Source organism: Stomoxys calcitrans, chromosome 2 (assembly GCF_963082655.1).
Source record: "Stomoxys calcitrans chromosome 2, idStoCalc2.1, whole genome shotgun sequence".
NCBI lineage: Eukaryota > Metazoa > Arthropoda > Insecta > Diptera > Muscidae > Stomoxys > Stomoxys calcitrans.
In genome coordinates this window covers 205,578,756-205,718,400 of record NC_081553.1, presented here as the reverse complement: position 1 = coordinate 205,718,400, position 139,645 = coordinate 205,578,756, and the positions used below count along the sequence as shown (strand labels likewise).

General features: G+C 40.7%; 2 protein-coding genes and 2 long non-coding RNA genes across 5 annotated transcripts; 3 read left to right on the top strand and 1 right to left on the bottom strand.

Moving 5' to 3' along the window:
- The first annotated feature begins 39,339 nt into the window (after positions 1–39,339).
- Positions 39,340–41,607, top strand: LOC131994830 (uncharacterized). The gene has a single exon (XM_059361746.1). It carries the CDS (start codon positions 39,340–39,342, stop codon positions 41,605–41,607), a length of 2,268 nt encoding a protein of 755 aa, XP_059217729.1.
- A 100-nt stretch (positions 41,608–41,707) lies between these two features.
- On the top strand, positions 41,708–45,143 carry LOC131994829 (uncharacterized). Its single transcript, XM_059361745.1, has 5 exons — positions 41,708–42,331; positions 42,386–42,568; positions 42,653–42,827; positions 43,980–44,259; positions 44,651–45,143. Exons 1-5 carry the CDS (start codon positions 41,708–41,710, stop codon positions 45,141–45,143), a joined length of 1,755 nt encoding a protein of 584 aa, XP_059217728.1.
- A 2,461-nt stretch (positions 45,144–47,604) lies between these two features.
- LOC131995256 (uncharacterized) lies at positions 47,605–99,971 on the bottom strand. 2 transcript variants are annotated; one of them, XR_009397323.1, is made up of 3 exons: positions 99,592–99,971; positions 50,011–50,335; positions 47,605–47,902 (listed from the first exon to the last, which is right to left on the bottom strand). It is a non-coding gene; the product is annotated as an uncharacterized LOC131995256 (long non-coding RNA). The 2 variants fall into 2 exon arrangements; XR_009397324.1 differs by having other exon boundaries at positions 50,011–50,261.
- A 17,755-nt stretch (positions 99,972–117,726) lies between these two features.
- LOC131995237 (uncharacterized) lies at positions 117,727–118,476 on the top strand. Its single transcript, XR_009397304.1, has 2 exons — positions 117,727–117,866; positions 118,050–118,476. It is a non-coding gene; the product is annotated as an uncharacterized LOC131995237 (long non-coding RNA).
- The last annotated feature ends 21,169 nt before the right edge of the window (positions 118,477–139,645 follow it).

The following is a 139,645-nucleotide window of genomic DNA, read 5'->3' as shown; positions in this document are numbered from 1 at the left end:
TATAAAGGGTGATTTTTTTGAGGTTAGGATTTTCATGCATTAGTATTTGACAGATCACGTGGGATTTCAGACATGGTGTCAAAGAGAAAGATGCTCAGTATGCTTTGACATTTCATCATGAATAGACTTACTAACGAGCAACGCTTGCAAATCATTGAATTTTATTACCAAAATCAGTGTTCGGTTCGAAATGTGTTCATTCACCGTAACGTTGCGTCCAACAGCATCTTTGAAAAAATACGGTCCAATGATTCCACCAGCGTACAAACCACACCAAACAGTGCATTTTTCGGGATGCATGGGCAGTTCTTGAACGGCTTCTGGTTGCTCTTCACTCCAAATGCGGCAATTTTGCCTTTTACGTAGCCATTCAACCAGAAATGAGCCTCATCGCTGAACAAAATTTGTCAAAATTTGAACACATTTCGAACCGAACACTGATTTTGGTAATAAAATTCAATGATTTGCAAGCGTTGCTCGTTAGTAAGTCTATTCATGATGAAATGTCAAAGCATACTGAGCATCTTTCTCTTTGACACCATGTCTGAAATCCCACGTGATCTGTCAAATACTAATGCATGAAAATCCTAACCTCAAAAAAATCACCCTTTATTATTCGGAGTGAGTGTGTGTGAGCCTGGACATGACTCCTTTGGATATATACATATTTTTTTATACCCACCACCATAGGATGGGGGGGTATACTAATTTCGTCATTCTGTTTGTAACTACTCGAAATATTCGACTGAGACCCCATAAAGTATATATATTCTTGATCGTCGTGAAATTTTATGTCGATCTAGCCATGTCCGTCCGTCTGTCCGTCCGTCCGTCCGTCCGTCCGTCTGTCTGTCGAAAGCACGCTAACTTCCGAAGGAGTAAAGCTAGCCGCTTGAAATTTTGCACAAATACTTCTTATTAGTGTAGGTCGGTTGGTATTGTAAATAGGCCATATCGGTCCAGGTTTTGATATAGCTGCCATATAAACCGATCATGGGTCTTGACTTCTTGAGCCTCTAGAGGGCGCAATTCTCGGCCGATTTAACTGAAATTTTGCACGTAGTGTTTTGGTAGCTTTTCCAAAAACTACGCTTAGTATGGTTTAAATCGGTCCATGTTTTCATATAGCTGCCATATAAACCGATCTTGGGTCTTGACTTCTTGAGCCTCTAGAGGGCGAAATTATTATCCCATTGGAATGAAATTTTGCACGTAGTATTTTGTTATGATATCCAATAACTGTGCCAACTATGGTTCAAATCGGTTCATAATCTGATATAGCTCCCATATAAACCGATCTTGGGTCTTGACTTCTTGAGCCTCTAGAGTGCGTAATCCTTATCCGATTGGGATGAAATTTTGCACGTAGTATTTTGTTATGATATTCAACAACTGTGCCAGGTATGGTTCAAATCGGTTCATAACCTAATTTAGCTCCCAAATAAACGGATCTTGGGTCTTGACTTCTTGAGCCTCTAGAGGGCGCAATTATTATCCGATTTTGCTGAAACTTTGCACGTGGTGTTTTGGTAGCTTTTCCAACAACAGCGCTTAGTATGGTTTAAATCGGTACATGGTTTCATATAGCAGCCATATAAACCGATCATGGGTCTTGACTTCTTGAGCCTCTAGAGGGCGCAATTCTCGGCCAATTTAACTGAAATTTTGCACGTAGTGTTTTGGTATCACTTCCAACAACTTTGTTTAGTATGATTCAAATCGGTTCATAATCTGGTATAGCTGTCATGTAAACCGATCTGGGATTTTGACTTCTTGAGCCTCTAGAGGGCGGAATTCCCACCCGATTTGGCAGAAATTTTGTACAATGGCTTCTTTCATGACTTTCAACATCTTATATGGTCGGGATCGATCAATAGCATGATACAGCTCCCATATAAACTTATCTCTCGATTTTGCTTCTTGAGCCCCTACAAGGCGTTATTCTTATCCGAATGAACTGAAATATTACACAATGACTTCCACAATGTTCAGCATTCATTTATGGTCCGAATCGGACTACAACTTTATATATCTCCAATATCATATCAGTTTTTATTCAATATTCTATGTTTGTCTAAAAAGAGATACCGCGCATTGATCTCGACAAATGCAATCAATGGTGGAGGGTATATAAGATTCGGCCCGGCCGAACTTTGCACGCTCTTACTTGTTTTTATACCCACCACCGAAGGATGGGGGTATATTCATTTTGTCATTCCGTTTGCAACACATCGAAATATCCATTTCCGACCCTATAAAGTATATATATTCTTGATCAGCGTAAAAATCTAAGACGATCTAGACATGTCCGTCCGCTTGTCCGTCTGGCCGTCTGTCCGACTGTCTGTTGAAATCACGCTACAGTCTTTAAAAATAGAGATATTGAGCTGAAATTTTGCACAGATTCTTTTTTTGTCCATAAGCAGGTTAAGTTCGAAGATGGGCTATATCGGACTATATCTTGATATAGCTCCCATATAGACCGATCCGCCGATTTAGGGTCTTAGGCCCATAAAAGCCACATTTATTATCCGATTTTATTGAAATTTGGGACAGTGAGTTGCTTTAGACCCTTCGACATCCTTTGTCAATTTGGCTCAGATCGGTCCAGATTTGGATATAGCTGCCATATAGACCTATCCTCCGATTTAGGGTCTAAGGCCCATAAAAGCCACATTTATTATCCGATTTTGCTGAAATTTGGAACAGTGAGTTGTCTTAGGCCCTTTGACATGTTTCTTTAATTTGGTCCAGATCGGTTCAGATTTGGATATAGCTGCCATATAGACCGATCCTCCGGTTTAGGGTCTTAGGCCCACAAAAGCCACATTCATTATCCGATTTTGATGAAATTTGGGACAATGAGTTGTGTTAGGCCCTTCGATATGCTTCGTTAATTTGGCTCAGATCGGTCCAGATTTGGATATAGCTGCCATATAGATCGATCCTCCGATTTATGGTATAAGGCCCATAATAGCCACATTTATTTTCCGATTTTGCTGAAATTTGGGACAGGGAGATGTGTTAGGCCCTTTGACATATTTCTTCAATTTGGTCCAGATCGGTTCAAATTTGGATATAGCTGCCATATAGACCGATTTCTTGATTTATGGTTTTGGGCCCATAAAATGCTCATTTATTGCCCGATGTCCCCGAAATTTGGAACAGCGAGTTAAGTTAAGCCCCTTGACATACTTCTGCAATATCGCACAGATCGGTCCAGATTTGGATATATCTGCCATATAGACCGATATCTAGGTTTTAGGTTTTGGGGCCATAAAAGACGCATTTATTGTCCGATGTCGCTGAAATTTGAGACAGTGAGTTTGGTTAGGCTCTTCGACGTCCTTCTTCAATTTTGCCCAGATCGGTCCAGATTTGAATATAGCTGCCATATAGACCGATCTCTGGATTTAAGGTTTAGGGCCCATAAAAGAGGCATTTATTGTCCGATTTCGCCGAAATTTGGGACAGTGCTTAGTGTTAGGCTCTTCGACATGTTTATGCAACTTGGCCCAAATCGGTCCAGATTTGGATATAGCTGCCATGTAGACCGATATCTCTATTTAAAGTCTTGGCCCCATAAAAGGCGCATTTATAATACGATTTCACTGAAATTTGACACAGTGACTTATGTTCGGCTTTTCGACATCCGTGTCGTATATAGTTCAGATCGGTATGAGTTATATGAGTATAAGGTATGAAATTTTCACCGAATTTTGATGAAAGGTGGTTTACATATATACCCGAGGTGGTGGGTATCCAAAGTTCGGCCCGGCCGAACTTAACGCCTTTTTACTTGTTTTTTTTTTATTTTTTGCATATTTGCAAGCACAATATACGTTTTCAAAGGTCTAGCTGTTTGTTTATTAGAGTTATACGACCCATAGAAACTATGCCCATGAGAGTTAGAAAAAATGTTGGGTCCAATTTTAAACTTCTATTGTTTAAAATAGTTATACCGATAAATAAATTAGTAAGAAAATTTCAAGATAGTCTTAGAGTTTTACAACGAACAAAAACATATAAAATTTTTATTCGATCGGGAATGGATAATTCGATATATTGAATGGCAAAACTTATATACCCCATCCTACGGTTATGGGGCTAATAAAACATTTTCCTAAGAAATGATAGTTTCTTGCAATTTAAGACTATACTAACTTAGTTAGTTTCATATATCCCACCTTACAACAACTTTCTTTGGGTGTTACAAAAAGTTTACTATACCATAATTCCCCATGCCACAGTTGTGGCATAGGTTAAGGTTATAAAAATACACCATTTTTTTATGCGACCGCCATTTTTTTCTACAATTTAAAGATTACAATTACTTAGTTGGTTTAAAAAACCTCACTACCATTCTTTGTCGCTCGTTTGTTTGTAAAACATAAGAGGAGTGTTTTACTCATTTAGCCTTAAACTCATTTAAATTATTAATTATAAGCACACATCTGTCACAGGGTAAAGGCTGATGCACTCTAATATTCATACGCGTGTATGACATAAACATTCTCATATATATTTTGGCTAAGTGGAAATAATGTTTATTTGATATGGGCTGAACTTATACAGTGAACAGTACAGTGACATTGCTTAAAGGGTGGTACGAATTTTTTAGTGATAAAAGAAAAGGTATTTCAAAACAAGTTAATATGGACTAAACTATCTTCATAATAAATTAAACGAGTAAAAGCGTGCTAAGTTCGGCCGGGCCGAATCCTGGGAACCTACCACCATGGATTCTGAAAAAATTTATACAAACTAAATTTTTCGAAGAGCATAATTTTATTCTATTGTATGTTCCCATCAACCTATGAAGAGTCTTCAGCATAAAGTCAAAGAACCAGTCTAACCAGTCCCGTAGCCAAGGAACCAGTCTAACAGACGCAGCTTGTTATTCTACCGGTGATATATCAGCAGGGCCTGGCAACTTAAAGGAGTCGAAACATTATATCGCCCAAAGGATTTTCGTCATCTGTTGTGACAGTTGTTGATAGTCATACAGAACACTATGGGCAAAATTTAAGCCAAATGTGGTTTTCAGGGGCTCAGGAAGTCAAATCGGGTTAATTAGGAACTATACCAGGCTATAGACCGATATGAACGTTACTTGAAGCATTGCCTTTTATATTTAAGGATTGGACAACCCTTGTGTTGGCAGCTCTATCGCAAAGCTTGACATTTTTGATGTACTCAGAACGTTTTGACAAACGAGCGCTATTTGTGTTCTTTACAGTATTTTAAAAGATTCATCTTAGCCAAAAAATGGAATTAAATCGTGATAATTTTCGTGCGATTATTTTTCACAACTTCGGTGTGGATTGACTCAACAATAGTGCATCGATGATTAATTCAATTTTTAGCGATGAATCTCCACCAAGGACCAGTGTTAATCGATGGTATGGTGAATTCAATCGAGGTCGTAGTTCACACCAAGATGAATTGCGTGAAGGTCATCCAAAATCATTTGTTGTTCCAAAACCGTTGATGCTGTGCGCCACCTGATATTGCAAAATCGTCATGTGACATATCGTGAGATTGAGACAACCTTAGGCATAAGTGGGACCAGAATACATTCAATATTGCATAAACATTTGACCGTCAAAAAATATTTTTCGCGTTGGACCCCACACAATTCGTCAATCGCTCAAAAAAAAAAAAAAAAAAAGGCTCGTGCCAATTGGGCGAAAGAAATGCTCCAAAATTACGATCGCGGTGCTTCGAAACACGTCTATGACATCGTGAATTGTAATGAATCATGGATTTACGCGCATAAGCTCGAAAGTACACAGCAGTCGACTGTATTGATGTTTCAGGATCAGCCAAATCCAACAAAATCGCCTGTTTTATCGGAAAAACTGGACTGGACTGGTCGCAATCGTACCACCAGAACAACGCAGAACAGTTAATTCTGAGTTGAACACAACCATTTCTTGGCCAGAGTCATCCGCCGAAAATTCGAGCTCTCACACATCCGCTCAAATAACTGAATTTTTGAGCACTCAAAACATGGATTTAATAAGTCGTCCGCCTTATAGTCATGACTTGGCACCGAATGACTTCGCTTAATTCCCATACGTCAAAAATAAAATGAGAGGTTTATGTTTTTCGACACCCGAAGAGGCGGTTGATGCGTTCAGAGTGCATGTTTTGGAGATACCTCAACCAGAGTGGCAAAAGTGCGTTGATAATTGGTTCAAACGCATGCAAAAGTATATAGATCTTAATGGGGAACTACGGTGGAGGATATAAAAAAAGCAAAGGAAAAAGGAAGGATTGTTGAAAAATTGTGATAATGGATACACTGTCCCTGCTCCGTTCCAAAGGGGTGACATGGTGATGACGAGATATGAAATATACGAGAAATATAGGGAACAAGTGCCTCTCACACTCACTCAAGTATTCACTCGCAAAGCAAATCCGTCTTATCCACGTATCTGAAGAGACTTCCCAGAGACACATATATAAATTCGCCGAGATTGGAAGATAACCTCCTCCTTAGGATGGAAAGCCTATACCCCTGTAGACCAAGGCATGGACATATCAGGTGTTCGATCGTCTACTCTTTATCTTGATCCCCATGTGGGCGGCCATATGGCTTATCGTACAGTGTACGGCTATGACTCCTGTAATCATATTCAGTGACCCCTTATCAAGGGCAAATCCCTCGTCCTCTTCCAACCAACAGCTAGCCAGAGTGTCCTGGCAATCCCGCATCCATCCACCGACTCCCACCTGCCACCTCTTCCACACTGGTCATCTCCTCTGCTCAGTGACCACTTATCAAGGGCAACACCCTCGTCCTCTTCCAACCAACAGTTAGCTAGAGTGTCCTGGCAATTTGACATCCAACCACGGACTCCTGGTTATCTCCTCTACTATGTTCAGTAGTACGACAAAATGTATGTGTGTGCAAGACCGGCCATAAGTCTGACTGCCGTTCAGGATCCCCTCCTGGCATAATTGTACTCCTTTTCATTTGCTAAAAAACACCGATGTGTCCGGGAACACAGGCCAATACAACGTGATGAGCTAGAAAGGCTTTTCGAGGAATTCCTGGCATTTTGACCTTATTGTCCTTGAATTAAATGCCTTGAGGGCCGCCATAGTGTCCACTTACATCCTGAGTTTCGAAGGTGGTAGGCCCATTCTTCGGAACTCCTTTGCAGCCAACGTAATGACACAGAGCTCTGTCTGAAAGACCGTTCTCTGATCCGACAATCTTACTAGCATATATATGTCGAGTGTCTCCAAATAAACCCCTAGTCATTCAATTCAAACACAGCATCCGCCTCCAACCTCTTCCTTAGGGGAAGGAATCGGTGACAGCTAGTCTGACGCCCTTCTCAGCCTACCTCCAGTATCCACTGCTCCTTCAGTATGGAGCAGTGGGCGTGTCCACATGCCAAGTTTTCTCAGCATAAGCACCACCTTAAGTGCACATATATACCTCAACAGGTTTGAAAATAAGCATCGCTTCCCGAGCCGCTTGCGGTATGGACCTTAAAGCTTCCATTATCCCGACACAGGTCGGTCTTTGTACCCTTAGAAGTTCCTTGGTACGTATACTCTTCACCATACCATACCATATGGTGAAGAGTACACGTACCATACCTTTCACCATACCAGTGCTCCATATGTCAGCACTGCTCTCACAATGGCCGTGTACACACAGTAGAAGATGACTTCGGGCTGACTCCCAATATTCAATCGAATATCTTTCTGCAGTATCGGAAGGAGCAAATCGCCTTTCGGCACATTAACTCGGTATTCCTTTTCCTGGACAGTTTCGTATCGAGGACTATGCCTAGGTAGAGACCACTGCAAAGTGGTCTTGTCCCAAGACGGGAGTCTTAAATCCGGCAGGCTTAGGCTTGGGTATCTTTCCCCCCCCTCCGCAAATGCAGAGTGGTCTTTTCCAAAGACGGGAGTCTTAAATCCCGTATCCTATACCTCCGGGGAGTAGAGCACCAGCTCCGTCTTCATTGGATTGAACTTTAACCCATTTCTCGAAGCCCATCTCAATAACCACCACATAATCTCGTTGTTGATTGACATAATTCTGCTTCGAATCAATAAAACGACTTCGTACGAATATGCTTTTAGTTTCACCCCATCTCCGTTGAGATCCAGTAGGACATCGTTCCTTGTCAGGTTCTTTCTCCCGGATTCGCATTTATAAGCCTGCCGCGAAGCATATTATCTCTCCACCGGTAAACACTCGGGCCGATGCCAATACTGTTTAAGGCGGCGACTATAGACCCTTTTTCCACGTTATTTAGTCTCCCTTCAATATCGAGAAAGTCCGCCAGTGTGTACTCTTTCTGTAGGAGAGAAAACTTGACCTCTTTACCTTTTCATTAAGGACGTCTCCATTGACCTCCCCTTTGGGTATGCATGTTGTACCCCATTAAGATTCTCCAGTCAAATCTCTCGGGTGCCAGTCAAATCTCACCTTCCTTGCCAGGTTCTTTCTCCCGGATTCGCATTTATAAGCCTGCCCGGTAAACACTCGGGTCGATGCCAGTACTGTCCAAGGCGGCGACTATAGACCCTTTTTATTCCACGTTATTTAGATCCCCTCAATATCGAGGAAGTCCACCATTTTGTACTCCTTCTGTTGGTGAGACAACTTGACTTCTTGTACCTCTTTATGAAGAACGTCTCCATTGACCTCCCCTTTGGTTATGCATGTTTTACCCCACTAAAATTCTCCGGTGTCAGTCCAACCTCACCTTCAGGTCAACCAGACTTTCCAGTTTTTTTAAGTAAAAACAATGGTAGGCTGATTGGCCTATAATCATTAGCGCCAATGTGGTTTATTCTACCCGCCTTGGTGATAAATACCACCCACCCTGACCTCCCTCTATGCGCTCAGAATGTATTGTAGAACAATGACAGGCTCGTCATGAAAATCTGTTGCGGCCATGGCATAATGACCCCAATGTTATCTTGCAGCAGCGCCGGGATGATTCCGTCTTGTTCGGCATTATCTTCTGCTTGTCAACGATGTCGATGGTAAGATCTTCCATAAATTCAGCACATGTGGTATTACGTCGTTCTCTTCCTGGCTGCCAGGAAAATGAGTCTCCATTAGTAATCGTACCACCGTCACATGGTTGTTCTCAGCGTAGTGCCGTGTTCTCTCTTCAGAGAACTTGGCGAGCACTTTACTCAATCTATATGCCTTACTAGTCCCCTTACTTCAGCGTAGACTACCACATTTCCTGTCATGCCTTTTTTCGAAAAGCCTTCTTCCCAACTCCGTTATAAACTCACACAAACGCCACAATAAGTTGAGTAAAATAATTTTGGATATCCAGTACTTCTCGGTATTTTTCTTTCATAGAACAATACCCGCACACACGAAGCCATCTAGACATACATAACATATATACTCATTTCGTCAACAACTCACACTCTCTCACATACAGACTCTTTTGAACCACCGAAAATTATGACGACAACAATAACAACAAAAGGATAGACGATGCTGAAACAACTGAGAAGACCACAGCTACGAGAGTTGATGGAAAACTGAGGGAAGGGGTAAGCCAGTGTTGCGTTTTGCATGATAACAAAAAATTAATGTGAACTTGTTTGTGGCTTATTAAGATTTATGGTAAAGGCACAACACACACACACACACACACACACACATACAGTCACTCACAAACTCCCTTCCACACTTTCACACATTCCCATGGTTGAACATGAGGCCAAATTTTTTTTTTTGTCTCTGCTATAAGAGATCGTGAATTGTTACAGCAAAGTTTATGTACATCCAAAGTAGAATAACGCGTTTACTTCAGATTTCTAAATTGAAATCTTACATCTATGGGCCGAAGCTTCTAAATCCTTGGAACTTCTGACCCCTATCCCTGTTGTCACCCGTATCTCTTTTTTGTCTCGAGAATCGTCGGGAAGAGGACTGAGTGACTCTGTTTGTCTTCTTATTCCTGATGTTAGAATGTACGTCAAAAAAACGTGTCTTTCCAGGAACTTATACCAATTTGCAATTGATTGGCCAGCTGACTGGATCATGTACTACAGAACATCGTTGCAAAATATGGTCCATATCGCACCGGACTGGAGCACCGGTCCACGTTCAACTGAGTGTCTACTCTGTTAGTGTTGACTGGTTCTAGGCAAACATGACCTCGTCTGTAGGGCTTTATCCCATCCCTCGTCTAAACCATACCGTCTTATCCACGTACCTGAGAAGACTTTCCAGACACATATCTGCAAGATCGTTAAGATCAGAGAAAACCTCCTCCTTGAGTAGGAGTTATTATTCGATCTCCTCATTCTCATGAAAACAGCATCTGCAGCAATCATTATACCGGATTGACATGGTGGCCATATGAAGTAATTCCTAGTTCCACCTTCAGTAATAGCTCTTAGTGACCTTATATTAAAAGCCCATAGTTCCTTCGTCCTCTTCCGGTCGACGGTAGATCAGTGTATCCTGGCAATATGGCATCTATGAACAGACTTCCACCTCGTCTCGGCACTAGGTGCATGACCGGCGAATGGTTCACTCCCAGTGGAGGTGCATTCATGGCATATTTGTCGCTCTCTCGTTTCCTGGCATACCATCGTGTCCAGGAACCCAAGATAGCGCTATGTCGTGAGCCCAGAGTCCTTGAACATAAGGCCTTGATGGCCGCAATACTGTCTATATACATCCTAAGTTTCGAAGGCAGTCAATCTCTTCCCAATATTTCATTTGAGACTATCGCTAGGTAGAGACTCAACTAAAAGTCCATATACTCGTTTGGAAATCTCGCCGACATACCGATGTCGAGTGTACTCCTAATCTTTTCCCCTGCAGGTATCTGTGGTTTCATAAACACAGAACTCGCCTCCAATCCTCTCTCCCGGCAAAATGAATACCAAAGATCCTTTCTGGTACAGTTCTGCCAGGTACTCTGAGTATACTCCTAATCCTTTCGCCTGCAGGTATCTGTGTTCTCATTCCCTATAAACACAGAACTCGCCTCCAATCCTCTCTCCCGGCAAAATGAATACCAAAGATCCTTTCTGGTACAGTTATGCCAGGTTCTCTGAGTATACTCCTAATCCTTTCGCCTGCAGGTATCTGTGTTCTCATTCCCTGTAAACACAGAACTCGCCTCCAATCCTCTCTCCCGGCAAAGTGAATACCAAAGATCCTTTCTGGTATAGTTCTGTCAGGTACTCTGATACCTTCTTTAGTCTGCCCAACGTACCCATAGTATCCAGAATGTAATGGTGGCTGTATTTGCTCTTCTTCATCATGTTCAGTTACTTTATTCTAAGAGCATCTTTGGAGGCAGAGTTCCATTTCATTCAAACATACGCTTAATCTCTTACCAGTATTCCATTTGCATCTATCATTAGGTATTGAATTTTGCCTAAAAGACCGAACACTCGTTTGGCAGTCTCACAGACTTCCGATGCCAAGTATGAACCTAATCCTGTCTCTGACACCGTCTTGGTGGCATCTGTAATCTCATTCTTTGAAAACAAAGCGTTTGCCTATACTGCTCCCTCGCGGGAAGACGAATCCCGAAGATTCTTCCTGCTATCGGTCTTGGTGCCAGGTATTCTGATACACCTTTTAGTCTCCCCAGCAAATCCAGAATGGAACGGAGCCCGTATTTGCTCTTCTTCAGCATACCAAGTTACCTTAGTCTGATCGCAACCTTAGCGACGCACATCCATCGCTTTCAAAACTGCCTGCCATATGGAATTTAGGAGCCCCGGGGCCTTCTTCACAGCCTTTCACCATATTAGTGCCCCATATATGTGCACTGGTCTCGCAGTTTCCGATTGCATCCAATAAATCATCTTCGGCCTAACCGATGGGTCTTCTTGCAGGACCGATCATCCTTCTGCGGGGGTAAAAGGCCCACAGCGATTTTCGGTTCCTTTTCGGAGCTACACCCATATAATCTGTCTCCTTCAACAACTGCACTTCAATCCCATTCAAACACGGGAGCGTAAAATCCAATATCTTATATTTTCCGTCCCACCTGGATTCGTACTCAACCCATTTGTGATATCCTTTTCTACAGTCTCCCCAGTGACCTTTCAATTATCTCGCTAATCGTGTACAGAAATTTGCTTTGGGTCAGTAGCAGGACGCCGTTTTCAATTCCTGTTTCAGATTCAAAAGAATTTCGTTTATTGCTACATCCATAGAATCGGGGATAACAACCCTTCATGAGGCGTTCCCCTAATCCCCCGTCTTCTGACCAAAATATCTGCCAAGTCCGCGATGATAATCCTAGCATGTAGTTGGTCCACCTGGAGATAGTCTGCTGGACCTTCGTGCGGTCTGGGACGGCGACTATCGACTCTACCTTCTTGTTTTTAAATGCCACTCAATATCCAGAAAGGCCATGGTGAGATTCTGCAGTTGAGGATGCGTCTCAAGATAGTCTGCTGGACCTTCGTGCGGTCTGGAACGGCGACTATCGACTCTACCTTCTTGTTTTCAAATGCCACTCAATATCCAGAAAGGCCATGGTGAGCTTCTGCAGTTGAGGATGCGTCTCGACTTTTTATACAACTTCATGGAGATCAGACTTCTATGAACTTTGCACAACGTCCTTTTACGCTAACCCTGAAGAGATCCAATAGCATTTCGTTTATCGCTAGGTTTTACAGAATCGGTAATAACACCCCTCCATGGGACGTTCCACTAGTCGCGTTTTGACTACTATATCTCCCAGGTCTGGGTTGATAATCCTGCCTTGTACCATGCAATCAGTCAAGCGGAAGATAGTGTCTTAGACCACCGTGCGTTTCTGGGCGACGACTATCGGCCCATCAATATTCAGGAAGGCTGCCATGGCATACTCTTTTAGGTGTAGAGGCGTCACGACTTCTCATTAAACTTCGAGGAGGACTGTCTCCTACGATCTTTGCTTGAGGTTTACATATTGTGCCCCACTGTTTTCGAATGTTATACCCTGCCTCACCTTCAGGCCTATCAGTCTTTTTACTGAAAGCGATGACATATTGCCTTGACTACAACCCTTCGTCATGATGTAGTTTATGACGTCTCTTTATGCCATCGGTATGTAGGAAAACACCAAACTCAGTTTGAAAATACGTTTCAGACATGTCAGAAAAACTCCTGGAGACACCTGCTATATCGCCGAGATTATTCCGTTTGGTGCAGTCGATTTCACTGGCTGCAATATGCAAATCGTCCATACTATCTCCATCGGCATTGTAATTACGTCTCCAATAGTAGTTTCACTGTCTCCTGGTTGCTTTCGATGTAAGCTCCGTTCAGTTGAGGGTTTAGACAGCGTGTCATGTATTGGGTATATACTGCAGTTGTCAGACCTTTAATGCTATATGGTGTTGTGGTCTGGTGGACGGCGCTTCAAAAGTCCACCTACTGCTCAATACTTAGCCGGATCCAAAGGATGGTTTGGTTTTGCATCTCAGCCGCACTGATACACTGAATTTAATGCTACATCTTATGCCTCTGGACATTGTGGTCAGACAAATTGCAGCGTCCACTGCCGCGAGGTTAAGGAAGCTTTCTCATTGGTCATGTGGCGGCTACGGATACTGTTTTATCCTTGATACAATGTCCGATGTTCCAGGCAGTGTGGATTAAACCCTATCTGAGGCTCTTTTTGATGAATAGTACTGTACCACTATTCCTGATAGAACCGATTGGAACTACGATATCCCTGGAAAGTACATTGACCACTATACGGATGGTTCCAAACTTTACGACCATGTGGGCTTTGGGGTGTACTCTATAGATGTAGAACTGGTCATATCGAAGAGGTAACACGACCACTGCAGTGTGTATCAACCAGATATCCTTACAATTAAGGAAGTGGTTGAATGACTAAGATTTAATGTCTTTACGACGATTGGCATAAATATGTTCTCAGACAGCCAGGCAGCCATTAAATCCCTGGAGAACGTATTTCTGAACACAAAAATCGACCTCGACTATCGCAGATCTCTCAACGAGATGGCTGAACGGTTCAAAATTCAGCTGTTCTGTATACCGGGCCACAGAGATATCCCAGAGAATTGTAAAGCGGAAGAGCTTGCCAGGCAGCCATTAAATCCCTGGAGAACGTATTTCTGAACACAAAAATCGACCTCGACTATCGCAGATCTCTCAACGCGATGACTGAACAGTTCAAAATTCACCTGTTCTGTATACCGGGCCACAGAGATATCGCAGGGAATTGTAAAGCGGAAGAGCTTGCGAGACTAGGAACTACCATACACATTCCAGGAATACTAGAATCTATGGGTAAGACTCTAGCGGCATGTAAGCTAAGTTTTCAAGATCAGATCTGAAAGTATATATATTCTTGATCAGCGTAAAAATCTAAGACGATCTAGACATGTCCGTCCGTCTGTCCGTCTGTCTGTTGAAATCTCGCTACAGTCTTTAAAAATAGAGATATTGAGCTGAAATTTTGCACAGGTTCTTTTTTTTATCCATAAGCAGGTTAAGTTCGAAGATGGGCAATATCGGACTATATCTTCATATAGCCCCCATATAGACCGATCCGCCGATTTAGAGTCTTATGCCAATAAAAACCACATTTATTATCCGATTTTGATGAAATTTGGGACAGTGAGTTGTGTTAAGCCCCTGGACATCCTTCGTCAATTTGGACCAGATCGGTTTAGATTTGGATATAGCTGCCATATAGGCCGATCCTCCGATTTAGGGTCTTAGGCCCCTAAAAGCCACATTTATTATCCGATTTTGCTGAAATTCGGGAGAGTGAGTTGTGTTAGGACCAGATCGGTCCAGATTTGGATATAGCTGCCATATAGACCGATCTCTCGGTTTTAGGTTTTGGGCCCATAAAAGCCACATTTATTATCCGATTTTGTTGAAATTTGGGACAGTGAGTTGTGTTAGGCCCTTCGAGATCCTTCGTCAATTTGGCTCAGATCGGTCCAGATTTGGACATAGCTGCCATATAGACCGATCCTCCGATTTTGGGTCATAGGCCCATAAGAGCCACATTGATTATCCGATTTTGCTGAAATTTGGGACAGTGAGTTGTGTTAGGCCCTTCGACATCCTTCGTCAATTTGGCTCAGATCGGTCCAGATTTGGATATAGCTGCCATATAGACCGATCTGCCGATTTAGGGTCTTAGGCCCATAAAAGCCACATTTATTATTCGATTTTGCTGAAATTTGGGACAGTAAATTGTGTTGGGATCTTTGTTATGCCTCATTAATTTGGTGCAGATCGGTCCAGTTTTGGATATAGCTGCCATATAGACCGATCCCTCGATTTCAGGCTTTGGGCCCATTAAATGCTCATTTATTGTTCGATGTCGCCGAAATTTGGGACAGTGAGTTAAGTTAAGCCCCTCGACATAATCCTTCAATATGCCACAGATCGGTTAAGATTTGGATATAGCTGCCATATAGACCGATCTCTCTATTTCAGGTTTTGGGTCCATAAAAGGCGCATTTATTGTCCGATTTCGCCGAAATTTGGGACAGTGAGTTGAGTTAGGCCCTTCGAAAGCCGTGTCGTATGTAGCTCAGATCGGTTTATTTTTAGACAAAGCTACTTAAAAGACCAATATTTTGTTATACACAATTGAACAATGACTTGTAGTTATAAATATTTGGTCAAAATTGGAACATATTTTGATATAACTGCTATGGGACAAAAGGTATATAATTTTCACCGGATTTTGATGAAAGGTGGTTTACGTATATTTCCAAGGTGGTGGGTATCCAAAGTTCGGCCCGGCCGAACTTAACGCCTTTTTACTTGTTTCTTCTGTTCTTTTGGTATCACAATGGACTAAAAAGTCTATGAGAGTCTGACGGTAGACTGCCATCAGTCTACAACCTGGTATAGCTTCCATATAAACCAATCATTCGATTAATCTTCTATGGCCCCTAGAAGTTTACATTTTTGCATAATTTTGCAGAAATTTTTAGCAGAATCCATGTTGGTGGATTCTCAAGTTTTCGTTTTTTTAATATTTTGAGCATCTTCATGAACGGAAAATAATACACAGACCAAAGGCTGTACCAACATTGTGTCATGCGGAAAAGAGGTTGAAATGTTTGTTCTTATTTGGTTTCTGTTGCCAGTTTATTCGGTTACTTTGGTTAGTTGACTATAATGGTTTGAATGGCTGTTTGGTCTGGTCGCATGGCTTTGGTCGCTGACTTTCTTTTGGCTTGAACTTTTGTTTCTTCTTCATACAGATTTTCCGCTTCTAAATTTCATTTCTTTGGGGTACAATTTTGTGTGTTATGGTGTTGGAGGGGAGAAAAGCGGCCACATATGTATGTGCGGGTGGATGTGATAGGGTATGCATACTGGTGTGAGTGTGTTTGTGTGCTGTCTTAGTTGTGTGTATATGCTAGCTTTGCCCATAGTCTATGGGAATTTATCACGTCGACAGTTCAAGAAGTTAATTTAAAAATAAGAAAGTACATTCTTTAAAGGAATTTTCAGTGGTAATATTTCCCAGCTCCATATTTTTCTTTAGCTACTTCAACAATTCTGCTTCCTTTGCTCACTCACACCCCCTAGCAATCGTTGTCATTTCATTCCCTTGTGATGCAAACTAACATAAATTCCCTAATTTTCATGGGGCAATGTAAGGACAGAGAAAAAGTTCAAAAGGCATGAATGAGAAAAGCAACAAAGGATGCCTAAAGGAGAGGCTCTGAAATAAAAGAAGTAATAACGGGAGGAAAGAACAGATTAAAGTTCAATAGTGATAAATTTTTTTACACCTTGCATCCTGGGTTCGCATCCTGGCGAGAACATTAGAAAAATTTCAGAGAAAAATTCGACAATAACGATTTTTGTATACCTTACACCCTGGGTTCGAATCCTGGCTAGAACATCAGAAAAAGTTTTCAGCGGTGGTTATCCCCTTTTAATGCTGCGACATTTGTGAGGAACTAAGCTTTTTTGAAAAAATGATGGCAGCCATCACAAAAAGATGTATCGCACTGCCGCACGCTGTTCGAACTCGTCTATAAGAAGTTGGAATCACGCTGCAGTCTTTAAAACTAGAGATATTGAGTTGAAACTTTGCACAGATTCTTTAATTTTGTCCATAAGCAGGCTCATCTTCGAACGAGCTATATCGGACTATATCTTGATATAGCCCCCATATAAACCGATCGGCCGATTTAGGGTCTTAGGACCTTAAAAGCCATATTTATTATCCGATTTTGCTGAAATTTGAAACAGTGAGTTGTGTTAGGCCCTTCGACATCCTTTCTTATTTTGGCCTAGATCGGCCCAGATTTGGATATAGCTGCCATATAGACCGATCCTCCGATTTAGGGTCTTAGGCCCATAAAAGCTACATTTATTATCCGATTTTGCTGATATTTGGGACAGTGAGTTGTGTTAGGCCCTTCGACATCCTTTGTCAATTTAATCCAGATCAGTCTATTTTTGGATATAGCTGTCATATAGACCGATCCTCCGATTTAGGGTCTCAGGCCCATAAAAGCCACATTTATTATCCGATTTTGCTGAAATTTGGGACAGTGAGTTGTCTTGGGCCCTTCGACATCCTTCGTCAATTTGGACCAGATCGATCTATTTTTAGATATAGCTGCCATATACCGATCCTCTGATTTAGGGTCTTAGGCCCATAAAAGCCACATTTATTATCCGATTTTGCCGAAATTTGGCACAGTGAGTTGCGGCAGGCTCTTCGACATCTTCCAACAATTTGGCTCTTATCGGTCCAGATTTGGATATATAGCTGCCATATAGACCGATCCTCCGATTTAGGGTCTTAGGCCTATAAAAGCCACATTTATAGCCCGATTTTGCTGAAATTTGGGACAATAAGTTGTGTTAGACCCTTCGACATCCTTGGTTAATTTAGCTCAGATCGGTCCAGATTTGGATATAGCTGCCATATAGACCGATCGTCCAATTTACGGTCGTAGGCCCATAAAAGCCACATTTATTATCCGATTTTGCTAAAATTTGGGACAGTGAGTTGTCTTAGGCCCCTCCATATCTTTCTTTAATTTGGCCTAGATCGGTTCAGATTTGGATATAGGTGCCATATAGACCGATCTCCTGATTTAAGGTTTTGGGCCCATAAAAGGCGCATTTATTGTCCGATGTCGCCGAAATTTGGGACAGTGAGTTAGGTTAAATCACTTGATATACTTCTGCAATATGGCACGGATCGGTCAAGATTTGATTATAGCTGCCATGTAGACCGATCTCTCGGTTATAGGTTTTGAGGCCATAAAAGGCGCATTTCTTTGCCGATGTCGCCGAAGTTTGGGACAGTGAGTTAGGTAAAACTCCTTGATATACTTCTGCAATATGGTATAGATCGATAAAGATTTGATTATAGCTGCCATATAGACCGATCTCTCGATTTAAAGTTTTTGGCCCATAAAAGGCGCATTTATTGTCCGATTTCGCCCAAATTTGGAACAGAGAGTTGTGTTACGCTCTTCGAGATTTTTCTGCAACTTGGCACAAATCGGTTCAGATATGGATTTAGCTGCCATGTAGACCGATATCTCGATTTAAAGTCTTGGCCCCATTGAAGGCGCATTTATATACTGATTTCACTGAAGTTTGACACAGTGACTTATGTTAGGCTTTTCGACATCCGTGTCATATATGGTTTAGATCGGTTTATTTTTGGATATAGCTACCAAACAGACCAATATTTTGTTATACACAATTGAACAATGACTTTTACTTATAAGTATTCTGTCCAAATCGGAACATATTTCGATATAACTTCTATGGGACATAAGGTATGCAATTTCCACCTGATTTTGATGAATGGTGGTTGATACCCGAGGTGGTGGGTATCCAAAGTTCAGCCCGGCCGAACTTTACATCTTTTTACTTGTTTCGTAATACAACTTTCTTAAAGTATTGCACCATGCCTAGCAAAATGGTTTTAACACCCTATTATGTAGGGCATTGCAACTTAAACGGTCATGAGACGATAGCAAACTGCACCTCCCAAATGTCTCCCAAAAGCGTAAAGTGTGCTCCAAGTGTTGGCGAATGCATCAATGTCACTTCCTAGGATTTAAGTTTCTCACTTTTTGTCTCCTTTGTACTCTTCTACTAGTTTGCATAAACGGGTTTTTGCACTGGCAGTGAAAGAGCTCACACCCAGCTACCCAAGTGACATTGTAATGTATTTAATGTCTAATTTCATGCCAACTGATGTATATTAATTTCTAGCCAAGGAATTGAATATGTTGATTGATCACCTTGCAAGGCCAGTCGTAGTCGTGCCTTCGTAGCAAGTACCAAAACAATGGCAAAAAGGGAATGCAAAGGTTGAATATACGCAACCTGTCCTTGGAGGACTTTAGGAGAGCATTCCTGCAGCAGATGACAATGAATTGCGTTTGAATGGCAACAGATTCCGACAGCACACCATCTAAATGGCTTGACAAATGTATGCAAACAGCTTTGAGTTGAAGAATAAATACGAAATGACCTTCCTATACTTCTTCTCCAAGTTGATTCAACGTTTGACTGAGTGAGTGAGTGACTGACTGAATGATAACACTTGATTTTCTCAATGTCTTTCGATTGTTTCCACATTGTTTTAACTTACCTGCAGTCACTGAAGAGTTGTTGCGTGGGGTATGGCTTTCAAAATGAAAAGAAAAAAGAACTTTGCCGAGATAATTTCAACGAAGCTAATCTCAAACTGAATGATTTATTTCGAAACTCAAATGGATTCGCAAATCATTTGTTCTTAGCACAACGAAATCTTTGATGCTAACACGACAGAGAGTTAGTCGACAATTAATGATCAAAAATTAACTCTGTCAATTGATAGAACTCTTCTCCATCACCCATAACAAAAAAGAATTGTTCAACTTAAGCGCAGTGTATTTGCATCTTGATTAAGGATTAAAAATGGCTGCTCATTAAATGTCCTATTGGAAGAATTTTAGGCAGAGTTAAATGATTTTTTTCTATTTGAGTTGTTTTTAAAAGTTTTTAGGCACAAAAAAGGCACACAAAAGAACTGTAGAACATTTAATATGGTATTTATAAGAACAAGTGCAGAAATTAAATTTTTTACGAAATTTTCTTTAAGAGTGCAAATTAGTGAACTTGTTTGCAGTATCCAAAAGGAGAACAGATAAATATACCGATTGACTCTAAATCACTACCTGATTCTATTTCCTCCTGTCTGTCTGTCTGTCTTGGGGTTTTTTTTGTACCCTCCATCATAGGATGGGGTATACTAATTTCGGCATTCTGTTTGTAACTCCTCGAAATATTCGTCTACGACCCCATGAGGTATTGTTTGCCCAAAAAGTAATTGCGGATTTTTTAAAAGAAAGTAAATGCATTTTTAATAAAACTTAGAATGAACTTTAATCAAATATATAATTGCCATTTTGTTCGATAACCTTTTGCCATCTTCCTGGCAAATTTAGTATTCCACGCTCATAGAACTTCTGGCCTTTATCTGCAAAAAACTGAACCAAGTGCGATTTTATAGCCTCATCATTGCCGAAAGTTTTACCATTTAAGGAGTTCTGCCAAGATCGAAATAAATGGTAGTCTAATGGTGCAAGGTCACTCAGTTTTTGGCGAGTGACCAAAGATGTGTGCGGTCAAGCGTTGTCCTGATGGAATATGACACCTTTACGATTGACCAATTCTGGTCGCTTCTCCTTGATGGCTGTATTCAATTTGTCCAATTGTTGACAGTAAACATCCGAATTAATCGTTTGGTTCCTTGGAAGCAGACAGCATAACCTTCTTTTGGTGGATATCAGCCTTTGAAGTGGTTTGAGCTAGTTCACCATGTTTGGACCATGATCGTTTTCGACTAACGTTGTTGTAAACAATCCATTTTTCATCTCCAGTTATGATTCGTTTTAAAAACGGATCGAATTCATTGCGTTTAAGGTGCATATCACAAGCGTTATTCGGTTTGTTAAATGAATTTCTTTCAATACATGTGGTACCCTAATATCAAGCTTTTTCACCAGTCCAAGACTTTTTATGTGATAATGAACGGTTGATTTTGGTATATTTAACTTCTCTCCTATCTCACGCTCAGTTACATGACGATCCAATTCGATTAATGCTTAAAATTTGTTTAAAATTTGCTTAAAATTTGTCAACGCCGACTATATGAAAAATCCGCAATTACTTTTTGGGCAACCCAATATATATATTCTTGATCGTCATGACATTTTAAGTCGATCTAGCCATGCTCGTCCGTATGTCCGTCCATCCGTCCGTCCATCCGTCCGTCCATCCGTCCGTCCATCCGTCCGTCCATCCGTCCGTCCGTCCATCCGTCCATCCGTCCGTCCATCCGTCCGTCCATCCGTCCGTCCATCCGTCCGTCCATCCGTCCGTCCATCCGTCCGTCCATCCGTCCGTCCATCCGTCCGTCCATCCGTCCGTCCATCCGTCCGTCCATCCGTCCGTCTATCCGTCCGTCCATCCGTCCGTCCATCCGTCCGTCCATCCGTCCATCCATCCGTCCGTCCATCCGTCCGTCCATCCGTCCGTCCGTCCATCCGTCCGTCCATCCGTCTGTCCATCCGTCCGTCCATCCGTCCGTCCATCCGTCCGTCCATCCGTCCGTCCATCCGTCCGTCCATCCGTCCGTCCATCCGTCCGTCCATCCGTCCGTCCATCCGTCCGTCCATCCGTCCGTCCATCCGTCCGTCCGTCCATCCGTCCGTCCATCCGTCCGTCCATCCGTCCGTCCATCCGTCCGTCCATCCGTCCGTCCATCCGTCCGTCCATCCGTCCGTCCATCCGTCCGTCCGTCCGTCCATCCGTCCATCCGTCCGTCCATCCGTCCGTCCGTCCGTCCATCCGTCCGTCCATCCGTCCGGCCATCCGTCCGTCCATCCGTCCGTCCATCCGTCCGTCCGCCCGTCCGTCCATCCGTCCATCCGTCCGTCCATCCGTCCGTCCGTCCATCCGTCCGTCCATCCGTCTGTCCATCCGTCCGTCCATCCGTCCGTCCATCCGTCCGTCCATCCGTCCGTCCATCCGTCCGTCCATCCGTCCGTCCATCCGTCCGTCCATCCGTCCGTCCATCCGTCCGTCCATCCGTCCATCCGTCCGTCCATCCGTCCGTCCATTCGTCCGTCCATCCGTCCGTCCATCCGTCCGTCCATCCGTCCGTCCATCCGTCCGTCCATCTGTCCGTCCATCTGTCCGTCCATCCGTCCGTCCATCCGTCCGTCCATCCGTCCGTCCATCCGTCCGTCCATCCGTCCGTCCATCCGTCCGTCTATCCGTCCGTCCATCTGTCCGTCTATCGAAAGGTTGGGACTATAAATGGGCCATATCAGTTCATGTTCCCGCATACCCTAAACATGCTATCAGTTGCCTTATCGATTTTACATAAGTGAACTCGTAGTCCTGTGTGTCCCGTTGTGATTCCAATAGCTATACGGACCTCCTTCTTACTTCCTTTCGGTAATAGCCTCGTCTTCTAACAATCAAGATCCCTTCATAGGATTTTCGCCGTCCTACCGACCATTTCGCCGTTCCACAGGGTTGCATGCGCATTCATCGCCCCCTCCCTGAACTCGGATTACGTCGTCACTAATGGATTCGGGTTAACCAAGTTTATTGACGCCAGTCCTCTGGCCTTCACCGCCAAATCTTCTGCTATTTCATTGCGCCTTACTCCGTTATAGCCTGGAACCCAAACGATACGGATTGTATCATCCTCAGTGTAGGCCTTAATCACCTTTTTATACTGCAAGACTGTTCGAGAACTTACCGTCCTGGTTGTTATTGCCCTTATGGCAGTTTTACTCTCCGTAAAAATGTTCACACTTGGCGTCCTCGCGTTAGCACCACACTAACTAACGCATTCCAAAATCGCCCAAATCTCTGCCTGTATGACCGTATTATGGTCAGGCAATCTAAAACAGATCTCACTCTCTGGGTTTTCAGTGTAGAACCCCAGGCCCACTCTGTCCTCTAGCTTTGATCCATCCGTGTACAATGATTTACCAAATGGCAATACTGGGCTTCCGTCAGTCCTAGAGTGTGCCGATGGCAGCAGTGCCTCGCCCTCGTCCTCAAGGATCATCTTTGGTATCCGATCGGAGACCTCTTCCCTTCCTTCCAGGTTTCTTAACCTCGTCTCGATACCGCGATGGTTTGATCTACATCAATCCTCACTTCTTTTTCGCATCGCCATAAGTCTCATAGCCGCAGTGGCTGCCTCACACTTAATCTGTATGTCAATGGGTAGGATATCTAGAATAGTCTTCAGTGCCCTAGTGGGCGTGATCCTCATTGCTTCGCCTATGCCAAGACAACGTGTTCTCTGAACCTGTTGTATTATCCCTACGTTGCACTGTTTTTCCATCGCAGCCCACCAAACTTCAGAGGCGTATATGAGTATCGGTCTACCAAGGCTTCTGGCGGGAATCGAACCCACGACGCCTGCACTGTTAATCCAAGCACGCTACCAACTAGGCTACCGGGGCGCCCATCGTTTAACTAACAGCATGCTATTTTTAAGTACCTTTATTTGAATCCCATATAGTCTTTATTGGTCTAAGAGATCACTCAAAAGTTTTAGGGGCATTTAAATTTGGTTAGCTGGTGATATTTGCATTCTCCACGCCCACATTCCTAAGAGCCGTCCCTATGGCAGACGGATGAACGTTATTATAACCGCTTCAATATTCGGAAAAGCTGCCAACGCGAAATCCTTACCCTGAAGAGTTCTCTTCAGAAGCGCAGTATCAATGCAAATATTGCCCATGAACATTCCACTAAGAAACAGGGGCAAACTTCTCACATATCGATGAGTGCGGTCCGATTCAAGTTTTAAGCTTAATGATAAGGGGCCTACCGAGTCCGAAAGGCGTGCCGCAGTGCGACACCTCTTTGGAGAGAAGTTTTATATGGCATGGTACCTCACAAATGTTGCCAGCATTAGGAAGGAAAAATCCCCAAAAAGTTTCTGGTGGTCTCGCCAGGATTCGAACCCACGCGTTCAGCGTCATAGGCGGACATGTTAACCCACCGTAGCGCAGAGGCCTCCTGAAGTGCAGTATCAACGAACCTTAATATAAGCATTCTGACACCTCGATAAGTAATCACCTCCTAGCTTATTCCTTATGTGAAAGTCCAGAATCCAACGTCTTCACGAAGGAGGAGGAGATACCAATTCCACTGCAGTTTCCCCATTTTCGGTATAAATACAGCCTTTATCCTCCTCCATGCTAAGGGCAAATTCGGGTACTTGATATACGCCCGATAAAAGTCGATGTACCTATCAGCCAGATAGTCATAGCCCACTGGTAACATCATAGGGTAGATACCGTTCCATTAGCATCATAGGTAGATGCCATACTTCAATGATAAGGCAATGATTAGGGGCCTCCTTTCCATGCCGAGTCCGAACGGCATGCCGCAGGGCGACTACTCTTTGGGGAGAAATTTTTACATGACATAGCGCCTCTCAAATGTCGCCAGCATTAGGAGGGGATAACCACCGTTGAAAAATTTTTGGGAAGTTCTCGCCAGAATTCGAACCCAGGCGATTGGTGTCATAAACTGAAATGCTTAACTCCGCAAAGCGGTGGCCTCCAAATTTTTCCTCTTTTACTTCACTCAATGTTCGTTTTCAGAGATCCAATGAATTCTGAACTACAGTGTTCACTGTATAAAATCCATAAAGGTAGCATTCTTATGTATACAAAATTTTTGCCACATTTGCATAGCCTCATTAATTTTGAAGAGAATTATGCGCATAATTCACATAATTTGTTTTTCTCAACATTTAATTGAAATTTCAAATCATTCGACGCTGTTTCGGCCAAAGCATTTATATGCACATTAAAATGACTTGATGGCAGTAATTGCGTTTTTGCTATAACACAGATTTATGCTAAAACATGATGAAAATGAAAGAGTCATGCACAGCGCTTTGCAGATGACATTTTCCAATGTTGGACGCTTTCGACGCACTAACCTCATTATTGTTTGAAAAATGAGCAAAATTCGTGATAATTTGTTTTTTTTTTTTTATTTTTTTTTTTTTTTTTGAGGCCATTAATAAATATTTGAAAGAAATATTTGATATAATTTATGACGCTTATAACATCAAATATGGGAGTACAAAAAAAAAATGCAGCGTCGCAGCAAGTTGCTATGAAAGCCAGCCAACATCATGATACGAGGCCAAAATTGAAGGAGAATAAAATTAAACGTATTGGAGTATTGGTTCGGTCATACGCAGTGCAGATTCAAAAGAATAATGAATAGAATTGAGTTGAATTTATTTGTGCTTGTGACATGCAAACATTTTGAGGTCATAGAACCAACCAATAACAAGGACAGCAGAAAATCCTTGAAAGTTAGTTTTGTTGTGATTTAATTTTTTTTTTAATGAAAACGAAATTAAAATCGACGTCAACAAATTTGATTGATTTTATATTTAAAGTAGGAAATTTAAGGGAGAATATGATGATATATCACCGGTTGATTTACAAACTGTATTTGATAGACTGGCTTCTTGGTTTAGGGAGATATGATTTGCTCGTAATCACATATCGTATATACCTGGGGGATGGAGGGACCCCAGTGTCATTTTCATTCCAACAGTAGGAAAACCTTACCACACGAAAGCGAACGGGTTTTCGTCCTATTTATTTTATGCCGAAACATATCAGTAGAAACATATCTAAGGGCAAAGATCCCTGGAGATCGCCTGCCTCGGCAACAGCATGCACATGGTAAGGGCAAGTCCACCGAAATAGCCCTTCACTACCTAGTCGGCTACTTAGAGGTTTCTCTCGCTGTCAAGGAACATATAATGGTAGCATTTTTAAACAACTAGCTGACCTGGGCCCGCTCCGCTGCGCCTTCTTTTCTTTATATGGAACAACGGTTTCCTTGGAATATTTATTTTCGACAATTAAAGAGCTTTCAGTGAAATACCATGTTACGAAAATAGTACATCGCATGACTATCAGTTGAACAATATAATAGCCTTTTTTGAGTCATATATGATCTTTATTAGTCTACGAATTTATGTTTGGATGTAAGGTGTACTCCATTCTCAAAATATTGGGTTGCCCAAAAAGTAATTGCGGATTTTTTAAAAGAAAGTAAATGCATTTTTAATAAAGCTTAGAATGAACTTTAATCAAATATAATTTTTTTACACTTTTTTTCTAAAGCACGATAAAAGTAACAGCTGATAACTGACAGAAGAAAGAATGCAATTACAGAGTCACAAGCTGTGAAAAAATTTTTCAACGCGGACTATATGAAAAATCCGCAATTACTTTTTGGGCAACCCAATACTTTATTTCAGCCCGATATTCTCATGATATCTGATTTAGGCGTATTTTTGGGGGTGAGGTGGTCCCCCAGACACTTGGCCTTGAAAAAATATCAGCATCGTGCTCTTCTCTCAAATACCATTTATTTAAACCCCATATTGCCATTGGTTCTGAAGGGAGTATACAGGATGAGGCGTCCCCCAAACACATGGCCCCAAAATATTGGGTTGCCCAAAAAGTAATTGCGGATTTTTTAAAAGAAAGTAAATGCATTTTTAATAAAACTTAGAATGAACTTTAATCAAATATAATTTTTTTACACTTTTTTCTAGAGCAAGCTAAAAGTAACAGCTGATAACTGACAGACGAAAGAATGCAATTACAGAGTCACAAGCTGTGAAAAAATTTGTCAACGCCAACTATATGAAAAATCCGCAATTACTTTTTGGGCAACCCAATAGGTTATCAAATTCGTTTTCTAATCTCAAATACCCTTCATTTGAGCCACATATTGGCATGATCAAAAAATGTTTAACCTATGGGTGGTGTTTTGGGGTGATGCCTTAAATATATGGTCCAACATTTGGATATCAAATTCGTATTCTACTCCCAAATACCTTTATTTGAGCCCCATATTGCGATGGTCAGTAAAAGACAGCAGTCTGTGAGGTATTTTGGGAAAGGGGTTGACCCCCAGAAAATTGGTCCCAAAAGTGGGTATCAATTCTTGCTCTACCCCCAAATACCTTTCATTTAAGCTCCACATTGACATGGTAGGTAAATATCACCGATTTAGGGATGTTTTGGGGATTTAGGGATGTTTTCATCTATCTATACATCATTTATTTGAACCCATATTTTGGGAAAGGGGTTGACCCCCAGAAAATTGGTCCCGAAAGTGGGTATCAATTCTTGCTCTACCCCCAATACTTTTCATTTAAGCTCCACATTGACATGGTCGGTATATATGGCCGATTTAGGGGTGTTTTGGGGAGTGAGGTGGTGCCCCAGACACTAAGCCCGGAAAATGCTCCTTTCTCATATATCTATATATCATTTATTTGAACCCCGTATTGCCATTGGCCTCAAAAATGGATATCAAAATCGTCATCTAATCTCATTTAATTTCCTTATTCCGAAAGTCAGCAAATGTGTCCCGTTTGGGGTATTGGCTCTAAAAACTAAAAATATTTAGTTCCACTCTCTTTAAGACCCAAATTGTCTTGGTGAGCAAATACGTCCTATTTGGGGGTTGTTATGATGGTGGAACGTCCCCCAGGACAGTTGGTCCCTAATTTTGATAACAGATACGTGGTCTACTCCCAAATATCTTTAATTTGAGTCCCATATTTTCATAGTTGGCAAACATGGGGGATGTTTTGGGGGATGGGCGGCCACTCTGTGACTTGGCTTTGAAAATATATATCGGATTCGTGTTCTACTCTTAAAACCCTCTTATTTGAGCCTCAATAGTCAGCAAATACTTCGGGTGGTGTTGTGAGGGTGGAGTGGCCCCATAGACACTTTTCCCGAATATTGATATCAGATTCGTGCTTTACTCCCAAAGACCTTTCATTTGAGCCCCATATTGCTATGGTCCTAAATTTCTCCCCTGGGGGGATGTTTTTGGGAAGAGGCGACCCCCCACCACTTGGTCCCATATTTGGATATTAGAGTCGAATTCTACATTTAAATACCTTTTATTAAAGCCCCATATTCCTATGGTCAGTAAATAAGTCCTGTTTAGGAGGTGTTTTGGGGAAGGGGTAGACCCCCAGAAACGTGGCGCCACAGTTGGATATCAGATTTGTATTCTACTTGCAAAGATCTTTCATTAGAGTACCATAATGCCCTGGTCGGTAAATATGTCCGATTTAGGGGTGTTTTGGGGCTTGGGGTGGTCCACCTTCACTTGGTCCGACATTTGGATATCAGATACGTTTTCTTATCCTAAATACCTTTCATTTGAGTCCCATATTGTCGTGATTGGTCTAAATACATGTTTGGTAGGTTTTAGGGTGGGGCAGCCCCCCTAGGTACCCTATCCGAAATATGGATACCAAATTTTTATACCCTCCACCGTAGGATGGGGGAGTATACTAATTTCGTCATTTTGTTTGTAACTACTCGAAATACTCGCCTGAGACCCTATAAAGTATATATATTCTTGATGGTCGCGACATTTTATGTCGATCTAGCCAAGCCCGTCCGTCTGTCCGTCTATCTGTCGAAAGCACGCTAACTTCCGAAAGAGTAAAGCTAGCCGCTTGAAATTTTGCACAAATGCTTTTTATTGGTGTAGGTCGGTTGGGATTGTAAATGGGCCATATCGGTTCATCTTTTGATATAGCTGCCATATAAACCGATCTTGGGTCTTGACTTCTTGAGCCTCTAGAGGGCGCAATTCTCATCCGATTGGAATGAAATTTTGCACATAGTGTTTTAGTATTACTTCTAACAACTGTGCTAAGTACGGTTCAAATCGGTTCATAATCTGGTATAGCTGTCATATAAACCGATCTTGGGTCTTGACTTCTTGAGCCTCTAGAGGTCGCAATTATTATCCGATTTGCCTGAAATTTTGTACAACGGATTCTCTCATGACCAATAACATACGTGTTTATTATGGTCTGAATCGGTCTATAGCCCGATACAGCTCCCATATAAATCGGTCTCTCTATTTTACTTCTTGAGCCCCAAAGGGCCCACTTCTTATTCGAATTGGCTGACATTTTAAACGGTCTCCAACATATAATTTAATTGTGGTCTAAACCGGATCATATCTTGATATCGCTCTAATAGCAGAGCAAATCTTTTCTTATATCCTTTTTTTGCCTAAGAAGAGATGCCGGGAAAATAACTCGACAAATGCGCTCCATGATGGAGGGTATATAAGATTCGTCCCGGCCGAACTTACCACGCTTTTACTTGTTACTTTTAGGTTACTTAATGAGAGCGCACAAAATTTCGCTTAAATCGCACTACCCACGGTTCTTATCGTGTAAAACTCTTGCTATGGCGGCTAACATTAATTGAATCACACAGTGTCCCGTTAGGTCATTATACTTGATCGACTGTTTTGGGGTGATGTGGTCCGCTAGATATATGAGCAGAATAATGATATCAGATTCGCAGTACATAACCTTATACCTTCAATTTAACCTTATATTGTCATGATTGGTGTATACAGACGTTTGATGGAGGGCACCTATATGAGGATTGTGCGCCACTCTGCCACTTGAGCACAAATTTGAATGACGCACTCAACTCAAAAAAAATCTATCATTTGATTCCCCATTGTTTTAATAGGTCAAATAACCTATTGGAGGCGATTTTAGGAGGTAAAACACCACCTAGGTTCGTGGACACAAAGTTTAATGTCATATTCGTAATTTGCTCTCAAATGCCTATCAATTGAGTTTCATCAAATGACGGGGGTGGGTCCGCCCCCTTCCAACATCAACAAATTACATAGTCTATACCTCCTTCCTGGCCATATTCATAATCTTCTCGCAAATACCTTTCATTCGAGCCCCATATTGTCATTATCGTCCAATAAACCAATTTGGGGGGTTTTGGGGTCGGGGCGGGCCCCCTATTGCTTGGACCCATTTTTTAATATAGAATTTGTACTCTACTCTTGAATATCTTTCATTTGAGTCTCATATTGTCCCGATTGGTTCACTTTTATTTTGGGGTCGTACTTTTAGGGTAAGGGGGAGCGTCCGCCCCCCCTACCGATATCAATAAAATATATAGCCTATTGCTTCTTCCGGACCACTCCCCACAATCTGTGAAAATTTGGAAGAAATCGGTTTAGCCGTTTTTGAGTCTATACGGAACAAACAAATTTACAAACCCACAAATTTACAAACCCACAAACAAACAAACAAACAAACAAACATACAAACAAACACAAATAGATTTTTATGTATAAGATATCAGGTTATAGAATGATTTAGGCCGTACTTAGAACAATTGTTGGAAGTTATAACAGAACACTATGTGCAAAATTTCTGCCAAATTGGATGAAGATTGAGTCTTCCAGGGGCTGAAGAAGTCAAATCGGGAAATCGGTTTATATGTGAGCTATATCTAAATCTGAATCTAAAGTGTCTCTGCAAAATTTCAAGCGGTTAGCTCTAGTTCGACTAGGCTAGTTCCACCCAGAATGTCGAGACGATCAAGAAGATATACTTAATGGGGTACTACATCAATATTTCGAGGTGTTACAAACGGAATGACTAGATTAGTATAACCCCATCCAATGATGGTGCGTATAAAAAGTGAACGGGAAAGGACAGCGGTCCATGTTTACTTATCGGATGAGAACCCATCTACAACAACTCGTATAGTGCGATCACTGAGAAAGCTCGATATAAATCAATCGAAGTTATTACCGACTCCAAAAGCAACAACCTTTGGTAAAAGTGCATCGTGCCATACTTTATCAAAATCCAGAGTCACGACCTTACTTTTTCCAAACTGGTGGATAGAGCGACTCCAGCGTTCCGACAGAAATGTCTTTAAGTCTCCCGTAGAGCGATTTCTGCGGAACCCATACTGTCTATTATCTATCTCGCCAGATGATGATTAACCATACTTTCCATAACCTTAGAGAGCGCGGAGCATATCACCATTGGCCGGTAATTCGCAGAGTTGTTCGCCCCACCTATTTTCGGTTCAACGTTCGTAACCTTCCAATGTTCAGAGAAAACTCCACTATTCATGTTTCAATCTTCATTACTTCTCTTGGCTTTCCCATTCGGGACGTACTACTCTGGAGGGTCAATACGCCGAGCTTTTCATCGCGCAGAATGGTGGGATGCAACTAATGAATGAACGGACACATATTTCATGTGTTTGAGTGCACCAACATAACACTCTTGTAGTAAAGGAGTCAAAGCCGCTTAAGGAAGCCTCCCTCTCCGAGTTTGAACTTCTATATAAAAATCTGAAGTCATGCACATGTGTTCAAATCCTAAATTTAATCCAAATGGAATCAAATTTCGGATCTTGTGAGCCTAAGTGCGTCAATCTTAAGATTGTTGATTAGAAACGAAGCCTATTGAAATTGGAAAAAAAAAGTTCAGAATTAGACATAGCTCTCGTACATATGTTTCGCTTTGCAAGCGTATTTATCACCCCATCTTATCAAAACTTTGCTCCATGTCCTTTTCTGGCGCGTTTAGCAAGGAGAGGTATCGGGAGAAAAGGAGAGAGGAGAAACGTCTATTCCGCAGAAAAAAAATGGAAATGGAAAGACATGAGTGTGAGCGAATTGAGATGTACAGTAGTCAAAATGAAGTCCGGGAATTCTACCAAAGAATTAAACATCACATCGATGGCTTTGGTGCAGGCACATCCTCCTGCAGAGACAAAGAAGGAAATCTTGTAACTGACACAGATAACATACTGAGGATATGAAAAAAACATTTTACCCAACTGCTAGTGTCCGATGTTGGCGGCGAAGAGGTTACCGCAAAACCAATCCCTGATAATGCTATAGAATGTTTACCTCCTAGTCATAATGAGATCCAAGTAGCAGTGACCCGACTAAAGAACAACAAGGCAGCAGGAGCCGACGGGTTACCCGCTGAACTACTTAAAACCGCAGGCGACACGCTGATAAGGCGTATGGATCATCTTATCTCCGCAGTATGGCTAGAAGAACGCATACCCGATGATTGGAACCTCAGCATACTATGTCCCGTACACAAGAAAGGAGACAAGACGGAATGTGCCAACTACAGAGTAAAAAGTCTCCTCCCCATCGCATACAAGATACTCTCGAGCGATTAAAACCTAAAGTCAATGAAATAATTGGGCCCTATCAATGTGGCTTTAGACCTGGTAAATCCACCCTGGACCAGATATTCACACTGCGTCAAATCTTGGAAAAGACCCGAGAAGGACAAATCAACAAAGCCTCCTTCGATACTTGACTACAAAGCCTCCTTCGATACTCCTTTATGTTCAAAGGTATTTCAAGCCATGTCTGAGTTTGGTATCCCTGCAAAATTAATAAGACTCTGCAGGATGACTCTTGCTGATACGCATTCCTCAGTAAGAATAGGAAAGGATCTTTCGGAACCATTTAATACCAAACGAGGTTTCAGACAAGGAGACAGCCTATTGTGTGATCTCTTTAATATCCTGCTGGAGAAGATTATACGAGATGCAGATGTGAATAGATATGTCACACTAATCACAAGAGAACACATGCTACTCGCCTATGCCGAAGACATCGCCATCAAAGGTCGGTCACCGGAAGTAGTAACTGCAACCTTTGAAAGAATCGAAAGATAGTCAGTGAAAATGGGTCTTGCAGTAAATGGAGATAAGACGAAATGGATGGTTTCAACTTCCAAAAAGCCTTGCACGACCGAGCAGATAAAGAAAATGGAGAATGTTAGGAACCACAACTATGCGACAGTAACATTATCTACCTCGGCACCACCGTTACCGAAACGAATGACACCAGTTTTGAGATTAAACGAAGAATAATACTGGTAAACAAATGCTACTTTGGACTAAGAAGATTACACTATACAAGACTCTGATACTACCCGTGCAGTTATATGGTTCTGAAGCATGGGTACTTGTGAAAGCAGATGAGGCAGTGCTTGGAGTATTTGAGAGAAAGATTCTTCGTAAAATATATGGACCAGTTTGCGTTATGGGAGAATATAGGCGACGTATGAACCACGAGCTGTATGACGACGATAGCAGAGGTACACTCATCAAAATACAACGGCTGCGTTGGCTAGGTCACTAGGTCATGTTGTCAGAATGGATGAAGAAACTCCAGCAAAGAAGTCTTTTGAAGGCAAACACGGAGGTACATGCAAACCGGGAAGACCAAAAGCCCGATGGAAAGATCAAGTTGTGGGAGACACCTCGAAACTTGGTGTCAGGGATGTTAGAATGAGTGCAAAAGATCGAGGCGCTTATAACGCTATTCCACGTTCGGCTAGTGGAACAAATATTCTGTCATAGTTAATTAAGTCTTCTTCTATGACTACCACTATGTGTATGGGACTATGCGAAATCGGATGCCGAAGTCCAGCAGAATTAGTTCCGATTTAAACACCAACTCCTTATATTTATATATCCAAAATTAAACTTACAGGGCAGTTGTACGGTATTGTACAGTCAACACTGCTCTTCTCTTACCTTACCTAACTTGTTTTCTCTTCATTTCAAATGCAATTTTATATTTGTTTTTTTGTGCAACAACCCTTATTTATCTTGTTAAGCAAAAGTGTGCCAGTTATTTATATAAACAAATTTCCAAGACATTTTTCAATTTTTAGAAACGGCAATTTGTTATGCATTTTAATTGGCTATGTTCAACCTCCTCTAATGCCATAATAGCTTAAATGGCCTTCAAGAATGAAACAGAAACTACAAGAAAGAAGCCTACAATTTGCTCTTCCATATTCAATGGAGAACTAGGTCACTATTGCTCACCCTTTCACATTTCACATTTAAGTGTCAAATTAGAATTCCAACTAAATTGCCATCCATTATTCTTAGTGAAGATATTCAAAATACCCAATGGGTCGTATGAGTGGTTTCATTCACATACGCTGGCATTAATCATTCGCCTAGTGGTACACAATCATATATGCGATTCTCTTCATCATCATTTGGCGGCATGATGAAACTCATTCGAGTTGGGTGGGGGGGGGGAGTCCATAGATGAGAAGGAATAATAACAAAATTCCGACATAACAAAATTCGATTTACTCAATAACATACGAGCAAAACTGAACAACACCCCCATTAATAAACTCGGATGGCCCAATTTAGTTGAATATATTGTGACAAGCATGATAAAAGTGCCCAATTAAATTAAATGATCACAAATTTCGCTTTGACAGCTACGAGGACATTGAAAAACACTCTTCATACTTCATTCAAACTCGAAGGGGCTAAGACATGGATACACTATACACTGCCATTGAATTGGCCAAATGTGAATAGAGTTGTATGTAGATACATGGGGTCATTTCACGATAAATTGATTAAAAGTTAATAATTTGCCAATTTTGACTTGGATATTTCCATACTTTAAAGTGCTGATAACTCGTTCAAAATCCATGTAATACAGAAACATACGGAAACCCGAAACGCCAGAGTAAAATTTAATAAGTAAAAAAGTTCCAACTTCGGCCGTCCCCACTATTGCGAACGCATCACCATGGATTCTACAAATGAAGGGTACAAATATACTTTAGGTACAATTCAAATGCAAATTTGTCCATGAACATTTCATTAAGGAACAGGGGCAAGCTTCTCACATATCAATGAACATCAGAAAAATGTTCAGCGGTGGTCATTCCCTTACTAGTACTGGCCACATTTGTGAGGTATCCTGCCATGTTACAACTTCCCCAATAGCTATACGTCACGCCGTTTGGAATCGGCATAAAAAGAAGGCCCCTTATCATTAAGCTTAAACTTTAATCGGACTGCACTCATTGATGTGAGAGAAGTATTCCCTGTTCTTTAAGGGAATGTTGATGGAAAATATGGTACCCGTACATGCGAGCTTAGGGCAAGGTAGATGAAAAAGCCAGTGCGGAGTAGGCGGCAAGATGGGACAACGTAGATGGTGCCGGACCGCTAGGGCGCTTTGTCCTGCCATCAACCGGAGGAGCACGCAGGAGTTACTGGCCTTCGATTAGAGGTCACTGAGGACCATGATAGCGGTCACAACCAGGCACTGTGCTATAGGCCGTCCTCGAACCCAAGGACTTGAGCGCAGCCAAACTGTCCACACAAAGAAGCATACCTACGCAAACACGGATCTTCCTACGCCAGAGCTTGTGGCACCCCATCGTCAGAACCATCCTCAGGAGAGATACCAGAGGTACGTTTGCAAGTTCATCCAGATCGCAGAAGAAACGGCTCCCCAGAAAGGAGCTCTCTACGTCTCTGCAAACCCGGACTGGAACACAGCAAGTGCTCAATAGTCTCCTCCTCATCCTCATCGAGGCAACTCCTACGTAAGTCATTGTGCGGTATCCAATGCGCGACGCCATGCGGCCTATAGCACAGTCTCCGGTAATGATCCCTGTCAAAGTACTCATCGGTCTCTTATCGAAGTCCAGCAATTCCCAAGTCTTCCTCCGATCGATGACCGGCTATAGCGCCTTTGCAATCCGGCAACCATCTACAGAGTCCCACCTTACCACTGACGCCGCCCTGGCCATCCCATCATTCAGTAGCTCGACAAATGTCAAGACCGATAACTGGTCCTTCCCGCACAGACGAACCCCTCCTGGCGCACTCGTCCTCCCTATCATTTCCTGGAATCCTCTCATGCCCTGGAACCCATGTCAGCGTCACATGGTGGGCTTCCAAAGATTCCAAACAGTCCGCCACGCATCTCGACCTCACCATCCTCGACCCCAAGGCCTTTAGCGCCGCCATACTGTTCACATGAATTCTGAGTTTCGATTGCGTTAACCAACCAGAAATTCTCTTGCGGCCACTGCAATGGCACAGACCTCTGCCTGAAAGACCGTACACTCTTCCGACAGTCTCAGAGACATACTGATATTGAGTGCATCAAAGTAGACCCCCAATCCAGTCCCTGACTACATCTTGGAGCCATCTGTGTAGATCGATGTCACATCCTCCTCAAGTATACCATCCACCCTCCATTCGTCCCTCTCAGGAAAACGAATCGCGAATACTCTCACTCCAGTCGGCACTGGTGCCAGGTACTCGGAGATCCTTCTCAGTCTACCCTCCGTATCCGTAACACCTTGAATCGAAGTGTGGCCGCAATCATCTTCCTTCAGCATGCCGAGATGTCTCAGCCTAAGCGCGACCCTGGAGGCGCAGTTCCAAATATAGGCCCCAATGGGCTACATATCCAGTATCGCCTCCAGGCCTGCCTGCGGTGCGGATCTCAGTGCGCCTGTGATCCCGATGCAGGCCAGTCTCTGGACCTTCTCGAACTCCTTCGCTCGCGTCCTCTTCCCTACGACGTCCCACCATACCAGTACTCCACAGGCCAGTACTAGTCTCTAGATGGCCGTATACATCCAATAAGTCATCTTGGATGAAGTAAAAACCGCTGTGCCTTATGGTTTCTTTCCTCGGTGTTCCTCTTCTAGGACAGTTTCGAATAGAGGACTATGGCTAGGTACTTCGCCTCCTTTGACAGCCGAAGGGTGAACCCGTCCAAGGACGGGGGTCTGAACTCCGGTATCTTATATCTGCGCGTAAAGAGCACCAGCTCCGTCTTCCCTGGGTTGGTCCTCAAACCATTTCTGGTGGCCCATCGCGACAACCTCCTCAGTGACACTGTTTACTGTACTTTACCCTTATTTTTAAGAAATGAAATAAGTTTGAACTTTGATAATAACTCAAAAATATTTTAATATGAATCAGTATGTATTAACTTTACAGTACATAAATTTTTCCCCCTATTTTTAATATGTATTGATCTGGCAATTAGGGCTCTTTCTTTTATCTCGTTGGCAGTTCGCATATTCTACGAACTGGCCTGTCAAGTAAAGACTAAGCATAGGGTCTCTTCTTGTCTCAGCAGCGAACCAGATCACATCTCACCTAAGTATAAATAAAAGTACAAATGTAAGTTGTTTGAAAAAAGGAGCATTTTTATTTCCCTTATAACTTGACTGCAATATTTGGTATTGTGTCTGACCACAATCCCGTGGTTTCCTACTCGTTTCCCACAACTCCTTGGATCTTTCCAATTTTGAAAAGAATTGTTTTAGATCCATAGTATCAACTCCCGATACTCTTACCTTTTCCCATCCTCTGGGTAAAGCGATTTTCTCCCACCATTGGTGTAATGGTAATTCATAAATTTATTTATTTATGAACCCATTTTTAAATCTAAATGTTTTATCCCCATAAACTTTAACATGGTCCTTCGAGCCTTGCTTGTTATCTGGCAACCTCACCTTTACTAAAAAGTGCAACGAAGTAAAAAGTGACAGCTAGTGCTGAACACGTTTTATCACTATTTCCCGTATTCTCGCATTCTTTAAATTGCTACTCAATATCAATTTTTTGCGTGAAGAAAAAGTGTTTTGACAAAATATTCGCTGAATATCAATTTTTTTCGGGAATAAGAAAGTGTTTTGTTTTTGATAGTTTTTGCTGGACAGAACAGTGAAAATTAAAGGATAGAAGTGAGTAAAGAATCATTTGCGTTTGGAGGACTTCACGTCCCAAAAAGAATATTAAAAAGCAAAAAAATTCTTTTTTATGTGCCTTGTCCAGAATATTAAAGGAAACGCAAGAAAGCCGGAAAGTATATCAGCATTCCATTTGCCAATCCAGATTCCCATCTGTTGTGTTCCCCCTACTGGATAGGGATTGGTCGTCAAACGTTTTTTTTTTTTTTTTTTTTTTTTTTCACAAAAACGTGCAATTCTATTATTTGAAGCAGGGGTGTATCAAAGGTTCACCCCCTCACCGACATTGGACGAAAACCGCATGCTGCAATGCTCCTCTTGCCCACGGTCGTCGCAGCTGGATCTTTCATCCCACAAGTGGTACTTCACATGGAATTAATTCTCTTCACTTCAAAGTAAGTTTCCAAATTATTCCTATTTTATTATCACAAATACAGTCCATTTACTTATCCGTACACCACCCCCCTACTCTGGGGCTCCCGAAAAGTGTAACTCAATTCACTTAACCATTTACATATCCATTCCCCCCATCCCCTGGGGCTACCAGGAAGTGTAACTCAATTCAATTAACCTTGAAACAACGGTCTAATATACGAAAGAAAAAGAAAAAATAAACAACAACAACTTACGACTCAAATGTTGACATCCACTTGGAGCCCACATTAACATTTGCAAATAAATCCCCCAAATCAATTCTTGCTTGCGATCAGTGACTACTAAACTATATAACATTCGGTTTAACATTCAATGTTAGCACTCATTGCTTAATGTGGTTCTGAACGTGGGTGTTAAATTCCCACTTAATATGTACTACACACAGTAACATACATATTGTTATCCGAGGACAGTGCTATTCAAATTGTAAAAACTCTCTCGAAACAATCATTAACAAATGTTAAATTATTTTACCTCAAAATATTATATCAACAATTTGTTTTGCATGAACTCCAACTTAGCTTATTTGGGTTCGGATCTTCGGTGCTAGAAACGATAGCTTAATCGACCAAACCCAAAACATACATATTTTATCAATTTTATACGAAGTGTTGGTTAACATTGTTAAAATGAATGTACATATAGACGAAGGCTCAAAGTGAGAACAGTTTTACAGACCCTTGTGAATTTTGGAAACATTTGAAAAGCTGTTATGAAATTTTGCTTGTGTAACTGGGAACAGTTCGTTTTAATTTTTAAGCAGTAATTCAAACTATTATTGCCTTTACATTGAATGTCAGTGGCATATTCAAATTGGAAACAGTTTTTACATTTTTATGAACCAACAACAGTGTAAAAATCGGGCTTATAAATCTTTATTGATACCTTGTGGCGAAATTGGGAATAGTTTTCCTAAATACAAGAATTTTTTAAGAAACCATCGTTCAATTTTATATGTGAATAAGGAAATAGGTCTTTGAAAGATTTTATGTATCAAACCCCTTGATATTGAGATATTTATATTAGAACGAAGAAATTTTGTCCACACTGGGAACAGTTTTGAACCTATTACCTTTTTGAATTATATGGTACAAAGAACGAGAACAACCCCAACGTTAATTATTTATTTTTTATATTTGTGTCACTTCCATAATAGATATTATTATTTTCTGTATTTGTGTCACAAATATATACCGTCTTTTACATATATATATAAATAAATATAACAAAAATACCCATATTCTCTTATAGGTTTGTCCTCTCTGAAAACCCTTTTTATTATTTTTATTACTTTCTTTTACTCAAGCCTAAAGTTTTTCAAAACTTTGAGGGCACTTCCATTCCTTGGAAATTGCAAATTAATATTTTCATCCAGTTTTGATATATTTCCTTTCGGAATATCCCTTTATCCACAATGGAAGAATTCATTTTCGATTCTGATAATTTAATAACATTTTCTGCTAGCTTTGGCGACACGCCCGTGGAGGACCTTTCCGATTCTCGCCTTGAAGTTGCTCTTCAGGAGCTAAATGATAGATGGACAATTCTTCAAAAGACTTATAGGACACTTTGTATTTCGAAGGACTCAAATTCTGATGAGGGGCTGCTACAGTCAGCTAGAAAGAAGTTTGTTAAATGTACAAGTGACTTTCAGTCTTGTAAAGCCAGGATTTTGGACTTGCAAAAGACCCTCATAAACCCCTATAATTCATCCTCTTCTCCTGTTTTAGAAAGTCCAATTATGGACAACTCTGTTCCCTGCATAAAGGTCCCTCCTTGCGACACAGAGATCTTCTATGGGGGCTATGAGGAATGGCCCTCATTCAGGGACATGTTCTCCGCAGTGTATGGAGAACATCCCAGATTATCGGCCGTACAAAAGTTGTATCACCTTCGTTTGAAGGTAAGAGGCCAGGCGGCACTTATTGTGAAGAAATATAAGCTCTGTGGAGAGAATTTTGCTCTGGCGTGGGATGCTTTAAAGACTCGTTACGAAAACAGGAGAATTTTGGTCGACAACCAACTAAAAATCCTCCTCAATTTAAAGCAAATCCCCTCCGAAAGCAGCGAGGCCCTTCAGGAAATCCAGGCTACAATAAATGATTGTTTGGCCGCTTTAAATGCTCAGAAAATTTCCACAGCCGATTGGGACCCTATCCTCGTGTTTTTGTGCTCTACAAAACTCCCACATGAAACCCTTTCACTATGGGAACAGTCATTGAAATCACATAGGGATCTCCCCAATTGGGACCAAATGGATACCTTTCTTTCCAATCGGTATGAGGTGGTCGAAAGACTCAATAGCATCCAGGGCGCCAAGAAAGGGAACAGTAGAAAACAGGATTCTGATATTCATGCTTTCAATACAGAAAGTAAAGCCCAATTTCCCTGTAAGATTTGCAACTCCAACCATTCTCTTCGAAGCTGCCAAGAATTCCTAAAAATGAGTCCCCAAGCTCGCAGCGAATTTGTACGGCAGAATAATACGTGTTTAAACTGCTTGTCATATACACATATTCGGAGCGATTGCAAAAGCAAATTTCTGTGCACAACGTGCAAGAAAAACCACCATACGCTCTTGCACTTTCCCAATTCCAACACCAAATCTTCTCCAAACAAGTCTAACGTAAATACCACAAACCCTGTTGACGTAAACTCTCCTATTGAATTACCATCCACTTCCACTCCTAGCCAAGACTTTTACCAAGTGACCCAAACGTCGTCTCATTATGTTTCCGAGAACAACCAGCTCTGCGAGAAAACCCTTTTGCCAACCGCTTTAGTCTCCATAATCCATAATGGAGACACATTTAGTGCTCGTGCTTTTCTTGACCAAGGGTCAGAAAAAACCTTTATCTCTAAACGTTTGCAGCAGCGTTTGTTGCTTCCAACCGAACCAATGAATTTTCAAATACGGGGAATGGGCGGCGGTGTAGTGGCAAACTCAAAGTCCTTTTGTAAGCTCACCCTATATTCGAGGAAACATGACCACTCGCTGGCCATCCAAGCAATTGTCGTCCCCAAGATAACCCGACTACTGCCAAACTTTTTTGTCCCTCAATCAGATTATTCTTATGACGATTTATCTGATTTAGATCTGGCTGATCCTGAATTCTTTTCTCCTGGACCCGTAGATTTGTTGATCGGCAGCAATGTCATGCCAAAATTACTTCTTGATGGGGTCAAGAAGTTGCCAAATTCTCTTTTGGCCCAAGCGACTATATTTGGGTGGATAATTAGCGGTCCATTAGAAACCCTCAATTGCTCATCATTCGCTATTGAAACCACCGAAACTTCTGAGGATCCGATAAGCCAACAACTGCGATTGTTTTGGGAGCAGGAAGAGATTCTTTCAAGCCCTCCTATATCCCCAGATGATGAGTATTGCGAAAGTTTTTTCTGTCAAACCACCACTCGAAACGCAGAAGGTCGATACATAGTAAAACTTCCTTTTAAGTCCGAAAATCACAAGGAACTAGGTCTAGGCATTTCACGACATATTTCCCTTATCCAGTACTTGCGTATGGAACAGTCTCTAGGCAGGAAACCAGAAATGGCGAACACATATTACAATATATTAAAGGAATATATTTCCCTTGGCCATATGGAGGAGGTTACGCCTCATGAAATTTCCAAAGACTCATCTCAAAGTACATACTACCTCCTCAGGAAAGTCCCTTAATGACGTGTTGTATATCGGTCCATCCCTACAATTAGACCTTTCGACTTTGATTTTGAACTGGCGTCTGTATAGGTACGTTTTCAGCGGTGACATCGAGAAGATGTACCGCCAGATATTAGTTCACAAGGACCACACGAACTTCCAAAGGATACTTTTCCGGCCAGAACCCACTAGTCCCATTAGAGATTATGCCCTTAATACCGTGACTTTTGGTGTTAGTTCAGCCCCCTACTTGGCAATAAGGACAATTTTGCAGTTAGCTCGTGATTCAGCGGATACACACCCTCAGGCGTCTCAAATTTTGCAGAGAGAAATTTACGTCGATGACGTCCTCTCAGGAGCACACAATATAGCCTCAACTATTGATTCCCTATCACAATTAATCAAAGTCCTAAGTTCAGCCGGTTTTCCTTTCAAAAAGATAACTTCAAACTGCCCACAAGTTATAAATTCCGTCCCAAAGGATTGTCTGTTGGATACGAATTTTCTAAAGTTCAATGAAACTAGTTCGGCAAAGACATTGGGTATCCAATGGAACGCCCTCAACGACCAATTTTCGTATCAAGTTGCAAATATATCGCCCTCTGAAGCTATAACTAAAAGGCAAACATTATCGGCTTCTTCGAAGCTTTTCGACCCAGCTGGTTGGATTTCCCCAATAATCATCCAGGCAAAATTCCTTTTGCAACAGCTGTGGTTGGAAGGGACCGATTGGGACGAGAATGTAAAGCCCTCCTCTCTATTAAAGTGGAATAAATTTGTCGTAAATCTTTCCCAGCTGGCTGATATAAAAATACCTCGCTGGATCAATTTTGCCCCATTATATCATACGCAGATACACGGTTTCTGTGACGCCTCAGAAAAGGCGTACTGTGCTGCGGTCTACTTGAGAACTCGAACGGAGGATTCTGTCCAGTGCCACCTTCTTGTCTCCAAAACGAAGGTCGCTCCTATTGATCCAGTCAGTCTCCCAAGATTGGAACTTTGTGGAGCCGTTTTACTCTCGAAATTAATGAGACAACTCATAACCTCTCTCCCAATTCAGAACTACGATATGTTTCTCTGGTGTGATTCGTCCATTGTACTGGGCTGGCTGGAAAAACCACCTAATACGTGGAAAACTTATGTGGCCAACAGGACTTCCAAAATCCTCCACAATGTTGGAAACTGCATCTGGCGTCATATACGCTCCGCAGATAATCCAGCAGACCTAGGATCCCGTGGGTGTAGCTCTGTTGATCTCATGAATAACACATTGTGGTGGCATGGACCGACATGGCTTCTTGGCCCCCCCGAGGATTGGCCAAAGTCCAGATTCTTATCTGAGAATCCACCAGAAATGCGAAGGATAAAAGTATTTCACACGTTCGATGACCAATCCGACACATTAGAAAGGTTTTCAAAATGGGACAAGGCCATACGGGTTCTTGCTTATGTTTTCCGATTTTACTCCAAAATCTCAAGATCATTTGATTATCCCCCATTCACAACACCCACTATTTCCTTTCAAGAATTTAATTTGGTGAAAAATCGACTCATTACCTTAACCCAAAAAAGGTATTACGCATCAGAGTATCACTCTCTTTGTACAGCTAAAATAGTTAGCAAGAAAAGCTCACTTTACTCCCTTAACCCCTTTATTGACTCAGACGATACCATAAGAGCAAATGGAAGGTTGGTCAATTCAGATCTCACTTATAACGAACGTCATCCAATTATTTTACCGGCTCAATCGAGATTTTCTGAACTTTTTGTAAAATTTACACATGAACTCCTCATGCATGCTGAACACTCTCTTATGCTCAGGACCATTAGGCAAGAGTATTATATCTCAAGGCTGCGACCACTCATAAAAAAGTGTATTAGAAACTGTAAAACGTGCGTCATATACAAGCAAAAGGTTCAATCCCAAATCATGGCTGCACTGCCACCCGAAAGAACCAATTTTTCCCTCCCTTTTACTGTGACTGGCTTGGATTTCGCAGGCCCCTTTTCCATTAAGACTTCCATTGTTCGACAAGCAGCATATCATAAAGGATATGTCTGTATTTTTGTTTGCTTTTGCACAAAAGCGTTACACCTTGAGATCTGCTCTGATCTCTCCTCCAATTCGTTTATAGCAGCCTTTACAAGGTTTGTGGGTCGAAGAGGCCTACCGAAACAACTTTATTCTGACAACGGGACAAACTTCGTGGGAGCTGAAAGAATCCTTCGAGAGTCCTTTGAACACTTTATAAAGTCCTCATTCAAGGACATCTCTGAAAAGTACTCATCCCACGGTTTTAATTGGTCCTTTATCCCTCCAAATGCCCCACATATGGGAGGGATTTGGGAAGCTGGAGTAAAATCCTTTAAAACTCTTTTCCGAAAAGTGGCACATAATTATAAGTACACCTTTGAAGAGTTCTCCACTCTATTAATTCGTATTGAAGCTGTTTTGAATTCTCGGCCACTATCACCTATGACCGATGATCCCCACGAAATATTGGCATTGACACCAGGACATTTTCTGAGGGGTGCCCCATTGATGGCCTTTCCAGAAACACCCTCAGAACCCCTTTGTTTAACAGATAGATGGGATAAACTCAAGGCTCTTCAGCACCAATTCGCTCGTCGATGGAAGGACGAGTACTTGAAAGAACTCCACAGAAGGTACAAGTGGAAAAATGTAAAGGACGATAGCTCTATCGGCCAACTCGTTGTCATTAAAGACGAACTTCTCCCACCATGCGAATGGCGATTAGGGAGGATTAAGAAAACTTACTACGGTAGCGATGGTCATGTTAGAGTGGCGGATATACGTACACAGATGGGTGTTCTCACAAGACCAATAACGAAGATTTGCCTTCTCCCCTCGGACACGAAGACTTGTAGTAAAAATCCTTCAACATTTCCTACAATATCCTAAAATCCCAAAATAGTTTACTTTCCCAAAATCATTTGAAAATCTCCTTTTTCAATAAAACATCAGAGGTGTCCAGTATATGCTCCATTTCTTATTAAAGTTTTTGTAAAATGTTGCAAATCTTTATCATTTATCCAGAGAAATATTCCATTATAGGGGTCCTAAAAATTCAAACCTACACCAGTGTCTCATCTGCCGTAAGTATCATCCGTTGAAATACTGCAAAATGTTCTTGGCAATGAGCGTTAAGGATCGGCGTCGAGCTGTGCGAGCTCATGGGTATTGTATGAATTGTATGGCAAGATCACATGATTCGGCAGGCTGTACATCACCGGACTTGTGTCAGCGCTGCGGCCATGCACATAATACACTATTGCATCTTCCTATTACAGATCGTATACAAGCTAGACCTTCCAAAAAATGTGAAACTCCAAGAAATGTACGCTCTAATGTCACAAGGCAAAGTAAATCGGTGAGAAACCAAAATGGAATTAACAGACGGAATTTAGCCGAGTGTAAACGACAACGATCTCAACAAAAGACAACCTCTTCACTTCCTCCCACTACAAATTTACGGCGATGTGTGCAGATTGCGATGATGGCATTGGATCGTCTGCAAAGGACTCTTTAAGGACATTAGACCTTCTCTCTTTGGCCAATACTGGCCAAGGGGGGCAGGATGTTTACTGTACTTTACCCTTATTTTTAAGAAATGAAATAAGTTTGAACTTTGATAATAACTCAAAAATATTTTAATATGAATCAGTATGTATTAACTTTACAGTACATAAATTTTTCCCCCTATTTTTAATATGTATTGATCTGGCAATTAGGGCTCTTTCTTTTATCTCGTTGGCAGTTCGCATATTCTACGAACTGGCCTGTCAAGTAAAGACTAAGCATAGGGTCTCTTCTTGTCTCAGCAGCGAACCAGATCACATCTCACCTAAGTATAAATAAAAGTACAAATGTAAGTTGTTTGAAAAAAGGAGCATTTTTATTTCCCTTATAACTTGACTGCAATATTTGGTATTGTGTCTGACCACAATCCCGTGGTTTCCTACTCGTTTCCCACAACTCCTTGGTTCTTTCCAATTTTGAAAAGAATTGTTTTAGATCCATAGTATCAACTCCCGATACTCTTACCTTTTCCCATCCTCTGGGTAAAGCGATTTTCTCCCACCATTGGTGTAATGGTAATTCATAAATTTATTTATTTATGAACCCATTTTTAAATCTAAATGTTTTATCCCCATAAACTTTAACAGACACTTTCATGATCTTGCTGATCGTTGACAGAAACTTGCTTTGGACCAGCACCTCGAGCCGTCTTCACGGAGATCCAGTAGGATTTCCTTCATCACTAGGTTCAACAGTATCGATGAGAACACACCTCTTTGGGGCGTTCCTCTGGTCACCCGCCTTCTGACCACACAATCTCCCAGGTTTGCATTGTTAATCCTGCCATAAAGCATATTATTTGTCCATTGGGAGATTCCCCTTGCGGTCCATTGTGGCGACTATCGCCCCAATCTCCACATTATTGAAAGCCCACTCCCCAAAGTGTAATCCTTATGTCGGAGAGACGACTCGACCTCCTGTACCACCTCATGCAGCGCCGTCTCCACCGACCTGCCTTCAAGGTATATGTGTGGTGCCCCTCTGAAGACCTCGGGCGTTGGTTCTGAAAGTACGGACCGCCCACTCTATTTTCTCCTCGTCCACGATGTCCCTGATGAGGTCATCCGTTATGGCCACATGTGTAGGTATTTCGATGTCCTGATTGCCGGCCTCTACCTGGCCACCTATCATGTAGATCGATCATCCAATTTAGGGCTTAGTCACATACATGGCGCATTTTTTTACCCGATTTCCCTGATATTTGGAACTGTTACTTGTATACAGTTTCACGGCACCTGAACCAAATATGATTAAGATCGGCCCATATTTGGATATTAATATGGGTATAGTAGTGTTATAATAAACTTGAATAATAATTATATCCATGGTGGTGGGTTCCAAAGGTTCGGTGCGGCCGACTTTAATGCGTGTTGACTTGTTTCATGCCTTTCAACAGTGCCCATCCCTGGACCTTCTCGAATTCTCTCGTACGAGTCCTCTTTTGTACAATCCTATACCTTACCAGTGCTTCATCAGTCGATACTGGTCTCACAATGGCCGTATGCATCTAATAAATAATCTTTGGTGTTACCTCCCACTCTCTATCGAAAATCCTTCTGCAGGAGTAAAAAGACCACAATGCCTTATTACCTTTTCCCAAGATATTCCTTTTCCACGACAGCCTCGAATCGAGGGCTTTGCCAAGGTATTTTACCTCCTTCGACAGCTGCAGGGTGATCCCGCCCAAGGATGGAATCTGAACTCCGGTATTTTGTATCTCACAGTGAAGATCACCAGTAATTGGTTCCTTGGGTTGGTCCTCTAGCTTACTGACAATCTCCTCAGTGATCCCTCCATGATGGGACCCTATAAAGTAAAAATATTTTTGATTGTTTTGAAATTTTGAGTCGATCAAGCCATGTCCGTCCCTCCAGTCGTCTGTCCGTCCGTCCGTTCGAGTAGCTGTTCGTCTGGGCACATCATAATAGAGGTCGAACGGGTAAGGCTAGCTATTTGAAATTTTTCGAAAGTACTTCTTATCAATGTAGGTCGTTGGGGATTTCAAATGGGCCATACCGGTTCAGATTTTGATACAGCCCCATATAAATCGATCCATCGATACGACTTCTGTAGCCCCTAGAGGGTGCAATTATTATCCAATTTGGCTGAAACTTCGCACAATGGTTCCACTATGAGCTCCAATCGCGCCAGGTATGGTCTGAATCGGTCAATAATATGCTCCCATATAAATCGATCTCCTGAGCCACTAAAATTTTAAATTAAATCTTACCTCCAACTCCAATTCGCGCCAAGTATAGTCAGAATCGATCCTTACCTGGCATAGCTCCCATATCCCCTACTTTTATACTCACCAATTTAGGGCTTAGTCACATAAATGGCGCATTTTTTACCCGATTTCCCTGATATTTGGAGCTGTTACTTGTATAGAGCTTCACGGCACCTGAACCAAATATGATTAAGATCGGCCTATATTTGGATATTAATATGGGTATAGTAGTGTTATAATAAACTTGAATAATAATTATATCCATGGTGGTGGGTTCCAAAAGTTCGGTGCGGCCGACCTCAATGCGTGTTGACTTGTTTCATGCCTTTCAACAGTGCCCATCTCTGGACCTTCTCGAATTCTCTCGTACGAGTCTTCTTTTGTACAATCCTCCGCCTTACCAGTGTTTCATAGGTCGTCTTCCTTGAGTTGGTGCTCTAGCTTACTGACAATCTCCTCAGTGATCCCTCCATGATGGGACCCTATAAAGTAAAAATATTTTTGATCGTTTTGAAATTTTGAGTCGATCAAGCCATGTCCGTCCCTCCAGTCGTCTGTCCGTCCGTCCGTTCGTGTAGCTGTTCGTCTGGGCACATCATAATAGAGGTCGAACGGGTAAGGCTAGCTATTTGAAATTTTTCGAAAGTACTTCTTATTGATGTGGGTCATTGGGGATTTAAATGGGCCATACCGGTTCAGAATTTGATACAGCCCCATATAAACCGATCCATCGATACGACTTCTGTAGCCCCTAGAGGGTGCAATTATTATCCAATTTGGCTGAAACTTCGCACAATGGTTCCACTATGATCTCCAATCGCGCCAGGTATGGTCTGAATCGGTCAATAATATGCTCCCATATAAATCGATCTCCTGAGCCACTAAAATTTTAAATTAAATCTTACCTCCAACTCCAATTCGCGCCAAGTATAGTCAGAATCGATCCTTACCTGGCATAGCTCCCATATCCCCTACTTTTATACTCACCATCGAAGGATGGGGTATATTCACTTTGTCATTTCGTTTGCAATACATCGAAATATCCATATTCGTGATCGTTGTAAAGGGTGATTTTTTGAGGTTAGGATTTTCATGCATTAGTATTTGACAGATCACGTGGGATTTCAGACATGGTGTCAAAGAGAAAGATGCTCAGTATGCTTTGACATTTCATCATGAATAGACTTACTAACGAGCAACGCTTGCAAATCATTGAATTTTATTACAAAATCAGTGTTCGGTTCGAAATGTGTTCAAATTTTGACAAATTTTGTTCAGCGATGAGGCTCATTTCTGGTTGAATGGCTACGTAAATAAGCAAAATTGCCGCATTTGGAGTGAAGAGCAACCAGAAGCCGTTCAAGAACTGCCCATGCATCCCGAAAAATGCACTGTTTGGTGTGGTTTGTACGCTGGTGGAATCATTGGACCGTATTTTTTCAAAGATGCTGTTGGACGCAACGTTACGGTGAATGAACACATTTCGAACCGAACACTGATTTTGGTAATAAAATTCAATGATTTGCAAGCGTTGCTCGTTAGTAAGTCTATTCATGATGAAATGTCAAAGCATACTGAGCATCTTTCTCTTTGACACTATGTCTGAAATCCCACGTGATCTGTCAAATACTAATGCATGAAAATCCTAACCTCAAAAAAATCACCCTTTAAAAATCTCTGACGATGTAGCCATGAATCTTTGGACAGATTCTTTATTATACTGTCCTAAAATTTGGGACAGCGAGTTGTGTTAGGCCCTTCGCCGTCCTTCTTCAATTTTGCCCAGATCTCTCGATTGAAGGTTTTGGGCCCAGAAAAGGCGCATTTATTATCAGATGTCGTCAAAATTTGGGACAGTGAGTTGTTTTAGGCTCCTCAACATGTTTCTGCAATTTAGCATAGATCGGTCCAGATTTGGATATAGCTGCCATATAGACCGATCCGCCGATTTAAGTCTTATGCCCATAAATGGGGCATTTACGGTCTGATTTCGCTGAAATTTGGGACAGTGAGTTGTGTTAGGACTTTCGAGATTCTTCAATTTGGCCGCGATCGGTCCAGATTTTGATCGGTTCCGATTTTGATACATCCATATTAGCCGATCTCTCGATTTATGGTTTTGGGCCCATAAAAGGCGCATTTATTGTCCGATGTCGCCGAAATTTGGGACAGTGACTTATGTTAGGTGGTGGGTATCCAAAGTTCGGCCCGGCCGAACTTAACGCCTTTTTGCTTGTTCCATTTCACTTCTTGAGCAACTACGGAAAGCAAACCTTATCTTTTTATTGCCTATCTACCTGTTAAGATAAATCGTTCAAAAAAATTACATGGTTTTACTTGTTTTAGATTTTCCCTAAAATCTCCAACCAGGCGATTTGTCCTGAAATGCCCCATACTCCTTAATACCTCTAGGTGTACAATGTGTGGAGGCCCTATCCTCGATAGGTGGTCATTCTTACTTAGGTCGTTGTTGTTGTTGTTTTTTTGTTTTTGTTTGTTTGTTTACTGGGAATGTAAACGGAGTCATCTATCTGTCAGCTTGTCGTAGTGAGTATATTTTTTTGCTGTCTCTGGTTTTTGCAATTCTTACCATTTCATTGTTGTTTTACACTGCCGTTTGTGTTTTGTTTCTGTAATAGTTGGTGTTGCCATGGGTTTTGGTTCTTCTTCTTCTATTTTTGTTTTTGCCATTGCCTCTATTGGTTCTTGGTTTAGTTGGTGTTGGATTTGTATGGCATTTGTTGGTATTGCAGTTGTTGTTGTTGTTGTTGTTGTTTTTATCACATTTATACCTTTGTTACCCACTTCTCTTTGCTGTTGGGTTTTTTAATCCGATAAAAGCTCGTGTTGTAAATACATGGGATAATAAATTTCCATGTGACAAGGACATACTTTGGTACGTACAATACAAAACTCTAACAGACAAAAAAATGTAAACAAAGCAACAACCACATGAACACACACACACACACACACACATGGATACACATTCATAAATGAATAGTTGCTCATACCAACAATAAAACATCTAAATAGAAAAATATTCGGAAAGGGTTATCAATAAGGAACACTGAAAAAATATATGCCTCTTATAGGCTCAAGAGAGCAGATACTTATTTGCAAGATCGATATCCAATTCCCTTCCTTTTACGAAATTAATGTCAAGGTTGGCCCTCACGACTCACTTTTAGACAGATTGTGGATATCGGTTGAGACATACTCCTATTATGAGCTCAAGATAACAAATCGGTCAATCGGTCTATGTGACAGCTTTACTAAGTTCTAATTAGTTCCAAGTTTCAGCGAAATTGAGTAACAAATAAGTTAAGATGAACTAAATTCGGGCAAGGTCGACCTTTTGATACCCTCCACCATGTTGGGTACACAGCCTAAGTATTCGAAATTGAAAGATGCTTCAATTTCAAGTTAAAGTTTTTTAACAGTGCATCTTTTCCGCAACGTTGAAGAAAATTTAAACAATGAGGTGTTCTAGACCGCTCAACATCTGTGTCGAGTGGGGTTCATATCGGACCATATATGGGTATATCAGTGGTGGTAGAAATCTAAAGTTCTGCTTGGCCGGATATAACTTCCTTTTATTTTACCCACTGTGACAACTACGCGTTGCTAACATTGGTGAGGATATCCAGCAGTTAAAGGTGCTGCTGTTGTTGTGATGTTGATCAGTTGTTGTTTTCGTTGCTTCCACACAAGACGAGGCTGTTGCTGGGTATAAAAGTGAGATACAAACGTGAATAGCGACACTCAGTGCGTAGCAACTAAGCCGTCAACATCAATTAACGGTGAATATTAATATTCTTATAATATACCTGGAGTCTCCGAAAGTCTTATCCTGAACCATCCTAATAAACCTAGTATGCTCCTTCGTTATCCTTGTTGGAGTTCTTACCACAGTATTCTAGCTATCCTGGAAATCTTTACGGGAGTAACTATAAATGTCTCCTAGCAAATCCTGTAGAATCCCAGTATTCCTAGGATATACTAACGGGAGTACTTATTGACGAAAGACAAGGACGAAGGATATTTTCTACGAGTGCCTAGAAAGGGAATATGACCAACCAAAAATTTTGTAAATTTTGCCCATGAGCATTCCACTAAGGAACAGGAGCGAACTTCTCACATATCAATGAGTGCAGTCCGATTCAAGTTTAAGCTCAATGATAAGGGGCCTCCTTTTTATAGCCGAGTCCGAACGGCGTGCCACAGTGCGATACCTCTTGGAGAGAAGTTTTACATGGCATAGTACCTCACAAATGTTGCCAGCATTAGGAGGGGAAAACCACAGCTGAAAATTTTTCTGATGGTTTCGCCAGGTTTCAAACCCAGGCGTTCAGCGTCATAGGCGGACATGCTAACCTCTGCGCTACGGTGGCCTCCAATATGATAAACCATGATATTAAAATCGTTCTGGGAGATTTTAATGCAAAAATAGAGAAAGAAAATATCATTGTCCCCAACAGCCAGGGATAGAAAATATCGTTAGGCTACACAAAGAAACTTCCAATAATGGATTGAGGCTAATAGACTTGAAGCGGCAAAGAACATGTTAGTTAGTAGCACCAAATACCAACATCGTTATCCATAGCAGCGCAATGGTAACCTATTGCCCACTCCATGGAAATAACCCCAATATCCGTACTTGGGTACCTAAAGCCTCCCCCATGGAACATATGGTACGACCAGGAGTGCCAAACGGCTACTGAAGCCAAGAATGCGGCATAGAGGACAACATTACAGTCAGTAGCAAAGCGCCAGGCGAAGGAGTGGTAAAAGGAGAGAGGAGAAACGTCTCTTCCGCAGGAAGAAGAGGGAAATGGAATGATGCGAGTGTGAACGAATCGAGATGTTCACCAGCCAGAATGAAGTCCAAAAATTCTACAAAAGAATTAAACATCAAACCGATGGCTTTGGATATGGAAAAACCCTTTTCCCAGCTGCTGGTATCCAGCCATGAGCATACCGCAGAACCAATCCCTGATGTTGGCATAGAATGTGTACCACCTAGTCAAAATGAGGTTCACATAGCATTAACCCGACTGAAGAACAATAAGGCAGCGGGGAACGATGGGTTGCCGGCTGAACTTTTTAAGGCCGGCAACATACTGATAAGGTGTATGCATTAGCTCGTCTGCGCAATTTGGCAAGAAGAACACATATCCGATGATTGGAACCTTTGAATACTTAACATGTCCCGTACACAAGAAATGGGACAAGACAGTATGTGGTAACTATTGTAAAAAGGAATAAATCTCCTCCCCATCACATACAAGATACTATCAAGCGTACTCTGTGAAAAAGTAAAGTCTAAAGCCAACGAAACAATTGGGCTCTTCGGTATGGTATGGTAAATCCAGATCAGAGTAGAAAATCTCAACACCTACCATCTTTTTGTTGACTACAAAGCCACCTTCGATAGTCCTATACATTCAAAGGGATTTCAAGCCATGTCTGAGTTTGGTATCCCTGCAAAACTAATATGTCTTGGCGGGGTGACGCTAGCTGAAATACACTCCTCTTTTAAAATAGGAAAGAACCTCATCCAAACGTTCAATACCAAACGAGGTTTCAGACAAGGATACAGCCTATAGAGTGATGTCTTTAATATCCTGCTGGAGAAGTATATACGAGATGCCGGTGTGAATAGGCATGGCACACAACTCACAAGAAAAAATATGCTTCTCGCTTATTTCCGACGACATCGTTATTACGGGTCGGTTACCGGAAAAAGCAAATGCAGTCTTTGACAGTCTTTGACAGTATCGAAAGCGAATCAACGAAAATGGGTTTGGCAGTAAATGGAGATAAGATAAAGTGAATGATATTAACTCCCACATACCTCTGAAAATCCGAGCAGATAGAGAAAATGGAAAAAGTTGAGGACTACAACTTTGAGATAGCCAGTTGTCAAGTTGTTCACCTCGGCACCGCCGTAGCCGAAACAAATGGCACTAGTTTTAAGATGCTTCTTTGAATTGAGACAGCAGCTGAAGAGCAAAGCCACCTCTGGACAGACGCAAAATACAGTATACAAGATACTGATACTAACAGTGCTGTTCTATGGCTCCGAAGCAGGGGTACTTGCGAAAGCAGATGAGGCAGTACTAAGAATGCTTGAGAGAAAAATCCCTCGTAAAATATATCGACCAGTTTGCGTAAAGGAGAATATAGATGTCTTTTTTATACCCTCCACCATAGGATGGGGGTATACTAATTTCGTCGTTTAAATTTTGCACAAATACTTCTTATTAGTGTAGGTCGGTTGGGATTGTAAATGCGCCATATCGGTCCATGCTTTGATACAGCTGCCATATAAACCGATCTTGGGTCTTGACTTCTTGAGCCTCAAGAGTGAGCAATTCTTATCCGATTGGGATGAAATTTTGCACGACGTGTTTTGTTATGATATTCAACAGCTGTGCCAAGTATGGTTCAAATCGGTCCATAACCTGATATAGCTGCCATATAAACCGATCCTGGGTCATGACTTCTTGAGCCTCTAGCGTGCGCAATTCTTATCCGATCAGAATGAAATTTTGCATGACGTGTTTTGTTATGATACCCCACAACTGCGCCTAGTATGGTTCAAATAGGTCCATAACCTGATATAGCTGCCATATAAACCGATCATGGGTCTTGACTTCTTGAGCCTCTAGAGTGCGCAATTCTTAACCGATTGGGATGAAGTTTTGCATGACGTGTTTAGTTCTGACATCCAACAACTGTGCCAAGTATGGTTAAAATCGGTTCATAACCTGATATAGCTGCCATATAAACCGATCTTGGGTCATGACTTCTTGAGCCTCTAGAGTGCGCAATTCTTAACCGATTGGGATGAAATTTTGCATGACGTGCTTTGTTATGACATCCAACAACTGTGCGAAGTATGGTTCAAATCGGATCATAACCTGATATAGCTGTCATATAAACAGATCTGGGGACTTGACATCTTAAGCTTCTAGAGGGCTCAATTCCTATCCGATTTGGCTGAAATTTTGCATGACGTATTTTATTCTTACTTACAACAACTGTGTCAAATAAGGTTCAAATCGGTTCATAAAATGATATAGCTACCATATATTCCGATCTGGGATCTTGACTTCGTGAGCCTCTAGTGGTGGCAATTATTATCCGATTTGCCTGGAATTTTGTACAACTGATCCTCGCATGACCATCAACATACGTGTTTATTATGGTCTGAATCGGTGTATAGCCCGATACAACTCCCATATAAATCGATCACTCTATTTTACTTGAGCCCCCAAAGGGCGAAATTCTTATTCGAATTGGCTGACATTTTACACAGGTCTCCAGCATATAATTTAATTGTGGTCCAAACCAGACCATAGCTTGATATCGCTCTGATAGCAGAGCAAACTTTTTCTTATATCCTTTTTTGCCCTAAGAAAAGATGCCGGGAAAAGAACTCGACAAATGCGATCCATGGTGGAGGGTATATAAGATTCGGCCTGGCCGAACTTAGCACGCTTTTACTTGTTTTTATTTAGGTTGTCTAAATTCTTTAGTGTTCTAATTCCATAACCCTCTAGGCCAGGTACCCAGGACATAACAATGCTCGTATCTTTTTGTATTCATCTATGTATGCGATACATTTTTGTGTACCAAAGCGATTGTATAAGTGAATGAATATGGCTTATACGTATATTGTGTCCTCTATAAAATTTACTAAAATTCATTTATTAAATTTATTGTTTTCCATTTATTTTCGTTACTTTTTGTTTTCTTGGGAATTTTTGGTATTCTTGTATTTTTTGGATATTTCATTATTTTGTAGTAGTTGTTATTGGTATTTGCCAAAAAAAAATGTAGTTCTCCTAATACTCGAACATGGTAGAGTTTGTTTTATTTTTGCCATTTCAAATGCGAATCGTTTTTATTTTATTTTATGATTATTTCAATTTTTTCCCCAAACGATATGAATTCATAAACTGGAAATATTACAAATGAAAACAGTGTAACACACAGCAAAATGACATCAGGGGTTTAGTGTAACGAAGTACAGCATACAGCTCAGCTTAGTTCAATTTCCCTCTGCTGTGTTCTGTTGTGCCCTGCTTGGCTCAGCAATTGTTAGGGAAACATGTTTACGAATTTACACATCGAACTAATCCATTCGGCAAACAAAAGGAAAATGTAAACCAATCCCAACAAAATAATAAAAGTAAATAAAACAAAAACAACAACAACAACTACAAAAATAACAATGATTGCAGAATCGTCTAAATATTTGCCAGGATGTTTTGTTCGGGTGTTTTGTGTGAGTGCACATACCAACGCTAAACCATATGCATGCATGTGTGGCAAGGATCAAACGCATCGTAGCACCTTAATACCTAGGAAATGCAAGTCAGTGGTATTGAATGTCACTGTAAGCCTTATTTCAAAATTACTTTTCCAATTTTCTAATCGAATTGGGATACATGAAAAGTGCTCTTAGGTTTTATAACAAAATGTCAAAATACATACATCTGAAAAATATTCAAAAAAAAAAAAAAAAAAAAAAATAATTAGAAAACTGCAGAAAATATTTATTTACACTATTTTATAACCACCTATTCAGGGTGGATATTGTGCCAATTTAAGTTTGTTCTGCTTAGTGTCGACTGCGTGACGGTAGGATGTGGTCATTTTATTCCCAAGGCGGGAAAATTGAGCCACTCCCTGCTCTAGGACTCTGGGCCAATTAGTCATTCGTCTTATAGACGCTGGAGATACTAGTGGACGCTTGCATCAGGTATTTTCTTGACCCATCGTTGGTAAGTGGCTATCTAACATTTCTTTAATTGGCTATGACAGAACAATTGTTCCACTAGCCGAACATGGAATAGCTTTCAAAGCAACTCGATATTCTAAGCTCATTTTAAAATGGTAAGTGGTTATCAGCATGCCTACAACAACGGTCGGTGGTTTGTTAGTGCCCTTCATGATGTAGTAGGTTACATAGGGGGGAGCTTGGCCACAGGCGATATACTTTGTCGGCCTTCTTGGTTAAAGAAGGGGCTTTTAATAATGTGGAGTTGGGGTGGATACTTTTGGCACCTCGAATAAATGTTTGTAGTGCCGAGGTGATTAAGGTAAAAGGCCCAGCAATCGACCCGGGGCCCTTTTGGGCACTGAAATTTCGCACATTGTCTGAATAACGTCTCAGCTATAGCCACATTGAAGATATGATAAAGATTTTAATCTCCTGTATTGTGGCGGAGGCCACCGTAGCGCAGAGGTTAGCATGTCCGCCTATGACGCTGAACGCCTGGGTTCGAATCCTGGCGAGACCATCACAAAACATTTTCAGTGGTGGCTTTCCCCTCCTAATGCTGGCAACATTTGTGAGGTACTATGCCATATAAAACTTCTCTCCAAAGAGATGTAGCATTGCGGCACGCCGTTCGGACTCGGCTATAAAAAGAGCTTAAACTTGGACGATCATGACAATATGGGACTCAAATGAAAGGTATTCGGGAGTAGATTTCGAATATGGTCAGGAAGGAGAAATAGGCCCTATAATTTTATGATTTCGGAAGGGGGCGATCCCTTCCCCTTTCCCCCAAAAAACACCACCCTACATCAAAAATGAATCGATCGGGACAATATGGGTATCAAATGAAAGGTATTGGAAAATAGAATACGAATATGGTATTAAAATTTGGGTCTAAGTACCCATCGGGCCGCCCCAAACCTAAAATTTCCCCAAACAGATATATTGAGCGTTCGTGTTAATATGGGCCTCAAATGAAAGGTATTCGGGAGTATATTACGAATCTGGCATACAAAATCAGATCAAAATATAGGGGGTCACCCTACCGCCCAAAAACGCCTTAAGTGGGCATATGACCCATCATGGCTATATGGGACTCGGTTTTTTTGTTTGTTCCGTGGACTCAAAAACGGGTGAATCGAATTTCTTAAAATTTTCACAGATTGTGTAACAACAACATAGGCTATATAATTTTTAAATATCGAATGGGGACGGTCCCTCCCCACTACCCCAAAAACGCCATTCAAAACCAAAAGTGGATCGATATGCACAATATGGGTATCAAATGAAAGGTCTTGGAGACTAGAAACCGCATATCGTATTAAAATTTGGATCCAAGTACTAACCGGACCTCCTTAACCCAAAAACTCGTCTAAACAGATATATTCGACGTTCATGTCAATATCGGCCTCAAATGAAAATGATTCGATAGTGGATTGCCGCCCCATCACGGAGGACGCCCCACCCCCAAGTACTCCCAAATGGGCATAATAATCGACCATATCTATATGGGACTCAAATGAAAGGTATTTGGGAGTAGCTTACGAATATGACATTAAAATTTGTATTCAAGTCTAGGTGGTGCTTTTCATTCCAAAAATAAGTCATATAGATTAGTTGACCCATTATGACATTATGTGGGTCTCAAATAAAAGGTATTTGGGAGTAGAAAACGAATTTGATATCCAGTTTTGGATTCCAGTGTTTGGGGGTATGCCCTAAAGCGCCCCCTAAACTGAATTTCATTTCCGATTATGGCAATATGGAGCTCAAATCAACGATATTTGAGAATGAATTTGGTATCAATTTTCAGGGCAAAGTGCCGGTGGCCGCCCCAGCCCCAAAACACCTTGCAAACATCTCATATTTACTGACCTAGGCAATATGGGGCTCACATTAAATGCATTTGGGAGTGCAGCACGAATTTGATATCCCAATTTGAGTCAAAAAGTCTGAGTGCCATTTCTCCCCTAGAAAGTACTTTTCATTACCCTAATTTTCAAACCACCATATTTCGGAGATTGGTAATGCGACTCGTTCGAAATTTTTTTGCACTCTCACAGTTAAAACAAAGTCCCTGGGGTCCATCCCACCCTCAAACAGAATTAATTTACCGATCATGCCGTAATGGGGCTCCAGCTAGTTTATAATAAATTCTACACGAACTTTATTTCTCCCCCCCACCTGTTGCTATGGCAAATATTTGTTGCTTTAAGCATTCCATGGCAAACTTTGTCCAAATATTACTCTCATAGTTAATAACGTTGGCATTTAATTTTAATGGCAAATCGGTTTTAATCAGTTCAATTTAGAACACCTATTACCTCGTACTCTAACAAGTGGGCGTATATCTAGATTTTGTGTTATTCAATATTTCAAATCAACAATTTGCCTAGGCTTAGCGATTATGCCAATGACTGTGATGTGTAACCACATACAATAATTAAATTATAATGTAAAATGTAATTAAAAGTCACTTCAATCTCTGGCATGTAAAAATAAATTTTGTGGATTTAATACAACCACCACCTGCTTGCGCAATCACCATGGCTAATTCATGCGTGACTCAATGGTAGTCGAGTGCTTTGGGTATGCAGTGGCACGCACATCCACAGCATCGCTAGGTGGTCCACCTATGCTCGGTGCTTATGGCAACGCAAGAGGTGTATATGGGGGAAAAATTTAACCAAAGCATTTCTACCAATTTCAGGTAAAAATTTATGAATAAAATAATCCAATAAATTGCAAAAGTTTTCCATGTCATCGCTGTGAGAATTTTCCACAGAACAAAGATATGCTATCTCGGAAGGTGTTAATGAAACAGCGAATAATTTAAAGCACTTTTAAGCAGTTAACAAGAAAAATTTATGAGACCCTTCGCCGTAAATGCGACAACTGGTTTAATTTTTTAATTTATGGACAATTGCAGTGGTATGTGTCAACACATAATTATGTGGGTCATATAACAATTTTTGTTCAATTAAGTCCATAATCGTGTATTGTAACGCTCTTTTATGCAAACAGAAAGAGTAATGAGGTTATAACAAAAAACAACAACAACAACAAATAGTTTGTGCATTTAGTTGGTAACCATACACATACACACACACACCCATACAAATACACGCGCCTTAAACAGGAAGTTTTTAATAAAATTTTAATGAACTGAAAAATCAATTTAACTAATGAGTTACGACATAAAAATATATAAATATAAAATAATGAATACGAGTATGTATTTGGTATTAAATTACAAATTAATATTTTTTTTTTCGAAAAACCGCCAAAGGGTATGAATGCGGAATCAAAATTATTAAAGGATCATGTAACATGGTCATTAAATTATTAAATTCAAAAAAACAAACATTCGGACGAACAGAACTCTGAAAATCTAGCTACCAAGTATCTTCCGCGAACATTGATAACAAATCAGCAGGATGGTGTATATGTTGTCCTCGAGGGAGCCTTAACGGCATTCCTACTTGGGTAAATCAACAAAAAATGGTCTCCCTTTAGCTTAAGAAATCGAATCAAGAAGGCTATAAATGAAACTGGCCCCTTTTATTGCAATAGGTGTAGTATAGGCTAATGTAACACATCAGACACTCCTGGTTCCGATGATATAATGGCGCAGTGGCAGACTATTGTCCACTCAATAGATAATGCGGCGAAATTCGTTCTTGAGTACCGGAAGCCTTCCCAAAGAAACCCATGGTACGACCAAGAGTGTCAAGAATGCGGCATACGGAGCAACCCTGCAATCACTACCAACGCGCCAGATGAAGGAGAGATATCGGCAGAAAAGGAAAGAGGAGAAACGTCTATTCCGCAGAAACAACACGTAAAAAGGTGTTAATCTCGGCCCGGCCGAACTTTGGATACCCCCCACCTCGGGCATATATGTAAACCAACTTTCGTCAAAATCCGGTGAAAAGGCATACCTTATGCCCCATGGCAGCTATATCGAAATATGTTCCGATTTGGACCAAATACTAACAAGTACAAGTCATTGTTCAATTGTGTATAACAAAATGTTGATCTTTGTAGTAGCTATATCGAAAAACAAACCGATCTGAACCTTGAACGATACGGATGTCGAAAAGCCTGACATAAGTCACTGTGTCAAATTTCAGTGAAATGGGATTATAAATGCGCCTTTTATTGGGCCAAGACTTTAAATCGCGATATCGGCCTATATGGCAGCTATTTTCAAATCTGGACCGATCTGGACCAAATTGAAGAAGGTAGCAGAAGGTCCTTTCACAACCCAATGTCCCAAATTTCAGCAAGATCGGACAATAAATGCGCCTTTTGTGGGCTCAAAACCTTAAATCGAGAGATTGGAATATATGGCAGCTATATCCAAATCTGGACCGATCTAGACCAAATAGAAGAAGGATATCGAAGGCCCTAACGCAACTCACTGTCCTAAAGTTCAGCAAAATCGGATAATAAATGGGGCTTTTATGGGCCTAAGATCCTAAATCCGCGGATCGGTCTATATGGCAGATATATCCAAATCTGGATCGATTTGAGCCAAATTAAAAAAGGATGCCGGAAGGCCTAACACAACTCACGAACCCAAATTTTGGCAAACTCGGACAATGAATGCGCCTTTTATAGGCCCAAACCCCTAAATCGAGAGATCGGTCAATATGGTAGCTTTATCCAAATCTGAACCGATCTAGACCAAATTGAAGAGGAATATTGAAGGGCCTAGCACAATTCACTGTCCCAAATTATGGCAAAATCGGACAATAAATGCGCCTTTTATGGGCGCAAGACCTTAAATCGAAAGATCGGTCTATATGGCAGCTATATCCAAATCTCGACCGATCTGAGCAAAATTAAAAAAGGATGTCGGAGGGCCTAACACAACTCACTTACCCAATTTTTGGTAAAATCGGACCATGAATGCGCCTTTTATGGGCGCAAGACCTTAAATCAAGAGGTCAGTCTATATGACAGCTATATCTAAATCTGGACCGATCTGGGCCAAATTAAAGAATAATGTCGAAGGGTCTAACACAACTCACTGACCCAAATTTCGGCAAAATCGGATAATCAATGTGGTTTTTATGGGCCTAAGATCCTAAATCGGCGGATCGGTCTATATGGCAACTATATCCAAATCTGGACCGATCTAGGCCAAATTGAGGAATGATGTCGGAGGGCCTAGCACAACTCACTAACCCAAATTTTGGCAAAATCGGACAATGAATGCGCCTTTTATGGGCGCAAGACCTTAAATCGAGAGATCGGTCTATATGGCAGCTATATCCAAACCTGGACCGATCTGAGCCAAATTAAAGAAGAATGTCGAAGGGTCTAACACAACTCACTGTCCCAAATTTGGATAATAAATGTGGCTTTTATGGGCCTAAGATCCTAAATCGGCGGATCGGTTTATATGGCAGTTATATCCAAATCTGGATCGATCAGAGCCAAATTAAGGAAGGATGTCGAGGGGCCTAACACAACTCACTGTGCCAAATTTCAGCAAAATCGAATAATAAATGTGGCTTTTATGGGCCTAAATCCCTAAATCGACAGATCGGTCTGTATGGCAGCTATATCCAAATCTGAACCGATCTAGACCAAATTGAAAAGAGATATCGAAGGGCCTAGCACAACTCACTGTCCCAAATTATGGCAAAATCGGACAATAAATGCGCCCCTTACTGGCGCAAGACCTTAAATCGAGGGATCGGTCTATATGGCAGCTATATCCAAATCTGAACCGATCTGAGCCAAATTGAAGAGGGATATCGAAGGGTCTAACACAACTCACTGTCCCAAATTTCGGCAAATTCGGATAATAAATGTTGCTTTTATGTGCCTAAGACCCTAAATCGGCGGATCGGTCTATATGGCAGCTATATCCAAATCTGAACCGATCTGAGCCAATTTGAAGAAGGATATTGATTGGCTTAACACAACTTACTGTCCCAATTTCAGCAAAATCGGATAATAAATGCGACTTTTTTGGGCCTTAGACCCTAAATCGGCGAATCTGTCTATATGGCAGCTATATCCAAATCTGAAGCGATCTAGACCAAATTGAAGGAGGATATCGAAGGGACTTACACAACTCACTGTCCCAAATTTCAGCAAAATCGGATAATAAATGTGTCTTTTATGGGCCTAAGATCCTAATTTGGCGGATCGGTCTATATCTAAATCTGAATCGATCGGGGACAAATTAAAGAAGGAGCTATATGAAGATATAGTCCGATATAGCCCATCTTTTAAGTTTATCTGATTGTGGACAAATAATGAATATGTGCAAAATTTAAGCTCAATATCTCTATTTTTAAAGACTGTATCGTGATTTCAACAGATAGACGAACAGACAGACGAACATGGCTAGATCGTCTTAGATTTTTACGCTGATCAAAAAATATATATATTGTACTTTATAGGGTCGAAAATCATATTTCGATGTGTTGCAAACGGAATGACAAAATGAATATACCCCCTCCTTCGGTGGTGGGTATAAAAAGGAAATGGAAACACGTTAGAGTGAACGAATGGAGAAGTATAGGAGTCAGAATGAAGCACCAAAGCCATCAAACCGATGGTTTTGGTGTATTCACATCCTCCTCAGAGACATAGAAGGAAATCTGGTAACTGACACAGATAGGGTGCTGAGGATATGGAAAGACCATTTCAACCAACTGCTAGTGTTCGACGATGGCGACAAAAAAGATACCGCAAAACCAATCCCTGCTAATGGTATAGAATATTTACCTCCTAGTCAGAATGACGAGGTTCAAGTAGCAGTGACCCGATTGACGAACAACAAGGTAGCAGGAACCGACGGGTTGCCCTCTCAACTTTTTAAGACCGGAGGCGACACGCTGATAAGCATATGCATCAGGTCATCTATGCGATCTCGCTAGAGGAACGCATACCCGATGATTGGAACCTCAGCATAATATGTCCCGTACACAAGAAAGGAGACAAGACGGAATGTGTCAACTACAGAAGAATAAGTCTCCTTCCCATCGCATACAAGATACTCTCGACCGTACTGTGTGAAAGATTCAAATCTAAAGTCAATGAGATAATTGGGCTCTATCAATGCGGCTTTAGACCTGATAAATCCACCCTCGACCAGATATTCACACTGCGCCAAATCTTCGAAAAGTTCCGAGAAGGTCAAATCAACACCTACCATGTCGTTGTTGACTACAAAGCCGACTCTGATAGCCCTTTTCGTTCAAAGGTATTTCAAGCCATATCTGAGTTTGGTATCCCTGCAAAATTAATAAAACTCTGCAGGATGAAATTTGCTGATACGCGTTTCTCAGTTAGAATAGGAGAGGATCTCTCCGAACCATTTAATACCAAACGAGGTTTCAGACAAGGAGACAGCCTATTGTGTGATCTCTTTAATATCCTGCTGGAGAAGATTATACGAGGTGCAGATGTTAATAGATATGGCACACTAATCACAAGAGAACACATGCTACACGCCTATGCCGACGACATCGATATCATATGTCGGTCACCGAAAGTAGTAACTGCAGCCTTTAAAAGAATCAAGAGAGAGTCGAAGACGTAAGACGAAATGGATGGTTTCATCTCCAAAAACGCCCTGTACAACCGAGCAGATAAAGAAAATGGAGAACGTTGGGAACCACAACTTTGAGACAGTCAGTAACTTAATCTACCTCGGCACCGCCGTAACCGAAGCAAATGACACCAGTTTTGAGATTAAGCGAAGAATAATACGGGCAAACAGATGATACTTTGGATTAAGTAAGCAGTTTAGAAGCAAGGCCACCTCTCGACAGGCGAAGATTACACTGTACATGACACGGATACTACCCGTGCTGTTACATGGTTCTGAGACATGGGTACTTGAAAAAATGATGAGGTAGTGCTTAGAGAATTTGAGAGAAAGATTATTCGTAAAATATATGGACCTGTTTGCGTTAATAGAGAATATAGGCAACGTATGAACCACGAGCTGTATGAGCTGTATGACGACGACAGCATACACGCATAAAAAAAAAAAAAAACGCCTGCGTTGGCTAGGTCATGTTGTCAGAATGGATGAAGAAGCTCCAGCAAAAAAGTCTTTTGAAGGCAAATGTAGTGGTACACTTAAACCGGGAGATCAATAAGCCGATGACAAGATCAAGTGGTGGGAGACACCTCCAAACTTGGTGTCAGAGATTATAAAAAGAGCGCCGAAGATCTAGGCGCTTGGAATGATATTCTACCTTCGTCTAGTGGAAGAAATGTTTTGTCATAACCAATTAAAGTTAAGTAAAGTAAACTCATTAATTTAAAATTCTTCAAAATTGAGTGTGCTCTTCATTGGATGCTGGCGGTGCGAATCTTTGAAGAAGTGCCACAAGGGAAGTGCTGATTGCTGTGCTCGATTTTTTGGCCCATTTTGTTAGGTGTGGGCCAATGAAAATCTCCCGGTGCTGATTGCTTTGCTTCCCTCTATCGGCGTCCTTTTATGTTGGTTGTGTGGCAACGAAAATCTCCCTAAGGCTGAGACTCTTGCACGGTACGTGTTCTTCGGAAATCGGAAGTCTTCGGAATCGGAAGTTTTCTGATTCCTGTCTTGAGGTTGTTTGCCAGAAATACAAGATCTGCGTGGGGCAGATCGGTTTATATGGATATGGATCCTTAGTGGATAAGATTCGTTTTCGACTTTCACATACCTTTAATTTTTATTATACCCACCACCGTAGGATAAGGGGTATATTCATTTACTCATTCCGTTTGCAACACATCGAAATATAAATTTCGACCGACCCTACAATGTATATATATTTCGGATTCGGTCGTAAAATTCTAAGACGATTTAACGATGTCCGTGTGTCTGTCCGTCCGTCTGTTGTAATCACTCTAGAGCCTTCAAAAATTGAGATATTGAGCTGAAATTTGGCACAGTTACGTCTTTTTGATGCACGCTAGTTAAGTTCATGAATGGGCCAAATTGGACCATATTTGGATATAGCTGCAATATAGACCGATTTTCCGATAAAGGATCTAATGCCCATAAAAAACTTTATTTTTCATCCGATTTTGTTGAAATTGGAAACAGTGAGTAGTTTATGGCTTCCCGACAACTGACTTAAATATGGTGCAGATCGGACTATATTAAGATATAGCTGCCATATAGACCGATCTGCCGATAAAGGGTCTGAAGGCCATAAAAGCTTTATTTATTACCCGATTTCGCTGAAATTTGCAAAAGTGGATTATTTTAAGCTTCCCGACAACTGACTTAAATATGGTGCAGATTGGACTATATTAAGATAAAGCTGCCATATAGACCGATCTCCCGCCCATTAAGCTTTACTCATTACCCGATTTCTCTGAAATGTTAAACAGTGAGTTCCTTAAGTTATCCAATTTTCACCGGATTGTGACGAAATAGGGTTGACATAAATACCCGAGGTGGTGGGTATCCAAAGTTCGGCCCGGCCGAATTTAATGCTTTTTACTTGTTTTGTTTGGTATGTGAAATAAAATTAGGCGAATAGAATGTGTTTTCTTGTGAGTATGTATTCACATCTACATCTCGTTTAATCTTCTCCAGCAGGATATTAAAGAAATCACACGAAATCACAAGTTGTCTCCTTGTCTGAAACCTCGCTTGGTCTTGAATGGTTAGGAGAGATTATTTCCTATTTTTGCTGAGGAGCATGTAAAGGAATAGAAGCCTTTTCTTTCTGCCGAATATACCATTCTATGCTCTGCTTCTCTTCCTCTCCTTCACCAGGGGCATAGTTAATGATTGCGGGATTGCTCTGTACGCCGCACTCTTGTCTTCGGTAGCATTTCGACACTCTTGGTAGCAGCATGACTTTCTAAGTGGTTCTATCTTTATTTACATCCATGTACAACAAATTTTGTTAAATGGTACATCTTCTCTCATAAGATTGGATAGCCTAGTTCATCAATTTTATGAAACTACATTCTTATTGTAACCAATTAAAAAAAAAACAAGTAAAAGCGTGCTAAGTTCGGCCGGGCCGAATCTTATATACCCTCCACCATGGATCGCATTTGTCGAGTTCTTTTCCCGGCATCTCTTCTTAGGCAAAAAAGGATATAAGAAAAGAGTTGCTCTGCTATTAAAACGATATCAAGATATGGTCCGGTTCGGACCACAATTAAATTATATGTTGGAGACCTGTGTAAAATTTCAGCCAATTCGTATAAGAATTGCGCCCATTGGGGCTCTCGACATAAAATAGAGAGAACGATTTATATGGGATCTGTATCGGGCTATAGACCGATTCAGACCATAATAAACACGTTTGTTGATGGTGATGAGAGGATCCGTCGCACAAAATTTCAGGCATATCGGATAATAATTGCGATCTCTAGGGGTCAAGAAGTCAAGATCCCAGATCGGTTTATATGGCAGCTATATCAGGTTATGAACCGATTTGAGCCTTATTTGACACAGTTGTTGAAAGTAAAAATAAAATACGTCATGCAAAATTTCAGCCAAATCGGATAGGAATTGCGCCCTCTAGAAGCTCAAGAAGTCAAATCCCCAGATCTGTTTATATGACAGCTATATCAGGTTATGGACCGATTTAAACCATACTTGGCACAGTTGTTGGGTATCATAACAAAACACGTCGTGCGAAATTCCATTCCATTCGGATAAGAATTGCGCCCTCAAGAAGTCAAGACCCAAGATCGGTTTATATGGCAGCTATATCAGGTTATGGACCGATTTAAACTATACTTGGCACAGTTGTTGGATATCATAACAAAACACGTCGTGCAAAATTTCATTCCAATCGGATAAGAATTGCCCACTCTAGAGGCTCAAGAAGTCAAGACCCAAGATCGGTTTATATGGCAGCTATATCAAAACGTGGACCGATATGGCCCATTTACAATACCAACCGACCTACACTAATAAGAAGTATTCGTGCAAACTTTCAAGCGGCTAGCTTTACTCCTTCGGAAGTTAGCGTGCTTTCGACAGACAGACGGACGGACGGACGGACGGACGGACGGACAGACGGACGGACGGACGGACAGACGGACGGACATGGCTAGATCGACATAAAATTTCACGACGATCAAGAATATATATACTTTATGGGGTCTCAGACGAATATTTCGATTAGTTACAAACAGAATGACGAAATTAGTATACCCCCCATCTTATGGTGGAGGGTATAAAAATCCTTTTTCGTTATATTTCCGTTGTACAGTAATTTTTTTTTTTTATACCCTCCACCATAAGATGGGGGGTATACTAATTTCGTCATTCTGTTTGTAACTACTCGAAATATTCGTCTGAGACCCCATAAAGTATATATATTCTTGATCGTCGTGAAATTTTATGTCGATCTAGCCATGTCCGTCCGTCTGTCCGTCCGTCCGTCCGTCCGTCTGTCTGTCGAAAGCACGCTAACTTCCGAAGGAGTAAAGCTAGCCCCTTGAGATTTTGCACAAATACTTCTTATTAGTGTAGGTCGGTTGGTATTGTAAATGGGCCATATCGGTCTATGTTTTGATATAGCTGCCATATAAACCGATCTTGGGTCTTGACTTCTTGAGCCTGTAGAGGGCGCAATTCTTATCCGATTGGAATGAAATTTTGCATGGCGTGTTTTGCTATGATATCCAATAACTGTGCCAAGTATGGTTCAAATCGGTCCATAACCTGATATAGCTGCCATATAAACCGATCTTGGGTCTTGACTTCTTGAGCCTGTAGAGGGCGCAATTCTTATCCGATCAGAATGAAATTTTGCACGACGTGTTTTGTTATTATATCCAACAACTGTGCCAAGTATGGTTCAAATCGGTCCATAACCTGATATAGCTACCATATAAACCGATCTTGGGTCTTGACTTCTTGAGCCTCTAGAGTGCGCAATTCTTATCCGATTGAAATGGAATTTCGCACGACGTGTTTTGTTGTGATACCCAACAACTGTGCCAAGTATGGTTCAAATCGGTCCATAACCTGATATAGCTACCATATAAACCGATCTTGGGTCTTGACTTCTTGACCCTCTAGAGGGCACAATTCTTATCCGATTTGAATGAATTTTTGCGCGAAGTATTTCGTTATGATATCCAACAACTGTGCCAAGTATGGTTGAAATCGGTTCATAAACTGATATAGCTGCCATATAAACAGATCTGGGGATTTGATTTCTTGAGCTTCTAGAGGTCGCAATTCCTATCCGATGTGGCTGAAATTTTGCATGACGTATTTTATTTTTACTTTCAACAACTGGGTCAAATAAGGTTTAAATCGGTTCATAACCTGATATAGCTGCCATATAAACCGATATGGGATCTTGACTTCTTGACCCCTAGAGGTCGCAATTATTATCCGATATGCCTGAAATTTTGTACGATGGATCCTCTCATGACCATCAACAAACGTGTTTATTATGGTCTGAATCGGTCTATAGCCCGATACAGATCCCATATAAATCGTTCTCTCTATTTTACTTCGTGAGTCCCAATGGGCGCAATTCTTATTCGAATTGGCTGAAATTTTACACAGGTCTCCAACATATGATTTAATTGAGGTCCGTACCGGACCATATCTTTATATCGTTTTAATAGCAGAGTAACTCTTTTCTTATATCCTTTTTTGCCTAAGAAGAGATGCCGGGAAAAGAACTTGACAAATGCGATCCATGGTGGAGGGTATATAAGATTCGGCCCGGCCGAACTTAGCACGCTTTTACTTGTTTCAAATTCTTGTTTGAATTTGGTTTTCCAAATAAAACCATGTTTTTTATTTAAAACAACAACTTTTCAATTTCATTTGAAAATATTTTATTATTCAAATAAACTTCTATGCAAAGAATGCCAAAAACTATTTGGAAACTTAAACCAAGCGTTATAAATACACTATTTATACATATTTTAGTGTAATATTAAATAAAATTAAAAATCAAAAATTGAATTTTAGAAAGAAAAAAAAATATGTTGAATAACATAAATTAAACAGAAGCCATTATGCACTGGCTCTGTAACAACCGATCTAATGCCCGAACCAATTGTCCAAACAAACTCATGCGCCATATGAAACTTTAATTTAATATTCGTTCTCGGTGGCGGTTGCTTTTTGTGGCAAATCACACGGCGACAGCACAAAACCAAATTGCGACTGTGAAAAAAAAACGTTATTTGAGTTCATGCTGGGTGGTATTAGTTTTCGTAAAATGTTTAAATTAAAAATGGACTAAATGGTAAATATTTGATAAATTATGAAAAAAAAAATAAAAAAAAAAAACAAGTAAGAGCGTGCTAAATTCGGCCGGGCCGAATCTTATATACCCTCCTCCATGGATCGCAATTGTCGAGTTCTATGCGCGCTATCTCTTTTTAGGCAAACAAAGAATATTGAATTTCTTATTATGCTATTGGAGCTATATGATGTTATAGTCCGATTCGGACCATAAATGAATGCCGAACATTGTAGAAGTCATTGTGTAAAATTTCAGTTCATTCGGATGAGAATTGCGTCTTGTAGGGGCTCAAGAACCAAAATGGGGAGACAGGTTTATATGGGAACTGTATCAAGCTATTGATCGATTCACACCATATTAGACACGTATGTTGAAAGTCATGAGAGGAGCCGTTGTACAAAATTTCTGCCAAATCGGATGAGAATTGCGACCTCTAGAGGCTCAAGAAGTCAAGACCCCATATCGGTTTATATGGCAGCTGTATCTGGTTATATACGCGCTCTATTGGTTCAAGAAGTCAAGATCCAAGATCGGTTTATATGATTATGAACCGATTTGAGTCATACCTAGCACTGTTGTTAGAAATCAAACCAAAACATTATGTGCAAAATATCAATCAAATCGGACGACAACTGCGCCCTCTAGAGGCTCAAGAAGTCAAAACCAAAGATCGGTTTATGTGGCAGCTTTATCAGGCTATATACCGATTTGCGCCATACTTAGCACAGTTATTCGATGTCATAACAAAACACCTCATACAAAATATATTGAAAGTCATGAGAGGAGCCGTTGTACAAAATTTCTGCCAAATCGAATGAGAATTGCGCCCTCTAGAGGCTGAAGAAGTCAAGATCCCAGATAGGTTTATATGGCAGCTATATCAGGTTATGGACCGATTTGCGCCATAATTGGCACAGTTATTGGAAGTCATAACGAGACACCTCATGCAAAATTTCAGCTAAATCGGTTGAGAATTCGCGCTTTATTGGCTCAAAAAAGTCAAGACCCAAGATCGGTTTATATGACAGCTATACCAGATTATGAATCGATTTGAATCATATCAAGCACAGTTGTTGGAAATGATACCATAACATTACGTGCAAAATTTCAATCAAATCGGACGATAATTGCGCCCTCTAGAGGCTCAAGAAGTCAAGACCCAAGATCGGTTTATATGGCACCTATATCAAATCATAGACCGATTTGAACCATACTTGGCGCAGTTGTTGGAATTGCTACCAAAATACGTCGTGCAAAATTTCAGTTAAATCGGAGGAGAATTGCGCCATCTAGAGGCTCAAGAAGTCAAGACTCAAGATCGGTTTATATGACAGCTATACCAGATAATGAACCGAGATGAATCAATTTGTTGAAAATAATACTAAAACACAACGTGGAAAATTTCAGTCAAATCGGACAAGAATTGCGCCCTCAAGAGGGTCAAGAAGTCAAGACCCAAGATCAGTTTATATGGGAGCTATATCAAAACATGGACCGATTTGGCCCATTTACAATCCCAACCGACCTACACTAATAAGAAGTATTTACGAAAAATTTCAAGCGGCTAGCTTTACTCCTTCGGAAGTTAGCGTGCTTTCGACAGACAGACGGACGGACGGACGGTCGGACAGACGGACGGACATGGCTAGATCGACATAAAATGTCACGACGATCAAGAATATATATACTTTATGGGGTCTCAGACGAATATTTCGAGTAGTTACAAACAGAATGACGATATTATGGTGTAGGGTATAAAAATTGGGAACGCCTCTGGTGCCGATAATGAATTCGCTTTGATGCCAAAATTGCCGAAAATTTGCCTTTGAACTTTCGAAAGTTTGAGCTCAATTATTAGGGATCTCCATTTCATTGCTGAGAGCGAATGGTGTGCCGCCGAGCGAACCCACTTAAAAGAGCAGTTTTACACGAACGAATACCTCAAAAACCTTACCCTCATTCGTGAGGGGATAACCGTCGACGAAATTTCTTTCAGATGTTCTCACCAGGGTTCGAAGCCACTCTTCAAGAGTCATAGACGGACATGCAAAACCCTTCGGCACGGTCAAAAGAAGCATTTGTATAGAATTAAAAACGGCTGAACCGATTTTCATTTAATTTTCACAGATGGTAGAATTTGAGTCTCCGGTGAAAGTAGGGTACTTCAGTTGTCGATATCTGAGGGGGGCAGACCCTCCCCCTTACCACCATTTTCAAAAACGCCAAATCTCGGAGATGGGTGCACCGATTTAAGCGAAATTTTGTATGCCACCTTGTGATACCCCACAAAACACGAAATTGGTATAAAGTTTTCACTGTCCCAAATTTCGGCGACATCGGACAATAAATGCGCCTTTTTGGGCCCAAGACCTTAAATCGAAAGATCGGTATATATGGCAACTATATCCAACTCTGAACTGATCTGAGCCAAATTGAAGAAGGATGTCGAAGGGCCCAAAATTTTGGGCGCAAAACCTTAAACCGACAGATCGGTCTATATGGCAGCTATATCCAAGTCTGGACCGATCTGAGCCAAATTGACGAAGGATGTCGAAGGGCCTAAAACAACTCAATGTCCCAAATTTCGGATAATAAATGTGGCTTTTATGGGCCTAAGGCCCTAAATCGGCGGATCGGTCTATATGGGGGCTATATCAAGATATAGTCCGATATAGGCCATCTTCGAATTTAAGCTGCTTATGGACAAAAAAAGAATCTGTGCAAAGTTTCAGCTCAATACCTCTATTCGTAAAGACTGTAGAGTGATTTCAATAGACAGATGGACAGACGGACGGACAAGGCTAGATCGTCTTAGCTTTTTACGCTGATCAAAAATGATAACCACCTTCAAAATGCTTCACATTGTGGGACTCAAACAAAATCGTGTTCTAGCAAAAAGCTGATATTATTTCAAGGTCTGCCCCCTAAACTCCCTTCAAACAGGCCATGTTTGCCTACTATGGTAGTAAATAATAGGTAAAGGGTGATTTTTTTGAGGTTAGGATTTTCATGCATTAGTATTTGACAGATCACGTGGGATTTCAGACATGGTGTCAAAGAGAAAGATGCTCAGTATGCTTTGACATTTCATCATGAATAGACTTACTAACGAGCAACGCTTGCAAATCATTGAATTTTATTACCAAAATCAGTGTTCGGTTCGAAATGTGTTCATTCACCGTAACGTTGCGTCCAACAGCATCTTTGAAAAAATACGGTCCAATGATTCCACCAGCGTACAAACCACACCAAACAGTGCATTTTTCGGGATGCATGGGCAGTTCTTGAACGGCTTCTGGTTGCTCTTCACTCCAAATGCGGCAATTTTGCTTATTTACGTAGCCATTCAACCAGAAATGAGCCTCATCGCTGAACAAAATTTGTCAAAATTTGAACACATTTCGAACCGAACACTGATTTTGGTAATAAAATTCAATGATTTGCAAGCGTTGCTCGTTAGTAAGTCTATTCATGATGAAATGTCAAAGCATACTGAGCATCTTTCTCTTTGACACCATGTCTGAAATCCCACGTGATCTGTCAAATACTAATGCATGAAAATCCTAACCTCAAAAAAATCACCCTTTATTTGATTGTAGGAAACTAAACTCTAAACTCCTCCTAAACCAATGGCAATTGGGGCTAAAATTAAGGAAATTAGAGAGTAGAGCACGATGCAGGGCTAAGTGCATACCCCTCAAACTACACATACTTGTGGATTATTGCAAAAAGGGGGGGCTCAAATCTGTTTTATGGCCAAGTGTTTCAGGGACGCCTCACCTCATAAACTCCCCCTAGATCACACATTTATACCGACTATAACAATATGAAGCTCAAATGTGGTTTTTGGGAGTGGCGAGACTGGTGGGAGTATGAATCTGATATCCACTTTCGGAGCAAAGGGATTGGCTATTCAAATTCACCACCAAAACTAAGAGAATGAAGTAGATCTAACATCCAAACTTTATTGGGCGGTCCCTCGCCTTATCCTATTTTAAACAAGTAAAAAGGCGTTAAGTTCGGCCGGGCCGAACTTTGGATACCCACCACCTCGGGAATATACGAAAACCACCTTTCATCAAAATCCGGTGAAAATTGTATACCTGAATTTCGGCGACATCGGATAATGAATGCACCTTTTATGGGCCCAAAACCTTAAAAAGAGAGATCGGTCAATATGACAGCTATATCCAAATCTTAACCGATCTGTGCCATATTGCAGGATTATGTCGACGGGCTTAACTTAACTCACTGTTCCAAATTTCGGTGACATTGGACAATAAATGCGCATTTTTTGGGCCCAAAACCTGAAATCGAGAGATCGGTCTATATGGCAGCTATATCCAAAATTGGTCCGATCTGCACCAAATTGATGAGGGATATCAAAGGGCCTAACACAATTTACTGTCCCAAATTTGAGCAAAATCGGATAATAAACGTGGCTTTCATGGGCCTAAGACCCTAAATCGGAGGATCGGTTTACATGGCAGCTATATCCAAATCTGAACCGATCAGAGCCAAATTGACGAAGGATGTCGGAGGGCCTAACACAACTCACTATTCCAAATTTCATCAAAATCGGATATCAAATGTGGCTTTTATGGGCCTAAGACCCTAAATCGGAGGATCGGTCAATATGGCAGCTATACCCAAATCTAGACCGATCTAAGCCAAATTGACAAAGGATGTCGAAGGGCCTAATACAACTCACTGTCCCAAATTTCAGCAAAATCGGATAATAAATGTGGCTTTTATGGGCCTAAGACCCTAAATCGGCGGATCGGTCTATATGGGGGCTATATCATATAGTATAGTACATAGATATAGTCCGATATAGCCCATGTTCGAACTTAACCTGTTTATGGACAAAAAAAAAGAATCTGTGCAAAGTTTCAGCTCAATATCTCTATTTTAAAGACTGTAGCTAGATTTCAACAGACAGACGGACGGACATGTCTAGATGGTCTTAGATTTTTACGCTGATCAAGAATATATATACTTACTAGGGTCGGAAATGGATATTTCGATGTGTTGCAAACGGAATGACAAAATGAATATACCCCCATCCTTCGGTGGTGGGTATAAAAATGCCAAATCTCTAAGATAGGTGGGGGGATTTAAGGGAAATTTTGTTTGTTTATAGTAACTCAAAGACAGAAATTTTGGTATCCTTATGTAGGGTGGAATATCCAGGCGGACGCTCCGCTTCCAAAGCCCGCCAAATGGAAATATAAACCTATAACGACAAGATGGAGATCAAATGAAAGATATTTGAAACTAGAGCACGAATCTGATATATGGGAGTCCACCTCACCCCCAAAAATACCACCATACCGGACAATTTCACCGACCATAGCAATATCTGAAAGGCCGTACCAGCATCCCCAAAAATGACTTATTTCCTGACGGTGCCAGTAAAAGGCTCAGATAAAATAAGAGAGTGAAAGAAGTCGCAGCGGTGCGGGCCCTGACCAGCTAATAAATTGTATTGGGTTGCCCAAAAAGTAATTGCGGATTTTTTAAAAGAAAGTAAATGCATTTTTAATAAAACTTAGAATGAACTTTAATCAAATATACTTTTTTTACACTTTTTTTCTAAAGCAAGCTAAAAGTAACAGCTGATAACTGACAGAAGAAAGAATGCAATTACAGAGTCACAAGCTGTGAAAACATTTGTCAACGCCGACTATATGAAAAATCCGCAATTACTATTTGGGCAACCCAATATAATACTCGAAACATGGATTTATATGGGGACTATATAAAAAAGTAGAAGCATGTGTTATGTATTTCCCTAGGATGTTAAAAGCGCTGATACAACTCCCAATCATAAAAAATGGATAAAAAATGCCTTTATGTTACCTTTAGAAGTCAAGTTGGGAGACCAATTTACAGGGAGCCTATTTAACCATTATGCCCAAACACTATTTGTTTTGAAATTTTTCCATAATTTAATTTCTATAAATTAGACTTAGCTCTCTCTAACAGTTACATCCGCCTTTTAGCATAGTTGTTTGTTTTTGTGCCAAAAACTATTTTTGTACTTGGCTGTGGGAACTGCTACGTTTTTCATGCAAATTCAAAAACTCTATGGCGCTTGTGTGCATCCATGTAAAGTGCCTTGCTCCATTCGTTGTATGAAAATAATCAATTTAATACTTTCGTATAAATAAATTCAATTAAAACTGTAATGATATGGTTTCGCCTCATTTAATTCTCCATAAAAATTTACATATACTCAACAATAAAATCGGAGCGAGAGATGTGTATGCGTGTGTGTGTGTGTGTGTAAATTTACACAAGGACATACGTATTTGTTTGTAGTTGTGCCCCAACAAATTCAGAACATTAATACGAAGGTTGTTATGAAACGATATGTGATGCCAGAGGAACCACAAATAAAGTTGAATGGAATATTTTTGAAATATGTAATCCTGTGTAGTTGAAGGCCATCGGGGGCAATCGATATACGCTTTTATACTTTGTACCTGTAAGCCATAATTGTTATCCAATTTCATTTCAATTTCATGAAAGCTTTTCAAACATAAGAGCTATGTTCGGTCTAACTGCGATCAAGTCTTTCTAAGTTTCAACATGTAAACTATTGACTGAAATAAACTTTTTTGAAATCAGTGATGATGAAAAATTTGACAACGTGCGGTTGTCGAAATCCTTAACATAGCTCCTATTTTACATAAATTGGCCGTTAAGGAACACTAGCTGAACCCAGCCCGCTCCGCTGCGCCCGATAATGCTATGCTGTAGAGGAGTACTCTAAATTTGGATATTTCTGCCTAATTTCAGTTGGAAATGTATTGCAATTTTTCTGTGGATCTTTCTACACTCAAATACCTCTTGTATGAACCCCCAGAGACTTGGTCCCAAAAGTGAAAGTCAATTTCGTGTTCTATTCCCAAAGACCTTTCATTTAAGATCCATATTACCATGGTCGGTAGATTAGGTTAGGTTGAAAAGAGGGTCCACCCCATGCCACTATGGACATACACCTAAGCCAGTAATCGGCTTGTTGTGCGCTCTAAAAAGAAAATTTTAAGTTAGGAATTCCATGCTACTTACAAAATCCTTAATTGTTTTCAATTCCACTCCCCTTAGTTGGTTTATGTCTGATATTGTGTCTCCACCTATGTACCGGTATCTGTTGGACGCAAAAGCCGGGCATTGACAAAGGAAATGCTCCAACGTCTCATCATCTTCCCCGCATGCCCTACACATGCTATCACTTGCCGAACCGATTTTACATAAGTGAGCTCGTAGTCCCATGTGTCCCGTCATGATACCAATAGCTATACTGACCTCCTTCTTCCATCCTTTCAGTAATAGCCTCATCTTCTCACGATCTGGATCCCCCCACGATCTGGATCCCGCCGTCCTACCGACCGTTTCGCTGTTCCACAATGTTACATAGGAATTCGTCGCCCACTCCCTTAACTGGGACTGCGTCGACCCGAAAGGCTTTAGGTTAACCAAGTTTATTGACGGCAGTCCTCTGGCCTTCACCGCCAAATCGTCTGCCCTTTTATTCCCCCTTACTCCGTTATGGTCAGGCACCCAAACGATGCGGATTTTCCCATCCTCAGAGAAGGCGTTAATCTCCTTCTTACACTGCAAGACTGTTCGTGCCCTTACCGTCCTGGTTGTTATTGCCCTTATGGCCATTTTACTGTCAGTAAAGATGTTCAGACTCGACGTCCTCGCGTTAGCACCACACCACTTCACGCATTCCGTGATCGCCCGGATCTCCGCCTACAGGACCGTATTATGGTCAGGCAGTCTAAAACAGATCTCAGTCCTTGGGTTTTCAATGTAAACCCCCAGGCCCACTCTGTCCTCTAGCCTTGATCCATCCGTGTAACATGGTCTTCAAGATGGCAATACTAGGGTTCCGTCAACCCAAGACTGTGCCGATGGCAGCTGAACCTCGCACTCGACTTCAAGGTTCATCTCAGGTATCCGATCGGAAACCTCTCCCCTTCCTTCCAGGGTTCCTATCGTCGCTTCGATTATACCGCGATGGTATGAGCTGCTACCATCCTCAATCCATTCCCCAATCGCCTTAAGTCTCATTGCCGCGGTGGCGGCCCCACACTTAATCTGTATGTCAAAGGGTCGGATATTTAGAATAGTCTCCAGTGCCTTAGTGGGCGTTCTCTGTTGTTCTCTTTACCTGTTGTATGATCCATATGTTGCACTATTTCTCCATAGCAGTCCACCAACTACTGAGGCGTAAGTTAGTATTGGTCTTATCACGCTCCTGTAGAGCCAGTGGACTATCCTAGAATTCAGGCCCCATTTCGAGCCTTTAGACGGGCCTACATAGTGCCCAACATCTGTGAGCCTTCTCAGTACGATCCTGAATGTGACACTTCCAATTGAGTTTCCTGTCCAAGATCACACCTTAATATTTGACCTTGTCAGATATCGACATCGTCTTATTGAGGAAACGTGGTGCCTTAAATTGGCCCACCTTTGTCTTCCTCGTGAACAGGCACATTTCAGTCTTCTCTGGGTTAACATTGAGACCTCTGGGTCTAGCCCAGTCATATGCCATAGGCAAGAACCTTTCGGCCCTTCTGCATAGCTCGTTTAAATCTTTACCTCTTAGAAGTATTATAACATCGTCTACGTAGCAGAAGGGTTCAAATCCCTCCTCAGTCAGCATCCGTAATTGGTTATTTATGATGGTCACCCATAGGAGTGGCGATAAAATGCCCCGTGTGGCGTGCTCTGTGCCACTTTCTCCCTAATATTTATCCACCTGTTCGTTAGCATATGGTTTATACCGGGTCCACCCGGTACTGGTCTAAGGATTGGATCAGTGTGTCTCTCCGCACATTGTTAAAAACCCCCTCGATGTTAATGCATACCGCCAGTGTGTACATTTTGGCAGCGAAGGATTCTTCTATTTTATGCACAACCTCGTGCAGGGCAGTCTCCACCAACCTTCCCTTGACATAGGCATGCTCTTTGTATTTGATCAGTTCGCTGGATGTCTTACTCTTTATTATGCTGTCCACAATACGTTCCATGGTTTTGAGTAGAAAGGACGTAAGGCTTATGGGTCTGTAGGCCTTTTGTGTCGCCTAACTTGCCTTGCCTGGCTTAGGTATAAACACCACCTTTGCCTCCTGCCAGGCTTTCGGAATGTATGAAAGTCCTAGGCACGCTGGAAAAATTTTGGTCAGACGAGGCGCCAGATAGTCTGCCTCTTTCTGTAGTAACGCCGAAAATATCCCATCAGGTCCGGGTGACTTAAATGGTTTGAAGCTTCTCAAGGATTCCTTCACCATACATTCCGTTATTATAAACCTTCGATCAACATCATTATTCAACAATGAAATACAAGCGATTTCGGTAAATATGTCCGATTTGAGGGGTTTTAAGGGGGTGGTGTGAACCACGAAACATTCAGTCCCACAATTGGATAACAGATTCCCTTCTTACTCTCAAATACATTCTATTTGAGCTCCATATTACCATGGTCAGTAAATACGTCCTGTTTTGGGGGGTGTTTTAGGGAAGGGAGGGATGGCCCCCAAAACACTTGACTCCATATTTGAATATCAGATTCGTTTTCCACTCTCAAATACCTTTCATTTGAATCCCATCTTGTCGTGATTGGTTTATATTTGGCAGGTTTTGGGGATGGGGCGGCCCTCTTAGGAACCCCAAAATTAGATATCACACTTTTGCTTTAGGTTGCTAAAAAAGGGCAAAAAAAATTTCGCTTAAATCGCGAAACCACCCATCTCCGAGAACTGGCGTTTCTGATATCACCTTCAGACATCAAACAAGTAAAAGCATGCAAAGTTCGGCCGGGCCGAATCTTATATACCCTCCACCATGGATCGCATTTGTCGAGTTCTTTTCCCGGCATCTCTTCTTAGGCAATAAAGGATATAAGAAAAGAGTTGCTCTGCTATTAAAACGATATCAAGATATGGTCCGGTTCGGACCACAATTAAATTATATGTTGGAGACCTGTGTAAAATTTCAGCCAATTCGTATAAGAATTGCGCCCATTGGGGCTCACGAAGTAAAATAGAGAGAACGATTTATATGGGATCTGTATCGGGCTATAGACCGATTCAGACCATAATAAACACGTTTGTTGATGGTCATGAGAGGATCCATCGTACAAAATTTCAGGCATATCGGATAATAATTGCGACCTCTAGGAGTCAAGAAGTCAAGATCCCAGATCGGTTTATATGGCAGCTATATCAGGTTATGGACCGATTTAAACCATACTTGGTACAGTTGTTGGATATCATAACGAAATACTTCGTGCAAAAATTCATTCAAATCGGATAAGAATTGCGCCCTCTAGAGGCTCAAGAAGTCAAGACCCAAGATCGGTTTATATGGCAGCTATATCAGGTTATTAACCGATTTGAACCATACTTGGCACAGTTGTTGGGTATCATAACAAAACACGTCGTGCGAAATTCCATTCCAATCGGATAAGAATTGCGCACTCTAGAGGCTCAAGAAGTCAAGACCCAAGATCGGTTGATATAGCAGCTATATCAGGTTATGAACCGATTTAAACCATACTTGGCACAGTTGTTGAATATCATAACAAAATACTTCGTGCAAAAATTCATTCAAATCGGATAAGAATTGTGCCCTCTAGAGGCTCAAGAAGTCAAGACCCAAGATCGGTTGATATGACAGCTATATCAGGTTATGAACCGATTTGAACCATACTTGGCACTGTTGTTGGATATCATAACAAAACACGTCGTACAAAATTTCATTCTGATCGGATAAGAATTGCGCACTCTAGAGGCTCAAGAAGTCAAGACCCAAGATCGGTTTATATGACAGCTATATCAGGTTATGAACCGATTTGAACCATACTTGGCAAAGTTATTGGATATCATAACAAAACACGTCGTGCAAAATTTCATTCCAATCGGATAAGAATTGCACACTCTAGAGGCTCAAGAAGTCAAGACCCAAGATCGGTTTATATGGCAGCTATATCAAAACATGGACCGATATGGCCCATTTACAATACAAACCGACCTACACTAATAAGAAGTATTTGTGCAAAATTTCAAGCGGCTAGCTTTACTCCTTCGGAAGTTAGCGTGCTTTCGACAGACAGACGGTCGGACGGACGGACGGACATGGCTAGATCGACATAAAATGTCACGACGATCAAGAATATATATACTTTATGGGGTCTCAGATGAATATTTCGAGTAGTTACAAACAGAATGACGAAATTAGTATACCCCCCATCTTATGGTGGAGGGTATAAAAATGTAGCACAATTCTCGTCCGATTTGGAGGAAATTTTGTACAACGGCTACTCCCATGGCCTTAAACATACATATCTAATATGGTCTGAATCGTTCTATAGCTTTGTACAGCTCCCATATAAACCGATCTTCCGATTTTGCTTGAGCAACTACAAGGTGTAATTTTTATGCGTATGGACTGGAATATTACACAATGACTTATACAATGTTCAGAGTTCAATTCATTTATGGTCCGAATCGGACTATAACTTGATATAGATATAGTAGTAGCTTTACAGTTTTTATTCATTATTATTATTATTTTTTTTTTTTTTCGCATAAAAAGAGATACCGCGCAAAGAATTCGTCAAGTGCGATCCATGGTGGACAGTATATAAGATTCGGCCCGGCCGAACTTGGCAAGCTCTTACCTGTTCTATATATGAGTTTTTCCTATAGCCGAACGTAGAATAGATTTCCAAGCGCCTCGATCTTCTGCGTTTCTTCCCCAATCTCTGAAAACCAGTTTCGAGATGTCACTCTATGGGTGATTTGGTTTCCCCCTTTTGCGTATTCTACTGTGGTCTCTTGTAAAAGACTAATTTTCTGGAGCTTCTTCATTCATTTTGACAAACTGACCTATCCAACGCAACCGTTGTATATTGATGCCTTCAACTATGCTGTCGTCGTCATACAGCAAGTGGTTCATACGATGGATTTTTCTCTCAAACACTCCAAGTACCTCCTCTTCTGCTGTCGCATGTACCCATGCTTCGGAGCCATACAACAGCACGGGTAGTATTAGTGTCTTGTATAGTGTAATTTTCATCTGTCGAGGTGGCTTTGTTCCACAGCTGCTTGTTCAATCCAAGGTAGCATCAGTTAGTCAATATTATTCGTTCTTTTGTTTCAAAACTGGTGTCATTTATTTCGATTACGGCGGTGCAGAGGTAGTTATAGTTGCTGACATCTCAAAGTGGTAGTTCCCAACCGTCTTCATTTTCTTTATTTGCTCGGATTTAAAGGACTTTGTGGGAGTCTTATCTCCATTTACAGTCAAACCCAATTTCTTTGATTCTCTTTCGATACTTTCAAAGGCTGTAATTGTTTCATCCGGTATCGATGTCTTTGGTACAGGCGAGTAGCACGTGTTTTCTTGTAAGTAGTGTACCATGATTATTCACACCTGCTTCTCATATAATCTTCTCGAGCAGGATATTAAAGAGATTGTACGATAGGCTGTCTCATTGTCTGAAACCTCATTTGGTATTGAATGGTTCGGAGAGGGTTTTTCCTATTTTAACTGAGGAGCGTGTATCAGCAAGCGTCATGCTGCAAAGTCGTACCAATTTTGCAGTGATACCAAAATCAGACATGGCTTGAAATTCCTTCAACATATAGGCGACTTTGTAGTCAACGAAAAGAGGGATTTCGCACAGTGTAAATACCTGGTCTATGTTGGATTTACCAGCTCTAAAGCCACACGGATAGGGCCCAATTCTTTCGTTGTCTTTGGACTTTAACCTTTCACACAATATGGTCTATAGTATCTTGTATGCCCTGCATAAGCGGCTTTAACCAACAACTTAAGACCTGAAGGCGGCATCATTGAATCATGTAACTTATAGGGAAGCCAACCAGACTTATTAATTTCAAGGCTACTGAATCTTCAGTGCTTAGCGATAGAATAAGAAACACATTTAGACTACTCTTTGCAAGAATACAGGCTCTGTGTCTCCCATTCCCCGTACCCTTGGGTAGTTTAAATCGCGGAATTCTTAGTCCACGACCCAGTCGTATACAAACCCATGGTTCTTGGATAAGAATCACGTCGGAACCCCTGCCTTCAGAAGGATCTTTAGCTCCACCGATGTGTCGTAACAATGGTGGAGATCTATCTGCAGACACCAGACCATATTCACGATTCGAAGTTCCCAAAACTGTTTCGTTAGCCTCGTCTCTTAAATCCGCCAGTATGTCATTCTCACAAAATTTGTTTGTCATGATGAGTTTTCTTACGCATCCACGCGCAGTTGAGAAAGCAATGTAACCACTCTTCCTCAGGACACTGGACCTTTTGCGTTAAGGACGATTCCTCCTTAGATGCTTCACTAGCTGCTGCTGCGGAAGTACCTTTTGAGATACGCCCTTCATCGCAGGCGAACACCTTGAGCTCAATCCAACCGGATGACCCACCCACACCGGGCTTGACGGATCCCGTTTCGACTCCTTGCCATTAGCGAAGCCAGCCCAGCTTTCAAATCGGACAAAAATTGCGGCTTGTAACGATCAAGAAGTCAAATCGGGAGATCGAGTTATATGAGAGCTAGAAGTCATAACAGAACACTACATTACATGCAAAATTTCAGCCAAATCAGACAAAAATCCAGGGGCTTATGAAGTCAAATCGGGATATCGGTTTATAGGGGAGCTATATCAGGTTTTAGACCGATTTGGAACGTACTTAACAAATATTTTGGAAGTCATGGCAGAACATAACATGCTCAAAGCGGCCTTCCAATGGTGGAGACTTATCGGCAGAAACTGGACCACAGTCACGATTCAGAGTTTCCACCACTGTTGCGTTAGCCTCGTCGTTTGAGTCCGTCAGGAGATAATCCACCGGATACCTCAATAAGTCTGAAGAAGTTGTATCCTTCGGATTCAACAAGTCGAGACTGAAGGTATATAAAAGCGTTGTGGTTGGGGAAATAGGAGACGACTCGGCAGTTGTTTGCTGAATACTTGTCTGAGGAGCTATCGACCACATCGACTCAAAAATCTGGCGGATTGCAGGAGACTGATAATCGCCCAGCCTAGGTCAACACAGGAGGGCAAGGCTCATAAGCGTAGAAGGGCCTTTGGGGGGTCGGCTAACCAACCCCCAGAAAAGTTTTAGACCCCCCAAACGCCCTTCTACGCTTATGAGCCTTGCCCTTCTGTGTTGATCGTGGCTGTGAGATTAGCAGTCTCCTGCAATCCGCCAGATTTTTGAGTCAATGTCGTCGATAACTCCTCAGACAAGTATTCAGCAACAACTGCCGTGTCGTCTCCTATTTCCCCAACCACAATGCTTTTATATACCTTCAGTCTCGACTTGTTGAATCCGTAGGATACAACTTCTTCTGGTTAGCCGACCCCCCAAAGGCCCTTCTACGCTTATGAGCCTTGCCCTCCTGTTTTGACCTTGGTAGGGCGATTTTCAGTCTCCTGCAATCCGCCAGATTTTTGAGATAAGGCCGATAGTTCTTCAGACAAGTATTCAGCAACAACTGTCGTCTCCTGATTCTCCTGCCACAATGCTTTTATACAACTTCAGTCTCAACTTGTTGAATCCGTAGGATGCAACTTCTTCAGACTTATTGAGGTATTCAAGACAGCTGGAGTTTAGTATGAATACTGCTTGTCTTCGTTCGCCATCAGCCTCATCCAATCTACCAATCTTCCAGTCGATGGTTGAAAGATTGGGATTGCAATCCCTTAGCCTCGTAAGTATGGATTTAGGATCTGTGAGAATCCTTGGTATCAAAGCGTGTGACATTGGTCGATAGGGAAAATCTTCTTTCTCGCAGATTTTCTCGAGGGATTACAGTCCCTTTGGGATTACAGTCCCTTTGGGATTACAGTCCCTTTGGGATTACAGTCCCTTTGGGATTACAGTCCCTTTGGGATTACAGTCCCTTTGGGATTACAGTACCTTAGCCTCCCAAGTATGGATTGACGATCTGTGAGAACCTTTGGCATTGAAGCGTGTGACATTGGTCGATAGGAAATATCTTCCTTCTCGACTAGATCCAGTGCTGCGCCTGACCAGATCTCGCAGATTTTCTTGAGGGATTACAACCCCCTTTGGGATTACAGTCCCTTAGCCTCACAAGTATGGATTGACGATCTGTGAGAATCCTTGGTATCAAAGCGTGTGACATTGGTCGATAGGGAATATCTTCCTTCTCGACTAGAGCCAGTGCTGCGCCTGGCCAGATCTCGCAGATTTTCTTTAGGACGCAACGATATATCTTAATTGAGCATTGATCCCCGATTGCAATTACAATAGTTTGTATCGATCACAATACCAACTTGCATCGTCGCTTACTGGTGGAGGTCCAGGTAATTCCGCAAGGACATCAGAGTATATAGTTGACAGTTTATTGACGGTTCTTCTCCCTTGTCAACAACTACCATTACCAAGGTGTCCTTAGCGACACTAGCAAAGGTTCTTGGACCCATATTACTATTGTTCGTCTCAGTTCTTTTGGGCATAGGATGCTCTCCAGGTGACCACAGCCTTTTGGCTGACGGTGATGCCGTTTCCGAAACTTAAGTTTAGATTTTGGGGTAACCTGCGCAGCTATAGCTTCCATAGAAACCGCCCATATAAGCTTAAATGTATGTCCCTCAACCAAGTTATGTTGATTGCATTTTTAGCAGAATCCCATGGTGGTGGATCCCAAGATTCGCCTCAGCCTAGTTTGGCATATTTTTACTTGTTTGTTATATTGGGTTGCACAAAAAGTAATTGCGGATTTTTTAAAAGAAAGTAAATGCATTTTTAATAAAACTTAGAATGAACTTTTATCAAATATACTTTTTTTACACTTTTTTTCTAAAGCAAGCTAAAAGTAACGGCTGATAACTGACAGAAGAAAGAATGCAATTACAGAGTCACAAGCTGTGAAAAAATTAGTCAACGCCGACTATATGAAAAATCCGCAATTATTTTTTGGGCAACCCAATATAATAACTAATTAGAGTGTGATTATAATTTCAAGCCAACCCTCGCACAATTGTGACCTGATTATTTGCTTGAAACTTTCCATTACATTCCTTTTTGCCGATTTGTTCAATTGAGCGTAATCGATGTATGATTGACTATAACAAATATTTAAATTCATTTAATTCCCCAAACCATAAGCACTTGCATCATCAGCACAAGTTCGCTTACTGGTAACGATTGTTACTGATTTTAATAAACACACACACACACACCACTCATTATACAATCTTCAATTTAAAATTCACTTCAATGATATATAAAATCACTTTGTGTTTTCTTCTCTCTAAGTCTACAGTAATAATTTCCTTTTCAAATTCCCAAATGGAAAAAAGTTATTTTCCTTTCTAACTCTTTTGGAATTTTCCCCAAGTTTGACTTTAATGATTTGGTATTTTTTCCATGTGGGTATGTGACTGTTGTAATTGGTTTGTAGTTGGAGTTGTTGAAACTATAACCGGTTTATTTGGGTTTTAGCATTTAAACCTATAATAAGTTTAAGTCAGCCACCAGTATTGAAGTGCCAGGTTGAATTGAATGAATGTGTTACAGAAGCTAATCGGGTTTACCCGGAATTCGTATAAGATCTCTCCATAAACATGGGAAAGATAACTGCCCGAGAGATGACGGTTTTTGAAATTAGGAGAAATCCTTTCAGTGGTATCAGGCCGTATCATTTTGTCTGCTACTGAGATCACGTCTGGTGGAGCGGCTCTACCAGGCTCCACTAGCTGACAAACAAACGAAGACACCTGGTTCGAGACTTCAGAGCAAAGACGAACCTTTCTTTCTGTCGGCCAACATGCGGGGGATGTCCCCTATGAATGCAGTGCATTGCGTTAGGAAATTATGAATTGGAGGAGGCGAAAAGGATGTAGTCCTTATTGACATTTGTCTTAAATCTTTTGATGTCAAGGTGGATGGGAAAAACATTACCTGAAAGTCGATTCCACATACGAACGGTTCGGGCGAAATAAGAATTCTCTCTATAATGCATTGTGCGGTCCGCTGACCAATCAATTACAAACGAGGGTGAGTTCCTGGATTGTCTAGTATCCCTGACATACATCCTTACATCAGGAATAAAAAGACGAATATCAGACGAACACCCACCATGAAAGTACCGATAGAACAGCGCCAAACAACCCACATTGCGACAATGATGATGGGGGGCAATAGAGTTGGATATCCCAATGTCCCCAATCATCGCCATCGCTCTACTTTGTGCACGGTCCAGAAGCTTCAGGGATGATTTTGAAGCTTCAGCCCATACATGTGAGTTGTTCTCCATTTTCGGCCTTATGAAATTGGTGTAGATGTTAAAAAGATCAGACGGAGTGAAGTAATTCTTACATCGTTTAAGGAAGCCTAAACACTTGAATGCTTCTTTCGTCACTTCGTATACATGTTTAGCCCAACGGACATCACTTTGTTTGGGTTGCCCAAAAAGTAATTGCGGATTTTTCATATAGTCGGCGTTGACAAATTTTTTCACAGCTTGTGACTCTGTAATTTCATTCTTTCTTCTGTCAGTTATCAGTGTAAAAAAGTGCAAAAAAAGTATATTTCATTAAAGTTCATTCTAAATTTTATTAAAAATGCATTTAATTTCTTTTAAAAAATCCGCAATTACTTTTTGGGCAACCCAATACTTTCATGCCCAGAACATCTAGGGCTTCTGATTGCTCAACATCTACACCGTTGATAGACAAAGGTGATCGTAATGGGTCAGTGAATCGTTTGTGTGACAACAAGCAGTACTGAGTCTTCCGTGCATTAAAGTCTACTCGATTCATTCGAACCCACTCTGAAATGGCCAGCAAATCCTGGCAGAGTGTATCGCCCATTACACGCCTCTTGTCCTCAATCTCTCGAAGACTTGGCCTATGGTCGAATGAGTACGAATGACAGAGATTACTGTCACCCGCAAATGAGTTGATCGGATTCGATGTCTGACCCAACAGATCGTTGATGAAAATTAGAAAAGGAGAATGAGAAAGAACATAGTCCTGGGGTACATTTGAAAATTGTGGGCTTTAAATAATACTGGTTGCCCAAAAAGTAATTGCGGATTTTTCATATAGTCGGCGTTGACAAATTTTTTCACAGCTTGTGACTCTGTAATTGCATTCTTTCGTCTGTCAGTTATCAGCTGTTACTTTTAGCTTGCTTTAGAAAAAAAGTGTAAAAAAAGTATATTTGATTAAAGTTCATTCTACGTTTTATTAAAAATGCATTTACTTTCTTTTAAAAAATCCGCAATTACTTTTTGGGCAACCCAATAAAAAACGCATAGTTCTCAGGTTTATTGAGAGGCTTAATGCGAATGATCCTAAAACTCTCGCTTATGGGTTTGGAGATTCCCTGCACGGGCTACCGCAAAAACTACACGTCTAGATTCGGAAACGGTAACGCAGCCATCCAAAAAGTCTGCGGTCATAGGTGGGGCACCCCTTGCCCAAAAAACTAAGGTGAGCAATAGAAAGAACCATCGCTAATGTCCATAAGGACAGATAGGTGATGGTAGTTTTCGATAAAGGAGAAGAACTATGCTGGAAATATGTAAATTTCACCATGAATATTTTATTAAGGAACAGCGCCAACTTTCTCATATATCATATTGAAGCTTAATAATAAGGGGCTTTATTTTTGTAGCCGAGTCCGAACGGTGTACCGTAGAGCGGCATCTCTTTGCGGAGAATTTTTAACATGGCATAGTACCTCACATTTGTCGCCAGCATTAGGAGTGAATAACCACCACTGAAATTTTTTTCTGCTTTTCTCGCCAGGATTTGAACCCAGGCGATTAGCGTCATAGGCGGACATGCTAATATCTGCGCTACGGTGGCCTCCACGGCTGCTATTCTACGGACTGTCACCGGTATACTCCGACTTCATTGCAGAATATCCTCCTCCAGTTTTTGGTATCGGGCCGATGCCGAGACCACAAAAAGTCTGTCCTACGAATTCATCAATTTGAAACTGTAGGTGTATAGAAGTCGTGGGGTTGTTGAATTAGGAAACGACTAAGCAGTTGTTGCTGAACACTTCTCTGAGGAATTATTAACCAAATCCCTAATGTCTGCGGGATTGCAGGAGACTGAAAATCCACCTGCGATGATCTACACAGGAGGGGAAGGCGTCCAAACGGGACCCGACTAGCCCCTTGCGGGTGGGTCATCCGGTTGGATTAAGCTCAACATGTGCGCCAGCGTGGAAGGATGGAACTCAAAAGGTACTTCAACAACAGCAGCTAGTAAAGCATCGAAGGAGGAATCGTCTACACCGCAAGTGTGCCGAGGAAGAAGGGTTCCACAGCTTTCTCTACTGAGACTTTTTTTCTCTACTCCACAGCTTTCTATATAACAAGATCGAACGAATCTTATGAGGGTCAACTCTTGGTGACTTAGTAGACGAGACAAACAAAACAGTTGTAGAAATTTGGAATTGTGACTGTGGTCCGGATTCAGCAGAAAAATCTCCACCATTTTAAGGCCGCTTCGGCGGCTTTACAGGTCCATCTACTTGCAGGAGTTATTGGACGTTATTCTTTGCCAAGAACCATGGGTGTGTGTAGGAATGGATCGTAGACTAAGAATTCCTGGATTTATAGTACTCAAGGGTGCGGGGAATGGGAGACACAGAGCCTGTATTTTTGCAAGGAGTAATCTAAATGTTTTTGCACAGCCATGTCCGTCCGTCCGTCTGTCTGTCGAAAGCACGCTAACTTTCGAAGGAGTAAAGCTAGGCGCTTAAAATTTTACACAAATACTTTTTATTAGTGCAGATTGGTTGGGATTGTAAATGCCAAATTGGGCCGTATAAACTGATCTTGGGTCATGACTTCTTGAGCCTCTAGAGGGCGCAATTCTCGCCCGACTGACTGAAATTTTGCACGTGATGTTTTGTTTCCAACAACTGTTCTAAGTATTATCAAAATCGGTTATAGCTGCCATATAAACCGATCATGGTTTATATAGCAGCTTTTAGAGGGCGCAAATCTTATCTGATTTGGCTGTAATCTTGCAGGAGCTGTTCTGTTATGACTTTCAACAATTGTGCTAAGTATGGTTCAAATCGGTTCATAACCTGGTATAACTGCCATATAAACCGATCATCGATCTTGACTTCTTGAGCCGCTACAGGGCGCAATTCTCATCCGATTTGGCAGAAATTTTGCACAGCGGCTTCTCTCGTGACTTTCCACATACGTATCTAATATGGTCTGAATCGATCATCGATAGAGCTTGATACAGCTTCTATCTAAACCTATCTCCCGATTTTGCTTTTTGAGACCCTACAAGTCGCTCTTGCATATTGCTGAAAAAAATTGGATATCATCTCACGGTAGCGCTCACCATTCACAGTTACGTTACGATTAGCATCATCTTTGAAGAAGTACGGTCCAATGATGCTAACAGCCCTTAAACCGCACCAAACTGTGACTTTTCTGGATGCATTGGTAGCTCTTGCAATGCTTCTGGCTGATCTTCACTCCAAAATCGACAACTTTGCTTATTTACTATTTGGCTGAAATTTTGCATGAGGTTTGTTTCGACTTTTAGTTACTGTGCTCTTCGGCTCATATAGCTGCCACATGAACCCATCTTCAGTTTTGACTTCTCGAGCCTCTATAAGGAGCAATTAGCACCCGATTTGGCTGAAATTTTGCATGTAAAGTTTTGCTACGGTTTTCACCAGCCGTGTCAAGTATGGTTTAAATATATGTATAATCTGATGTAGCTCCCACATATACAGATCTCCCGATTAGGCTTTTTGAACCTCTAGGGGGCGCAATTATTTGGCTAAAATTTTAAAGTAGAATTTTCTTATGACTCAAAAGAAGCCATGCCAAATACGGTCAATCTGAATCTGTAGATGTACCTGCATATGCAATTTTACCCATGAACATTCCATTAAGGAACTTGGACAAACTTCTCACACATGAATGGCTGCTGTCAAATTCAAGATTAACCTCTATGTTAAGGGGCCAACTTTTTTTGTTGCATCAGAATGGCGTGCCTCCGTGCGACACCTCATTGGGGAGAAGTTTTTACATGGCAAAGCACCCCACAAATGTCGCCAGCAGTAGGAGGGGATCACCACTCCAGTATTCGAACCCAGGCTTTCAGCGTCAAAGGCGGATAAGCTTACCTCTACGGTGGCCTCCTCCATAATCTGATGCAGCTCCCATAAAAACCGATCGCCCAATTTGATTTCCTGAACCTCTAGAGGGCGCAATTGTTATTCGATTTGGCTGAAATTTGAAGTTAACGGCTGAGCTCCGGTGGCCTCCTGTAGATGTGTCTATATATTGGAAAAAGTCATACAAAGAATGTGGCAAATGCGATCCATGGTGGAGGGTATATAAGATACATCTCGAACGAACGTAACGTTCGAAGAAGAAGAGACTATTAAACAAGTAAAAGCGTGCTAAGTTCGGCCGGGCCGAATCTTATATACCCTCCACCATGGATCGCATTTGTCGAGTTCTTTTCCCGGCATCTCTTCTTAGGCAAAAAAAAAAGGATTTAAGAAAAGATTTGCTCTGCTATTAGAGCGATATCAAGATATGGTCCGGTTTGGACCACAATTAAATTATATGTTGGAGACCTGTGTAAAATGTCAGCCAATTCGAATAAGAATTGCGCCCTTTGTGGGCTCACGAAGTAAAATAGAGAGATCGATCTATATGGGAGCTATATCAGGCTATAAACCGATTCAGACCATAATAAACACGTATGTTAATGGTCATGAGAGAATCCGTAGTACAAAATTTCATCCCAATCGGATAAGAATTGCGCACTCTAGAGGCTCAAGAAGTCAAGACCCCAGATCGGTGTATATGGCAGCTATATCAGGTTATGAACCGATTTGAACCATATTTGGCACAGTTATTGGATATCATAACAAAATACTACGTGCCAAAATTCATTCAAATTGGATAAGAATTGCGCACTCTAGAGGCTCAAGAAGTCAAGACCCAAGATCGGTTTATTTGACAGCTATATAAGGTTATGGACCGATTTGAACCAAACTCGGCACAGTTGTTGCATATCATAACAAAACACGTCGTGCAAAATTTCCTTCTAATCGGATAAGAATTGCGCTCTCTAGAGGCTCAAGAAGTCAAGACCCAAGATCGGTTTATATGGCAGCTATATCAGGTTATGGACCGATTTGAACCATACTTGGCACAGTTGTTGGATGTCATAACAAAACATGTTGTGCAAAATTTGATCCCAATGGGATAAGAATTGCGCACTCTAGAGGCTCAAGAAGTCAAGACCCAAGATCGGTTTATATGCCAGCTGTATCACAACATGGACCGATATGGCCCATTTACAATACCAACCGACCTACACTAATAAGAAGTATTTGTGCAAAATTTCAAGCGGCTAGCTTTACTCCTTCGGAAGTTAGCGTGCTTTCGACAGACAGACGGACGGACAGACGGACGGACATGGCTAGATCGACATAAAATGTCACGACGATCAAGAATATATATACTTTATGGGGTCTCAGACGAATATTTCGAGTAGTTACAATCAGAATGACGAAATTAGTATACCCCCCATCTTATGGTTGAGGGTATAAAAACACCTACTATGTGCGTATGTTCCGCACTGGTAATCAGAAGAAGTTCTACTTCATGTTCTCATTTTTTTGCAAACTTGTCTGACTTGCCACTGTGAACATTCACAAGTTGTTGGGATATTTAAAACGATCTGGATTGTTCAAACGTAGGAACTATATTTTACCTTCCTTCTCCTGTTCCTGTGGTATCACAATGGACGAAAACGTCTAAGTGAGCCTGATGGCAGACTGCCAAATAAACCTACCCGTAATTAAGATATAGCTCTTATATATATTCGTCCGTTTTTGGCTAATAGTACTTCGAAAATTTCGTCATATGTTAAGGTTTGACTCCAGAGTTTCTCTTTTGAGATCACTGGTGAATTAGAAATCAGTGCAGATTTAGTTATTGCAAGCGCATTTATCAGCCGATCATTTCAAAATTTGTCACAGCGATTTTCTCTATGACTACCACAATACATACGGATTTTGGTCAAAGTTCTCCACCTCACATTTTGGCAGATTTCAATTTCGACTAGTTAGCCTGAATACCCAAATGTTGTAGAATGTCAAATGGTTGGCTTTGCGTGACTTTAATAGTTCCAAGAATTGATTCAGAGTCAGATAAAGCTCCAATATATACATGTGTTCACCTTCGAATCTGTTGCATTTTCTTTGAAATCTATATTAGCTGCTGTATTGCACCCACATCATTTTACTGTTGCATTCCACGAAACCGAAATCCGAATTCATGGCTTTGCTCATGTCTGCAATGCAAAATTCCTGCAGGTTTTAATGATGATGCTGCTGCTGCTGTTGATGACAATGATGCCAACGAATGATGTTTTCATTTGAATATGTGAATGAAAACTTTGGTATTGTGTCAATCGGAAAGGACTGCCTATGCTGGCCAAGAGGGAAGAGCCATATCACCGGTTTGCAAACATTCAATTTAAAACATCCATAAGTCTTGATTACATTTCCTTTTCTCTGCCTTACTTTTAAGTAGAGCAAACTTTGTCCAATTAAAGAGAGTATGACAAAGCTTTAAGTTTGTAATGTGTTTTCATGGAAGTGTGGGTGTGAGTGTGAGTGTCTAAAGGATACTTATTGTTGGTTGTTTACCTGAAAGAGGTACACATTTAAAGACTTAATGCCATACGCAAGGAGAAGACTTTATTTTCAATTTCGAAATATTTAAGAAATAAATAATTTGTTAAAAGCTTTTCCTTTACATTAATCTACACCAGTGGAATCTAAAGCACTTTCTTAAACTAAACCAAGGAATTTGAAGAATATATTAAACCAAATAATAACATTAAACGATTTCCTCAACATCAAAAGGAAACAATGGCTGAAGGACTTTTTTTTAAGGCAATAGGAAAGTTCATTATCATCAATCATTATGAATGGATGTCCTAGAAATGGATTAGTCCTACATTTTTTATTCACCCCACATCAATGCATTTATTCTACAGTTGCGGTAAAGAGTTCTCAACTAAATCCCCTTTTCGATAATTGCATTTCCTATTGACAGAGTTGTTACTAGCATTCGCCTCGGGTATGGGTAACTAAATCAATGGCACATCATTAGATTTAATTATTATTGATGGATATATGGGGCTAAAAGTTGCATGGATGAGTAGTTGTCACATAAAAATTTTCCATAATTAAATTTTCCGCATTTCGCCAACTGTGTGCATTTTTACCCCAGGGACATTTTTCAATAAATGAACTACTATTTAAAATTTGCATTTGTATTTATTTTGTTTAATTGAGAATTCACCAAATTTGTTTAAATAAAATGAAAATGTTAAAACATTAAAGCAAACACACGAATTGTCACAATTGATTTTTATGGCAATGGTGTTGATGATGATAATACTGGTGGTCTATTGAAATTACTATTGCGGCATAGTAATCCCAGCCTAAGAGCATTAACACCAATATTTTTATACCCTCCACCATAAGATGGGGGGTATACTAATTTCGTCATTCTGTTTGTAACTACTCGAAATATCCGTCTGAGACCCCATAAAGTATATATATTCTTGATCGTCGTGACATTTTATGTTGATCTAGCCATGTCCGTCCGTCTGTCCGTCCGTCCGTCTGTCTGTCGAAAGCACGCTAACTTCCGAAGGAGTAAAGCTAGCCTGTTGAAATTTTGCACAAATACTTCTTATTAGTGTAGGTCGGTTGGTATTGTAAATGGGCCATATCGGTCCATGTTTTGATATAGCTGCCATATAAACCGATCTTGGGTCTTGACTTCTTGAGCCTCTAGAGTGCGCTATTCTTATCCGATCAGAATGAAATTTTGCACGACGTGTTTTGTTATGATATCCAACAACTGTGCCAAGTATGGTTCAAATCGGTTCATAACCTGGTATAGCTGCCATATAAACCGATCTTGGGTCTTGACTTCTTGAGCCTCTAGAGAGCGCAATTCTTATCCGATTTGAAATAATTTCGGCGCGACGTGTTTTGTTATGAAATCCAACAACTGTGCCAAGTATGGTTCAAATCGGTCCATAGCCTGATATAGCTACCATATAAACCGATCTTGGGTCTTGACTTCTTGAGCCTCTAGAGTGCGCAATTCTTATCCGATTTGAATGAAATTTTGCACGACGTGTGTTGTTATGATATCCAACTACTGTGCCAAATATGGTTTAAATCGGTTCATAACCTGATATAGCTGCCATATAACCGATCTGGGATCTTGACTTCACGAGCTTCTAGAGGTCGCAATTATTATCCGATTTGCCTGAAATTTTGTACTACGGATCCTCTCATAACCATCAACATACGTATTTATTATGGTGTGAATCGGTCTATAGCCCGATACAGCTCCCATATAAATCGATCTCTCTATTTTACTTCTTGAGCCCCCAAAGGGCGCAATTCTTATTCGAATTGGCTGACATTTTACACAGGTCTCCAACATATAATTTAATTGTGGTTCAAACCGGACCATATCTTGATATCGCTCTAATAGCAGAGAAAATCTTTTCTTATATCCTGTTTTGCCTAAGAAGAGATGCCGGGAAAAGATCTCGACAAATGCGATCCATGGTGGAGGGTATATAAGATTCGGCCCGGCCGAACTTAGCACGCTTTTACTTGTTCTGTATGCATTGATAGCTCTTGCTATGCTACTGAGTGATCTTAAGTCTAAAATTGACATTTCTGCTTATTGACGTTCCCAGTGAGACAAAAATGAGCTTCGTCGCTGGCACAATTTGAGCACGATGAACTAGAGCCCGCATTTTGACATTAAAATTCAACAATCTGCAATAGCTATATCTAAATCTAACCGATTTCTAGGAAATACACCAGTAATGTCGAGAGTCATAAGAAAATCCTTCTCGCCATGTTTCGAGAGAATCGGCAATTTGCTTGCTGTGGCTCTAGGAGTGAAAATTGGGCGATATATATGTATATGAGAGCTACATTTAAATTTGAACCGATTTCCATGAAATTCACCGGTAATGTCGAAACTCAAAAGAAATTTCAAATTTCAAGAGAATCGGTTAACAAATGACCATTTTATTACATTATTCATGCAAATCGGACTAGCTGACCCGGGCCCGCTCCGCTGCGCCTTCTTTTACTTCATATGGAACAAAAGTTTCCTTGGAATATTTATTTTCGTCAATTAAAGATTTTTTAGTGAAATACCATGCTACGAAAATAGCATATCGCTGGACTAACAGTTTAACAATATAAGTGCCTTTATCTGAATCCCATATGGTCTTAGTTGGTCTACGAATTTAAGTTTGGATATAAGGTGTACTTCATTCTTAAAATACTTCATTTCAGCCCGTCTACTCATGATTTCTGATTTAGTGGTGGTTTCGGTGGAGAGGTGGTCCCCCTGATACTTGGCCCTGAAAAAATATCAACACCGTGCTCTTCTCTCAAATACAAATTATTTAAATCCCATATTGCCATTGGCTTAAGAGGAGTTTTCAGGATGAGGCGTCCCCTAAAGACATGGCCACAAAATAGGTTATCAAATTCGTTTTCTAATCTTAAAAACGTTTCATTTTAGCCACATATTGGCATGGTCGAAATTTTTTTTTCCTTTGGGGGTGTTTTGGGAAAGGGGTGATGCCCTAAATACATGGTCCTAAATTTGGATATCAAATACGTATTCTACTCCCAAATACCTTTATTTGAGCCCCATATTGCGATGATCACTAAAAAATTGCTGTTTGTGGGGTATTTTGGGAAAGGGGGTTGGCCCCCAAAAAATTGGTCCCGAAAATGGGAATAAATTCTTGCTCTACCCCTAAATTCCTTTCATTTAAGCTCCACATTGACACTGTCGGTAAATATGCCCGATTTAGGGGTGTTTTGGAGATTGGGGTGGTCCCCCAAACACTAAGCCCGGAAAATATATCAGCAACGTGCTCCATTCTCATATATCTATGTATCATTTATTTGAACCCCATATTGCCATTGCCCTCAATATTGGATATGAAATTCGTTTTCTAATCTCATATTGCAAAAGTCAGCAAATATGTCCGGTTTGAGGTATTGGCCCTAAAAACTATGAATATTTAGTTCCACTGTCTTGAAGACCCAAATTGTCTTGGTGAACAAATACGTCCTACTTGAGGATTGTTATGGTGGTGGGACGTCCGCTAGACAGTTGGCCCCTAATGTTGATATCAGATATGTGGTCTACTCCCACATGTTTTTAATTTGAGCTCCATATTTCCATAGTCGGCAAACATGACCAGCTTTGTGGGGTGTTTTGTGGGATGCGCTGCCACTTAGTTAGTTGGCCTTGAAAATGTATATCGGATTCGTGTTACACTTTAAGACCTTTACCCCCAAAGACCTTTCATTTGAGCCCCATATTGCTATGGTCGTAAATTTGTCCCCTTTTAGGGATGTTTTTGGTAAGAGGCCCCAAAGCACTTGGTCCCATATTTTGATATCAAATTCGTATTCTACATTCAAATACCTTTTATTTAAGCCCCATAAATATATGTTTGGTAGGTTTTAGGATGGGGCAGCCCCCTAGGTACCACATCCGAAATTTGGATATCAAATTTTTATTTTTAGGGTACTATATGAGAACACACAAAATTTCGCTTTAACCGCACCACCCATCTCCGAAATCTGGCGTTTTTCAAAATTAGGGTAAGGGGAGGTTTTGGGCCCATAAAAGAGGCATTTGGATATAGCTGCCATGTAGGCCGATATCTCGATTTAAAGTCTTTGCCCCTTAAAAAGCGCATTTATAATCCGATTTCACTGAAATTTGACACAGCACCTTATGTTAGGCTTTTCGACATCCGTGTCGTATATGGTTCAGACCGGTTTATTTTAGATATGGCTACTGTACTTATTAGTATTTGGTCCAAATCGGAACATTTTTGATATAACTGATATGGGACATAAGGTATGAAATTTTCCCCGAATTTTGATGAAAGATGGTTTACATATATACCCGAGGGGGTGGGTACCCAAAGTTCGGCCCGGCTGAACTTAACGCCTTTTTACTTGTTATATATTGTATAAGATATATATGCAAATCTGAACCGATTTTTTCCAAATTCAATAGGCTTTGTCTCTAAGCCGAAAAACATGCCTGTACCAAAGTTGAAGACAATCGGATTAAAATTGCGACCTGTAGTTTGTACACAAATTAACATGGACAGACGGACGGACATACAGTCACACAGAAGGGCATAGCTAAATCGAATCAGAGAGTGATTCTAATCCGATCGGTATACTTGTCAATGGGTCTATCTCTCTTCCTTTTGAGTGTTACAAACAAATGCACTAAGTTATAATGCACTGTGGCGTAGGGTATACAAATCATCCAGCACAGGAATTCCACCGCACGAACAGAAAAGCTGGTGTGAAAGGTGTCAAACTTGGTGAGTATCGTACTCAAACCGTTAACCCGTTTACGCGTTATGTTCGATATAAGTACGGCCTACCATTGTAGGACCCTCGATATCTCATGTGGTTGAACAAGTCCCCTAACCAAGGACGCAACTCGTCCCACAGTGGTTTGTATGTTGTAATTTTCAATAATTAAGCTCGTCTCGTAAGAGAAAACGAATCGAAAAACAAAATTTCAATCCAAATATAAGGACCAAAAGGCATTTTAGTACTTCTCATCCATTGGCTTTTATCATAATTTCAATGTTAAATCCAATTTTGCAATTGCGACTATAAACTATTTAATTAAATTCAACTTGCAGCCATTTCTAATCCCTGCAGACGAAGCTTTCGCATTAAATTGAATTATGCTAATATGCAATTACAATGCCATGTTTTAATGCATTTTAGCATTGAATTTGCCAAACCCTCAATGTCACTGCTTTGCCTGTATAATCGATGATCCTTTTAATTGTGGCCTTTGTTCGACTAAAGCCCACAAATGAAATTTTGAATTTTCCAATAGCAACTCAGTGAATAAAATTGTGCTTCTTTATGATTTCTTTCAACAGCGCTGTCGCTATTTCGAATGAATTAAGGATTTTTATGGCTTCCTGCCAAATGTACATCCTTGGCAAAGGGTGGCAAAGTTGAGGGCGTAGATATATGCATATGAACCCTGTGTTGGTGGTGGTGGTGGTGGAATGTTTGAATTGGATTTGCCAACGACGTTGTTGCAAAATTCACTCTCAATGCATTTAAAGTTCATTAAGTCTGTGAGAAATACACAAAGTGTAAACGGGGATATGTCAACCGATGGGGGAAGGTAGGCGGCCATGTCGTTACTCTTGTTCTTTATGTTTCCGACAGTTTTTGGTGCAAAGGCTCTTCAATCTTCCGGACCGCAGCAAATACCATTCCAACCATTTGAATAGTACGTGAGAATTTGCTGCAAACTTCTCTGAAGATGGTGGCAACATCCAAACATAACAGCACAGCCACCAACACCGCCAAGCCTTACTCCGCTTTGGTCTAGTTGCCCAGCAAAAAAAAAAAAAAAAGAGACGACGAAAAAAAAAACAACAACAAATACATCCACTTTGTGGAAATTTCATTATTTCATACATTTCTATGGGAAACCCCAAAACAAGAACAAACAAATAGGAAATACTTTTTTTTACTTTCACCGTTTTTTTTCGTTTTTTTAGTTTTAGCCAACTCAAGGACATCTTACTTTTTGATATATGTGAATTTCAAATAGTTTTGTAATGTCAGTTGCCATTCCGCGGCGGGTGGTTGTTTAGTTGGCTGCTGATTGGTTGGTTGGTTGGTTGGTTAGTTTTATGCAAATCATGTTTCTGGTTTCTCTTTGGCGACATATGCAAAAATTGTTCATGCTTGGAAGCTTGCCTAAGAAGGTCATCACATTTTACAGTTCAATTAGATGGCATGTATTCAATTATACAGCCCCCTCAGGTCATTCGACTATAGGTCATAGGTGGCTATGGTAAAATTTAGTCCACAGTTGGGCTGGTTGGGTCTTGTACAAAATAATTTTGCAAGGAAACACAAAAATGGAATGCAAACAAAATGAACATACTTTCATCCTACTGAAAGTTTACAGAGACATGACACTTACTCTTAGCCCACTAACAGCTTGCAATTACTCACAAACACATATTCCGGATTAATTTCCTTGGTTCCCAAACCCTTGCAGTTGCCGCTTATCCACCCACTACATTTCGAAGAAACAAGTTGTGACTTATCCAGGAGAGTATATATGGAACGTTCCAATGGTGGTTTTAATACGGATTACTGGAGATGAATGCAGTTCTAACCGTGTTACTATTTTGCTAACTCAGTTGACACTATTTTTTTTTTTTTTTGTCTTCGAACAGGTCAAAGTGCAGTAATAGGTTTTCCTGCCCAACCATTAGTAGTGCGCCTACTAAGCGCGCTTCTATTGAGGCATTTCCGTATAACTGTTCCAAAAATTCCGCACACTTTATCAAAGCCAACAAAGTGTCATTCTATGAAAGCGACTAAACAAATTTTTCACTGTCACTGCTGCCAGCAGTACGTACAACAACATTGTGTCGCTTCTCCTATGTTGTAGGCTGAAGCCGTCAAATGCTGTTGACGTTGTACATGGTAACATTATTCTTATTTGTAGGACATTCAGGTGGTTCGAGAGAAAAATTAAGTAATTTTTAAGAAAATTCTCTGAACAAATCAAGAATATAAAATCAATCTCTAATCCGCGTCTCTCGACTTGGAAAATCTATATAGGATTTATTATACCTTCCATTTGTAGCACCTCGAAATATTCATCTGAGACCCTGAGATGGTCATGACATTTTAAGTCGATCTAGCCATGCCCGTCCGTCTGTCCGTCCGTCCGTCTGACCGTCCGTCTGTCCGTCCGTCTGTCCGTCCGTCTATCCGTCCGTCTGTCCGTCCATCTGTCCGTCCGTCTACCTTTGTCTTGAATTCTTGAGCTTCTAGACGTCTGTCCGTCCGTCTGTCCCACCGTCTGTCCGTCCGTCTGTCCGTCCGTACGTCCGTCTGTCAAAAGCACGCTAACTTTCGAAGGAGTAAAGCTAGGAGCTTGAAATTTTGCTCAAATACTTCCTATCAGTGTAGATCGGTTGGGATTGTAAATGGGCCATATCGGTCCATGTTTCCATATATTGTCATATAAACCAATCTTTGTCTTGAATTCTTGAGCTTATAGACGTCTGTCCGTCCGTCTGTCCGTCCGTCTGTCCGTCCGTCTGTCCGTCCGTCCGTCCGTCCGTCTGTCCGTCTGTCCGTCCGTCTGTCCGTCCGTCTGTCCGTCCGTCCGTCCGTCCGTCTGTCCGTCCGTCTGTCCGCCAGTCTGTCCGCCAGTCTGTCCGTCCGCCAGTCTGTCCGTCCACCTGTCCGTCTGTCCGTCTGTCAAAAGCACGCTAACCCTCAAAGGAGTAAATCTAGGAGCTTGAAATTTTGCTCAAATACTTCCTATCAGTGTAGGTCAGTTGGAATTGTAAATGGGCCATATCGGTGCATGTTTCGATATAGCTGCCATATAAAACGATTTTGGGTCTTGACTTCTTGAGCCTCTATAGGGCGCAATTCTCGTCCGATTTGTCTGAAAATTTGAACGTGGTGTTTTGGTATCACTTTCAATATCTGTGTTTAGTATGATTTAAATCGGTTCATAATCTGGTATAGCTGTTCGAAAAAAATCGGTTCCGATTAAGATGTAGCTGTCATGTACCTTTATCTATTGCCCTTTTTTATAATTGTAGGGTAGATGTAGGGTATTAAATAGTCGGTGCCGCCCGATTTTTGCATTTCCTTACTGATTTCCCTTAATTCTGAGTCTGAGTTAATTCGTCCTTTGCTGAGCTGATACACGCTTCTGTTCTGGAAACGATGGGAAATTTAATCTATCGGGACCAATTCGATCATCATGCCAGGCCAAAGGGGTTAAAGACCATTGATGAAGGTAACGAGATTGGCTCTCGTTACCGCAACCAATGACCTTGACGCCCTTCAGCCCATTAACGCCTTGGCTTTACAGTTGTGCCACTTCCTGGGCCTATTGCTGAGCGCACAGTTATTTTAATTGCGGCCTCGCTCTCGTATGTAGCGTCTGTAGCAGTTTGCGTAGTAACGTTGCTGTTGGGGGAGGCATACGTTCTTGGTTTTGTACTCTATGACGCGCGAATAGTAAAATTGGACGGTTTTCCTTATTCCGCTATGACCCGGCACGCAAACAATGCGGATCGTGCTATAGTCAGAGAAGGCTTTAATCTTCTTCTTACACTCCAAGACTGTTCGTCACCACTACCTGCTTATATCCTCTATTCATTCTCCCATTGCCGTGAGCCGTATGGTCACAGTGGCTGCCTCACATTTAATCTTTATGTCTATGAGCCGAATATCCAGAATAATTTTGAATGCCCCAGTGGGCGTGGCCGACATCAAGTGTCGCCTCAGGTAACCTCTTCCATTCTATTCAGGTTACCCCTCCCATCGTCTTAAGTCGCATAGTCACAGTGCCTGCCTCACACTTAATCTGTTTGTCTATGGGACGAATATCTAGAAAAGTCCCCAGTGCCCTAAAAGGAGTGGTCCTCAAGCTTCGCCTATCCATCGCAGTCCACCAAACTTCTGAGGCGTATCTTAGTATTGGTCTAATCACGCTTCAGTAGAGCCAGTGGACTACACTGAGCGAAATGTGCCTCATAGCGCCCAATTTCTTTGAGCCTACGCCCCTGGATGTGACTTTTCCTGTTTAGTTTTTCTTTCAAGATCGCTTCCTAAGTATTTCACATTGTTCGACTATCGCAGATGTCTCAACGAGATGGCTGAGCAGTTTCAAATTCACCTGTTCTGGGTGCCGGGTCACATAGATATCCCAGGGAATTCTAATGCAGATGAGCTTGCGAGACTAGGAACTACCTTACACACACCAGGGACACTGGATCTGTGGGTATGCCTCTAGCGACATGTAAGCTAAGTTTTCAGGACCATGCCCGAAGGGCAACGAATGATAGATGGTCACAAAGAGGGGGCTGTGAGCATTCCAAAACTATGTGGCCTCATCTAGACTTGAAGAGGTCTACTGCTTTGCTGTCATTGGCTAGAACAGACCTCTCAGTCGTTGTGTCCGTCATGACAGGTCACTGTTTAATCGGAAAACATGCTGACAGACTAGTTTTCTACGATAATATAGTAGGCAGATCACAGTTTCGTCTGGGCTTACATTCAGACCCACAGGGCTAGCTCAATCGTTTGTCATCTCCAATCCAATCATTTAGGAGTATATTAAGATCGCCTGCTATATAGAATAGTTTTTATCTTACATTCTGACTATTCAGTCAATTTAAAATCCCTCAACCTTAAGGATTCGAAGTACACTATTTATGATGGGCGATAAAATGCCCTCCTTTGACGTGCCCTGTACCATCCTACTTCAATCATGAAAACCACAATTTTTCCGGCTGCTCCTTAGCATATGATTCATGCAGTTCCTAAGGATTCGGTCCGTCCGGAACTGGTCCAAAGGTTGCATCAGTGTGTCGGTTCTCACATTGTCAAAAGCCCCTTTGACATCCATGTATACCGCTGACGTGTACATCCTGACATCGAAACTTTACTCTATTATTTACACAACCACGAGCAGGGCAGTCTTCATCAATCTTCTTTTGACACAGGCATGTTGCATGCATTGCTATGCATTTTACTTGGCATCACGCTCCACGGTTTTGAGTAAAAAGGACGTACGACTTATAATTCATAGGCCTTTGGTGCTACATAACGTGCCTTGCCGGACTTGGGTATGAACCAGCATTGCCTTCTACCGGGCCTTCGGAGTATATGTCCTAAACACGCTATGAACATAGCGACCAAATGGGGCGTTGGATTATCCGTAGCCTTCTAAACCTTTTTCTGACCTCCATTTTATAGGCGAGTTCGAGCAGCATGCCGCAGTGCCACATGTCTATGGGGAGAAGTTTTTACATGTCACACTGCCTCACTAATGTCGCCAGCTTTAGGAGGGGATAACCACCACTTAAAATTTTTTTCTGATGTTCTCACCAGGATTCAAACCCATGCGTTCAGCATGGGTTCGAACCTCTGAGCCACGTTGGCCTCCCAAAATAATGCCGGAAATATTGCCTTAAGTCCTGCTTACTTAAATAACTGGAAGCTTTGACTTTGTCTAGCATAAAGTCCTCAACTGCGTTATCTCCTTGTGTTCTATCGTATCCTGCAGAAAATGCCTCAACTCCGTTGTCTCAAAAGTCTCAACATGTCTTCCGTTGTCTCTGCTCTTACTCCTATGTCATGGACTAACACGATAGGAGAGAAATTCTTCATCATGGAGGTGTCATTAACGCTATCGACCTATTCGTAGAAAAGCTACCATGATCTGCCTCCTATCCAACATTTCGAATAATAAGCAAATTAAGTTCTCATTTACGGTACACCCTATTATATGAATACACATACATACTACGCTGGAGACATGTGTATTTAAAAACATTCGGTTATTCAATGCTTTTAGAATCTCTTTTAAACCAGAGGAAAAATTTATTGCAAAGTGGATTAGGTTTCTTTTTTAAACATTTCCTTATCACACACCACACATAGACAGTTGCCATGTCTGTGTTGCTGGCCGTTTGTCCACCATCTCATACCCCTGTTGTAGCAAGACTTTCATTTCATCAATAGACAAAAAAGTTATTTGTTTGTTAGCTTGCATATATTCATATGTGTGTGTGTGTGTGTGTGTCTATGTCATGTAAAGATGTGTAGAGCGATTGCTTACAACATTGCAAAAACATTTTCTTCATGGGACCATTAAACCGAAAGGTGTGTTGCTACTCATGTAGGCATATACGTGCATGCATTTAGGGGCATATGTGCATAGTGTGTGAGTGTGTGTGTGTGTTTGTGTTTTGCTGTATGACTACCGAATGAACATTGCCCATCGGCTATTCTTCTTTACCAGCTCAGTGCTCAATGGCCCAGGGCGAAGCTAAGCGCAAATACCAAAAATAACTTCAACGCTTGACCAAGTATGCACTTCCATGGGCCCAGCCATGAATCAATGTTGGCACTATAAGGAGCATATTTCAACAGTTGCAAACAATTTTAAGGTGAACAATTGTTTGAAAAGTCGAAACAATTTTTAATGAAGTGTTGCTAAAAAAAATTTCATGCCGACACATTGTGTGAAAGCATTTTAGACCTACTAAAGGAAAATTTTGTTATTTCTATGGCATGTTTGTAATCTGCAGAGGGCAATGCACTGAACTTTGTGAATGGCAATGGTTTTGTACTTTCGTTAAAGGAGAATTTTCGTTAAGCGAAAATTTATGGAGAATTGGAAGGCACCATCAGGTGAGGCATCTAGGTTGGGAAATGTGTTTTCGGAGAATACTAGCCAGCCAAGCTTCTTGTTATAGAAAGATAGGACTTGTACAAAGAGCAGCGGGAGGAGGTGAAACAGATACTACTTAGTTGCCATGCTCGGTAGAGAAGGTGGGTGGTCAAAATAACGCTACGTTTTAAGGACCCGCCTCTACAGAAGATCTCATCGGTGACATTGTCTTTGAGAAGAAGATAGTGTGGTTGTTTTGCACTCTCCAGCCATTTAAATCTACCGAACCGAATAGAATCATCCCTCCAGTACTCCCCAAGTACGTTGGAACTATTCTCCCATGGCTGTAATGGATTTTTATTGCAAATAAAGGTCGGAGAGGTATTTATCACCAAGGCGCGAAAAAAATTAACCAAAGCTCGACAAAGGATTAAAGGCAGGTATATGTCATAGGCTACCTGGTACCGTTACCGATTCGGGATATGATTTTTATACCCTCCACCATAAGATGGGGGGTATACTAATTTCGTCATTCTGTTTGTAACTACTCGAAATATTCGTCTGAGACCCCATAAAGTATATATATTCTTGATCGTCGTGACATTTTATGTCGATCTAGCCATGTCCGTCCGTCTGTCCGTCCGTCCGTCCGTCTGTCTGTCGAAAGCACGCTAACTTCCGAAGGAGTAAAGCTAGCCGCTTGAAATTTTGCACAAATACTTCTTATTAGTGTAGGTCGGTTGGTATTGTAAATGGGCCATATCGGTCCATGTTTTGATATAGGTGCCATATAAACCGATCTTGGGTCTTGACTTCTTGGGCCTCTAGAGTGCGCAATTCTTATCCGATTCGAATGAAATTTTGTACGGCGTGTTTTTTTATGATATCCAACAACTGTGTCAAGTATGGTTCAAATCGGTCCATAACCTGATATAGCTGCCATATAAACCGATCTTGGGTCTTGACTTCTTGAGCCTCTAGAGTGCGCAATTCTTATCCGATTGAAATGGAATTTCGCACGACGTATTTTGTTACGATATCCAACAACTGTGCCAAGTATGGTTCAAATCGGTTCATAACCTGATATAGCTGCCATATAAACCGATCTTGGGTCTTGACTTCTTGAGCCTCTAGAGTGCGCAATTCTTATCCGATTGAAATGAAATTTTGCACGACGTGTTTTTTTATTATATCCAACAACTGTGCCAAGTATGGTTCAAATCGGTTCATAACCTGATATAGCTGCCATATAAACCGATCTTGGGTCTTGACTTCTTGAGCCTCTAGAGGGCGCAATTCTTATCCGATTGAAATGGAATTTCGCACGACGTGTTTTGTTATGATACCCAACAACTGTGCCAAGTATGGTTCAAATCGGTCCATAACCTGATATAGCTGCCATATAAACCGATCTTGGGTCTTGACTTCTTGAGCCTCTAGATTGCGCAATTCTTATCCGATTGGAATGAATTTTTGGCACCATGTATTTCGTTATGATATCCAACAACTGTGCCAAATATGGTTGAAATCGGTCCATAACCTGATATAGCTGTCATATAAACAGATCTGGGGATTTGACTTCTTGAACTTCTAGAGGGCGCAATTCCTATCCGATTTGGCTGAAATTTTGAATGACGTATTTTATTTTTACTTTCAACAACTGTGTCAAATAAGGTTCAAATCGGTTCATAACCTGATATAGCTGCCATATAAACCGATCTGGGATCTTGACTTCTTGACCCCTAGAGGTCGCAGTTATTACCCGATATGCCTGAAATTTTGTACGACGGATCCTCTCATGACCATCAACAAACGTGTTTATTATGGTATGAATCGGTCTATAGCCCGATACAGATCCCTTATAAATCGTTCTCTCTATTTTACTTCGTGAGCCCAAATGGGCGCAATTCTTTTACGAATTGGCTGAAATTTTACACAGGTCTCCAACATATAATTTAATTGTGGTCCGAACCGGACCATATCTTGATATCGTTTTAATAGCAGAGCAACTCTTTTCTTATATCTTTTTATACCCTCCACCATAAGATGGGGGGTATACTAATTTCGTCATTCTGTTTGTAACTACTCGAAATATTCGTCTGAGACCCCATAAAGTATATATTTTCTTGATCGTCGCGACATTTTATGTCGATCTAGCCATGTCCGTCCGTCTGTCCGTCCATCCGTCCGTCCGTCCGTCCGTCCGTCCGTCCGTCCGTCCGTCCGTCCGTCTGTCTGTCGAAAGCACGCTAACTTCCGAAGGAGTAAAGCTAGCCGCTTGAAATTTTGCACAAATACTTCTTATTAGTGTAGGTCGGTTGGTATTGTAAATGGGCCATATCGGTCCATGTTTTGATATAGCTGCCATATAAACCGATCTTGGGTCTTGACTTCTTGAGCCTCTAGAGTGCGCAATTCTTATCCGATTGGAATGAAATTTTGCACGACGTGTTTTGTTATGATATCCAACAACTGTGCCAAGTATAGTTCAAATCGGTCCATAACCTGATATAGCTGCCATATAAACCGATCGTGGGTCTTGACTTCTTGAGCCTCTAGCGTGCGCAATTCTTACCCGATCAGATTGAAATTTTGCACGACGTGTTTTGTTATGATATCCAACAACTGTGCCAAGTATGGTTCAAATCGGTTCATAACCTGATATAGCTGCCATATAAATCGATCTTGGGTCTTGACTTCTTGAGCCTCTAGAGTGCGCAATTCTTATCCGATCAGAATGAAATTTTGCACGACGTGTTTTGTTATGATACCCAACAACTGTGCCAAGTATGGTTGAAATCGGCCCATAACCTGATATAGCTGCCACATAAACCGATCTTGGGTCTTGACTTCTTAAGCCTCTAGAGGGCGCAATTCTTATCCGATTGGAATGGAATTTCGCACGACGTGTTTTGTTATGATAACCAATAACTGTGCAAAGTATGGTTTAAATCGGCCCATAACCTGATATAGCTGCCATATAAACCGATCTTGGGTTTTGACTTCTTGAGCCTCTAGCGTGCGCAATTCTTACCCGATCAGATTGAAATTCTGCACGACGTGTTTCGTTATGATATCCAACAACTGTGCCAAGTATGGTTCAAATCGGTTCATAACCTGATATAGCTGCCATATAAATCGATCTTGGGTCTTGACTTCTTGAGCCTCTAGAGTGCGCAATTCTTATCCGATCAAAATGAAATTTTGCACGACGTGTTTTGTTATGATACCCAACAACTGTGCCAAGTATGGTTTAAATCGGCCCATAACCTGATATAGCTGCCATATAAACCGATCTTGGGTCTTGACTTCTTGAGCCTCTAGATGGCACAATTCTTATCCGATACAGCTCCCATAGCCCGATACAGCTCCCATATAAATCGATCTCTCTATTTTACTTCTTGAGCCCCCAAAGGGCGCAATTCTTATTCGAATTGGCTGTCATTTTACACAGGTCTCCAACATATAATTTAATGGTGGTCTAAACCGGATCATATCTTGATATCGCTCTAACAGCGGAGCAAATCTTTTCTTATATCATTTTTTGCCTAAGAAGAGATGTAGGGAAAAGAACTCGACAATTGCGCTCCATGGTGGAGGGTATATAAGATTCGGCCCGGCCGAACTTAGCACGCTTTTACTTGTTAGAATTCGGCTTTTCTAAAGAGAAGATTGACAGGCGAACGCCGTGAGGATCATGACCGCGGTCGTCGATGATGGTCACCTTGGTATTTCGAAAAATTTTTCAACTGGCATAATTTTTTACTGGTTTTTTTCGATTCTATGCCACTGTGTGTCTTTAAAAGTGCTGGACTGATACAAGGTCTTACAGGCAGAGGTATTTGCCATTACTATGGCCGCAAGTATAATCGTCAAAAAGCAATTTAAAGACATTGAGATCTAAGGGTGTGTGGGAACGATTAGAATTCATGAATAAACTTCGAGCTTATGACATGACGTTTACGTGGGCTCCTGGGCACGTTGGAACTTTGGCAAAGAAGAAGACGAACGAATAAGCCAAAAATGGAACGCCAATTTTGCTGACTTGTCATTTTTATATCCACCACCCAAGGATGGCGGGGTATTTTCATGTTGTCATTACGTTTGCAATACATCGAAATATCCATTTCCGACCCTATAAAGAACATATATTCTGGATCGTCGTAAAAATATAAGACCATCTAGACATGTCCGTCCGTCTGCCCGTCTGTTTGTTGAAATCAATCTACAGTCTTTTATAATAGAGATATTGAGCTAAAAGTTTGCACAGATTTTTTTTTGGTCCATAATCAGATTAAGTTTGAAGATGGGTTATATCGGACTATATCTTGATATAGCCCCTATATAGACCGATCCGCCGATTTAAGCTCTAAGGCCCATAAAAGTCACTTTTATTATCAGATTTTGCTGAAATTTGGGGTAGTGAGTTGTGTAAGGCCACTCGAAATTATTCTTTAAATTGGCTCCAATCGGTCCAGATTTCGCGGAAATTTGGGCCAGTTTTGTTACTAATGACAGCTCGACATCCTTGTTCAATTTGGGCCAGAACGGTCCAGATTTGGATATAGTTGCCATATAGACCGATAACTCGATTTAAGGCATTGGGCCTATAAAAGGCGCATTTATTGTCCGATGTCGTTGAAATTTGGGACAATGGCTTAATTTAATTAAGCCCCTTGACATACTTCTGCAATATGGCACAGATCGGTCCAGATTTGGAAATAGCTGCCTTATATAACAATCTCTCGATTTAAGGTTTCGGGCCCATTAAAGGGACAATGAGTTGTGTTAGGCCCTTCGATATCTATCGGCGATTTGGGCCGGATCGGCATAGATTTGGATATAGCTGCCATATAGAGCGATCCCTTGATTTAAGGTCTTGGGCCTTTAAAATGCGCAATTATTTTCCGATTTCGCTGAAATTTGACACAGTGAGCCCTTTTATACCTTTCGACATCCGTGCTCAACATAGTTCAGATCAGTCTAGATTTAGATATAGCTGCCATATAATACAGATCTCCCAATTTAAGTTCTTGGGACCATAAAAGCACTTTTATTACTCGACACACAAGGGTGTGTTAGGCTTTTCGAAATTCGTGTTCAATATGGCCCAGATCGGTCCATATTTAGATATAATTGCCATATAGACCAGTCTCCCATTTAAAGGTCTTGGACCTATAAAATGCGAAATTATTGCCCAATTCCGCTGAAAATTGTGAACCTTTTTAATCTCTTAGACATCCGTGCTCTATATAGTCATATGGGGGTATACTAATTTCGTCATTCCGTTTCTAGCACATCGAAATATTGATTTCAGGTCCAAAAAATGATATATATATATTCTTGAACGTCTTGATATTCCAAGCCAACAAATTGAAATTTTGCATAGATTCTATTCTATTCGGTCCATGTTTTGATAAGGCTGTCATACAAGTTGATCTTAGGTTTTGACTTACGTAGCCTCTAATCATATCCTTATCATATCTGGTTTGGCTGAAATTGAGTATGAGATGTTTTGTTGTACATTCCAACAACTGTGCCAAGTATGGCCTATGTCGGTTTATAACCTAATATGGCCGCTATGTAAACCGTTCTCGTTTCTAAACTTCTTGTGCTTCTAGAGAACCAATTCTTATCTGTTATCTTCCGATGTGTCTGAAAGTGTTTTGTTTTGACTTTCAATAACTATGCTAAATATAGTCTCAGTCGGTTGATAACCTGATATAGCTCCCATATGAACCGACGTCCCGATTATTCTTTTTTAGCCTCTAGAAGAGGCAATTCTTTTTCGATTTGGCTGAAGGTTAGTGCGAAATACTCTGCGATGGCTTTTTCCAACTGTGCCAAGTATGGATTAAATCAATTCATAACCTGGTATAGCCGCCATGTAAACCGATTTCGAATCCAGACTACTTGAGCCTCTAGAGAACGCAATTCCTTTACGCTTTGGCTGAAAGTTTTTACAATCTCCTATTTACATCATAGTTTTCACGTATAATAAACGTGACAAATATGTTGTAAATCGGTTTATTACCTAATAAAACTCCTATATAAGCCGATCTCCCGATTATATTTATTGAGCCTCAAGAGGACGTAGTTTTTATCCGATTTGACTGATATTTTGCACAACAACTTCTCGTATGACCCTTAATATACGTGACAAATATGGTGTGAATCAGTTTATAACCTGATATAGCTCCCATATAAACTAAACTCCCAATTTAACTCCTTGAGCCCCTATAGAAGCAATTCTTATCCGATTTGGCTGAAAATTTGCACAATGACTTCTAATAGGGTCCAAGCATCGAAAGCAAGTTTGGTTCGGACCGGTCCATAAACTCATATAGCTCCAATACCAAAGTAATTCCCATCCATTATCCTTTATCGGGGAAAGAAGTTGATAAATACGGTCCATGGATAGCATGGTTAAAACTTATAATCGATTCAAAAGCGTAAATTGAAGTCGGCAAAGTAATACAAATAATTTTTTTAGATTATTTCGAATGCGTTTAATTCATAAAGTCGACTTTAAAATCAAGTGTTTGATCTGTTCGCTTTTAAAAGTCTCAGTTTTATTTCTTAGATTTTTGACATTCAATGTCGATTAATCAATAGTTAACTTTGGAATCCCTATCTCCCTTTGAGTAGCTAGATAGCTAAGTACCTAATCTTGTTCAATTAAATTTTTAGTAACATCTTATACTGAAATTCAGCAAATTCCTTTAAATGTTTCGCATTTGTCACAACGGCTATCTTCTAAAAGGACACTGCCAGCTAATCTTGTTGGCCGTTGCATGTGCCCCACACACACACACATATTCTTCAAACCATCAACGAAGAGAAGTTTTTCTTTAGCTCCAAAAAAGTAGCATAACTGATTATTAACGACCTGTACTTTGTCAAAGACTTTTGAGCATTAGTGTTTCTACTATCCATAAGGTCACCCAACACACAAGCACTGGATTTTGTGAAAATAAATCGTGGTGAATGAATGCCCATGCCCACGCGGCAAAACCCACACTGCACATGGTCACTTGCCAACGTACCCAGAACCACTTAGCCGATGCAGTTGCACCACTTGAACCAAAGCGACGGTTTGGTTGATATTCACCATTAATATTTCTTACAGCGTTGCAGAACGACCCACAAAGCCGTAGTAAACGATGCTCGTACATATGTGCGAATATAGCAAGTGATGTAAAGGAATGTATCAATGTAAATATCTGAACCAGTGTTGCCAAACAAAAAAACATTGAGAAAATGCAAGTAAAAACCTGCAAAGTTCGGCAGGGACAAACCTTGGCATCCCACCACCATGGATTTTGGTAAAAATTCATACATATGAATTTTGTTAAATGGGATGAGTATACTTACAAAGCAAATTTCTGTCAAATCAAGTAATAATTTAAGTAATTTTAATGGCCCTCCTGGAGGCCACCGTAGCGCAGAGGTTAGCATGTCTGCCTATGACGCTGAACGCCTGGGTTCGAATCCTGGCAAGACCATCAGAAAAAATTTTCAGCGGTGGTTTTCCCCTCCTAATGCTGGCAACATATGTGAGGTACTTTGCCATGTAAAACTTCTTTCCAAAGAGGTATCGCACTGCGGCACGCCGTTCGGACTCGGCTATAAAAAGGAGGCCCCTTATCATTGAGCTAAACTTGAATCGGACTGCACTCATTGATATGTGAGAAGTTTGCCCCTGTTCCTTAGTGGAATGTTCATGGGCAAAATTTGCAATTTTTGCAATGGCCCTCCTATCTGATGTGAGCAAGGTCTTAAATAAAATCATCCTTATTGCAGCTATATCCAAATCTGGACCGATCTGGGCCACAGCTCACCGTCCCAAATGTCGGCGAAATTGGACAATCAACGCGCCTTTTATGTGCCCAATATCCAAATCTGAACAGATCTGGGCCAAATTGTAGAAAAAATGTTGGGAGGCCTAACACAACTCACTGTCCCAAATATTGCCGACATCGGACAATAAATGCGCATTTTATGAGCCCAAAACCTTGAATCGAGAGATCGGTCTATATGACAGCTATATCCAAATCTGCACTGATCTGAGCCAAATTGAAGAAGGAAGTCGAAGGGCCTTACACAAATCACTGTCACAGATTTCAGCAAAATCGGATAATAAATTTTGCTTTTATGGGCTTAAGACCCTTAATCGGCGGATGGGTCTATATGGGGACTTGACCTGCTTATAAGCACAAAAAGAAAATGTGGGTTTCAGCTCAATATCTCTATTTTTAAAAAGAGAAGCTTGATTTCAAAAGACAGTTGGACAGATCCTTCGGTGATGGGTATAAAAAGGAAATGCATTTGGAGAGTTTTGGAAAATATGGGAATACCATAAAACAACCTTAACCAGATGCAGAAGGCGAGTGTATCATAAGGAATGTATATCAAGTAAGAGCGTGCTAAGTTCGGCCGGGCCGAATTTTATATACACTCCACCATGGATCGCATATATGTCGAGTTCTATGCGCAGTATCTCTTTTTAGGCAAACGAAGAATATTGAATTAGAATATGCTATTGTGTAATATTTCTCTTCATTCCGATAAAAATTGCGCCTTGTAGGGGCTCAAGAAGTAAAATCGGGAGATCGGTTTATATGGGAGCTGTATCAAACTATTGATCGATTCAGACCATATTAGACACGTATGTTGAAGGTCATGGAGAGAAGCCGTTGTATAAAATTTCTTCCAAATCGGATGAGAATTGCGCCCTCTAGAGGCTGTAGAAGTCGAGATCCCAGATCGGTTTATATGGCAGCTATATCAGGTTATGTACCGATTTGCGCCATACTTAGCACAGTTATTGAAAGTCATAACAAAACGCCTCATGCAAAATTTCAGCCAAATCGAACGAGAATTGCGCCCTCTAGAGGCTAAAGAAGTCAACCGATCTTGGGTCTTCACTTCTTGAGCCTCTAGAGGGCGCAATTCTCGTCCGATTTGACTGAAATGATATGCCAGCTATATCAAAACATGGACCGATTTGGCCCATTTGCCATCCCAACTGACCTATTCTAATAAAAAGTATCTGTGCAAAGTTTCTAGCGGCTAGCTTATCTCCTTCGAAAGTTAGCGTGCTTTCGACAGACAGACGGACGGACGGACGAATGGACATGGCTAGATCGACTTAAAATAACATGACGATCTAGAATTTATATACTTTATGGGGTCTCAGACGCATATTTCGAGGTGTTAAAAATGACGAAATTAGTATACCCCAATCCTATAGTGGAGGGTATAAAAAGGGAATGCATTTGAAGTGTTCTGGAGAATATGGGAATACCACAGAACAACCTTAGCCGGATCCAGAAGACGCGTGTAGCATTTGCCAATCTTCGAAATATGCGGCGCGCGCATAACATAAGCATTTCAACAAAATGGCGAATTTTTAATGCATGCGTGAAATCAGTGCTTCTTAATGATTCAGAAACATGTCTAGTTACAGCAGAAATTAAAGGAAAACTACAAACCTTCATAAATCGCTGCCACCGCAATATTCTCCAAATATAGTGGCCCAGAATCATATTTAACGCGTAACTGTGAGAAGAATTCAACAGCGGAATATCAACACCGAGATAAAGATGAGGAAATTTGTCTGGATCGGACACACCCTTCGTAGGCTCTACGATGATTTGGTAGCTATATCCTAATATAGACCGATCTGAACCATGTACGGCACGAATGTCGAAACGCCTAACATAAGTCACTGTGTCAAATTTGAACGAAATCGGATTCTAAATGTGCCTTTTATGGGGCCAAGACTTAAAAACGGAAGATCTGTCTCTATGGCTGCTATATCTAAATCTGAACCGATCGGGGCCAAATTGAAGAAGGACGTCGACTGGCCTAACAACTCACCTTCCCATATTTCAGCAAAATTAGATAATAAATGTGGCTTTTATGGACCCAAGACCTTAAATCGAGAGATCGGTCTATATGACAGCTATATTCAAATCTGGACCGATCTGAGCCAAATTGCAGAAAGTTGTCAAAGAGCCTAACACAACTCACTGTCCCAAATTTCGGCGAAATCGGACAATAAATGCGCCTTTTATGGATCAAACACCTTACATCGAGAGATCGGTCTATATGACAGCTATATCCAAATCTGGACCGATCTGAGCCAAATTAAAGGAGGATGTCGAAGGTCCCAACACAACTGGCTGTCCCAAATTTTGGCGACATCGGACAATAAATACGACTTTTATGGGCCCAAGACCTTAAATCGAGAGATTGGTTTATATGACAGCTATATCCAAATCTGGACCGATCTGGGCCCAATTGAAGATGGAAGTCGAGTGGCCTAACGCAATTCAGGGTTCCAACTTTCAGCAAAATCGGATAATAAATGTGGCTTTTATGGGCCTATAACCTTAAATCGGCGGATCGGTCTATATGGGGGCTATATCAAGATATAGTCCGATATAGCCCGTCTTCGAAGTTGACTTGCTAAGGGACAAAAAAAGAATTTGTGCAAAGTTTCATCTAAATATCTTTATTTTTAAGGACTATAGCGTGATTTCAATAGACAGACGGACGGACGGACATGGCTAGAATGTCTTAGATTTTTAGTCGGAAATGGATATTTTGATGTGTTGGCGGAATGACAAAATGAATATGCCCCCATCCTTCGGTGATGGGCATAAAAAAAAGTTTGTTCTTTGAGTGGCAAAAATTTTTTTTAACATTTGATTTTTCGCCTGTGTGTGTATATTTTTATAGAAAGGTAAACTCTTGTGTATTTGTATAACGCATGTTAGTGTATCAGTGGGTAAACGGTAAATAAGTCGCGTTAAAGCACTAAAGGTACATAAATTACTCACAAGGAAAGATAAATTGCTTACAGCAAGTAACGTTCTACCTTTTGTTGATATGCAAGTGTTTTTTTCTGAATGACGGGTAAACCCCCTATCCAATCTGTGCATTTTTATCTGCTAAGGCAGCTTTAGCATAAATATAGAGTTATGTCAGCCAGCCTGCGAGATTTTTTTTTTTTTTTTTTTTTTTTTTTATTAAAATTTCATCAAAAACTCTTAAAAGAAATAGTATAATTCTTGTTATTTACAAAGTTTGAGTTTTTACTAAAATAAGTATTGCAACAAATATTGTCAATTTTTATGTTTTAAACACAGCCTTTTTAATTTTTTGTTCACGTTAGAAGAAAAGTATGTTAAAAAACTTCTTAATTTATTTAAGAACTTATAATATTAAAAACTTCTGACAATTTCAAAAAAAAATGAAGTTGGAGAAGGCATCAATTATTTAAGTTTCTTAATGTTAAGTAAGTTGAAGATCTGTTCCGGTCTTCAAATCTTTTTGTGAGGTTACTAACCACATTTTCAAACGTATCCTGTTTGAATTTGATGTGTAGTCTTCTGGTAGAATAACGTCTGTTTTTGTTGAAGATAATTTTGAGATTTTTGTTCTGTATGATTTGAAGCTTTTTGAAGTGTGTTTTGGCACACAATTTTGACCATACTTGGCAGCCGTACGTCATAATTGGTCGAATGCACATTTTATATAAAAGAATCTTGTTCTGCACGTTTAAACTGGATTTCCGGTTAAGTAAGGGGAAAAGGGCTCTGCCGCATCTGAGTGCTTTACGGGAAATGTATGAAATATGTTCTTTGAAAGTTAATTTTTTGTCTAATATGACTCCGAGGTATTTTATCGAATTTTGGAGTGGGACATTAGAGCCCTGTATTGTCAAATTAATCGTTGGAATTCTTTTTGGGGATTTGTTGAAAGGAAATATAATTGCTTGGGTTTTCCCTTCGTTAATCTTGATTTTCCACTTTGAAAAATATTTTTCCACGTGTACAAGCGACGCTTTCATGTTCTTGACGATTGCATTGGAGACTTTTCCACTAGATAAAATGGCAGTATCATCTGCGTAAAGTGCAGCCGAATGTCTCTTAAGTAAAGTGTAATCGGAAGTGTAAATAGAGTACAATAGTGGGGATAGAACTGAGCCTTGAGGATCTCCTGCAAGAATGGTCTTTTTATCGGATAGGTGGTTTCCTATGTCCACCACAAAAGATCTTTCCGAGAGAAAGCTCATAATAATTTTTTGTAGATAAATTGGAAATCCAAATTTGTTTAATTTAAAAACCAAACCATTATGCCATATCGTATCGAATGCTTTCTCAATATCGAGAAACACAATACCAGTACTTTTTCTCCTCATTTTGTTATTCTTGATAGTATTGACAATTCTTTTTATTTGGTGAGTGGTAGAATGTTCACTACGAAAACCGAATTGTTCGTCTTTAAGAACATTATTGTTTTCAGCTTGTTCGCTCAACCTACTCAAAATTATTTTTTCAAATACCTTATCAAGGCAATTAAGCATGCTAATGGGACGATAACTCTTTGCAGATTTCGGATCTTTACCCTGTTTTAGAATCGGTATCACCTTGGCGTGCTTAAAACTTTTTGGAAAATATGTATTTTTAAGGCACCAGTTAAATATTTTTACAATTAGGGTAAGCAAAGAATCCGGCATATTTTTTAAGATAATGGGTTTTATACCATCAATTCCAGGGGCTTTTCCATTTTTTAACTTTTTTATTAAATATTGCACTTCTTCTTTGCAGGTAAATTCTATTTCGGCGTCATCGACAACTTGATTTTGGAGCCAGTTCATATGTTTTAAAACGACACGATCTGACGACGACGACATGTTTTGGGTTATTCCGTGGTAATATTCAAAAACATTAGCAATTTCATTTGCGATCTGTTCGTTGTTGTATACAGCAACGCCATCTATTGAGAGTGGGTCGATGGGAGTTTTCTTACCCTTTATTGCTTTTGTTAGCAACCAAAATTTTTTGTTACCCGGTGGCAACCCCTGAAGAAATGTAGACCAGCTGTTATTCCTGTCATGGCACACGTGGTAGTCTATTAATGCTCGCAGCTGTTTGAGAACAGCTGTTATTGTTAACCTCTCCTGGTGGTCAGAACATCTTTGCAGCAGGCGGCGATATCTATTTCGTTGTCCAATTAAGTTCAGTGTAAGTTTCGAAAGTTTCCGTTGCCAGGTTTGTTTTTTGCCGATTGGAATTTGTCTGACTGCATTCTGTACAATACTTGTGGTTTTATTTATAACATCTTCAATGTTGTTATGTGTTATGATTCCAGTCTGTAATACATTTCTATTAATTTCTGTTTCAACCCATTTGCCTATATTTTTCCAGTTTGCTTTATTGTACAAAGGAATAGACGTTGATTTCTCGTAAAATGATCCGAAAATCGTGCAGGTCAGTGGAATATGATCGGAATCAAGTGCACCTTCATGTGTAGCGATTGGCGAAACCTGCAGTGTTGAATTCATGAGCATTAAATCCACAACTGAAGGCGTCGTTGAGACTGTTTGCTGACCATACCTTGTGTACGAGTTCGGGTAGTAAATTAAATAATTAGAAATTAGATGGTGATTGTAAAGTTTGTTCCCAGCAGTGTTGTTTTTAAGACAGTGCCAGCTTATATGATGAGCGTTGAAATCCCCGAAAATAAAAAATTCTGATGCGCTTGTTGTTATTATTTCCAAATCATTGACAAAATGATTGGTAAACCTTGGACTATATGCAGAAGTGATTCTCACAGGATGGTTGTTTAAATTAATTATAATTGATATATTCTCAATTGTTATAGTGGGAAATTTTTCTAGTCTTTGGTGAGGGATATCCCTACGGACTCCGATGAGAACTCCTCCTCCGTGAGACGGCCGGTCTTCTCTATAAATTTTATAATTATTTACCTTGAACTTGTGGCCTGGGTTTAAAAATGTTTCATTAATAAGAAATATATCAATTTGCTTTTCAAAAAGAAAGCGTTCTAGTTGAATTATTGCAGACGGTGTTGTTATGCCTTGGGCATTCCAGTGCATAATCTGTAACTCATTCTTGGTTGTCTGATTATATGACATGCTTTAACATCATACCAAGAACTCTCATTTTGTCATATTTATTTCTGCATTTTTCTAATGCATCTATAGCATCGAAGAAAATTTCTAAAATTTTTTCGTTGGAAATGTCATCGCTAACCTCGTTTTGAGACTTTGACTTGAGGATTGATGCATAAGGCATTCTCTTGGAACTTTGTGACTGAGCTAACTTCTCTCTAATATTTTTGCTAGTTGATGGAACATCATCATCAAACTCCTCTGCAATATAATAATTTTCGGAAGCTCCTTGTCTCCGGGTTGAGACTGGCCGGTGCTTAGCTGTGACCCTTTGACGAATTTCTAAATATTCCTTGCGATACGGACATCGTATATCATCGGCTTTGTGATTAGTATTCTTCCTGTTATTTTTTAAACAATTGTGGCATTTGTATATGACAGGACCAGCAGATGGGAGTTTTTCTAAAGAACATTCAGAGTAGTCGTGATCTCCTCCACAGCCTAAACAAGCAGGCTTCCTATGACAATGAGTTGCCCCATGTCCGTACATAGTACATTTCGAACACTGGGTAGGTCCTTTATTTCCCCGCAGAGGATTTCTCCATTTCACTGAAATGTTATAAAAATAATGTATTTTTCGTACTTCGCGCTTCGAGATTTGACTCCTGTTGAACTCCACGATAAATAATGCATCATTTGAGTTACTTCTGGCTGTTTTTATTTCTTTTATAGAAACAGGTTCTATGTTGTGTCTAGATTTGAACTCTTCTTTAATGTTGTCAATTCCAATTTGAGGTAATCCAAAGAGGACAAGCTTGAATTTTCGATTGTCTTTTACAGGATGGGTAAAGAACGTATATTTCATTGTTGACAGCAGCTTTACAGTACTGTCATAGTCTGCCATAGTATAGGGCATGATTTTAGTGCCTATAGACATCCGCTTGTACTTACATTTTTGGCCCAGTAATTGGATAAGGGCACTGAAATTGTGGCAATTGTCGACAATTATCGGTGGTATTTTTATGACCGGCTCTGCGTACTCTTCGCTTTCCAGACTGTCCACATCTGAGTCATCTAAGTCAGACAACTGCTGGAATCTATTGCTGGAACTACCTCCAACTATTTTCTGTTGCTTAAATTTGGGGTTGTTTCCCCAAAAGCGTTTACGCTTTTGATTCATTGATAATTAATCAATTAACAAAAAAAAAAAAAACTTTACAAAACTTTGTTAAATTGATAGGCAACTACAGCTGATTTATGAAAAGACGTCTGTTTGCTTGAAATGACAGCATGCGACTGGCGAGCCTGCGAGATTGATTTCCATGGAAAGAGAAAAACTGTGATTTGATGTTTGAAGTTTGCATCAAATATCAAGGAGCAAAAATTTTGCAAACAAATGGTATCAACTTCTATTGGTTGCCCAAAAAGTAAGTGCGGATTTTTTAAAAGAAAGTAAATGCATTTTTAATAAAACTTAGAATGAACTTTGATCAAATATACTTTTTTACACTTTTTTTCTAAAGCAAGCTTAAAGTAACAGCTGATAACTGACAGAAGAAAGAATGCAATTACAGAGTCACAAGCTGTGAACAAATTTGTCAACGCCGCCTATATGAAAAATCCGCAATTACTTTTTGGGCAACCCAATAGTTGAATACGGTGTTGTAAAGCAATTAAGATCCATGTAGCCACAATCACTTATATAGCGTGAAACTCACAAACGTTTGGAAGGAACAGTATGAGAATAGTCTCATACCATATATTAGCAAGCAGCTAAACAAAGGTAAAATATTTTCTGGTGACCACTCTAGGCTTTGAACCCAGGCGTTCGGTGGACATGCTTACTTCTGAGCCACGGTGTCCTCAGCCAAATACAAGCGCATTTATTGCCTGATTTCGCCCACGAGGCCACCGTAGCGCCGAGGTTAGCATGTCCGCCTACGACGCTGAACGCCTGGGTTCGAATCCTAGCGAGACTATAAGAAACAATTTTCATCGGTGGTTTTCCCCTCTTAATGCTGGCAACATTTGTGAGGTACTATGCCATGTAAAACATCTCTCCAAAGAGGTGTCGCACTGCCGCACGCCATGCGGACTCGGCTATAAAAAAGGAGGCTCCTTATCATTGATATGTGAGAAGTTTGCCCCTGTTCCTTAGTGGAATGTTCATGGGCCAAAATTGGAAAATTGCACATCCGTGCTCTAAATTGCTCAGATCTGTCTATATTTTGATATAGCTGTCATATAATACCGATCTCCCAATTTAAATTCTTGGGACCATAAAAGTTTTCTCTGTTAGGCTCTTTAACATATGTGTTCAATATGGCTCAGATGGGTCTAGATTTAGATACAGCTGCTTTATAGATCGGTCCCCCGATTTCCTCTATACAGTTCAGATCAGTCTGTATTTACAATAAATATAGCTGTCATGTACATGTGCCAATTTAAGTTCTTAGGCCCATAAAAGGTGAATATTTTTAACTGATTTCGTTGGAATTTGGTACAGTGGGATTTTATGGGCTCAAGATCCTTAATCGACATATCGATCTATATGACTGCTATAACTGAATTTAGACCAATCTGAAACATATTTAAGTCGGATTACGGGAGTCTAGGTTTATGTGGCAGTCTGCCATCAGACTCACTTAGAAGTTTTCGTTCATTGTGATACCACTGGAAGGGAGATGCCTTCTACATTAGTTCCTACCGTTGAACCATCCAGATGGCTTTGAAAAGCCCAACAATTTGCGAATGTTCACCTCCGCTAAATCAGGCAGATACTCAAAGAAATGAGAACCTAAAGTGGAACTTCTTCTGACTGCCAGTGCGGGACACACACACAGATTCTGCAAAAGTCGTTGCTGGCAAACTTCTGTCTGTCAGCATGTTTTCCGATTAGACAGTGACCTGTCATGGCGGACACAAAGGCTGAGTCGTCTGTTCTAGCCAATGACAGCAAAGCGGTAGACCTCTTCAAGTCGTGATTAGGCCACATAGTTTTGAAATGCTCACAATCTCCTCTTTGTGACCATTTATCATTCGTTGTCCTTCGGGCCTGGTCCTGAAAACTTAGCTTATGTGTCGCTAGGGAAATACCCACAGATGCCAATTTCTCTGGAATGTGTAGGGTAGTTCCTAGTCTCGCAGGCTCGTCCGCTTCACAATTCCTTGTGATATCTCTGTGGCCCGGCACCCAGAATAGGTGAATTTTGAACTGTTCATCCATCTCGTTGAGAGATCTGCCACCTTCGAGGGCGATTTTTGTGTGCAGAAATACGTTCCCCAGGGATTTAATGGCTGCCTGAGAAGATATTTATGCCAATCGTCGTTATGACATTATATCTTAGCCATTCCCTCACTTCCATAATTGCGAGGAACTCCGCTTGATACACACTGCAGTGGTCGGGTAACCTTTTCGATATGACGAGTTCTAGATCTTTGGAGTACACCCCAAATCCTACCTAGTCGTCTAGTTTGGAACATCCGTATAGAAGTCGAGCCCGCCATACCTGATGGTACAGGACCTCATAACTGTCGCCAGCATTAGGAAGGGTTAATCACCGCCTAAAAATTGTTTATGATGTTCTCTTATCCCTCTATAGTTGGAACATACCTTCATTCTTGTCTCTTTTCATGTTTACGGGAGATAGTTTGCATTGGTTCTGATCATCGGGTATGACTTGTTTAAGTCAAATCGTTCAGATGCGTCATTGTCCTACGTGTCGCCTCAGTTTATAAATATTCTGCTGGTCACCCATAGGCTCCCGCTGCTTCGCTAATGATCGTTGCTGATGCATACACCAAATTTTGGCCCTCTCAAACCAAACATTTGTAGTTTTATGCAAAACCTTTTGCTTTTATTCATAGCAAATGGGAATTATTTAATACTATTCTTGCATCTTCATGCAAAAATTTTTAGTATTTGCCGCAACTAACATTCAAAATGATATACGACTTTCAACAGAGACTATAATTTCCAAGGGTTTTTGACCCAAAGCAATATTTTCTGGAAAATTGTGCGCCTCCTGCGGCTTTCGCTCATTTTATGACCTTACTTTTGTTGACGTTCACACAACTAAGGGGGGGTTGTGTCAACACCCCAAAGAATGTAATTCAACGAGTATGACCGTTATTAGTGGGGGTTTGCATGTTGCTCCATCTGTTCCAAATTGCTGCAGCAATGGTTGGTAGTGGACAAGGTGGGCAAATGCAGAAAAAGAATGCACCATGGTCAGTTTAAGCAATGCTTATTGCTAGCCATGCTTCATGCCAGATATCAGCGCAAATAAAACTTATGGCCCATGTTAAATGGTTTAATTTGTTATCTTGCAATTTCCTCTACATCCGTCTTTGGAGGTGCATTTCTTCTTTTCGCCTGCCCTATCGATCTATGTCTGACTCGAGAGGAGGTAGCTTTAGGAGGTTCTATGACCCCAATGGTTTACAGCAGTCTCAACGCATACCATGCAGTGGCGTTAGTAAACCGACCAAGCACTTAAAAATAACTGCTGAGGTATTTTTCGGCCTCCGATGTACGATATGTTGCATGCATACTGCGTTCATGAAACTTAAGTTGCCTTGTTGAGGCAAAAGGACTTGCAATTCATTCTCTTTTCAATACACAGAGGGGCCCAAACTGTGGTCTTAACAACACCTGGCGTCAAATACTAATGCGAAGAATTACAGTCAATGGAGTTTTCATTAAAATGGCCAATATCGATGGGTGGCTATGTTGTACCATCAACTATGAGGGTGTACAGCCGGCTTTGTAAAACTATGGTCAAGTGTGGACCACATCGGGTAATGGAGAATGGAAAATTAATTGAAGGTATTTAGGAGTAAAATACGAATCTGGACAAGTATCGGGGGATCACCTCAAACTAAAGGGTGATTTTTTTGAGGTTAGGATTTTCATGCATTAGTATTTGACAGATCACGTGGGATTTCAGACATGGTGTCAAAGAGAAAGATGCTCAGTATGCTTTGACATTTCATCATGAATAGACTTACTAACGAGCAACGCTTGCAAATCATTGAATTTCATTACCAAAATCAGTGTTCGGTTCGAAATGTGTTCATTCACCGTAACGTTGCGTCCAACAGCATCTTTGAAAAAATACGGTCCAATGATTCCACCAGCGTACAAACCATGCCAAACAGTGCATTTTTCGGGATGCATGGGCAGTTCTTGAACGGCTTCTGGTTGCTCTTCACTCCAAATGCGGCAATTTTGCTTATTTACGTAGCCATTCAACCAGAAATGAGCCTCATCGCTGAACGGTGAATGAACACATTTCGAACCGAACACTGATTTTGGTAATAAAATTCAATGATTTGCAAGCGTTGCTCGTTAGTAAGTCTATTCATGATGAAATGTCAAAGCATACTGAGCATCTTTCTCTTTGACACCATGTCTGAAATCCCACGTGATCTGTCAAATACTAATGCATGAAAATCCTAACCTCAAAAAAATCACCCTTTATTAACCCCTTGATACGGGAATATGGGCCGGTAAATTTGCCCATGGACATTCCATTAAGGAACTGGGAGAAACTTCTCAAATATCAATGAGTGCAGAGAGAAAATTTTACATGGCATAGTACCTCACAAATATCGGAAGGGTAAACCACTGCGGAAAATATTTTCTGATGGTCTCGCCAGGATTCGAACCCAGGCTTTCAGCGTCATTGGAGGACATGCTATCCTCTGCGTTACGGTGGTTATATTATAAAAACTTCTATCCAAAAATTCGCATTAATCGGTCCACATATCACCTGCTAGACGAACCGGGTCCGCTTCGCTGTGCCTTCTTTAACTCTCTAATATCTTTTTAGGGTGGGAAAATTTCGTCCTGAATGTGGATATCGAATTCGTGCCATTGTAGCCTAAGACGATTAATTCGTTCAAATCCTGACGAGAACATCGGAAAAAGCGGTGGTTATATCCTCTTAATGTTGGCGCCACTTGCGAGGCCATGCATGGTCATTTAAAAAATGTTCCTCAAAGAGGCGCACTGCAGGACGCCGTTCAGACTAGGCTATAAAAGAGGGTCCCTTATCATTGAGTTTAAACTTGAAGCGGAAAGCACTCATTGATGTGTGAGAAATTTGCCTCTGCTCGGTTCCTGGTATTTTTAAAAATTAGGGTAATGAGAAGTGCTTTTTAGGGAGGGATGGCACCTCAGACATTTAGACTCAAATATGGATATCAAATTCGTGCTGCACTCCCAAATCCCTTTAATTTGAGCCCCATATTGCCATGTCCGGAAAATATGATCCGTTTGGAGGGTATTTTGGGGCTGCGGCGGCCACCGACACTGCACTGAAAATAGATATCAAATTCGTTCTTTATTCCCAACGGAAATGATGTTCAGTTAAGAGGGTGCTTTAGGGCGTACCCCAAAACACTTGGCTCCAAAATTGGATATCAAATTCGTTTTCTACTCTCAAATACCTTTCATTTGAGTCCCATATTGTCATAATGGGTCAAGTAACCCATTTTAAGTATCTTTAGGAGAAAAAGCGCCACTTAGGCTTGAAAGCAAATTTTAACATAATATTTGAAATCTATTCCCTAATACCTTTCATTTGAGTCCCATATAACCATGGTCGGCTAATATGACCATTTGGGAGTATTTGGGGGTGGGAGACCTCCCATTACTTGAACCTAATGTTTTATGCCATATTTGTAATCTACTGCCTAACACTTTTGATTTGAGTCCCATATTAACATGAACTTACAATATAACTGTTTAGAGGAGTTTTAGGGTTCGAGGGGCCCGCTGTGTACTTTGACACAAATTTTAATATCATATTTGCGTTCTGCTCTGCAATACCTTTCATTTGATACCCTAATTGTGCCCCTCAGACCACTTTCGGATATGGGTGGCGTTTTGGGGTAAGGGGGAGGGTCCGTCTCCACCTGATATCTAAAAATGATATAGCCTATGTTTCCTTCCAGACAAACGTACACAATCTATGAAAATTTTAAGAAAATCGGTTCAGTCAAGCTTCATCTAGTCATAATGGGATTAATGGCGTATTTGAGGGGTGGCGTGACCTCCTATGCTACGATCTGATTTTGTATGTCAGATTCGAAATCTACTCTCGAATACCTTTCATTTGAGCCCCATATTGAAATGAATGTCCAATATGTCTGTTTGGGGCTGTTTTGGGGTTGGGCGGCCCGATGGGTACTTGGACTCAAATTTTAATACCATGTTCGTATTCTACTTTCCAATACCTTTCATTTGATACCTATATTGTCCCGATCGGTTCACTTTTGATTTTGGGTTGTGTTTTTGGCATAAGGGGAGGGTCCGTCCTCCCCTTATGCCTCCCCTATGAGAATTTTAAGAAAATTGGTTCAGCCAAGTATCATATAGTCATAATGGGTCTAATGACGTTTTTGAGGGGTGACGTGACCCCTTATACTTCGATCTGATTTTGTATGCCAGATTCCAAATCTACTCCCGAATACATTTCATTTGAGCCTCATATTAAAATGAACGTCCAATATGTCTGTTTGGGGGAGTTTTGGGGTTAGGGCGGCCTGATGGGTACTTAATCTCAAATTTTAGTACCATATTCGTATTCTAATCTTTAATACCTTTTATTTGATACCTATATTGTCCCGATCGGTCCACTTTTGATTTTGGGTTGTGTTTTTGGCATGAGGGGGAGAGTCCGTCCCCCTTCCGATACCGAAAAATACAATATGCGAAAATTTCGAGAAAATCGGTTCTGCCGTTTTTCAGTCTATACGGAACAAACAAATGGAGTCCCATATATCCGTGATTGGCTAATGTGCCCATTTTGGGCGTTTTTGTGAGGGTGGGGTGACCCCCCATACTTCGACATGAATTTATATGCCAGATTCGCTATCTACTCCTGCATACTTTTCAGTTGATACCCATATTGTCCACTTTAGATTTTGGGTGGTGTTCTCGGGGTAACGGTAGAGGGTCCGCCCCCTTCCGTTTTCAATAAATTTTAAAGCCTATTTCTACTTCCTGACCATATTCGAAATCTACTCCCGAATACCTTTCATTTGAGCCCCATATTGAAATGAACGTCCAATATGTCTGTTTGGGGGAGTTTTGGAATTGGAGCGGCCCGATGGGTACATATACTCAAATTTTAATACCATATTCGTATTCTACTCTTCAATACCTTTCATTTGATACCTATATAGTCCCGATCGGTCCACTTTTGATTTTGAGTGGCATTTTTGTGCCCATTTCGGGCTTTTTTGTGGGGTGGGGTGACCCCCTATACATCGACATGAATTTGTATGCCACATTCGTTATCTACTCCTGCATACTTTTCAGTTGATACCCATATTGTCCTTATCGGTCCACTTTAGATTTTGTGTGGTGTTCTCGGGGTAACGGTAGAGGGTCCGCCCCCTTCCGTTTTCAATAAATTTTAAAGCCTATTTCTACTTGCTGACCATATTCGAAATCTACTCCCGAATACCTTTCATTTCAGTCCCATATTGTCATTATCGTCAAATAAACCTATTTTAAGGGGTTTTGGGGATGGGGCGGCCCCCCAGGTACTTGGACCCAACTTTTATTATGATATTCGTACTCTACTCTTGAATACCTTTCATTTGAATCCCAAATTGTCTCGATCGGTCGACTTTTATTTTTGAGTAGTACTTTTGGGGTAAGGGGGAGCGTCCGCCCCCCTTTCGATATCAACTAATTATATACCTACACATTTTGTGCAAATTTCAAGGTAATCGGTTCAGCCCTTTTTGAGTCTATAGGGAACAAACAAACAAACATACAAACACAAATTCATTTTTGTATATATAGATCACCTATATGTATATCTCGGATATATTGCAAAATATGGGGACTCTTTGTATTTGGTTAGAGTTTTACATAAAGGTCCTCTCTGAGTTTTTTCCTCTACTGAACCAATACCGTCCATCATAACTCACGAGTTTTCCACTCCACTATTGCCTGTTAAACTAAGTATAGACAGAAATTCTATATAACGGCTTCATTCAAAGACCGAATGCCGTGCATTTGTGCAACTTTGTAGCAAAAGTGTGCTCCACTAATAGCAAATACTTACACTGTGTAAAAGAGAATGATAAATTTTATGCACATTATAAATTCCGTTTTATCCAATTTTTGCCCAATCTTCGTCTACTTCTTCCTGTTTCAGAGGCGACCGAATAAAAAAATCAGAAAAATTCGACAACAACAACACAACTCCCCTAAAAAAAGTTCCAACAGCCAACTGAAGATAGTGTTGTAGCTCATACCAACGCCTCTCTGCCAGTCGATGCCTCCTTTAAGGCACACCATTTACAGACATCCTTGTGCAGGGTAAGCATTTATTTATAATGCAAAGACGAAAGGCAAGAATTTTCAACGCTGTTTTTGTTTTTCGTTGTTACCTTCTCCATCAGCCAAAAAAAATTTTTTTTTGGTCCTTCTTATGCCTTGTTTCTGTTTTGGCCAACTACATTTATAAAACATTTCGTAACACCTCTCGAAATGGTGTGTAAAAATTTGCGAAAAGTGCAAAAACAGATCAGACAAACGAGGTCGACTGAATGTAGAACACATTGTGGGTGCTTGGGTTAATGGTGCCATCAGGATATATTCGAAAGCTTTGGCAGGACACGTGTTGTTATTAGAATGATTAAAGGAATAACACAAAAGAAATTGTGGTGCACATCACGAAATATGGTATTTGCTAAATAGACAAAACAAACACAAGGGTACTTTAAAGTCCCGATATGTGTCGTAGAGAGGAAAGGAAATGACACATCAAGTGTTTGTACAATGAGTACATAAGTGGACCGCGATTAGTCACCATAGATCATGACATTTAAGGGCTAAAATAATGAGCTTTCAAAACTTTGTTTTATTGCCTATTAAAAAAATTTAAATATCTTCATATTGATTGTGAGACTAAATGCCAGAATAAAATCCAGAAATTATTAAACATCAAATCGATGGCTTTGGTGCAGCTATACCCTTTTGCAAAGACATCGTAAAAAATCTTATTTTTAAGATATGAAAAAAACATTTTTTCCAACTGTTTGTATCCGATAAAGGTGGCGTCAATAACACCGCAGAACCTATCCCTTATGATGACTTAGATTAGCTTCCAGTCAAAAATAGGTGTATTCAGCATTAAACCGGCTGAAAAACAACAAGGCATCAGAAACCGATGGGTTGTCATGCAAAACACTTAAGACTGGAAGTGACAAGCTGATGAAGAATAGGCATCAGCTTGGCAGCACGACAGAGGTGTATTCAGCAGTAACCCGACCGATGGGTTGTCATGCGAAACCCTTAAGATTGGAAATGACAAACTGATGTAGGTGGATGTACAACGGCAGAGAAATTAAGATCTCCAACGAGTTCAAATATCTAGGGGTAGTCTTTACTCCGAAAATGAATTTCAACAAACATGTACAAACCAGAAACAATGAAGCAAAAAACGCTATTAATGCCACATGGAACCAATTCATTGGAAGAGCAGATATAGATATGAATTCTAAATGGAAATTATTTTTAGCCGTTTTTAGATCTATACAAACATATGCTGCCGAAATTTGGGGTTTTTCACACTTCGAAGAGATTAATGCACTCCAAGGATATTTTCTGAAGCGAATACTTAGGGTACCAAGTTTTACACCAAATTATGTACTAATGCTGGAAACGGAAGTAGAAGACTCACAAATATACACGCTGGGAAAACATTTAAACTATTTGGGGCGAATTTTGTATTACTATACACAAAACAGGCTCCCAAATCAACTATCGGAGATTATATACCAAAAAAATATATTTTGGGTAACAGAATTAAAAGACTTATCTCGAAGCCTACACGTTCAATGGCCACAAACGATGTCTTCACAAGGCAATTGGAACACTTTCTGCAATGATTTATTAAGTGGTATGAAACAACGATTGCATGAAGAAAGACTGTATAGAAAACAATTCAGCCAGAGCTGGCGGATATATAGATATTTAAACCCAAGCAGATCCCATCTTTACCTAAACAGAAAGTACTCTCAAGCGGAAATCGTGTGGATATTTAAAGCGCGCAGTGGAATGATCCCTCTAGGGTGTAACAGTTTTGATCCCGATGTCTTAAATAAAGAATGTAAATTGTGTAACATGCATGAAATTGAAACAATGCAACATTTTCTGGGCATCTGTCCTATACTTCGGGAATTTAGAATGATATCATTCGGAAAGCCGATATTGAACGATGAGGAAATAATCAACATTCTTGATGGTACAGAAGAAGAAAATTGGCACAAATTAATAAATTATCTCGAAATGAGTTATAAATATTGGCAACTTTTAATAAATGAATTCAATTAAATAAGCAAATGCTTATATAATGCGACAGACGTATTTTACATTGTCGCTAAGTTATAAAAAAAAAAAAAAAAAAATAAAAAAAAAAACTGATGTAGAGTATATATCAGCTTGGCTGCGCGATCCGGCTGGGAAAAAGTGTATCCGATTAATACTACTTTGCATGTTATGTATTTTGAAAAAGGATTAGGACATGAAAGTATGTGCAAACTACCGAGAAATAAGTCTTCTCTCCATCGCATACAATATACTTTGGTAACTGTTGTGAAAGAAATTATTTTTTACTTTTTTAATTCGAGCTAAATTTTCCATGAACATTCCACTAAGAAACGGGGGATCCTTCCCCTATATCAATGAATGCAGTCCGATTAAAAGTGAAACTCAATGATAAAGGGCCTTCTTTTTAATGCCGAGTCCGAATGGCGTGCCGCATAGCGACAACACTTAGTAGAGAAGTTTTAACATGGCAGGATACCTTCAAATGTAGCCAGCATTAGTCAGGGGATAACAACAGCTTACAAATTTTCGGGTAATCATGCTGGGAATTGAACCCAGGTATTGGGCGTCATAGGGGGGACATGCTAGCGAAATTGTTATATATTTTCCTTTTCCCAAGGAAAAAGGGTAGTAAATGAACCCTTCCCCAAGGGAAAGAGTACAAAAAGTACACTTTTATAAGGAAAAGGATAATTTAAGTACCCCTTCTTTAGGGAAAGGGTAATTTAAGTACCCTTCCCAAAGGGAAAGGGTTACGAAAGTATCCTTTCCTAAGTAAAAGGGTCATAAAAGTAACTTTTCCCATGGAAAAAGGTAATAAAAGTACTCTTTCCCAAGGGGAAGAATAATAAATGCACGCTTCCCCAATGGAAATGGTAATAAAAGTACCTTTTCCTATTTAAAAGGGTACTAAAAGTATTCTTGCCCAAGAAAAGAATAACTTAAGTACCCTTCCGTAAGGAAAAGTTTAATAAAGGTACCCTTTTCCAAGGACAAGGGTAATGAAAATACGCTTCCCCAAGGATAAGGGTAATAAAAGTACCTCCGCCGAAAGGAAAGGGTAATAAAAATACCGTTCCAATAGACAAAGGGTAATAAATGTACCTTTTACCAACGGAAACGTTAATAAAAGCACCCTTCCCCTAGGGGAATGGTAATAGATGTACTCTTCCCTTTCCCAAAGGGAAAGGATAATAAAGGTACCCTCTACCAAGGGAAAGGTTAAAAAAAGTACACTTTTACAAGGGAAAGTGTAATAAAAGTATCACTCCCTAAAGAAAAGAGTAATAAAACTACCGCTCCAATAGGGAAAATTTAAAAAAGTACCCTATCACATAGGAAGGGGTAGTAAAAGTACTATTCTCCAAGGGAATGAGGAAAAATTTACAATTCCCCAAAAAAAGGGTAATAAATGTACCTTTCCCCAAGGGTAAGGGCTATAAAGTACCCTTTCCCATGGCAAAGGGTAGTAAATGTAGCCTTTCCCATGGAAAATGGTAGTAATAGTACCCATCCCCAAGGGAATGAGTAATAAATGTACACTTTCACAAGGAAAGGGGTAATAAAAGTACACATCTTAAAGGAAAGAGTAATAAATGTATACTTTCACAAGGAAAGGGTAATAAATGTAGCCTTCTCCATGGAAAAGGGTAATAAATGTGAAAGGGTAATAAATGTGCACTTCTTCATGGAGAAGGGTAAAAAATGTATCCTTCCCAATGTAAAGGGTGACAAATTTTGCTTTCCCGAGGGAAAGGGTATTACAGAAACCCTTCCCCAAGGGAAAGGGTAATTAAAGTACCCTTCCCCAAGAAACAGGGTGATGGAAGTACCCTTTCCCAAGAGAAAGAGTAATTTATGTACCCTTCTCTAAGGGAAAGGGTTATAAAAATAACCTTGGGAACCATGGAAAAGGGTAATAAATGTTCCCTTACCCAAGGGAAAGGGTAATAAATGTGCCCTTGCCTAAGGTTAAGGGAAATTTAAGTACCCCCCCCCACAAGGGCAAAAAGGTAATAAATGTACCCTTTCCCAAGGGAAAGGGTAATTAAAGTAACCTTCCCTAAGGAAAAGGGTAATTTAAGTACCCTTCCTTAGGGGAAGGGTTATAAAAGTATCCTTCCCTAAGTAAGACGGCCATAAAGTACCTTTGCTCAAGGGAAATGGTAATAAATCTACCCCTCTCCAGGGAAAGAATAATCGCTTTCCCAAGCGAAAGGAAAATAAAAATACACTTCCCCAAGGGAAAGAGAAGGTACCCAAAAGGAAGGGTAATAAAAGTACCCTTATTTAAGGGAAAGGGTGATAAAAGTGTTCTTACCCAAGGAAAAGGGTGATAAAAGTCTCCTTCTCCAAGGGAAAGGATGATAAAATTGGCCTTTCCCAAGGTAAATGGTGATTCAAGCACCCTTTCCCCAGGGAAGGGGTAATAAAAGTTCCGTTTCCCTACGGAAAGGGTACATTTATTACCCTTAAATGTACCCTTTCCTAAAGGAGAGAATAATAAAGGTATTCTTTCCCAAGGGAGAGGGTAATAAAGATATTCTTCCCAAAGGTAAAGGGTGATAAAAGTGGACTCTCCCAAGCGAAAAGGTTTAAAAATACCTTATCCCAAGATAAGAGTACCCTTTCCCAAGGCAAAGGGTAATAAAAGAAACCTTCTCCTAAGGAAATGGTAATAAATGTTCTCTTTCCCAAGGAAAGGGTAGTGGATGAACCATTCCCCAAGGAAAAGGTTTACAAAAGTACCCTTCCCCAAGTGAAAGGGTAAAAAATTACACTTTCACAAGGGAGAGGGTAACAAAAGTACCCTTTCCAAAGGTAAATGGTGATAAAAGTACACTTTCCAAAAGGAAAGGGTGATCAAATTATCCTTCCGCAAGGGAATGGGTGATGAAAGTACCTCTTCCTTAAGGGAAGAGGTAATGCATTATCCGTCCCCAAGGGAAGGGGTAATAATAGCACACTAACCGAAGGAAGAGGGTAATAGAAATGCCGTTCCCCTTGAGAATGGTTATAAATGCACCCTTTTCTAAGAGAAAGAGTAATAAAGAAACCGTTTCCCTTGGGAAATGGTAATAAATGTTCTCTTTCCCAAGGAAAGGGTAGTGGATGAACCATTTCCCTAGTAAAAGGATTATAAAAGTACCCTTCCCCAAGGAAAAGGGTAGAAAAGTACACTTTCACAAGGGAAAGAGTAATAAAAATACCCTTCCCAAAGGTAAATGGTGATAAAAGTACACTTTCCAAATGGAAAGGGTGATAAAATTATCCTTCCCCAAGGCAATGGGTGATGAAAGTACTTCTTCCCTGAGGGAAGAGGTAATACATTACCCTTCCCTAAGGGAAGGGGTAATAAAAGCACCCTTACGGAAGGAGGAGGGTATTAAAAATGCCGTTCCCCTTGAGAATGGTTGTAAATGTACCCTTTCCTAAGGGAAATGGTTTTAAAAGTGCCTTTCCATAAAGGAAAGGGTAATAAAAGTGCCCTTCCCTAAGGGAAAGGGTAATAAAAGTTTCCATCCCTAGGGAAAATTCTAATAAAAGTACCCACTCCCTAGTGAAAGGGTAATAGGAGTACCTAAGGGAATGGGTGATAAAATACCCTTACCCTAAGGAAAGGGCAATAAGACTACCCTTCCCAAGGGAAAGGGTAATAAAAGTACCCATCTTCAAGGGAGAGGGTAATATAAATACCCTTCCCCAAGGAAAAGGATAATAAAAGTACCTGTCCCTAAGGGAAAGGGTAATAAAAGTAGCCTTCCCCAAGAGAAATGGCAATTAGAGTAGCCTTCCTAAGGGTAAGGGCAATAAAAGTGCCCATCCCCAAGTGAAGGCATAATAAAATTACACTTCCCCAAGTGAAATTGTAATAAAAGTAATTGAAAGGGTGTTGAATTACTCTTTCCCAAGGGAAAGGATAATAAAAGTGAAATTTTCCAGGGGTATTGGTAAAAATAATGGCCTTTACTAAGGGTAGTTTTCATAAGGAAAGGGTAATAAAAGTACCCATCCCCAAGGGATAGGGTAATATAAGTTCCCTTCGCTTCCCCAAGCGAAAGGAAAATAAAAATACACTTCCCCAAGGGAAAGGGAAGTTACCAAAAAGAAGGGTAATAGAAGTACCCTTATATAAGGGAAAGGGTGACAAAAATGTTTTTACCCAAGGGAAAGGGTGATAAAAGTCTCCTTCTCCAAGGGAAAGGATTACATAATTGGCCTTTTCCAAGGTAAAGTGTGATTGAAGCACCCTTGTCCCAGGAAAAGGGTAATATAAGTACCCTTTCCAAAGGTAAGTGGTAATAAAAGTACCCTTTTCAAATGGAAATGGTGATAAAAATATCCTGCCCCAAGGGAATGGGTGATGAAGGTACTTTTTCCCTAAGGGAAGAGGTAATACATTACCCTTCCCCAAGGGATGGGTAAGGAAAATTGTAAAAAAAGTAAAAAGTAATAAGAGTACCCTTCCCAAGTGAAAGGGTAATAAAAGTACCCTTCCTCAAGGGAGTTGGTAATACACAAACAAAAAGGATAATAAAAGTACCCGTCCCTAAGGGAAAGTGTATGAAAGAAGCCTTCCCCAAGGGAAATGGTAATTAGAGTAGCCTTCCCAAGGGTAAGGGTAATAAAAGTGTCCATCTCCAAGTGAAGGGTTAATAAAATTACACTCCCCCAAGTGAAATTGTAATAAAAGTAACTTTCCCGAATTGAAAGGGTGATAAAATTACTCTTTCCCAAGGGAAAGGATAATAAAAGTGAGGGTATTGGTAAAAAAGAGTACCGTTTGCCAAGGGTAGTTTAATAAAAGTGCCCATCCTTTAGGGAAAGGGCTCTTAAAGTACGCTTCCCCGATTTGACTGTTCTCGCCGTTAGAAGGCGTATTTATTATACGATTTGACGGAAATTTGTAAGGTTTTTTTTTCTAAAATCTTTTTCCATCCCTGAAAATACGGCCTTAATCGTTCCATAACTTTAGATAACTCCTATATATTTGAAAAAATCATTCCAAGAGCTTATCAACTGCGATCCTTGGTGGAGGGTATATAAGGGTATATGGAGGGTATACGTCATGGCGGAACTCACTGCACTTTTATTGGGTTGCCCAAAAAGTAATTGCGGATTTTTTAAAAGAAAGTAAATGCATTTTTAATAAAACTTAGAATGAACTTTAATCAAATATACTTTTTTTACACAGAAGAAATAATGCAATTACAGAGTCACAAGCTGTGAAAAAATTTGTCAACGCCGACTATATGAAAAATCCGCAATTACTTTTTGGGCAACCCAATAGTTGCTTAAAAACGTCTCTGCCCAATTTTTGCTCTTCTTACTCGTAGACAACTAAATATGTTAAGCCGAGTTATAATCACAGAATGTCATAGCTTTTCATGTTTCATTTGCTTGCCCGACAATATGGTTGACATTAAGGTAAGCTTATGTAGCCTTTAACACTTAATAGCAAAGATAGATAGCTTTAAAAAGATATTCACGTAGTTGCAAATAATTCCGAATTCACAGAATACCACAGCTTTACAAAAAGATTTTCTTAAATCTTTTAAACTTCATCCAGGATCCTTAAAATACAACACAAGGGACTGGCATTTTGTTTTTGTTAGTTCGGTCATATAGTAAATAGTTTATAACGAGCATTTCTTATGCCAGGTCAACATTCAAATTTCCTTTTGTTACTGTCCCCTTGGTGCCATGGGATAGACAGCATTGCCATAAACACACACACACACACAACTGTTGAGTAATTAATATTTCAAATACATAACCATTGTAGTCCAACTTAATAGACTAGCTCGGAAACACTGAAATATTTATATCAATACCCTCTTTTTGAACATTCGATTGATTTTAATGTCTTTAAAATGTGTCTGCTTGCCTGTCGACTTTCTCATCCGTTTTCTAGGAAATAAGCAAATGGTAGAAACATTTAAAATACATTTTCGTATACATTCCAATTGTTATTAATTTGATTTTGTCGATTTAACAACCCATTTCCCCGCATTCTACCTGCTCAAGTAGGGCTGATACCTTTAACCCATTGCAGGCAGACACTTTGTCTACATGCCCATCCTCGCCCCCTCTCCCATCGATCCTTGCCGTGTGGTCTCCTAATGTATTTGGAATCTTTTGAAATATTAAGATAACAGCCAATACATATTTAATGTTAACTGCTGTTGAGTATGCCACCATGTGTTGCAGCATCGACATCAGCAGCAGCAGCAACATCAGCCTAGGGTTGTGGCGCTTATTTGGGCATTTAGAAATCTTAAACCAAACAATCAGCATTGAAAACATCGAATATGCAAGCGCCACTCGATAAAGGCAAATGACTAGGGAATTGGGATGCTGGGAGAGAGAGAGAGAGAGAGTAATTGTACAGTGCATGCAATTGGAGTTTTGAGTTTGAAAAAAAAAAAAACAAGAACAAGTAAAAGCGTGCTAAGTTCGGCCGGGCCGAATCTTATATACCCTCCACCATAGATCGCATTTGTCGAGTTCTTTTCCCGGCATCTCTTCTTAGGCAAAAAAGGATATAAGAAAAGAGTTGCTCTGCTACCACAATTAAATTATATGTTGGAGACCTGTGTAAAATTACAGCCAATTCGTATAAGAATTGCGCCCATTGGGGCTCACGAAGTAAAATAGAGAGAACGATTTATATGGGATCTGTATCGGGCTATAGACCGATTCAGACCATAATAAACACGTTTGTTGATGGTCATGAGAGGATCCGTCGTACAAAATTTCAGGCATATCGGATAATAATTGCGACCTCTAGAGGCTTAAGAAGTCAAGATCCCAGATCGGTTTATATGGCAGCTATATCAGGTTATGAACCGATTTGAACCTTATTTGACACAGTTGTTGAAAGTAAAAACAAAATACGTCATGCAAAATTTCAGCCAAATCGGATAGGAATTGCGCCCTCTAAAAGCTCAAGAAGTCAAATCCCCAGAACTGTTTATATAACAGCTATATCAGGTTTTGGACCGATTTCAACCATACTTGGCACAGTTGTTGGATATCATAACGAAATACTTCGTGCAAAAATTCATTCAAATCGGATAAGAATTGTGCCCTCTAGAGGCTCAAGAAGTCAAGACCCAAGATCGGTTTATATGGCAGCTATATCAGGTTATGGACCGATTTGAACCATACTTGGCACGGTTATTGGATATAATAACAAAACACGTCGTGCAAAATTTCATTCTGATCGGATAAGAATTGCGCACGCTAGAGGCTCAAGAAGTCAAGACCCAAGATCGGTTTATATGGCAGCTATATCAGGTTATGGACCGATTTGAACCATACTTGACGCAGTTGTTGGATATCATAACAAAACACGTCGTGCAAAATTTCATTCCAATCGGATAAGAATTGCGCACTCTAGAAGCTCAAGAAGTCAAGACCCAAGATCGGTTTATATGGCAGCTATATCAAAACATGGACCGATATGGCCCATTTACAATACCAACCGACCTACACTAACAAGAAGTATTTGTGCAAAATTTCAAGCGGCTAGCTTTACTCCTTCGGAAGTTAGCGTGCTTTCGACAGACAGACGGACGGACGGACGGACGGACGGACGGACGGACGGACGGACGGACGGACGGACGGACGGACAGACGGACGGACATGGCTAAATCGACATAAAATTTCACGACGATCAAGAATATATATACTTTATGGGGTCTCAGACGAATATTTCGAGTAGTTACAAACAGAATGACGAAATTAGTATACCCCCCATCTTATGGTGGAGGGTATAAAAATGCCATAGATAAATCACCATAAATCAAGGTAGTCAAAGAGCAGTATAATCTACAAAGACATAACTGGCACTTTCCTCTCGTAGATATTTTAAACTTCTTTCTCTGAAGGGATTTACACAGAAGTAAAAGAAAGCAGAAGAAGGTAGAAGCGGGTGAAACCATTAAAGACGAATATGTTGAAAAATACCCAAGACTTAGAAAAACTCTATCTCGAGTTAGGAATAGAGAATTACTTTTCTGTTGTCAAAACATAGCTTACGAAATAAATTGCCTCAACCATCGGATGGGGGGTATACTAAATTCGTCATATCGTTTATAACACATCGAAATATTGAGCTGAGACCAAACGAAGTATAAATTGTATATTCTTCATCGTCTTGACATTCTAAATCGATTTTGTCCTGTCCGTCCATCTATCTGTCCTTCAGTCGAAAGAACGTTAGGTTAGGTTGAAAAGAGGGTGTAGATATTAATTCGCCCCATGCCACTATGAACATACACCTAAGCCAGTAATCGGCTTGTTGTGAGCTCTAAAAACTATAAGGTAACTTCTAACAAGTAAAAAGGCGTTAAGTTCGGCCGGGCCGAACTTTGGATACCCACCACCTCGGGTATATATGTAAACCACCTTTCATCAAAATTCGGTGAAAATTTCATACCTTATACTCATATACCTCATACCGATCTGAACAATATACGACACGATGTCGAAAAGCCGAACATAAGTCACTGTGTCAAATTTCAGTGAAATCGGATTATAAATGCGCCTTTTATGGGGCCAAGACTTTAAATCGAGATATCGGTCTACATGGCAGCTATATCCAAATTTGGGCCAAGTTGCATAAACATGTCGAAAAGCCTAACACAAAGCACTGTCCCAAATTTCGGCAAAATCGGACAATAAATGCCTCTTTTATGGGCCCTAAACCTTAAATCGAGAGATCGGTCTATATGGCAGCTATATGCAAATCTGGACCGATCTGGGCAAAATTGAAGAAGGACGTCGAAGAGCCTAACCAAACTCACTGTGTCAAATTTCAGCGACATCGGACAGTAAATGCGTCTTTTGTCGCCCCAAAACCTAAAACCTAGATATCGGTCTATATGGCAGCTATATCCAAATCTGGACCGATCTGTGCGATATTGCAGAAGTATGTCAAGGGGGCTTAACTTAACTCACTGTTCCAAATTTCGGCGACATCAGACAATAAATGAGCATTTTATGGGCCCAAAACCATAAATCAAGAAATCGGTCTATATGGCAACTATATCTAAATCTGAACTGATCTGGACCAAATTGAAGAAATATGTCAAAGGGCCTAACACAACTCACTGTCCCAAATTTCAGCAAAATCGGATAATGAATGTGGCTTTTATGGGCCTTACACCATAAATCGGAGGATCGATCTATATGGCAGCTATATCCAAATCTGGATCGATTTGAGCCAAAATTACGAAAGATGTCGATGGGCCTTACACAATTCACTGTCCCGAATTTCAGCAAAATCGGATAATAAATGTGGCTTTTATAGGCCTAAGACCCTAAATGGGAGGATCGGTCTATATGGCAGCTATATCCAAATCTGGACCGATCTGGGCCAAATTGACGAATAATGTCGATGGACCTAACACAACTTACTGTCCCAAATTTCAACAAAATCGGATAATAAATGTGGCTTTTATGGGCCTAAGACCCTAAATCGGCGGATCGGTCTATATGGGGGCTATATCAAGATATAGTCCGATATA

What these genes read in the sequence shown, in the direction of transcription:
- LOC131994830 (XM_059361746.1), top strand. Translation starts at nt 39,340, where the DNA reads ATGGAAGAATTCATTTTCGATTCTGATAATTTAATAACATTTTCTGCT.
- LOC131994829 (XM_059361745.1), top strand. Translation starts at nt 41,708, where the DNA reads ATGTACCGCCAGATATTAGTTCACAAGGACCACACGAACTTCCAAAGG. An exon ending in TCCAGCAGACCTAGGATCCC is followed by an intron (nt 42,828 to 43,979) that starts GTGGGTGTAGCT and finishes TTTTCCGAAAAG; the next exon opens with TGGCACATAATTATAAGTAC. An exon ending in TTGAAAGAACTCCACAGAAG is followed by an intron (nt 44,260 to 44,650) that starts GTACAAGTGGAA and finishes TCATTTATCCAG; the next exon opens with AGAAATATTCCATTATAGGG.